The sequence below is a fragment of the Mesoplodon densirostris genome, chromosome 4 (assembly GCF_025265405.1).
Source record: "Mesoplodon densirostris isolate mMesDen1 chromosome 4, mMesDen1 primary haplotype, whole genome shotgun sequence".
NCBI lineage: Eukaryota > Metazoa > Chordata > Mammalia > Artiodactyla > Ziphiidae > Mesoplodon > Mesoplodon densirostris.
In genome coordinates, this window is record NC_082664.1 from 29,301,103 (window position 1) to 29,424,164 (window position 123,062).

Here is a 123,062-nt window from a genome sequence, read left to right on the forward strand (position 1 = left end):
CAAAACAAAACAAAAACCTACCTAACTCTGAGACTATTAAGTGTGTCAGTGTGTCAGTTGTGCACCACTTAAAGGTTTGACCTTGCTTCCATCTTAATAACCCAGATCTTCACCTCTCATAGGAGGTGGATGTGAGCGGAAAGTGGGGCAGCTAAGTTTCCTTTGGAAGAAAGAGCTTTTCATTCTCAAATAGGAATTTAGCTGTGTTTCTTTTAGCTTTTATTGAAATATAAAGTATATACATAAAATTACAAATCATAGTGTACAGCTTAGTGAATTTTCACAAAACAATCACACTTGTGTACAGATCAAGAAACAGAACATTATCCAACTCAGAAATCCCACTTGTAATTTTAATATTTTCAATTGAAATTCTCTTTGAAAACTATAAAAATAAATGTAATTTACTATAGAACAGACAAGGAGAAAATCAGATGATCATCTCATTAGATGCAGAAAAAGAATGGTTTCTTTCATTTCATAAATTTCAATATCCATTTATGATTTTTAAAAAGATTTGCAAGCCAGAAATAAAAGGAAACTTCCTTAATCTTATACAGAGTATTTACTAAGAAAACTACAGCAGGGCTTCCCTGGTGGCGCAGTGGTTGAGAGTCCGCCTGCCGATGCAGGGGACACGGGTTCGTGCCCCGGTCCGGGAGGATCCCACATGCCGCGGAGCGGCTGGGCCCGTGAGCCATGGCCGCTGGGCCTGCGCGTCCGGAGCCTGTGCTCCGCAGCGGGAGAGGCCACAACAATGAGAGGCCACCGTACCGCAAAAAAAAAAAAAAAAAAAACCTACAGCAAACATCACAGTTAATGCTGAAAACTTGAAAGTTTTCCCACTGAGATCAAGAACAGATGTCCACTGCTATCATGTCTGTTACAGGTTGAACTGTGTCCCCCCCACACCCCCCCAAAAAAGATGTTTAAATCCTAACCCCAGCACCTCAGAATGTGACCTTATTTGGAAATAGGGTTGTCCCAGGTGTAATTAATTAAGATGAAGTCATACTGGAGTAGGATGGGCCCAAGTAGTCTCCTTATAACATGGCCATTTGAAGACAGCACACAGAGAGAATGCCATGTGATGGTGAAGGCAGAAATGGAGTTATGCAGCTGCAAGCCAAAGAATGGAATAAATGGAATTCTCATATGCCGCTGGTGGGAGTGTAAATTGGGATGACTACTCTGAAATACTATTTGGCACTATCTACTAAAGCTGAACAGCCCCAGAGCCTATGACCCAGGAATCCCCCTCCTAAACATATAACCAACAGAAATGCATATATATGTTCACCAGAAGGTATGTACAAGAATGTTCACAGCAACATTATTTGTAATGGCTGAAAACTGGAAAACAACACAAATGTCTACCTACACTAGAATACATAATCAAATTGTAGTATATTTGTACAATGGAATACAAAACACCAAAGAGAATGAATAATCTATAACTACATGAAACCACTCAGATGAATCTCACAATGTTGAGCAGAAGAAGCTAGACAGAAAAGAATATATACTATATGTTTTCACATATATAAGTTCAAAAATAGACAAAATTTATATATAGTGTTAGAATTCAGGACAGTGGAGGGATAGTGACTGAAAGGGAGCTGCTAAGGCTGTTTCGCGATCTGGGTGCTTGTTACATAGGTATGCTCAGTTTATGAAAAGTTCAAGCTGAACCACTTTTGATTTGTGCACTTTTCTGTTTGTATAATTCAATAATAATGTACCTCCAAGAAAACTGTGAAATATGGAAGTTCAAAAGAATATTTACTGTAAAATTGACTTTACATATAGTTCAAAATAGACAAAATTAAATCATAATGTTAAAAGTGAAGGTAATGACTTCCCTGGCAGTCCAGTGGTTAGGGCTCTGCACTCCCATTGCAGGGGGCACGGGTTCAATCCCTGGTTGGGGAACTAAGATCCCGCATGCCACACGGTGAGGCCTAAAAAAAAAAAAGAAAATAAGGAAGGTAGTGGTTGCCTTTGGGGAGAAGGAAAAGGGTAGTGACCAAGAGGGGTGACAAGTAGGGTTTTAAGTGCTAACAATGTTCTATTTCTTGAACCAAGTGGTAATTACATAAATATTTGCTTTGTTAAAACTTATGAGCTGTAAATTTATCCTTTGCGCTTTCCTGTTTGTGGGTTTTTTTTTTTTTTTTTTTTTTTTTTTTTTGCTGTACGCAGGCCTCTCACTGTTGTGGCCTCTCCCGTTGTGGAGCACAGGCTCCGGACGCGCAGGCTCAGCAGCCATGGCTCACGGGCCCAGCCGCTCTGCGGCATGTGGGATCTTCCCGGACCGGGGCACGAACCCGTGTCCCCTGCATCGGCAGGCGGACTCTCAGCCACTGCGCCACCAGGGAAGCCCCCTGTTTGTGTTTTGTACCTCACAATTTTTAAAAAAATTTTTTAAGAGTGGGAAGGAGAAGAAAAGTGATGGTAGTGGAAGACAAAGAAGAGATTAGGTTGAGGAAGGCAGGAAGCTTTCTCTTTGCCTTTTCCTTTCCTACCTGGCATGATAGGTTCTAGCTGTCAGGCCCCAGGCCCTCTATCCAGAAACCCTCCCTCAGCAAGGCACCTAATAGGGAAGCAGCAACGCTGTTTAAAACAGGCCCTTCCATGTTCCCCTCATTGTTTCAAGACAGATTTCAGCATTTTTCTAGATCATATAGGAAATTCTATCTGCTACATCCCTTTTTTTAAAAAATAAATTTATTTATTTTATTTTTGGCTGTGTTGGGTCTTTGTTGCCGCACGCGGGCTTTCCTTAGTTGTGGCGAGCAGGGCCTTCTCATTGCAGTGGCTTCTCTTGTTGTGGAGCACCGGCTCTAGGCGCGCAGGCTTCAGTAGTTGTGGCATGCGGGCTCAGTAGCTGTGGCTCATGGGCTCTAGAGCACAGGCTCAGTAGTTGTGGCACACGGGCTTAGTTGCTCCGCAATATGTGGGCTCTTCCCAGACCAGGGCTCAAACCCGTGTCCCCTGCATGGGCAGGAGGATTCTTAACCACTGCATCACCAGGGAAGCCTCTATCTGCTACATTCTTACACTTAAGGAACTAACATATAGTTGGCCGTTCAAATTTTGTAACCTGCACAATTAATTTTCAAAAGTCACAGCCATCTTCATTATACAGAACCCGTCTCCAGAAAATTATTTAAAAGAAGATTTATTAGGGCTTCCCTGGTGGCGGCGCAGTGGTTGAGAGTCCGCCTGCCGATTCAGGGGACACGGGTTCGTGCCCCGGTCTGGGAAGATCCCACATGCCGCGGAGCGGCTGGGCCCGTGAGCCATGGCCGCTGAGCCTGCGCATCCGGAGCCTGTGCTCCGCAACGGGAGAGGCCGCAACGGGAGAGGCCACAACAGTAAGAGGCCTGCGTACCGCATAAAAAAAAAAAAAAAAAAAAGAAGACTCATTGTTTGTGTAATACTCTCCTTATGACATTTTAGTAACATTGATTTCACGTTACGTGACCAACCCCAAGCCCATTTTTTAGAGACTAATTTTACTAATCTAGAATGCAAAAAGTAAAGAACAATAAAAACATAAAGTGCTCTTATTCAAAATGAAATAAGGGATGAATTAAAGCACAAATCACACAGAAGGTTTTGTGTGGGAAACTCTAGCGGGGGGTGGGGGGTGGGGTGGTCAGCTGTTAATTGTCAATGCTGTCAAAATCAACTCAGCATGAGCCTTCTCTGGGTTAGGTTTATAATCCAGCTGCCCGGGACTTTCCTGGTGGTCCAGTGGATAAGACTCTGTGCTCCCAATGCAGGGGGGCCAGGGTTCGACCCATGGTCAGGGAACTAGATCCCACATGCCACAACTTAAAGGGCTCGCATACTGCAACTAAGACTCGGTGCAGCCAAATAAATATATAAATATTAAAAAAAAAATCCAGCTGCCCTTCTTTCCTTATGTTTCATTCTTGCTGTTACTGGGGGGACTTGGGTGAGGGCGGGGACAAGGGGGTGACATTTGATTGGTCAGTGGTTTGAAGCCATATTCTGATTGGCTGGTGGCTTGCGTATTATTTTGTGGAATAAAATCCCTGCTACCTCTCGCAGCTTGTACCATTCTAAACAACAGGATCTAGAGGCAGATTATCTGCTATTGGAACCCTTAAGATTTGGGATGGATAGTGTCTAGGCTCAGGGTAACCTGATCATATATAACCTTGGCAGTGTGAGTACTTCTTTCCCTTCTTAACACTATGGAGTCACGCTTTCATTTTATCCTAAAAATAAACTCCATAGGTGTTAATAAGTAATCTCAATTGCATGTGGTCAGTCTTTCATTCCCATTGGATCTGCACAGTTTAGGAGAGCCTGTAACTTGAAAGTAGTTGATCCCTTACAGTTCTTTGGATGTTATCCATAGCAGCAGCTAAAACTTTAAAAGAAATATATTTGGAAAGATATTATGGAAGTCACAAAGCAGACAAGAAGGCCATATAACTAGGTCTAGGAGCAGGAAAAAGCCAATCCAGGAGCTATTATACTATCAAAGCTCTGGATGCTGTATGAAACAAAGTTAAACTCTTTTTTTTTTTCCTTTAGCCACTCAATGCCTTCTCAGATATAGGGGGTGGTGAGAATGTTGCAGGAAGGGGAACCTGTTCCAGGGCTAAGAGTGGGCTCTTGTCTAACACTCGGAAATGAATTGTCTGAGGAGACACACGTGCTGACAAAACAAGACTTTATTGGGAAGGGGAACTCAGGTGGAGAGCAGGAGGGTAAGGGAACCTGGGAGGACTCTCTGCCACGGGGCTTGCAGTCTCGGGTTTTATGGGAATGGGGTTAGTTTTCGGGTTGTCTCTGGTCAATCATTCTGACTCAGGCTCCCTCCTGGTGGCTCGCGCATCGCCAGGCCAAAATGGATTCCAGCGAGGATTCTGGGAGGTTGGAAGGACATACGGATTGGCATCTCCTCTCTCCTTTTGACCTTTCCCGAATTCTTCCGGTTGGTGGTTGCTTGTTAGTTCTGCGTTCCTTACCAGGACTTCCTGTTTAAGATAACTCATGCAAGTGGTTACTATGTTGCCTGGCCAGGGCTGGCGGTTTCAGTCAGTGTTTCCCCTAACAAGAGGAAGGATTCTTCAGTTCTCCCCTTCAACACCTATAGTGAAAAGGCTGGGCACTCTAATCTAAATCCTAATACAACTGCATATAATTTGAGTGTAACGTGCCAAGAAAAAAGTCTGGATACTCTTAGAAAGGAGTGGATGTGAGCAAACAAAAGCAACAAATATCCACTCCCCTGGGGGAAGGGCCTCCATTTTCAGGTAAATGTATTCAAAGACCTGGGCATAAAAAGGAGATTAGCATTATCAATAAAATGCAAAAAGAATACCACCACAAAGATTTTGAGAGAGAATAAACAGAGGCTTTCTGAGCAAGGAAAAATTGGGAATGATTTTAAAATCAAAGAATAAATGTATTAATTAGGAAGTAGTCCAAGCTGCTATAGCAATGAGACACTGAAGTACAGTGGATTAAGCAAAACAAAAGTTCATTTTCACTCATAGAACAATTCAGAGGTAAGCAGTCCAAAGTTGTCATCTTCAACCTAAAGTTTCCATCTCTGGGTTCAAGGTGGCTGCTCTGGCTCCTGCCATCAAATCTGCATCTAGTCAGTAGGGAGGTAGAATGGGTTAGGGGAGTATACCTTTAAAAAATTTTTCTTTAATTAATTAATTTATTTATTTTTGGCCATGTCAGGTCTTAGTTGCCATGCGCAGGCTCTTTGTTATGGTGTGCAGTCTCTCTAGTTGTGGTGTGCGTGCTCAGCAGTTGCGGCATGCAGACTTAGTTGCCCCCCAGCATGTGCGATCTTAGTTCCCTGACCAGGGGTTGAACGCCCCCTGCAGTGCAAGCACAGAGGGCCAGGGAAGTCCCAAGGAGCATGCCTTTTAAGGTCATAACCCAGAAGAGATACTTATCATTTTCAGTTACACCCTGTTGTCTACAACTTAAATGGTAGGCCATGCCTAACTGCAAGGAAGGCTGGGAAATAAAATTTCTACTTGGGCAACCCAAATAAAACTCATAAGACCTATTATTAAAGGAAGAAGGGAAGAGTGAATGCTGGGACAACTGGCAATATCTGTTACACTGACAATGACAAGTTCTAATATGGCTGTGGAGCAAGAGAAACTCCCACACTGTTTATGGGAGTATGAATGTGTACAGTACTTAAAGAATAATTTGAGAATATATTATCTTCAATAATTTGAAGACATACAATGCCTTATGACACAATTTCACTTCTAAGTATATTATCTTGGACTACAGATACTTTTTTACATATGTACAAGGAGGCATGTAAAAGAATAAAGCTCTGTTTCTAATATTAAAAATGGCAAAAACTTAAATGATCATCTATACGAGCATGAATAAACAAATCGTTTAATATTCACACTGAAATATCATACAGCAATTAAGGTGAGTGAACTAAAGCTAAAACTAACATGGATGAACCTCACAAACATAACTCAGAAAAAAAGAGAAAGTTGCAAAAAACTATATACTGGATATATACTCCAAAGAATTGAAAGCAGAAACTTGAACAGGTATTTGTACACCCATATTCATAGCAGTATTATTCACAATGGCCAAAAGATGGAAGCAACCCAAGTGCCCCATCCACAGATGAATGGATAAACAAAATGTGGCTTATACCTACAATGGAATATTATTCAACCTTAAAAGGAAGGAAATTCTGATACATGTTACAACATGAATGAATCTTGAACATTATGCTAAGTGAAATAAGCCAGTCACAAAAGGACAAATACTATATGATTCCACTTATATGAGGTAACTAGAGTAGTCAAATTCATGAAGACAAAAAATAGAATCAGGATTGACAGGGGTTGGGGGAAGGGAAGAATTGGAAGCTTTTGTTTAATGGGTACAGAGTTTCAGTTTTAGAAAACAAAAAAATTTGGAGTTGGACGGTGGTGATGGTTGCACGACACTGTGAATGTACTTAATGCCACTGAACTGTACACTTGAAAATGGTTAACGTGGTGAATTTTATGTCATGTATATTCTACCACAAAAATTACTATATACAGTATGTTTTCATTTACAGGCAACTCAAAAGCATACACATTACAAACATATTGTTAAGGTATACAAGTAATGGGTAAAACTATAAAGTAAACCAAAAGGATGACAAATGCAAAATCCAGGAGAGTGGTTACCTAAGAGGTGGGGTGGAGCTGAGAGAAGGAGGGAACGTAATCAGAGAGGATTATATAGAAAGTGTCAAAGTTATGGGTAATATTCTTTTTCTTAAATTAGGTTAAATGTACAAGGGTGTTCATTTTAGTAATATTCTTTATCCCTTAAATATACTCTATGTATGTAATATTTTATAGTATCTATATGTTATACAGTATTTCATACAAAGGTATACATTTAAATACACATATCATATATACTTAATATAAATGTATGCTTTTGAATGTATGAAGTATTACATATTTTTACGTGGGAAAATTAAAGGAGAATTAAGAAACATGAAACTGGGTTACTTGAGGAAAACTTCGAAAAACTAATGTTCAGAAACTCTCTCTAGGCTGAAACAGTTACAACTTGTATAGTTCCACCTCAAACAACAGGTTTGAGAATGAGGTGTAGTGAATACTATTGTCTGCCTTCAGGACATCCATTTCCTTCCTTCTTCCTTCTTGATAAAATCCCAGTTTTGTTCAGGAGTCCACATCTCCCCTTACATATCCCATGTCACTAAGAAAAAGCTGACTATCTTCAGCTCCAAGAGTAGGTCGCTGCAGTTAAAGTCAGTCATGCCAATATCATCCCCTTGCCTTTTATTGGTTCAGAGATTCTGGCTTAACCTAATCAGCCTGTGGCATTTCTTTTTTATTTTGTTTTGTTTTGGCTTGTTTTTTTGGCCCTGCTGTGCAGCTTGTGGGATTTTAGTTCCCCGACCAGGGATTGAACCCCGGGCCCTCAGCAATGAGAGTGCAGAGTCCTAACCACTGGACCGCCAGGGAATTCCCTGAGTGTGGCATTTCTTAGGCCATTCAAAGATTGGCATCTGTCCAAAGTTGGCACAATCATGCTGACGAGCAGGATTTTTATTACATGGTTTGGGGAAGAGACCCTATTTCTAACAGGTATGAACAAGGAACATGTTGTTCCAACTTGTTTACAGCCAACTGGGGGCTTTGATGACAAAGCCAACAGAGGAGGAAGGTCAGAACTGAGAGATACGGAGCTTCAGCCCTGATAGTGCTGTTTATAGAGCTCACTACCTTTGAAACTCCTGTTATTTGAGATGTATTTCCTCACTGTTTAAGGTAGACTGAGTTAGGACTCCCACTGCTTGAACTGGAACCACCCTAACTGAAACCTGGAGGTACATTTTAAGGATACATAGAGAAACAGGAACCTCAGACACAGAGTTGGGCCCCATGGAAGTTCAGGAACCCTACTTGTCACTACAAGAAGGGCTGAATATGTAGGTCTCACAGAGAGTGGAACGTAGCTCAGGAACTGGGTGGCCCTTAGGACCCAGTGTAGACCTGGCTGTCACTCCCTCAGCATTAGTAAGTTTTTGATCAATTCTTATCCCAGGACTCTGCCATCTTGGTACTCTTGTTTCAGGTGCATCCCTGCTTTTCTTTATGTACGATTTCTAATCTTGCTATAGCTGTTCAACTCTTCATGTCTTGAGATCTAAATTCCCCAGAGAGGATCTATTTCCTTAAGACAGTCCATCTCGTGAACCCCCTGCCAATCTATAGATTAGATGTTTGTGGGTAAGATGCCCTACCCTTGACTCGATTAACAGTAGTTAAGGGACTTCCCTGGTGGCACAGTGGTTGAGAATCCGCCTGCCAATGCAGAGTGCAGGTTCTAATCCCTGGTCAGGGAAACTGCAAGTTGCAGGATGCAGCCAAAAAAAATAAGTAAATAAATACCCTATACACTTCATTTAGGCATATCATTTGTTGATGTTTTGCTACATTCTCTCTCTCCCTCCCTCTTCCATCTATGTATCTATGTATCTATGTATCTATCTATCTGTTTTTCCCCAATCCATTAAACAGTTATTTGAAGCTATTGTGACCCTTCACACCTAAACATTCAGCAGGTATTTCCTAGGAACAAAGCTATCCTTACATGCAACTACTATATACTATTCACTCTAAGGAAACTTAACATAAATACAATTACAGTCGGCCCATTATTTAAATTTCCACAATTGTCCCAATAATATCCTTTACAGTTTCTTTTTTTTTGGTGTGTGTGTACACATTTAGTTTTATTATAACAAAGCAACTTGTACACTTTTAATGTTTAAAACTGAACATCATCTTTCCAGTGAAACAAAAAGAAAAATTTAAAAATAAACAGGAATGAAATTACAATAGAGAATGTCAATTGCAAATAAGATCCTACAGGTTCTTCTGATTCTCCCATCGAGTGGTAGGGCTCGAGTCATGATTAGGAGAGAATTTTATTTTAAAAGTGTCATCTTAAATTGCAAGGATGTCCGTTAAACATCACAATTAAACATGCCAAAGGAGAAGCCATGTTGTCAAAATGCCCACTTAACCCACCCAAACATCTCAAACCCACCCTTTGCTGACCTTCTATAACCTTTTTTTTTTTTGCGGTACACAGGCCTCTCACTGTTGTGGCCTCTCCCGTTGCGGGGCACAGGCTCCGGACGCGCAGGCTCAGCTGCCATGGCTCACGGGCCCAGCCGCTCTGCGGCATGTGGGATCTTCCCGGACCAGGGCACGAACCCGTGTCCCCTGCATCGGCAGGCGGACTCTCAACCACTGCGCCACCAGGGAAGCCCTATAACCCCATTTTTTAAAGGTTTTTTTTCCTTTTTTTAAACAAGAGAAAGTAGACAGATACATGTTGGTAAACACTAACTGTCCATACTCACATAGAGACACAGTGTAATCTCTGAGCCCAATATACAGAGAAAGGAGGAAAAAAGCTAGAATTCTATGTACTACTACACAGGGGCCTAGCACCCTCCAGCTTCCAGCAGAGCTAAGGGAGCAGAAGGTTTTTCTTTTTTCCCACAGAGAATGGTGGTGTTGATTCCATAAAGTTTTTGTTGAGACAGGAAAGGATAAAAATGAATTTGGAACAGAAAGGGGTAGAGATTCTTTTCCCACTGAATTCTGCTCAAGGTATTTTCCCCCAAAATAAGTTGTGAGCCATGGTATAAAGGAGAAAAGAGCCCTCAAAAACAGGGTGCCTGAACACAAGAGGAGGAGAAAAGAAAAAGACTGCAACTTGCTCCCAGAGACTGGAGAAAATTAAAAAAGGAAGGCTGGAATCCATCAGGGTTCCATTAGTCATCTTCTCCTTCATCTTCCTCTCCTCCCCCCCATCATCATCTTCATCTTCTTCACCTTCATCCACATCCCCTTCTTCATCAGTATCTTCCAATCCTTCTTCCTCTTCATCATCTTCTTCTTCACCTGCCCCTTCCTCATCATCCACGTCCAGAACCAAGTAGCACTGTAATGGATTTGGCCAAATATCATCTTTGAGGACCTCTCCTAACTCATCTGCACCAGCATCAGGATGATCAGTAAACCAGGTGAAGAAGCTTTCTGGTTCCTCATGCTGTCTCTTCCTGCTGGCTTTATTCTGCATTTGATTTGAACGTTTTGTCAAATCCTTTCTGGATTTCCATTTGATTTGAGTGGACTTTGAAGATGGATCACCACTCTCATTCAGATGAAATTCTTTGGAGAGAACTTTATTTTCGAAGTAAGGGTTTTCATCAAAATAAAAATATATTCTGTAACCTGAGTTAATATCTTCACATTCTGTCACTTCAGTCTTGTCAAATAATGCAGCGCCTCTTCATCCTCCTCCCCAAGCAGTGCAGACACTTGTGGATGGTTAACAAATGTTACCCCAAAATTTGGGATTTGGGCCATCAATTCCGACCTCTTCTGAAAAAATGGTTGGCGGAGTTTGTTATATTTCTGTTCTACTTTCAAAATCTCCTCACAGGCTTGTTCGTTAAGTCTGTCTGTTTCATTTTGTACTTCATCAATATGTTCAATTGCTTCTTGCTGTTCTTTTTTTTCGTTGGTCAAGTTCGGAGAAGCAGATGTTTCCTCTGGCCCGAAGGCAGGAGTCAGTTTTGGTTTCTTCGGTTTCTTTGCTTGGGGTGGAAGTGAAGACTGGTGTTTGGGGGCCATGCTGGGAGAAGAGCCAAGAATCCACCCAAGGGAAGACGCTCTGAGAACTCTACAGTTTCTTATTTTTTTAATTCAGGGTACAATCAAGGATCACACATTGCACTTAGTTTTCATGCCTAGTCTCCTTTAATATAAAAACAGTTCTGTAGCCTTTTTTTTCTTTCATGACATTGACATTTTTTAAGACTCCAAACCGACTGTTTTGCAGAATGTCCCTAAACTTTGGATTTCAGTTTCCTCATAATTAGATTTTTTTTTAATTTGGGGGGACAAAAATACTACATAATTAATGTATCCTTATATACCCCACACCATGATGTACATTATGTCAGTTTGTCCCATCAGTAGTGACATCAAGTTTGATCATTTGGGTAAGGCAGTGTTTGCCAAATTTCTCTATTGTAAAGGTATGTATAGTAATCTATGGGATAATACTTTGAGGTTCTGAAAGTATCTTTTTCCCTACAGCTTTTTACCAATGGTTCTGACATCCACTGATGATTCTTGCCCAAATCAGTTATTACAATGATGATTGTAAATGATTTTATATTTCTATCCTTCCTTCTACATTTATCAGTTGTAATATTCCTATACAAAAAAGCTCCCCCATCTCTCTCATTTTCTTTGTTTACTCTTAATATCTTATGGACACATGGATTCTTTATTAAAAATGAACATCTACACCTTACATTTATACAATGTTATACATCAAATATATATCAATAAAAATTAAAAATAATCGTGATAATCCACTACTGTCATTACTAATTTTGATCCTTCAATTGTCTCAAATTTGACCAACATGAGACTTTTCAAGCTGGTTCCTGTTTCTTTTGGCAAGTCCCCATCAATTTTTGAGCACTTCCTTGCATTTTTCTATAATTAAAAAATTTCCTTATTATGAAGAGGGACCAAGATGGTGACATCGAAGGCTCATGAACTTCCTTCCTCCCATGGACACACAGAATGTACAGCCACGTACAGAGCAATTCCTCTGGGAGAAATCCAGAAACTAGCTTAGCGACTTCTACACATCGAGTAGATGAGAAAATACCCACCTCAAAATGGGTAGGAAAAGCTGAGACACGCTCTCACCATGAACCTCACCCTCAGTACAGGGCCATACAATTGGGGGGGGAAACCCCCAATTCCCACCTTCTCCCTGAGGAGTGAAAGGTTTGGACCCACATCTTGTGCCCCAACTTTTACGGTTCTCACATCAGGGATGGGTCCCTAAAACACCTAGCTCTGAAAGCCAACAGGGCTTGTGTCCATGAGTCCCACAGGACTGCAGCAGAGAAGCAATTCTTAATGGGTTTGTGACTTCCTTTGATCATTAAACTTTCATTTCTCTCTGTGCCATCGCTTGGATCTTGTAATATGTTTTTTTAATTGTAGTAAAACACAGATCACATTACACTTGCCATCTTTATCATTTTTAAGTGGATATTTGGGTTTCTTCCACCTCTTGGTTATTGTGAATAATGCTGCAATGAACATGGGTGTGCACATATCTCTTTCAGACTGTGCTTTGAATTCTATTGTATATATAACCAGAAGTAAGATTGCCAGATCATATGGTAATTCTATAATTTTTTTGAGGAACCACCTCAAAAAGTACTATTTTCCATATCAGCTGTACCATTTTACATTCCTACCTATAGTGCACAAGTGTTCCAATTAATAGGATGTTGGTCACATCCTCACCAACCCTTGTTCATTTTGTTTTTTTGAGAGTGGCTACCCTAATGGGAGAGATGTAATATCTCATTGTGGTTTTGATTTGCCTTTCTCATGATTAGTGATGTCGAGCATCTTTTTCACGTGCTTGTTGGCTATTTGTGTATCTTCTTCAGAGAACTGTCTGTTCAAGTCTCTTGCCCGTTTTTAAAATCAGACTGTTTTTTGTTGTTGAGTTGAAGTTCCTTATAAATTTTGGATATTAATCCCTAATCAGATATATGATTTCCAAATATTTTCTCCAGTTCCATAGATTGCCTTCCTCTTTTTTTTTTTTTAAGGGCTTCAAATGCTTGGCTTTTATTTATTTATTTATTTATGGCTGTGTTGGGTCTTCATTTCTGTGTGAGGGCTTTCTCTAGTTCTGGCAAGTGGGGGCCACTCTTCATCGCGGTGCGTGGGCCTCTCACTATCGCGGCCTCTCTTGTTGGGAGCACAGGCTCCAGACGCGCAAGCTCAGTAGTTGTGGCTCACAGGCCTAGTTGCTCCGCGGCATGTGGGATCTTCCCAGACCAGGGCTTGAACCCGTGTCCCCTGCATTAGCAGGCAGATTCTCAACCACTGCGCCAGCAGGGAAGCCCTGCCTTCCACTCTCTTGTTTCTTTTGATACACAAAAGGTTTTAAGTTTGACGTAGTCCCATTTGTCTAGTTTTGCTTTTGTTGTCAATACTTTTGGTGTCACACCCAGTAAATCATTGTGAAATCTAATGTCCTAAAGTTTTCTCCTTTGTTTTTTCTAGTTTTATAGTTTAGGTCATGTGTGTAGGTCTTTGATCCACTTTGAGTTAATTTTTGTATATGGCCTAAGAGTCTAACTTCATTCTTTTGCATGTGGATATCCAGTTTTCTGAGAACCATTTGTTCAAGAGACTGTCCTTTTCCCATGTGTGGTCTTGTACCCTTGTAGAGAATCATTTGGCAATACGGTCAGCCCAACATATCCAAAGGTATTGCACCAGTGGATTCAAGCAGCTGGGGACAGAAAATATTTGGGGGAAAAAGTTCCAGAAAATTCCAAAAAGCAAAATTTGAATTTGCTGTGCACTGGTAACTATATTGCATTATTGTAAGTAATCTAGAGATGGTTTAAAGTATATGGGATGGGCTTCCCTGGTGGCGCAATGATTGAGAGTCCGCCTGCCGGTGCGGGGGACGCGGGTTTGTGCCCCGGTGCGGGAGGATCCCACGTGCCGTGGAGCGGCTGGGCCCGTGAGCCATAGCCGCTGAGCCTGCGCATCCGGAGCCTGTGCTCCACAACGGGAGAGGCCACGGTAGTGAGAAGCCCACGTACTGCACACAAAATAAATAAATAAATAAATAAAGTATATGGGAGGATGTGCATAGGTTATACGCAAATACTTCACCATTTTATATAAGGGACTTGAGCATCCACAGATTTTGACGTCTGTGACGGTCCTAGAACCAATCCCCTGCTAATATAAAGGAACGGCTGTATGTGTATGGGTTTATTTCTGGGCTCTCTATCATTGCATTTGGTCTATATATCTGTCTTTATGTCAGTACAACACTGTCTTGATTAGTACTTTGCTTTGTAGTATGTTTTGAAATCAGGAAGCATGAGGCCTCCAACTTTGTTCTTCCTTTCCAAGATTGTTTTGGCTATTCGGGATCCCTTGAGATTCCATACCAGTATTGGCATTTTTTCCTTTTCCATTTCTACAAATGTTATTGGTATTTTGGTAAGAGATAGTATTGAATCCATAGATCGCTTTGGGTAGTATGGACCTTTTATTGAGTCTTCCAATCCTCCAGCCCAGAATGTCTTCCCACTCTCTTGTATATTCTCTGATTACTTTTAGCAACATTTTGTAATTTTTAGTGTACAAGTCTTTCACCTCCTTAGTTAGGTTTACTCCTAGGTATTTTATTCTTTTTGATGCTATAGCAAATTGGATTGTTTCCTTAGTTTCTTTTTTGATTGGTCATTGTTAGCCGTACTGAACTGCAACTGATTTTTCCATGTTGATTTTGTATCCTGAAACTTCGTTGAAATCATTAATTAGTTGTAACAGATTTTACAAACGGATTCTTTAGGATTTTTTACATAAGATCATGTCATGTATGAACAGAGATAATTTTACTTCTTTTCCAATTTGGATACCTTTTATTTTTCTTGTCCAACTGTTCTAACCCAGACTTTTCAACATGTGCTTTATCAGTTGGTATAGGCTAAGTTATGCTCTTGTAAATAACAAACAAACAAAAAAACCAACCCAAATCTCAGTGGCTAAAACAACAAATGTCTATTTTTCATTTACCCTAGTGTTGGGATGTTCTGTGGGATCCAGGCAAAGCATATGTTTTCATGATTTGAAAGGCAGGCCAAAGGGAGCATAGTTCATCACAGAATGACTTTTAAAACTTCTGCCTAGAAATGATACATGTCATCTTCACTCACATTGCCACACCTAACTTCAAAGGTTGTGGAGAAGAGCCATCCTATACTGGGTCCATAAACAAGAGAGCCAGAAATATTTGGTAAACAGCACAAACAACTGCTACACTCTACCCTTCTAGTTACCAAATGTTGATTTCACTTTCTCTACCACAGGCCAAGTATACACTACACAACCCCCTCCTCCACATAGACATTCTCCAAGTCCTGTCCAATCATGACATCATGCTCAAAGTCCAAGAGATCTAGGTGGAGCACAGCTGTCTCTACAGTAAGGGGTATATGTAGTAGTATCAGTATCAGGAGGTGTGGCTTTTTTTGATCTAGAGACCTATGCACCAAGAGGGCAAATTATCTGCCCTTATAACACCAAATATACAATTGGTGGAAGAGGAACAGGACAACTACAGTGAACACTCCTATTCAGAAAAGGAAACAAAACAAAACACATAGAAGTGACTAGTCTCTAGCAATTCTGTCTACAAGATGAACTGTGCAAGGGCACCTTACTTTGGGGGTAAGGAATTCAGAAAAGCTAAAAATAAAAGGACAGGCAAAAGTAGATAAGGCAAATGCACTACAGAAAAGAAGAAGAAAAAGAAAGCAAAGATCCTGTTCTTAATATAAGAAAAAGTAGAATTCATTCTAAAGAGCATTAAATGAAACAAAAAGAATACACTATAATGCTAAAGGCTACAGTTCACACAAAAAATATCAGTTATGAATATCCATGCACAAAACACCACAGTAGCAACTTTCATCAAGTGGAAACTCTAAGAAATGCAAGGAGAAATAGACAAAGTATACTAAGATTAGAAAACTCAGTGTGAGACAGATCAAAGAGTCAAAAATAAATGTAAGGATACAGAAGACCTAAACAATCAGGTAGATCTTATGCATAAATATCAAACCTTTTACCCTGATAATACCAGATAATACAGAATGTACCTCCTTTTCAGGTGTACATGGAACTTTCATGAAATTGACCATGTTAGGCTACAAAGAAAACCTCAATATTTTCCATATTGCATATTCAAACAGCATATTATTTTTGCATGCCTTTTCCCATCTTTTAATTTACTGAGGTGTAATTTACAAATAATAAAATGTACCCATTTTGTGCACATTTCAATGCTTTTTGAGAAATCAATATATCCAAGTAGCCATCACAGCAATCAAAATACAGAAAATTTCCATCATCCCCCCAAACTCCCTTGTACCTCTACAAGAGCCAATCTTCTCCCTCCACATCAGGCAATCAATTTACTTTCCATCACTATAGATTGGGTTTGTGATTCCTAGAGTTTCATATGTACGGAATCATACAGTATACATTCTTTTGTGTCTGGCTTCTTTTGCTCAGCTTGTTTTAAGATTCATCTATGTTATTGTATCAGTAGTTCATTCTTTTTATTGCCAAATAGTATTCCATTGTATGAATGCACAGTTTGTTTATCCATTTACTTGTTGATGGATACTTTAGTTGTTTCCAGTTCTTATCTATTATGAATAAAGATAATATGAACATTGGTGTACAAGTCTCTGTGTAGATGTAAGTTTTCATTTCTCTTGGTTAGATTTCCTAGGAGTGGAGTTATTGGGTTGTGTGGAAAGTGTATTTTCCCGTTATTTCCAACAGTTTTGTGTCATCTTGATTTAGGCACATCTTGTAAATACCATATAGCCACAAGATTTTAAAAATAGCCAATCTGAGCATTCGTCTTTTTTTTTTTTTTTTTTTGCGGTATGCGGGCCTCTCACTGTTGTGGCCTCCCCTGTTGCGGAGCACAGGCTCCGGACGCGCAGGCTCCGGACGCGCAGGCTCAGCGGCCACGGCCCACGGGCCCAGCCGCTCCGCGGCATATGGGATCCTCCCAGACCGGGGCACGAACCCGTATCCCCTGCATCGGCAGGCGGACTCTCAACCACTTGCGCCACCAGGGAGGCCCAGAGCATTCGTCTTTTAATAAGGGAACTTAACCTAGTCACATTCATTCATCATGACTACTGTGTTTGGACTTTTCCCTACCCAACTTAGTTTTCTATTTTCCATTATCTCTTCTTCCCTCCCCTCTTCTGCATCTCTTTTTCCTCTTTCTTTTAAAATTTACATATAGTGAAGTATACAGATCTCCAGTGGTGTATTTTTTTTAATTTTTTAGTTGAGCTTCCCTTTTCCATTTTATTTCTGTTGGTTTAGGAGACGTACATCTTACATTAGTTAGGATTAGGTTTGGCTATACAATTAAAGTAAAACCCAGGTAGCCTTTTCTAATGCATTGGCACACCTGGTCACTCAATTCCAAAGCCAACATTATCTAACAGTTCTCCTGCAGAAGAAGAACAACTCTCCAGTAAGAGCTCTGATTAAGACTATTTGGCTTGACCCTGATCACCCATGTTTGAAATAATCACAATGACAAACGGAATAAGGATGTTCTAATTGGTCCAGTTTGACTCTAGGTACCTCACATAAGTGGAATTACAGTACTTGTCTTTTCGTGACTGGCTGATTTCTCCTAGCACAATGACGTCAAGGTTCATCCATATTGTAGTATGTGTCAGAATAGTATAAACGCATACTATTCCATTGCATGTATATACCACATTTTGGTTATTCATTCATCTGTTTGGACACTTGTGTTGCTTCCACCTCTTGGCTATTGTGAATAGTGATGCTAATGAACATGGGTGTACAAATATCTCTTCAAGATCCTGGTTTCAATTCTTTTGTATATATTCCCTGAAGTGGAATTGCTGGATCATATAGTTCTATTTAAAAATTTTTGAGGAACCGTCATACTATTTTCCATAGCAGCTGTACCATTTTATATTTCCACCAGGAGGACACAGCAGTCCCAACTTCTCCACATCCTCGTCAACACCTGTTGTTTATTTATCCTTAACAGCAGCCAACCTAATAGGTATAAGGTGGTATCTTATTGTGATTTCAATTTGCACAATGATTCAATTTCCCTAATGATTAGTGATGCTGAACATCTTTTCATGGGCTTTTTGGCCATCTGTATGTCTTCTTCAGAGAACTGTCTGTTCAAGTCCTTTGCCTATTTTTAAATCTACCTCATTGTTTTTAAATGCTCATGACATTCCATAGTATAGATATAACATAGTTAAAACTTTCTGATGGTCATTTACATTCTTTTCAATTTTTCTCTATTATAAATAGTGGTGCAGTAAACATCCTTCTATACACTTCCTTGTACACGTGTGAATTTTTTTACACATTTATCATGCATTTACATCACACTGATCATGTGATGCAAATACACTGACCATTTTAAAGGAAATCACCTATATACCTGTAAATAACCAAAAAATAGAATTGGGCTCACACGATATCTGCAATTTTTATTTTAATGGATCCTGCCCAACTACTGTCTGAAATGGTTATACTTATTTGCATTCTTGTGAGCACTACATGACTATCAATTTCCTCATACCCTTGTTATATATATTGGAAAATCTTCTGGTCAGTCATTTGTCTTAATTTTGGGGGAAGTTGTTTTGCAGAGAAATCTAATTTTAATGTATCCACACTTAGCAATCTTTTCTTTTATGGCTTTTATGTTCTTCATCTTCTTTTAAGAATTCTACTCAGAGCCTATACACATTTTTCTTGTTTTTATCCTAATACTTTCATAGCTTAAAAAATATTTAGACTTTGATCCAGTTGAAACATTTTCTCATGAAGGATATGAGGTAGAAATCTATTTTTTTTTCAAATGGATAGCCAACTTGTCATTATAATACAATAAGCACTAACATTTATTGAACAACACTTACTTGTAACAGGTACTGTTCAATTCAACCCCATCTTATTGGGGTTGTTTTGAGGATTAAACAAAACATTTTAAAAGGGAAGCAAAGAAGGCATCAAATGGCTATGTGGTTTGCCCAATTCATACAGATATTAACTGGTGAAATCAGGATTCTAACCCTAATGGAATGACTCCACAATATTTGGCTTTTAATGTAATTTCCTTTTCATATAGATTTGAAATACCAGCTTTATAACATACCAAATTGCCATAAGTATATAGGTCTATTTATGGACTTTCTAGTCTGTTTCAATGATCTATTTGTCCATTCTTAGCTATGTTGTGATCATGTAAAACATCTAATCTGATCATGTTATCCACCCTAATTAAAGTTTTAATAACTCCCCATTGACCTTAGGATTAAGTCCAAACCCTTTAGCATGTCATATAAAGCCCCCTCCCTCCCACCTCCTACCTCTGGAGTCTCAGATGTGGGTACAGACACCTTCCCTTTCTAGTTCTTTTTAAAGATTAACTCAAACATAACTGCTTCTGGTCTTTCTTCCCTCCCCATGCCAACCAAGTAGAAAGAAATCATTCTTTCCACCTGTATGTCTACTCCCTCATACTTTTATCTTAGCATCATTATTTTACCGTATTTATTCATCTACATGTTTCTCTTTCCCACCATATATGAGTATCTTGAGGATAAGGCCATATCTTATTAAATACCTAGTATCATCTTAATAAATATTTGTTGAGTAAATCAATATAAAATGACCATCAAACTATGTGAGCAATTATCGGATTTATAAAAAGATGCAGGGCTTCTCTGGTGGCGCAGTGGTTGAGAGTCCGCCTGTCGATGCAGGGGACATGGGTTCATGCCCTGGTCTGGGAAGATCCCACATGCCATGGAGTGGCTGGGCCTGTGAGCCATGGCCGCTGAGCCTGCGCGTCCGGAGCCTGTGCTCTGCAACGGGAGAGGCCACAACAGTGAGAGGCCTGTGTACCGCAAAAAAAAAAACAAAACAAAAAAAAACAGATGCAACAAATTTTAAAATGACACAAAATATAATTTTCAAAACAACATTAAAAAGTGAGTGTATTTAACCATACTCAGCTCATTACAGAGCAAATGGGTGAGTGGAATAATAATTCATGCTATAGCATGTTTAATGAACTGGCAAAAGGGAAAGTTGGTCGAAGGAAGGCAGAGGAAATTTGTCTTTTAAGAATTAGAACCGAGGGGCTCCATAATCATCTGGCATCCGCTCAATGTTGTACCTGATCAGAACAAAAAATTAACACTGGTCAGAAATGTGAGTCCAGAACCCACCTTAAAAACCCATCCTTTCCTGATTACATCACTCTCACCTCCTCTTGTGAATCCTTTTTGTCAGTGGGAACTAAATTTTAAAGGCCTATCATAATGAATGATTTACAGCAAAATGCCGACTATATTATCTCTATTCTTCAAAGTGAGGAAGTTAAGTTACAGCAAAATTCTGACTATATTATCTTTATTCTTCAAAGTGAGGAAGTTAAGTTGGGGAGCCAGGCACTGAGTCCAGATAAGTCCAAGGCCCTCACCCATATTCTTCCCATTCTGTTGTGTTTGTCCCAGGATAAAAGCTGGCCAATAATATCTGAGGACTGACATAGGAATATCCAAGAAGGATAAAAAGCAGCTTTTGTTTGTTTGTTTGTTTTGGCTTAAAATAGTGGTCATTTATTTATTATTTAGTACAATTGTGAGGGCTGATGAGGCGGTTTTGTTGCTGGCCTCCCTGGACTCACTCACAGACCTGCCAACCGCTGGGGGCCCAGCTGGCACTGGGTGTCCGCAGCTTTTGTTTTTTTAATAAACTTTTAGTTTCCCAGATGAGGTGCTAATCACATGCACTAGGTTTCAAAAAAATATTTCTAGCCAAAAAGATTAGCTTGATTTTAATTACTGCTTTGTATTTAAGGCCCCACATCTCCCTATTTCTTCTAGTGATCTTATTGTAACAACGTGAATGTCTGCCTCATTCCTAAAGCCTAGCTCTATCTTTTGCATTTGTTCTTGTTACTTTGCCTCATTTCTTCAAATAGAACTATGTAAACATTTGATACATCAATCTCTTTCAAATCCTTCTATAACTTGACCTCATTTTTAACTGATATCAGTTATATACTTTTAATCACTTCTCTAAGAGAAAGTTCTCACCTATGGTTAGAAATGTACATGATGGGAACTCCAGGGATCTTCCGGATTCTTCGTTTAAGGTCCCGGTCAACTGTGGCCACAATGTAACACTTGTGCTGGAAGAGACCCATTGGGTGTTCACATAGAGCTCATTCAGGGATACTAGATACAACCACTGGCTAGTCTGAAGAACTATTCATTTTCACAGTAAATAGGAAAGGAAAGGCTAAACCAATTTGTTGAGTAGCTACTATGATCTAGGAGCTCAAATTTATAAGCTGCCTGGGCTGAATGTAGCTCTAAGAATCTTGAGGGGGAGAGGACAGAAAAACTATTTAAAAGCTGCAAATTGGTTTTTGTCTTATAAGTGGAGAGGATTTTCTTATCTGGGACAGACAATCCCTTGGTTTTGGGAAAACGCCCTTAGAGACTCTACACAAAGGTAGAGTAAGTGCCTTAGATCCGAGGGCACAACTTTTGCGGTCTGTGGCATCTCCGGGGATGACCTACTCTGAAGCCTCCTAGCAGTGGGGGTAGGCTGCCTCCTTGGCCCTAAAGCCAGAATAGGAGGATCTCCAGGACAAGTCTGAGTGAAACAGCTCTGAAAGCACTAACATTTAGCTACCAGTTTGGAACTAATTTGTATTGTACTTTACTTCCATCCTACCCAAATCTCTCACTGAGTTTTATAAAGAGTTGCAGATTGGTGTCAGCCATGCTGTGGGAAATGAAGGGAAATGCTGGCCCCACCCATGGGATGAAGTGGCTAAGAGGACGGCAGTGTGGTCACCAGATGAAGATGATTATCCTCAGCAGAGGGAGGCTCTTTAAGGGCAATCAGTAGCAAAGGTTCTTGTAGTATTTGACAAGGAAGCCAGAACACAAGAATCAAAAACCTACTTATTCTAGGGTATGTGTGAAACAGCATCCTGGGAGACTTAGATGTAACAAAATTCCTACACAGGGAGTAAATGGAACCTCACTTTAGATTCACAGGGAGGTGGAATCTGATATATTATTATGTCTATACTCACTCACTTAAACCATCTTAGAAGATTTGTGGAATAAAGAATCAGTAAATGCTCCAAATTACACACCCAATAAACGCAAGTGCTAAGATCTGAAATCCTCCCTAAGCCAGTGATCTTTCCATTATGGTTATAGTAGACACTTACAATCCATTTTCTCAAGTAAATGAGGACACCTACACTTCCCATGAAGGGATTCTATATAATTTTTTTTATCATTTATATTCCTAGATACTTTACATGAACATTCAGGAAATAAGTTTATCTTTTTTTTTAATAGCACAAAGTACATATTAAAAAATGATGATACCTGAGTTACTCTTTGTACTAAGCAGTCATCTGCATAGGTTCCTTTGTGTGTGCATGGTAATCGTTCAAATCTTGGATCCTTGGCAATCCTATATGGTTATAAAAGTGGATTAATGAAAACATTCAAGCAATTGAATAACTTTATGACTCTCAATCAGTGAAATAAGAGTAAAGTGATCTATCTGGAGATTTTAAGACACTCCTCTCCTCCTGAAGCTTATCTTCAGTTTAGAGAGAAGGGAATTAAAGCTTACTGACTGACAGCTGCTGTGCCTTACATCATGTACTTGTCACAAAACTGAATTATTATACTTCCATTTTACAGATAAAGAAGCAGATTCAGAGAGACTGATTAATTTGTTCAAAGCTACACAGCTGGGAAAAGCCAGGATTCAAAACCAAATCAATTTTAACCTAACCATTTTACTTTTAGAAAGCTGTCTTACACACACGTACAAGAATACAGGCACGAGGATGTCACTACTACACAGTTTATAAGAGTGGAAAACTGTGATAATCTGATTATCCACCAGCAAGGTAAAAGTTAAATACATTTTGGTACCCCTATCCTATTTTAAAAAATGAGGTAGAGTTGTATGTACCAATGTGGAAGGACATATAATAAATTGTTAAATAAACAAAGCAGACCATATATACATATCTGTGTGTATACACACACACACACACACACACACACACACACATATGTAACATAAAAAAATCATATTCATTAATGTCTTCACTGGTCTCAACAGAAAGGTCTTTAGTATTGGGAATGTGATAAGCTTATGATTTTCCAAAACTCTAGTTTTTCACTTGAAAGCTCAATTTTTATCATTGGTAACTAACAGTGTAAGTTGTTTTCCTTGAAGTGACAGGTTCATTGCATTAATTTTTGAGAAAATACCTGTTAAATACCAAAGTCTGAAAAATCAGTGTTTGCCAGTTGTTCTTCACATAAAAATGATATTTCATGAAAAAGAAGATGGTTCAGCTCACAACTCAAGCACACAAATGCTTTTCATAGAGACAACGTTCATCCTTTGGTATGTTTTTCTTCTTCTTCCAGTTTTATTGAGATATAATTGACATACAGCACTGTGTAAGTTTAAAGGTATACAGCATAATGATTTAACTTACATACATCATGAAATGATTACCACAGAAAGGTTACTGAGCATCTATCAGGAGAAATGCTTTATGTGTACTTCACATTTCACCACACAGAATACTGATGTGTACTGCATGGTTGAGATTTAACAAAGTTAATGAATTTTACTGCTCTATTAAGCATATTCTTAAGTGACCGGCATTTTTTTTCAACTGCCAGTGGGTGGTAGTGAAGAATACAAAAACTACTAGCATTATTTGGGCCCACTGCCTTGATTTGTACTAAGGCACTGGCATTTTTTGCATTCAGTGAAAATGTCAGCACAGTGACAAAGGCAACATCTTGGAATTATTATGAAAACAGTTTTGCAAACTCCCTGCAACGGTCTCTAGGACTCCTGGGGTGGGGGAGGGTTCCATGAGCCACACTTTGGGAACCACTGCTGTAAACTCAAGGGCACTTTCTAGAATAAACTCAAAACTTCTTTAGGTAAACTCAAAATGCTTTACGTGTGAAATTCTGAAGAAGACAACTAGATAACAAACTAACAGAAAAACACTTTCTAATTGAAAATCTAGAGGAACTTAAATGGAGGCCCATGAGACCAATATGACTAAGTAACTTAGTTCAAAAAGCTTCAGCTTGAAAACCTCTAACCTTCCAATGTTTGCTTTCTTAATTATAAATAGTTAACTAGGTTTGTATGATTTTTATTTAAACTAACCAGACAAGAAATCTTCAGATAGCAAACAGTTGAAGGAGGTTCAAAACAGTCTTCATTACACCAATCTAGAACAAATCTGGACCAGGTCCTTCCTACCTTAGAGCCACTCGATACTTCTGCCCCAATTTCTCAATTTCAGCCATTACGCAGTCAGTTATACAAGGGATACCTGTTAGGAAAAAAAAATTAGTAACAGAACTTGTAAAGAAACTGATTTAACTCTCTCTGAATTATATCCTGTTGAGAGTATGTAAGTATGTACGTATGTATGTATGTATGTATGTACGTATGTATATGTATTTACTGTTTGCCGTGCCACAGGGCTTGAGGGATCTTAGTTCCCTGACCAGGGATCAAACCGAGGCCCCCAACAGTGGAAGCGCAGAGTCCTAACCATTGGACCACCAGGGAATTCCCCTGTCAAGAATCTGTGAAATGACAGCAAAATAAGCACAGTACAGTGAACAATAAGAACTAGAGAAGAATAAAATCCCTATCTATAAAGAAACTAGGGAACTGTTCCAACCCCACATCACAAATTCCATAAAGTATCTGTCATAAACATAACTGGGGAAAAAATTGAGCTGGATCCCTGTCATTGTTTATATATTAAAATAAATTCTAAATGGAAAAAAATTTAAATGTCAATCAAAATATTTAAATGTGAACCAAAAGAAACCATGAAATTAACCAGAGAATATAAATTTGATCACATAAAAATATAAAACTTCTGTTTGACAACTATCAAATGAAAAGTCATACTAAAGTAAAATAAAAATAAACTGGGAAAAACATTTCTACATATTTGTCAAAGGGTAAATTTTCTTAATATACAAAGAGCTTTATAATAATAGCTTGGAAGCACTGAAATTGAAGCTGTGATTAAAAAATCTTCCAACAAATAAAAGCCCAGGACCAGATGGCTTCACAGGCGAATTCTATCAAACATTTAGAGAAGAGCTAACACCTATCCTTCTCAAACTCTTCCAAAATGTAGCAGAGGGAGGAACACTCCCAAACTCATTCTACAAGGCAACCATCACCCTGACACCAAAACCAGACAAAGATGTCACAAAAAAAGAAAACTACAGGCCAGTATCACTGATGAACATAGATTCAAAAATCCTCAACAAGATACTAGCAAACAAGATCCTAGATACTAGAATCCAACAGCACATTAAAAGGATCATACACTATGATCAAGTGGGGTTTATCCCAGGAATGCAAGGACTCTTCAATATATGTAAATCAATCAATGTGATATACCATATTAACAAATTGAAGAATAAAAACCATACGATAAGCTCATTAGATGCAGAAAAAGCTTTCAACAAAATTCAACACCCATTTATGATAAAAACTCTCCAGAAAGTAGGCATAGGGGGAATCTACCTCAACATAATAAAGGCCATATTATGACAAACCCATAGCCAACATCGTTCTCAATGGTGAAAAACTGAAACCATTTCCTCTAAGAGCAGGAACAAGACAAGGTTGCCCACTCTCACCACTATTATTCAACATAGTTTTGGAAGTTTTAGCCACAGCAATCAGAGAAGAAAAGGAAATAAAAGGAATCCAAATTGGAAAAGAAGAAGTAAAACTCATTGTTTGCAGATGACATGACACTATACACAGAGAATCCTAAAGATGCTACCAGAAAACTACTAGAGCTAATCAATGAATTTGGTAAAGTAGCAGGATACAAAATTAACGCACAGAAATCTCTGGCATTCCTATACAGTAATGATGAAAAATCTGAAAGAGAAATTAAGGAAACACTTCCATTTACCACTGCAGCAAAAAGAATAAAGTACCTAGGAATAAACCTAAGGAGACAAAAGACCTGTATGCAGAAAACTATAAGACACTGATGAAAGGAATTAAAGATGATACAAATAGATGGAGAGATGCACCATGTTCTTGGATTGGAAGAATCAACATTGTGAAAATGACTATACTACCCAAAGCAATCTACAGATTCAATGCAATCCCTATCAAACTACCAATGGCATTTTTCACAGCACTAGAACAGAAAATTTCACAATTTGTATGGAAACACAAAAGACCCTGAATAGCCAAAGCAATCTTGAGAAAGAAAAATGGATCTGGAGGAATCAGGCTCCCTGACTTCAGGCTATACTACAAAGCTACAGTAATCAAGACAGTATGGTACTGGCACAAAAACAGAAATATAGATCAATGGAACAGGACAGAAAGCCCAGAGATAAACCCACGCAAATATGGTCATCTTACCTTTGATAAAGGAGGCAAGAATACACAATGGAGAAAAGACAGCCTCTTCAATAAATGGTGCTGGGAAAACTGGATAGCTACACGTAAAAGAATGAAATTAGAACACTCCCTAACACCATACACAAAAATAAACTCCAGATGGATTAAAGACCTAAATGTAAGATCAGACACTATAAAACTCTTAGAGGAAAACATAGGAAGCACACTCTTTGACATAAATCACAGCAAGGTCCTTTTTGACCCACGTCCTAGAGAAATGGAAATAAAAGCAAAAATAAACAAATGGGACCTAATGAAACTTAAAAGCTTTTGCACAACAAATGAAACCATAAACAAGATGAAAAGACAATCCTCAGAATGGGAGAAAATATTTGCAAATGAAGCAACTGACAAAGGATTAATCTCCAAAATATACAAGCAGCTCGTGCAGCTCAATATCAAAACAACAAACAACCCAATCTAAAAATAGGCAGAAGACCTAAATAGACATTTCTCCAAAGAAGATATAGATTGCCAACAAACACATGAAAGGATGCTCAACATCACTAATCACTAGAGAAATGCAAATCAACACTACAATGTGGTATCACCTCACACTAGTCAGAATGGCCATAATCAAAAAATCTAGAAACAATAAATGCTGGAGAGGGTTTGGAGAAAAGGGAACCCTCTTGCACTGTGGGTGGGAATGTAAATGGATACAACCACTATGGAGAACAGTATGGAGTTTCCTTAAAAAACTAAAAATAGAACTACCATATGACCCAGCAATCCCACTACTGGGCATATACCCTGAGAAAACCATAATTCAAAAAGAGTCATGTACCACAATGTTCATTGCAGCACTATTTACAATAGCCAGGACATGGAAGCAACCTAAGTGTCCATCAACAGATGAATGGATAAAGAAGATGTGGCACATATATACAATGGAATATTACTCAGCCACAAAAAGAAACAAAATTGAGTTATTCGTAGTGAGGTGGTTGGACCTAGAGTCTGTCATACAGAGTGAAGTAAGTCAGAAAGAGAAAAACAAATACCATATGCTAACACATATATATGGAATCTAAAAAAAAAAAAAAAGGTTCTGATGAACCTGGGGCAGGACAGGAATAAAGACGCAGACGTAGAGAACGGACTTGAGGATACGGGGAGGGGGAAGGGTAAGCTGGGATGAAGTGAGAGAGTAGCATGGGCATATATACACTACCAAACGTAAAACAGATAGCTAGTGGGAAGCAGCCGCATAGCACAGGGAGATCAACTTGGTGCTTTGTGACCACCTAGAGGGGTGGGATACAGAGGGTGGGAGGTACAATGGTGAAAAACTGAAACCATTTCCACTAAGGTCAGGAACAAGACAAGGTTGCCCACTCTCACCGCTCTTTTTTTTTTTTTTTTTTTGTGGTACGCGGCCTCTCACTGTTGTGGCCTCTCCCGTTGCAGAGCACAGGCTCCAGACGTGCAGGCTCAGCGGCCATGGCTCACAGGCCCAGCCGCTCCGCGGCATGTGGGATCCTCCCAGACCGGTGTATGAACCCATGTCCCCTGCATCGGCAGGCGGAGTCTCAACGACTGCGCCACCAGGGAAGCCCTCACCACTCTTATTCTACATAGTTTTGGAAGTTCTAGCCACAGCAAACAGAGAAGAAAAAGAAATAAAAGGAATCCAAATCGGAAAAGAAGTAAAGCTGTCACTGTATGCAGATGGCATGATACTATACATAGAGAATCCTAAAGATGCCACCAGAAAACTACTAGAGCTAATCAATGAATTTGGTAAAGTAGCAGGATACAAAATTAATGCACAGAAATCTGGCATTCTTATACACTAATGATGAAAAATCTGAAAGTGAAATTAAGAAAACACTCCCATCTACCATTGCAACAAAAAGAATAAAATATCTAGGAATAAACCTACCTAAGGAAACAAAAGACCTGTATGCAGAAAATTATAAGACACTGATGAAAGAAATTAAAGATGATACAAATAGATGGAAAGATATACCATGTTTTTGGATTGGAAGAATCAACATTGTGAAAATGACTCTACTACCCAAAGCAATCTACAGATTCAAAGCAATCCCTATCAAACTACCACTGGCATTTTTCACGGAACTAGAACAAAAAATTTCACAATTTGTATGGAAACACAAAAGACCCCGAATAGCCAAAGCAATCTTGAGAACGAAAAATGGATCTGGAGGAATCAGGCTCCCTGACCTCAGAGGGGTGGGAGGGAGGGAGACGGAAGAGGGAAGAGATATGGGAACATATGTATATGTATAACTGATTCACTTTGTTATAAAGCAGAAACTAACACACCACTGTAAAGCAATTATACTCCAATAAAGATGTTAAAAAAAAAAGAGTGGGAGGTAGTTGTAAGAGGGAGGAGATATGGGGATGTATGTATATGTATAGCTGATTCACCTTGTTATACGGCAGAAACTATCACAACATTAAAGCAATTACATTCCAATAAAGCTGTTAAAAAAAGTAATAGCTTGGAATTATGTGTTATTTGCCAGACACTGTGCTAAGCACAAGGATTATCTCATTTAATCTTAAGAACAATTCCTATCAGGTAGCATTGTTATTATTATTCCCATTTTATAGATGAGGAACCTGAAGTACCATGAAGTAATTAGACAGCAAAAGGTGAAGCCAAGGTTTGAACTGAGACTGTCAGGCTTCAGAGTGGGTTCTTAACCACCAGGCTACATTTCAGTTCATAGAAGAAGACATACAAATGGTCAATCAACAGAAAAATGCTCAATTTCACTCCTAGTTAAAGAGATATAAATTGAGATAAGATTATACTTTCTACCTATTAGGATGGCAAAAATTGGATGAAAACACCCAATATTTGAAGAAATAGGTATCCTCACATTGTAAGTAGGTGTATAAATTTGTATAACTATTTGAGGGCAATTGTGCAATACCTATTAAAATTAAAAAATATATACTCCCTTGATAGTGCAATATGGCTTCTAGAAAATGTATTCAAAAGAAATATTCCACCCTAACACAGAGACACATTCACAAAGATATTCACTACAGCTTTGTTTATAATAGGATAAAAACTGGAAATAATCCAAATGTCTAGTCTTTAAAAATGACATATTTAAACAATAGAATACTTGTAGTGGGGTGGGGGAGGAATGGACTGGGAGTTTGGGGTTAGTAGATGCAAACTATTACACAGAGAATGGATAAACAACAAGGTCTTTCCCTGTATAGCACAGGGAACTATATTCAATATCCTGGGATAAACCATAATGGAAAAGAATATAAAAAAGAGTGTATCTATGTGTATAACTGAGTCACTCTGCTGTACAGCAGAAATCAACACGATGTTGTAAATCAACTATACTTCAACAAAAAAAATAAAGAATACTGTAAGTGAAAAAAAGAATAAGGCCCGGGCTTCCCTGGTGGTGCAGTGGTTGAGAGTCTGCTTGCCACTGCAGGGGACACGGGTTCGTGCCCCGGTCCGGGAAGATCCCACATGCCGCAGAGCGGCTAGGCCCGTAAGCCATGGCCGCTGAGCCTGCACGTCCGGAGCCTGTGCTCCACAACGGGAGAGGCCACAACAGTGAGAGGCCTGCGTACAGCAAAAAAAAAAAAAAAAAAAAAAAAAAGAATAGAGCCATCTCTATATATTCGTTGTAAATCAACTATACTTCAACCAAAAAAAAATAAAGAATACTGTAAGTGAAAAAAAGAATAAAGCCCATCTACATATATTGGCACAGAAAAATGTTCAGGATGTATTTGTTCAATGTAAAAAGCAAGGAGAAATAGATAACTAAGACGTGATCTATCCATACAATGCCATACAATGGAATATTATTTGGTAGCAAAAAGAAACGATATACTGATACATGCTTTAACATGAATGACCCTTGAGAACATTACACTAAAATGAAAGAGGACCAAAAATATGTGACCCCATTTTAACAAAATGTCCAAAATAGGCAAATCTATATATATAGAAAGCAAATTAATGGTTGCCTATGTGGGGCAGGGTGGGGCGGGGGGTTGGGGGGAATAGGAAGGGTTGGGGGATGATGGCTAAGGAGCTCAGTTTCTTCTCACATAATGAAAATGTTCTAAAATTGACTATGAATACACTAAAAGCCACTGAATCATATATTTTATTTATTTATTTTTTTGTGGGATTTTAGTTCCCCGACCAGGGATTGAACCTGGGCCCTCGGCAATGAGAGCGCAGAGTCCTAACCACTGGACCACCAGGGAATTCCCTGACTCATATATCTTAAACGAGTGACTTATATGGTATGTGAACTAGATCTTAAAGCTGTTTTTTTTTTAAAAAGCATGAAGATGAAAAAGTAAATAATGCATGACCCATTCTCATTAATAAACAAAAGTAACCTCTACCCCACAGAAATTGTATATGCATTTTTAAAAGCTGCCCCTTTCTGAGGAAAGGCATTATAGGGAACTTTCATTTTCTTTATGCTAGATTTTCTTTTTACAAATACATTAATACTCTTGAAAACAAACAAAGTTAAGAAATCTTAAACTAAAATACAATGCCCAGAAGAAAAAGCAGTTGTAAAATGGAGGAAAGAAGAAGTCAGGAAGAGCAGACAGTCATGGAATCAGAGGGCAATACACGCCTTAAAAGGATCAATTTCAGAGCCATGTAGCACTGAAGCAAGGGCTTGCATCGGGAGCAGGGAAGCAGGCTCAGGAAGATCACTGCAAAGAGGACTCATGGGCAGAAAACAAAGTTCATGGGTAGCTAACCATCCTCCTTTGTTGGAATATCAAATGCAAGGGACCAGGAGCTATGAAAAGGTCAAAGGGGCCTCTCCAAGGCAAGAGGAAGATAAAGGCATTCTTTTATAAATAAAGGCAAGTGAAGAAAAATTAAATAAGCAGAGCTTAAAACAGTTAAGGAATCTCCTAGGTAACTGAATTTGTACTATAGTAGAATGTTTCTTCAGACTTCACTTTGAGGTATTATGTTACACAGAAAGTGGTATTTTCCTTAATAAGCTTGTTTTTGGAAAAGGCACCATGAGAACATTTAGCTGTATGCATTATAGCTCTACTCTATGGTATCCATATCTGCAGAAAAACCTAACTATAGGACTAAAGCTATCCTAAACAATCATCTTTTTTTCTTTTTTTTTTGGCCACACTACACGCTTGTGGGATCTTGGTTCCCTGACCAGGGACTGAACCTGCACCCTCAGCAGTAGAGTGAAAGTGCCGAGTCCTAACCATTGGACTGCCAGGGAATTCCCCTAAACAATAACCATTTAGATAATAGTGGCAGAGCTGTAGAGTCAGGGAAGCAATTCACCTCCAAGAGGCCATGCTTGAATCCTCCATCTATTTCATTTATAAATAGGTCACAGCATTCCTGGAGAAGCAGGAACACCATGGGAATACAAGAAGTCTACCAAGATTAGTGTCTTCCCTCATACAGGCCACCCTAGTCCACTTTTTTTTTTTTTTTTTTGCGGTATGCGGGCCTCTCACTGTTGTGGCCTCTCCCGTTGCGGAGCACAGGCTCCGGACGCGCAGGCCCAGCGGCCATGGCTCACGGGCCCAGCCGCTCCGCGGCATATGGGATCCTCCCAGACCGGGGCACGAACCCGTATCCCCTGCATCGGCAGGCGGACTCTCAACCACTGCGCCACCAGGGAGGCCCCCTAGTCCACTTTTATAGGCATGGTAGTGCGTCAACTTCAGACTACTCTTTATTTCTGAGACTTTTTAAAAAATTAAAGTATTAGATGTACATAGCTTTAAAAAATACGAAAAGGACTATATGAAAAAATAACCATCCCTTGATCTTTTCCCACCCCACTAATTCTGATCCTTAGAGATGACTATTTTAATTCATTGGCTGTTTTTCTCACTTGGTGGTTACCTTTATAACTTGATTAATAATAAACTTATGCAGTTACTTTATTTTTTAGGAAGATAATCAAAGATATTTATTGCAACATTGATTATGTTAATGCATATTTTCTAGATTTTTTTATCTTAGCACAACCAAGTTTTGAAATGCTTAAAGCTGTACAAAGTTCTTCGTAGCATGTATTAACATGCAAAGGTGTTCATGATACATTACTCAGTGAAAAAAAAACAGGTGGCCAAAAAGCATGCATAGTATAATTCCAATTATGTTTAAAAGTAAATCTATATTTTTATTAATTGTAAAACGTTGGACGGTAATATGCAAACTATTAACAGTGATTATTTCTGGGAAGTAAAATTACGGCCTGATGCGGGGGAGAACTTTTGCCTATTCTTTTTATGTTCTGTATTGCTTAGTTTTTCGTTTTTTTGTTTTTTAAATATGTATGTATTTATTTATTTATCTAGTTGCACTGTCTTAGTTGCAACAGGCGGGCTCCTTAGTTGCAGCTCACTGGCTCCTTAGTTGTGTCATGTGGGCTTCTTAGTTGCTGCAGGCAGGCTTCTTAGTTGCGGCAGGTGGGATCCTTAGTTGAGCATGCAAACTCTTAGTTGTGGCATGCATGTGGGATCTAGTTCCCTGACCAGGGATCAAACCCAGGCCCCCTGCATTGTGAGCACGGGGTCTTAACCACTGTGCCACCAGGGAAGTCCCTGTATTGTTTAGTTTTAATGTACATGTTACTATTATAATTTACATAATTTAAACACGTTAAATGATTTTTGACTCACCACTTCCTGTAAAACAAAGTCTAAACTCCTTAGCTTTTTACTTTAAGCACTCAACAATTTGTCTCCAAACCACTTCTGCCAATCTTTAAGAAATGTTTGTGGATAGAATTGAGTTTCACCTTCACTCTCCTACTTATACTCACTTGAGCCCAACTATTCTCACCAAATTTGCTCTCATGTTTTCAACCTTTGGGAGTGTCCTTTCCTTTGCTTGGAATGCTCTCTCTCCTTCTCTCTATTCACTAAAATCCAACCAAGCTATGAAGCTCAGATCAAGTAGCACTCACCCTCTCTTGAATTCCTATATTATATAATATAACATCTGATACTCAAGAAGTGATCATTATCGAAAGAAGAAATGAATCTTCAAGTGTCTGTTTAGTTTTCTCATTTCTAAAATGGGGACATACTACTCATCATATTAGGTTATTGTGAGGATTATAATTATGAAAAGCACTTAACACGACACCAGAACATAGTAATTCATAGTTCAAAACAGCTGGCATTATGATTATCTTTTTTTCATCTATTGACATCTCCTCTCTCCATCTAGATGGTCAAATCCTGGATGACAGAAACAGCACACCATATATTCTAGCATCCTTCTTTAAACTCTGTGTAGTAGAGCCACTTCATATTTATTGTTAATGGTGACAATGAAGATTATGAAAGAAATATACCACTAACTTTCAAAGAAATAACAAATCACTTAGTTTGGAAAATACTATGACTTCATGGTACCAAGAATAACATATTAACATGGAATTATTATAGTAAAACATTACTGAGATGAAATATACAAATAAAACAATATGTCCTTTCTTCAGTGAAATCACAGAAAATAGGTCATTCCTAGAATTCTATTTTCACAAACGTAGTCAATACTTACTGGATGCCAGACAATAGTAGGGAATTATTTACGGAAAACACCAGACAAATTTGGTTTAATATCTTGTTGGCAGATAACACATCATGCTTCTACAGAAGCATGTGTTCTAGAATTTTGATGTAATAGGATTTTACATACTGTCATAAAAATAGAATGCTCTACTGCAAAGACATAGCAGGAGTGACCAAGTCTTGTTATGTTTAGTTCTTCACATTGTTCCCATCCAAAATCACTGCTACATTACAGCCTTCAAATTTCAGTCAAGGGCTTCCCTGGTGGTGCAGTGGTTGAGAGTCCGCCTGCTGATGCAGGGGACACGGGTTCGTGCTCCAGTCCGGGAAGATCCCACATGCCGCAGAGCGGCTGGGCCTGTGAGCCATGGCCGCTGAGCCTGCGCGTCCAGAGCCCGTGCTCCGCAATGGGACAGGCCACAACAGTGAGAGGCCCACGCACCGCAAAAAAAAAAAAAAAAAAAAAAAAAAAAAAAAAAATTTCAGTCAATTTACTGGCAGCTTGACTGGATCAGTTTCTGTTCCCACTTAATCCCACCTGACAGATATGATCTGGGTGGCACGGCACAGTGCCACTGAAACAACTGGAGTCCTTGATACAGTACATTATCCTAGAACAATAAAGTCAGATTGTTATTTTATCTTTGGAGGCCTAAAAATTATTTTTCTGAGCGTGGCTTCTTGTTTGGTTTGTGTGTCTGCTCAGTACTTTATAGTTAAACCAACTTTGTCCCTCATCAGTGTGTAACTCTGTGTCCAGTAATTCAAGAAGTCAAAGTGTGAATCATTTAAATAAGATAGATGCCTTAAATATTTTTTTGTTTTGTTTTTGTTTTGTTTTAGCATTATTTACTTATTTATTTATTTTTGGCTGCATTGGGTCTTCGTTGCTGCGCATGGACTTTCCCTAGTTGCAGTGAGCGGGGGCTACTCTTCATTGTGGTGCACGGGCTTCTCAGTGCAGTGGCTTCTCTTATTACCACTTCTCTTGCTGTGGAGCACGGGCCCTAGGAGCGCAGGCTTCAGTAGTTGTGGCGCGCAGGCTCAGTAGTTGTAGCTCGCGGGCTCTAGAGTGTAGGCTCAGTAGTTGTGGTGCACGGGCTTAGCCGCTCTGCGGCATGTGGGATCTTCCTGGACCAGGGCTCGAACCTGTGTCCCCTGCATTGGCAGGCAGATTCTTAACCACTGCACCACCAGGGAAGTCCCTTAAATATTTTATTTAAACTTAAAACTTGGGGGGGAGGGATAAATTGGGAGATTGAGATTGACATATACACTCTACTGTATATAAAGTAGATAACTAATAAGGACCTACTGTGTAGCACAGGGAACTCAATACTCCATAATGGCCTATATGGGAAAAGAATCTAAATAAGAGTGGATATATGTACATGTGTAACTGATTCACTCTGCTGTACACCTGAAACCAACACAACACTATAAATCAACCACACCCCAACAAAAATTCTAAAAAAACCTTAAAACTTATATGTGTAACTAGCTCAGCTTCTTTTTTTTTTAACATCTTTATTGGAGTATAATTGCTCTACAAGGGTGTGCTAGTTTCTGCTTTATAACAAAGTGAATCAGCTATACATATACACATATCCCCATATCTCCTCCCTCTTGCGTCTCGCTCCCACCCTCCCTATCCCACCCCTCTAGGTGGACATAAAGCACAGAGCTGATCTCCCTGTGCTATGCGGCTGCTTCCCACTAGCTATCTATTTTACATTTGGCAGTGTACATATGTCCATGCCACTCTCACTTCATCCCAGTTTACCCTTCCCCCTCCCCGTGTCCTCAAGTTCATTCTCTACATCTGTGTCTTTATTCCTGTCCTGCCCCTAGGTTCTTCAGAACCATTTTATTTTTTTAGAGTCCATATGTATGTGTTAGCATATGGTGTTTGTTCTTCTCTTTCTGACTTATTTCACTCTGTATGAGACTCTAGGTCCATCCACATCACTACAAATAACTCAATTTCGTTTATTTTTATGGCTGAGTAATATTCCATTGTATATATGTGCCACATCTTCTTTATCCCTTCATCTATCGATGGACACTTATGTTGCTTCCATGTCCAGGCTATTGTAAATAGAGCTGCAGTGAACATTGTGGTACATGACTCGTTTTGAATTCTGGTTTTCTCAGGGTACATGCCCAGTAGTGGGATTGCTGGGTCATATGGCAGTTCTATTTTTAGTTTTATAAGGAACCTCCATACTGTTCTCCATAGTGGCTGTATCCATTTACATTCCCACCAACAGTGCAAGAGGGTCCCCTTTTCTCCAAGCCCTCTCCAGCATTTATTGTTTCTAGATTTTTTGATGGTGGCCATTCTGACTGGTGTGAGGTGATAGCTCATTGTAGTTTTGATTTGCATTTCTCTAGTGATTAGTGATGTTGAGCATCCTTTCATGTGTTTGTTGGCAATCTGTATATCTTTGGAGAAATGTCTATTTAGGTCTTCTGCCCATTTTTGGACTGCGTTGTTTGTTTTTTTGATATTGAGCTGCATGAGCTGCTTGTGTATTTTGGAGATTAATCCTTTGTCAGTTGCTTCATTTGCAAATATTTTCTCCCATTCTGAGGGTTGTCTTTTTGTCTTGTTTATGTTTTCCTTTGCTGTGCAAAAGCGTTTAAGTTTCATTAGGTCCCATTTGTTTATTTTTGTTTTTATTTCCATTTCTCTAGGAGGTGGGTCAAAAAGGATACTGCTGTGACTTATGTCGTAGTGTGTTCTGCCTATGTTTTCCTCTAAGAGTTTTATAGTGTGCAGTTACTTTTTATATTTATTAATTTTAGGCATTTAAAGAATTTACCTCTCTTACTCATCACACATCCCTTATCCCATCTTCCCAATTTTATTTTTAAAAATTTTTTAAATATTTAAATATTTATTTATTTATGGCTGCATTGGGTCTTTGTTGCTGCACCTGGGCTTTCTCTAGTTGTGGCGAGCGGGGGCTACTCTCCATTGTGGTGCGCGTGTTTCTCATTGTGGTGGCTTCTCTTGTTGTGGAGCGCTGGCTCTAGGCGCATAGGCTTCAGTATCTGTGGCACACGGGCTCAGTAGTTCTGGCTTGAGGGCTGTAGAGCACAGGCTCAGTACTTGTGGCACAAGGGCTTAGTTGCTCTGCGATATGTGGGATCCTTCCGGACCAGGGCTCAAACCCATGTCCCCTGCATTGGCAGGCGTATTCTCAGCCACTGCACCACCAAGGAAGTCCCCCCAATCTTGCTAATTTTAATAAATCAATAAACAACATTCACATTACTGTCATTCTGTAAATGTTCATTATATAGTATCTTTTAAATATTAAAGACAGAGGTGCACATTTTTTCCTTTGATTCCAATAATTTATTCTTTACAGCCAAGTTAAAGTCTAATTTTCATTTGTACCTTCAACTAGATGACTGAAAAATATATGAATATAAAGCCACCACAATACACAACAGATCTCACTATTAGGAAGTTATTCCCTTGTACTTGGCCTAAATTTTTTTTCCTCCTCATGGTAGGAAGAGAAGATCATTTGAAGGAGGAGACACCCAAACACACAAGGGAAATCTATTAATGGTAAATTGCATACCTACGTGTAAATAAACTACCTTAGATCCTTTGTGGTACAAATAAACATCACACTGAATAAACTTAAGAATAGTTGACCATAATCATTTCTGGTTCTCTGATTGTAAACGGCAAAATGTCTTATTTAGCTTTTCCACATTGGAGTGGAATGGAGGATGTTTCCTACTTAATGTAAATAAATAAATAAATAGTGAGAAGTGAAATAAATTTTCATTTATCCAGAATTTTAAAATCTGTTTTAAAATCCTAAAACAGAAAATTCCCCACCTATTTTTTTTTCTAAATTGATGTCTATAATGATGGTCAAAGCATGCTAAGTGTTTCATGAATTGTGAAAGTTTAATTATTCCCAGTCAAGTTTGCATCATATTTCTGTTTTTTTATAAATATCTTTTTTTTTTAACATTTTCTGGCATATTGCTTTTCAGTTCTTTTTTTTTTTTTTTTAAATTAATTTATTTAATTGGCTGCATTGGGTCCTAGTTACAGCATGTGGGGTCTTCGTTGTGGCCTGTGGGATCTTTAGTTGAGGCATGTGGTATCTTTTAGTTGCGGCATGTGGACTCTTTAGTTGCGGCACACAGGCTCTTAGTTGCAGCGTGCAGGAACTAGTTTCCTGACCAGGGATCGAACCTAGGCCCCCTGCATTGGGAGGGTGCAGAGTCTTAACCACTGGACCACCAGGGAAGTCCCTGCATTATATTTCAATTCACTGAAAATGGTCATTGCTATGGTGGACAAATTAAATAGCCAGCAATTCAGTTAAACTAGAACCCCATTCCCCTCTTTTCATGTATTTGGATAAGTATGATTATTCTGTACAAGTGTCACAGAAATGGAAAGGTCTGATACTCACATTTGGCATACAGACAGTCCATCATTGACTGCACTAAGTCCAGTTTGGCTTTAATGGAAAAGTTGATAAAGTTGGTATCAACCAGGATGTGGTAAGGTGGGCCCAGCTGTGTGTTATATTGGAAGAATAAGCAGGAAGGGTGTTGGGGGCTGAAGGAAAAAGAAACAAAACACAAAGTAATGTCAACACTGATATTTGGTAAAAACAAAAAAAAGAAGTCTCTGCTTGGAACAGTTTGTTCCTTTTTCCTTTCTTTGGAAATAAATCCTAATAAATCCTGTGATGATATATCCATCACCAATCTAGAGCAAATAAGAAAAATAAGAAAAATGTGATGAGGTTTCATAAAGTTAAGTGTATTTATTTAAAAGGAATGACCTTTATCCTGAAAATATGCCCTTACTACTTTTTGGTGACACATTCTCTCTTTTATGAAATGCTGGTATGTTAAAACAATGGCAATTATTTCTTTTGAAAGATTCTTGGCAAAGAAAAAAAAATGATCCTAGATTTAATCCCCAGAATTTTAGGGAAAATTTTACTGCTCTATGAAGTCCAAAAACCTTCAAACCATTAGAGTTGGTATATACTCATCAATAACACTTTCATTTGCATAGCTTCATCTATATAGTTGTGCCAGACTGACAAATGACTGAGCAAATCAGTTCAGGGAAAGCCTGAATTTCTATGAGGTCTACAGTTTTAGAATCTTTCTTCTAGTTTTAAAGGAAAACTTGAAATTTTTGATTACTCACACTTCTCTTTCTTTGAGCGCACTGGGATCTTTCTTTTCTTTCTTTTTCGGTTTTAATCTATCCTTTTCTTTACTAGGAAAAAAAAACAAGTAAATTCAATGTAGGGGAGAAGAAAAAACCATAGCAGTTATAACCTCATGAAAATTAAAAGTTTCTTCCTCGTTTTTTTTTTGTCTACAAAGGAAATTCTACTTTGTGACTTCATTATATTAATATCAGCATACACTTTTTGAGCATGAATAACTGTGTGGGAAATAGCCTGGAATTAACAATTAATCAGTAAAACATAATTAAATTTTAAAACTATTAGCTAATAATCCAAAAAATTGTTAATGGATAAATAAATGTTGATTAGATTATTATTTCTTTCTTAGTCAGAAGCTCTCATATCAAGGATCAAAATCCACTTCCAAGCAGTGGGTAAATAGGCTGACATTTATCTTCTAAAGACTGAGATGCTTCAACAGCAGGAGGAAAAGGGTTCCCCTACATGTCTCTTAAAAAGTGCTAAAATGTGACAATATATATACAAAATTTAACTAGAAACAGAATATTAGTGGGGCAAATTTCCTTAAAATTACATAATAAATACATACTAAAGGCCAAGAATACAATTTAATAACAAATGAAGGCTCTAACAACCACTCACTCATTTGTTCTAAGGCTTTGGAACAGTGAAGTCTAGTCCTTATTTAATAACTCAGTCCATTGTTCACTGAAGCAGGCAAGCTGTTTAGTTCCTCCTTATAATAGGGAATATCATTTTTCTCTTCTTCCAAATCTTCTTATAAGATTTATAAAGTGGAGACATCTATGTATTTTCCCATTTTTTTCTTTCAAAAATACTTGAGTTGTCAGGTGTTGGTACAGCCATGGTCTCTGACCTCACTGCCTTTCAAAAATTATAACAAACCTTTTTTTCCCGGGGAATGTAGCAGTGTAATGGCAAGAACATAGAGATAATCCTACCTACCTCACAGAACTGTTAGGAGGCTTAAATGTGATATGGCAGATACAGTATATAAAAACGGTGGTACAAATTGAACACTTAAGAGATGCTGAACTCCCATCCCATTCACCAGTGTACTTGCTCATCAGCTAAGTGACTGTTATACTTTATTACCCTATGCTATATAAATCCAAGACAATAATATCAAAACTAAACACAAAACAACAACAAAAACTTTTACTACTTATCCCCTCGTGACTTCTATATCTCCGGGCAGTCTATGAACCCAGTTGATTCCAGACACTCACAGCCTCTGATCTCTGAGACTAAGCATTCGCTTCATGGTCGCATACTTCCGTGTTTTCTTTTGTTTCCCCTTAAAACAAAAATTTTAGAGTTAAAAGAGTTGGAAATACATTGCATCTTCTTGAGTTCCTTTTCTTTTGTCCACACCCCTCTTCCCTCAAATACCCAACTCTTCTTATTTTAGCTGCCTCAACCCAGCGCTCTCCTCACTCGCTAGAGCATAACAGGCACCACTCCAAGCAGTTTAAAAGCTAAGATCAGAATGAAAATAAGCAAGGGGAATGTTGTGGAAATTTGGCCAATGGCTACTCCCTCAATCTCTGTCCCAAACGTGGTCTGACAATACCCCTTCTCGAACCCTCGTTCTCTCACCATGTTCACGCCGCACTGTTGTTTCTTCCGGAATCACCAGCAGCGCGACACTTTTGCGTCAGCCGTATAGCGCTTCCGGCAAAGGATAGCCCGGAAGCGGAAGCCGTTTTGGGAAACGGAAAAGCCCCAAGCCGGTTCCCGTCCCCGGCCGGGTTCTTTACTGGGTTCTTTTGGGGAGGGTCGAGGGACGGTTTTCTGCTGGTGCTGCAGCCGCCTCCCAGGGTAGCAGAGCTGGGACTTCGCCGTGCTGCATCCCCTGCTCGGGTAATGTTTCTCTCTTGCGTCTCTCCAGCACGGGGCAGAGCCCAGAGGACCTGCCTGCACTAGAGTTCCAGAGAGAGGTAGCACAAGGGTAGGGGGGACGAAATTCTGGGTTGCCCAGTAGCTTGGGGAAACACATTCTCCTCATCCTTCAGCGCTGGGGCATCAGGTCTTTATCGTGCTACTCGGAGGCTCTGGTTCCTACTTGGTTCTCCCAGCCGGTATTGTGCCTGGTGTATACAGGTGGTCGATCCTCATGATTCTCCCCCGAGTGATTACCGTGTTTTCATCTCGGTGAAGCGAGGGATGGAGCCGCGTTTGAGGGCCTTCTTTAGATTGTCTCTAGAAAATTGAGGCATAAGCTTGCATATGTTACTAGTTACCAAGCCAGGAAAATGTTGGGAAATAATTAACATGTATTGTGAAGGCTTAGTGTGTCATCTCTAATGGAAAAGGTAGAGTTTTTGAGAACAAAAAGGGAAAGATAGCTTCCATTTTTTGAGTACCTCCTAGGTACTCTGGTGGTTCTTAACCTTTCGGAGATCCATGGACTATTCATAAACAAATGGGTACACATACAACATTTGTCATACAATTATGAGATTCGTGGACTCTGAAGCCCATCCGTGAACCCTCTAGGTGTCTGCGCTTAAAGTTAAGAACCCCATCTTACATACTGTATTTGGCACTTTAATTATATTACTTTCTTTGACCTTCACAATAACTTCAGTACCCTCTTTTTACATGTGGGGAAGCTGAGGCTCAGACTTTGTTCAGGGGTTTGTTTGGGTCTGTTTGATTCCAAAGTCTGTACTTAACTTATTGCACAAAGCTGTCCTAGTGTTTGAAATCCAAGAAGGTTATGAGGTAAAAAAAAAAAAAAAAGCTGACCATTGCATCATAAGCCTGACTATGAAATATAGTATATTAACATGAAATTTGGAGCCTGACTGATGGAATTAAAAATCCCTGTTCTGCCTCTTACTAGTTGTATATAATTGTGTGATTTTATCTATGCTTCAGATTCTTTACCTGTAAAATGAATAGTATCTGTCTTACAGGGATGTAATCAAGACTAAATTAGTTGAAGTATGAAGTTCCTAGTACGACTAAACCCTATTAAAGTGTTTTCTGTTATTGTTGTGTGTCTTCTGTCAGAGTATGCCAATTGTGTATTGTAATATAGTTGCTCAATTTGGAACTTGAATGTGTTGATAACCTCAAAGACTTTATTACGTTTTCAGTTCTTGAAAGGCTCAATTGCAGGGTGATTTCTTGTGTTGATTTGAGTAAACAGTTTTCTTCCGACTTCTGCTTTCCCTTTTAGGCACGCGTGCATTTAGATAGCTTTGTAGGGCACATATCTGACTTTGTAGGCTCTGAATTTTTGATATGGAAATAATTTTATTATGGAAGCATCTACAGATACTGTATGTACCTCTTGCTTTACCCCATTTGTGGTTACTAGAAGTTCCTAATCTTTCGGGAACAGCCTTTCTGCCAAGCTGTCATGGTGATATGATAGCCACCACTTTTTCGATGCATTAGAACCTCTTGGTGATTAGGCAATAAGCTTCTTAAGTAAACGTGATTGGTGTGTTTATTTTAAACATTTGGAAACTGATTAGTGTTATATATAGGTTCAGAGGGAAAATTGCATATAATTAAATAGTCATTTGCATTTAAATTAGGCATTGACAGAAAAACACTCTCTTGGTAATGTGTACCCTGAATTTTGGAATCCATGAACAATAATACATTTTAAAAAAAGCAGTTTTTAATATCTATTCTGAGACTTTTCTGATTTCCTTGATTGTTAAAACTTGATAGGGAGCCAAATTAATGTAGGAACACCATGGGGGATGAGATCATACTTAGAAAAATATGTTTTGTTGCATTGTAATTTTGTTGCAATCTGAGATTCTTATGGTCTAAGATGAAAGTACTCAGATATTCTATAGCATATTTTGATGGTGATGGGAGGGGGAGATGGTGTTTTGTGTTGAGTGGGAGCAGAAAGTAATTGCTTTTGATTACATACTTGTGAGAAAAAGAAATAATTTTAGTCCTTCTCAGCAGTCAAGAGGTTGTTTTGTACTTTTCTGCAGTCTTGAAGAGAAAGAATTGTTCAAGGCAGTCGACCCACAGTTTGAACACATAATTGGGCTTGGACTTCATTCCATTCACTAATTGGTCTAACTTACTAATGTTAAGTTGTTAACAAATTTCTGTATAAAATTTTGGATGGTGAAAGATTCCAACATCTTGTATTTCAATGTTAGAAAGTTAGAGGTAGATTCACTTTTGTGGCCGTTAAGAGAAAAAAAAAATTCACAGGTATTTTCTTCCTTTTCAAGTTACAGTTTTTACACTGTCTCATGTGATACGAGTTTTTCTCCCAACAAACGTTAGTTGCTGTTAGTTATTTTTCAGTTAGCTTGACTGCCTCTAAATATGGCAGCATGATATGTGTATAGCATTCCCTACTCCTAAGGTATCGATATTGAATTGGTTCGTAAGGATACCTCAGAAATACATTACCGCTGCATGTTCATTCATTCAGAAGTCATTTATTGGGGGCCCATTCTGCTCCAGGCAATGTGCTGGTTACTCTTAAAAAGTTCAGGCCTGTATTGGAGAAAGACTTGTGAACAGATAAATTATGGTAGGTTGTTGAATAGGTATGCAAATTGAAATATTTTAGAGGAATTATTCTACTTGTTCATCCTTCTGGTAGTGGTTCAGGTCAGAGTAGTGTTGTGTAATATTTATTTAACACTGTAACATACCATATAACAGATCAAATTTTATGACCTTAATGGATTCTAGTAAATCAATTTACCTTTTAAGTGACTTTAGTCATTAAATAGCTTAGGTGTAGATTTTAGTTATCTTTCTTTGGTTTCTTTGCCTTTTGAAGGGTTTATGAATGCTTAGCCTTTACTAATATTCTTTTGTATAGCAGTTTCCAAAGTTTTGAGGTTATTTAACCTTATTGCAGTGTGTGGGTATGTGTGAGCATGCCTGAGACTTGATATGGTGTTATGTCACCATGACATCTTCCTGAAGGCACTCTTGAAGCCTGTACTACAAATTGTGGTTTAATAGAAAGAGGTGAGTATCATTTAGATATTAGAAACCAAACAGTTATGGTAGCTATATGTCTTGTCATTTAGCCTGAATTGGAAACAGTACCATATGATTTTAATATGAATTTTTGTTACCTGGAATAGTTGAGGAATTGGTTATGTTTTTCAGAGCTTTTAGCTGAAGCATTCATTTCAGTGCAGTTTGCCTGTTGGTGTTGAGATGCTAATTATCAACATCTGTTCATTGTATTTAATTAATTAATTAATTAATTTTTGGCTGCGTTGGGTCTTTGTTGCTGCACGTGGACTTTCTCTAGTTGCCGCGAGCGGGGGCTGCTCTTCGTTGCGGTGCGGGGTTTCTCATTGTGGTGGCTTCTCGTGTTGCGGAGCACGGGCTGTAGGCACGCAACTTCAGTAGTTGTGGCACGTGGACTCAGTAGTTGTGGCTCGCAGGCTCTAAAGCACAGGCTCAGTAGTTGTGGCACATGGGCTTAGTTGCTCCGCAGCATGTGGGATCTTCCCATACCAGGACTTGAACCTGTGTCCTCTGCATTGGCAGGCAAATTCTTAACCACTGTGCCACCAGGGAAGTCCTGTTCATTGTATTTTTAAAAATATTAACACAATAAAAATTTTAAAATTATTTATTTGTTTGTTTATTTATTTGGCTGTGCTGGGTCTTTAGTTGCGGCACACAGGATCTTTTGATTGTGGCATGCGAACTCAGTTGCGGCATGTGGGATCTAGTTCCCTGACCAGGGATCTAACCCGGGTCCCCACATTGGGAGCATGGAGTCTTAGCCACTGGACCACCAGGGAAGTCCCACAATAAACTTTATTAAAAGATTGAATGGTTTAGTAATGATTTTGAGATCCTTTTCTGCTTAGGTACTCTAAGATCTTATACCATATCCCTGTTATGTTTCTACTTTCTCTTCCCAAGGCATATCCATCTATTTTTATCCTTTAACAAATGCTAGTTCCTTTTGAACTAGCCTTAAAGACAAAGTGAAATAAAACACTTTAAAAAGCATTTAAAATACATTTCTGTTTTGAAAAATTGGGATTGGCTTAAGTAGATGACCTGTCTTTATGCTTCTGATGTCTGCAAGGGCATCTGATTCCACTAGAACCATACAAGGAACATGAATTTGGTACCCCACATAACTCACCCAACAGACACTCAGCCCACTACTCATAGAAACCTACTAGCCATACTTAATTCTCTGTCTTTTTTTGGCACTTGTATAAGCTCCCATGTCCACCCCAAGAACTTTGACAAAGCAAGAGAAAACACAAGTGCTAGTAAAAGTAATTACATAGTAAAAGTTGCTTTTACATTTTAAAGTTCCTTAAATGCTAGCATATTGTGGATATAAAAGTGCAGAGGATTCTTTTGGTTAATCTCCCCACCTCCCTACCCCTAGCATCCATTTCCTCCTTCCTCCTAACAGATTTTTTTGCATGTATTCACTTTCCTCCCTTGCAGCCACGTGCTTCAGGGAAAGCCAACCACATCTTCACGCCAAAGGATGGGGCTGGTTGGCTAAGAATAATTCCATCCGTCTTTACCAGCCTCTAATTTAGGAAAGAAAATGTAATTCAACCTTGGTCAATGACATGAGAGATTAAGTTTGCTGTAGGCTTCTGGAAAAGTCCTTCCTGTGCTTTCATTGTATTTTCTATTCATTATTCTTTTTGATCAGAGATCAGGTAAAGATAATCTAAGAATATACAAAATACATTTTCTGTTGTGTCCCTTTGTTTTTATCCATAGATCCAGCCCAGGTTATTTTAAACCCCTGTCTTATCCACTTAGGGAAGTTTAACTCCAAGGATACCCCTTGGTGTATGTAGTGAAACTGTTAGGAAAACATTTAAAACTTCCCAAGTGTGATCTAGTTTTTCGTATCTTGGTGAAGAAGGAAACCCAGCTGGGCTGCATAAATGGTTTATATCCATAGAAAAGGATCAAAAAGGTTTTGAAAAAACGTTTTAACCAAGCATTACCTAAACTGGGGCAGTGACTTGGGAGGCATGATCAGAATCCTAAGGGGGAGTGAGAATGTAAAGTGGGGAACCTTATGTACTTTTTTTAAAACCAGGTTTTACGTTGGAATAATTTTAAGTTCATAGAAAAGGTGCAAAATAGTACAGCAAGTTCCTGTATACCTTTCACTCAGATCTCTCCCTGATGTTAATGTCTTACATAATCGCGGTGCATTTTGTCACATCTAAGAAATTAACATTGGTATGACATTGGACTACAGACTTTATTTAGATTTCATAAAATTTTCCACTAATATCCTTTTTCTGTTCCAGGATACCACACTGCATTTAGATCATGTGTAATTTTGATAAATTAGGGTTTCCAGTGAGCTTTTTCTGTGCCATGTATGTGGTCCAATAATCCCCTCTGACCAGTGCTGAGGAGAGAAAGTCATTGACCATGAGAATAAACAATACCACATAGGTAGTGTTTTGTAGCCTTTGATTCCCAGAGCACTGTTAATTCAGTGGGAGAGTTGGCTTTGCTCCCAGGAGAGTGGTGTGAAGTTTCCTGAGAAGCTTAAGAGCTGATCCTGATTGAGGGTCCCTTCCCAGCCTCCACTAACACTTGTGTGTTCACCTCATAGATTTTACTATATGGAACTATCACCAAATATTTACTTGTCTGTCTTCTTTACTAGTTTGTTTCTAAGGGGTCAGGGACTATCTTATTTTGGAATCCTAAGCATCCAACATATTGCTTGGCATGTAATAGGTTCTTTTTTTAAAATTTATTTAGTTTTGGCTGTGTTGGGTCTTCGTTGCTGTGTGCAGGCTTTCTCTAGTCGCGGTGAGCGGGGGCTACTCTTCTTGCGGTGCATGGGCTTCTCATTGCTGTGGCTTCTCTTGTTGCAGAGCACGGGCTCTAGGCGCATGGGCTTCAGTGGTTGTGGCTCACGGGCTCTAGAGTGCAGGCTCAGTCAGTAGTTCTGGTGCACGGGCTTAGTTGCTCCGTGGCATGTGGTATCTTCCCACACCAGGGCTCGAACCCGTATCCCCTGCATTGGCAGGCAGACTCTCAACCACTGCGCCACCAGGGAAGCCCTGTAATAGGTTCTTAATACACATTTGAAGAAATTAATAAACCCTTGTTTGGTAACATTGATTATTAGGTCAACAGAAGTTTTGTTTTGAATACCATAAGTGTTGAGTTTCTCCTTCAAATTGAGCCATCTTAAGTTGTCATTTCTGTGGCTAGTTGAGTTTTTCTTCCCAGAATCTTAAACAAGGAACTATAAAGTATTCATTTAAGGTTGCTCTTTCTTCTGATTATATAAATAATTTATTTTCCTTAAAAAATAAGAGTAGAACTGAAAGTAATAGATGGTAGTAGCGTTAGAAATTGCGTTAGCTTTTGAGTATATGTGTGACAATTCCAGTGTCACCCCACTGGGCTGTAGATCTGGCTGTTTGCCTACTACTTCATGCACAGTTAATGAAATAAAAACTTCCTAGACTTATTGAGGGAGACGGCTTGTCAGATTCAGAGAATTAGTTTAAAATTTTTCCCGTTACAGCCAAGATTCAGTGGCCCAGGGTCACCTAAGCATAAAAGCTGCCATGGTATGGGAACACAGGGGCCTGTTCTAAATCTGTGGATCGGGCACAGTAGAGTCAGTTTGGTAAATAGAAAAAACATCAGGGTAGGAGGGAGTTGTAAATAAAGCTGCTATTTTCTTGATTTAGAGTAAAGACTGACAGGGACATAGAGCCAGTTTTCTATTTTTTTTTTCTCCAGACATCCCATGAAGTTACAAAATGAGCAATGATAATTTCTTGTTTCATTTCTCCCTGTTTTACTAACATTAGCTTTATATACCTTTTTCCTACTTTCTTTGAACTATTCTCTATTCCAGGGGGCATAGAATAGTTTTATATATACTATTCATTTAATTTTGAGTCTGAAGAACTCTGGATTATTTTACAAAGACTGATGTAATGGAATCCACGTTGAATTAAGAAATGTAGAATTACTTTTAAAAACAAGCATCAGGGGTCCAGAAATTTTATGTCATTTGAGGAGCACTGAGGGACTAAGATCTTGCCTACATTTAGAAATGCCGTTTATTGGATTGAAGAAGTGGAACATCTGTTAAAAGATAAAAATCTTACCAATTCTGAAATAGACTATAACTTAAATAGTGGTTGTTAATGTGGGAAGTTGATTTTGAAAGAAACAAAGGGTTAATAAAACTGTGTGACTAATTATGAGATAAATGGAATGCAGGTGTTTCTTTAAAAATCTTGCGAAAAACTTTGACAGTGGATTTCCCTGGTGGCACAGTGCTTAAGAATCCGCCCGCCAATCCAGGGGACACGGGCTCGAGCCCTGGTCCGGGAAGATCCCACGTGTCGCAGAGCAGCTAAGCCTGTGTGCCACAACTACTGAGCCTGCACTCTAGAGCCCCTGTGCCACAACTACAGAAGCCCGCGCGCCTAGAGCCTGTGCTCCGCAACAAAGAGTAGCCCCCGCTTGCCCCAGCTAGAGAAAACCTGCGTGCAGCAACAGACCCAACGCAGCCATAAATAAACAAACAAACAAACATAAATAAATAAAAATTTAAAGAAGACTTTGACGAGAGATTTTCTTATGCAAAACTTTTAGGTAAAACTTATAGAAAAATATCTTTGTGACATTGTTAGGCAAAGATTTTTTTAAAGAAATAAGACACGAAAAAGCACAAACTATAAAAGGAAGAAAAAGATTAATAAGTTGGATTTCATCAAGTTAGGAAGATTAGAAACTTTTACTCTTTAAACAACACTGTTAAGAAAATGAAAAGGCAAGCCACAGAAAATATTTGCCGAATGTATATCTAATAAAGGACTTGTATTCAGAATTTATAAAGAACTCTTACAACTCAGTAGTAAGAAGACAGCTCAGTTTTTTAAAATGGCAGAAGATTTGGATACCAAAGAAGCTTTATAAATAGCCAACAGGCCCATGAAAAGATATTCAATATTGTTAGTCCTTAGGGAAATTAAAACCACAGTGAGATACCACTTCACACCTATTAGAATGGGTAAAATTTAAAAGATTGATAATACCAAGCATAAGTGGGTATAGTAACTGGACCTCTCATACATTGCTGGTGGAAGTGCAAGGTGGTACAGCCACTTTGGAAAACAGTTTGGCAGTTTCTTGTAGATTAAATATATACTAACCACATGACCTAGCAATCCCACTCTTAGCTGTTTACCCAAGAGAAATGAAAACGTGTGTCCACATTACACTTGTACTTGAATGTGTACCCATAATAGCCCCAGCCTGGATAGAATGTCCTGTACTGGTGAATGGATAAACAAATTGTTGTACGTCCACATAATGGACGACTACTACCAGCAGTAAAGGGGAATGAACAACTGATACAAGTAATGGCATGTATGGAGCTCAAAAGTGTTACGTCACACACAAAAGACTACATTTTCTTTGTGATGTCATTTCTATGGCATTCTGTAAAAGGCAAAAATATAGCAAAAGAAAGTACATCAGTGGTTGTGCAGGAGGGTGGAGGAGGGGGCTGACGGCAAAGGATCATGAGGGAACTTTTGGGGATGATGAAATGTTCTGTATCATGATTGTATTTTATATCATAACCTTATACAGTTGTCAAAACTCTTAATTGTATGCTCTAAATTGGTGACTTACTAGATATAAATTATACTTCAGTGAAACTGATTTTGACAAGAGATTTGACGAGATTTTTTTTTAACCAGTGATTTATATAGGATTAGAGAATGGATTTAAATTAGTTTGGATCTGAATTTGGTATAGGCATTAAAATAATTTTGAAATAATAATATCACTGAACTAAGTTGCAAAGAGCTTACTTACTAGTTATCAGTGTTGGGTCAAGTTGAGGTTAATATTATTAATGAAAATAGATGGAAATAAAATACAAATTTTATTTGAAGAAGTTGCTAGATCAGAGAATGAGAGTTCCAAATAACTAAGGAAAAAAAACTTGAGGGCTGATTTTGAATTCCCCCTCTGGCCTAAATCTTTACTCGGTCTAATACAGTTGACCATCAATTTCTAGAAATAGTCACTTCGTTTTGCCTCCAATAAATTACTTTTATTGGGTGGACCAAAGAGTACCTTCGGTTTTTTAAGTAAAAATAAAAGACACAGTTTTCATTTTCACCACAAACTTTATTGAACAACATTTTCACCCTTTTGTTCCACTACCTTCTGCCATTTTTCAGGCCATTTCATAATTCCATCTTCCCAAAACTTTTTATCTTTTTTGAGCAAAGAACTGTTCCAGGTGCCTTTTACAGTCTTTCAGGGAATTGAAATTTTTTCCATTAAGAGAACTTTGTAAAGACTGAAATAAATGGAAATCTGAAGGTGCAATGTCTGGTGAATACAGCGGATGAATCAGAACTTCCCAGCCAAGCTCTAACAGCTTTTGCCTGGTCATCAAAGAGACATGCGGTCTTGCATTATCCTGATGAAAGATTATGCATTTCCTGTTGACTAATTCTGTATGCTTTTTGTCGAGTGCTGCTTTCAGTTGGTCTAGTTGGGAGCAGTACTTGTTGGAATTAATCATTTGGTTTTCCGGAAGGAGCTTATAATAGAGGACTTCCTTCTAGTCCCACCATGTACGCAACATCACTTTCTTTGGATGAATTGGCCTTTCGTGTGGTTGGTGGTGGTTCATTTCGCTTGCCCCACCATCTCTTCCATTCCACTTTGTTGTACAGTATCCACTTTTCATTGCCTATCACAATTCGTTTTAAAAACGGAACGTTTTCGTTACGTTTCAGTAGAGAACTGCATGCAGAAATATGATCAAGAAGCTTTTTTTCTCTTAACTTACGTGGAACCCAAACATCAAAGTGATTCGCATAACCAAACTGGTGCAAATGATTTTCAGCTCTTGATTTGGATATTTTGAGTATGTCGGTTATCTCCCGCGTGATATAACATTGATTGTTCTCAATTATTGTTTCAATTTGATTGCTATCAACTTCAATTGGTCTACCCGACCGTGGAGCATTATCCAGCAAAAAATCTCCAGCCCGAAACTTTGCAAACTACTTTTTTTTTTTTTTTTTTTTGCGGTACGCGGGCCTCTCACTGTTGTGGCCTCTCCCGTTGCGGAGCACAGGCTCCGGACGCACAGGCTCAGCGGCCATGGCTCACGGCCCAGCCGCTCCGCGGCATGTGGGATCTTCTCGGACCGGAGCATGAACCCGTGTCCCCTGCATCGGCAGGCGGACTGTCAACCACTGCGCCACCAGGGAAGCCCTGCAAACTACTTTTGACACATTTGATTAGTCACAGCACCTTCTCCATACACTGCACAAATCTTTTTGTGCATTTCAGTTGCATTTTTATCTTTCTTGAAATAATAAAGAGTAATATGCCGAAAATGTTGTTTTTTTTCTTCCGTCTTCGATGTTAAAATGGCTACACAAAAATTCACCAATTTTGATAAGTCTTTTTTTAAATGCACACTGATATGACAGCTGTCACATACAATCTAACAAAATTGTTTCGAATGAAGTTAAAGACAGCTAAGTGCTACTAGAGCCATCTTACAGAAAAAACCAAATGAACCTTTTGGACAACCCAATACAATTTTTCTCCTCTGAGTTTCTTCTCATTTTGACTTGCTAGCTCTTTTTTGGGGGCAAGGGCAGGGTATATTTAAAGTTGATCCCCTCAGGGTTCTATGATTAGTCTTTTTCTTGGTCTGCCTGCTTTCTCTGGCAGTCTTTTCCCATTCCCCATGTCTTTTAACTGCCCTCAGGATCCTGGTATCTGTAGCTTCAGAGGCTGATTTCCACTCGTCTTGTGGATACACTCACCTGGATATCCTATAGACACTTTAAACTTAACATGTTCAGTTCTGCACTCATTACTTTCCTTACCTATTTGCTCTGCCTCCTTAATTCTCTACCGTTATCCATCCAGGCTCCCGAGCATAGAAAATCCTGATTTGTCCTTGGCTTCTTGCTCTCCTTGATCTTTTCAGCCTTGCAGATCACCAATCTGTTGCTTCTAACAGAAATAAAGCATATGCTAGTCTCTCCCTCTCTACATCACAGCCAGTGCCTAGTAGCTCCCTTGGACCAGTAGCCTCTTGTCTCTCAGCCATTGATCTGTCTTTCTCTTCAGAGTCTCTTTCAACTTGCCCCCAGAGTTACTTCTTTTAAATGTGTGATCCTCTTACTCCCTTAGTTAAAAAACATCTCCTGTGGTTTTGTTGTCGTTGTTGCTTAGAGTCTAATAAAATGAAGTCATATTCCTTTAAAATTACAAATTAAATATTTCTGAGCTCTCATTCTTCTTATCCCAAGAATGTCTCCCCCCCCCCTTTTTGGAGGTTCTTCTTGATGCATCAGTATTCCTGGGTAAGAGGGTAGGCTCTGGAATCACACTGCCTGGTTCCTTCAGTTGTCAGCTTAGTGACTACAGACAAGTTATTTTAGCTCTCTGTACCTCTGTTTCCTCATTTCTAAAATATGCATAATAATATGGTTACCTTATATGGTTGCTGTGAGAGTTAAATGAGATAATATATGAAACACTTCAAACAGTGCTGGCATATAGTAAGTTCTCAATGCAGGTGGATTCTTCTTTTTATCATTATACTTGAAAAAGAAATCCAGAAAGCTTAGTATTTTGGATTGTTGCTGTGGTTGTTTCCAAATGAGATTTCTCTGGATCTCTCATCTTTCCTGATGAGGAACGAATATAAATGAAAACTGTATAACTTGGCTGAACCAAGTTCCCTCAGGTACACTCTGTGCCATCTTCCTCATTTATTCGGGTTGAGCTGCTTGGGCACAAACCACCATCATAACCTGGCAACCCCACAGCTTGGTTTGCACATAAAGCCGTATCCCCCAGGGCTCTCGTGTGGTCCCAAGTCACCTGGGTCTAGTTGCCAGTCTCAGCTGGTCCTCCCTTCCCTTATATTCCAAGTCTTTCTCCCCAAGCGCAGCTGAATTCCTTTCTTTTCTCAGTGCATCTCCATTTTATATCTGAGGCAACTGAAGATAAGCTAAGTAGCTTGTCCAGGATTGCTTAGTTGTGAGATTCATGCTCTTGACCACTGCACTGTACTGTACTTAGAATCAGTCACCCTGGTTTGGCCCAGGTGGTTTTCTAAACACTTTGCTTTTGTAATGCTTAACTTTTTATCACTCTCTCTCCACTCAGTACTTTTACTTATGCTGCTGCTTCTACCTGGGATTGTGGTACTTTTTTTTTTTCTTTCTGCCTGGCACATGCTTACTCATTCTTAAGTAATAGCCCCTTTGCCACTCATGTGAAGACTTCCCCACTCAGGCAAAGTTACTTCTCTCCTTCCTTTGTCCTCCACATATTGTTTTTTCCTCTTTTGTGGTACTTGCTACGTTGTATTGTCCAGCTCTCACGTTGGACAGGGTTTGTGGAGGTTAAGAAAAGACCCCGTCTTATTTATTCCTGTGACCTTAGCTTTTAGCACACAGTCTGGCATGCCACAGATGCTCAACAAATATGAAATGAATGAAGAATGAATGATACAGAGGAACCTAAAGATGTTGGTGGTGAATTATAGTGAATTTGCTAAAACACAAAGTTTTAGCAAATAATTTTTTTTTATAATTTTATGCAGTGTTTCACAGAACTAACCCCCGAGGTTTTTTTGTTTTTTTTAAAAATAATTCTACAACATTTCTATTGATTGATTGATTGACTGATTGATTGGCTGTGTTGGGTCTTCGTTTCTGTGCGAGGGCTTTCTTTAGTTGCGGCGAGCGGGGGCCACTCTTCATTGCGGTGCCCGGGCCTCTCACTATCGCGGCCTCTCTTGTTGTGGAGCACAGGCTCCAGACGCGCAGGCTCAGTAGTTGTGTCTCACGGGCCTGGTTGCTCCGCGGCATGTGGGATCTTCCCAGACCAGGGCTCGAACCCGTGCCCCCTGCACCGGCAGGCAGATTCTCAACCACTGCGCCACCAGGGAAGCCCAGCAAATAATTTTAAGCTAAGAGAAAATACAGATACCTAGAGATGGAGAAACATAGCAGAAAAAATAAAATGTGAGTATATGAAATGGGTGGTAATGGGGTAGTATATCAGCAGTTGGGGGGGGTTGCAATGCTTTTCCAAATTTTCGGCTCAGGTACCTCTAATGATAGAGGATCAGGGGCGTATAACCCTTTGGGGGCTGGGAACAGAGCCCCAAGGAGCCTTTCTGCCTCAACTACAAAATATATATGAACGTTTTGAACATACCCATGTTTTATCTTTAGAAATTCTTGCATATTTTGCATTCTATTTTATTATCTATGAGTTTGTTTTAACATGAAAATATTTTTTCTCCCCACTACCTCATCCTCTAATAACTAGACGCAGTGGGAACGTGTCCATTTATCCTCTGTCTTCTAGCACATTCTGGCATGCCCCAATGCCCACATCTGGGGAGCATGGAATGGGCTTATAGTCTAATACAGCAGCTTTCTACCTTTCTGTTTTGGGGGATAGTCTAGTCAGGAGTATTATGTCATGGAACCGAGGAGGGTGAGCTCATCTTGTTCTGACTAACGAGGCTGTTCCTGGAAGGCTGCAGTCAGTTGGAGGCACCTCATTACCAGATCGCTGGGGACCAGCTGGAGAGAGTTCACAGAAGACCCACAGGAATGATTAAGAGACTGGAGGGGCTGACAGATGAGGAATGGATAGAAATGAAAATTGCATAACTTGGCTGAACCAAGGTAGCAGGAATACACAACTGTATAAATACCTCAAGAGTATAAACTTGTTGGGGGAAGGTGATCTTTTATGGTGGGATTTTGGGGTGGGGAGAATAAACCAAGGGTGAAATTAAGCAAAGGAAAATATAAACTAATAATCTAAAGTGTCTGTTGGTACACTTTGTTTCTTGGAACCTCCTTAGTTGGACCACTCTAACTTGTGGGCCTTTTGCTAATTGAATGATTTGTTTTTTTAAGTTTGACTTCCGTGGACTTGCGGCTGGTGCTTCTCTGTGTAGAGAACGCTGGAGACTACATCTTAACAAAGCGAACGTCTTTCTTTTGTCCTGTCTTGTTTTGTGGGACTCAGTGGTTGATATTTGGAACTCCTATGTGTTGCCACTATCTCTTTATGCACCAGAATTCTGAAGTGGACTTTCACATAGTTTTCTTTTTTTAATTAATTTTTATTGGAGTATAGTTGATTTACAATGTTGTGTTAGTTTCTACTGTACAGCAAAGTGAATCAGTTATACATATACATATATCCACTCTTTTTTAGATTCTTTTCCCATATAGGTCATTACAGAGTACTGAGTAGAGTTCCCTGTGCTATACAGTAGGTCACAGCTTTTTAGAATAGCATTGTAAAAGTAGAAACTCAGTATGTATTGTAGTAACTTTAGAAACCCAGATACAGTATTTGGTCCCTGAGGTACTGGTTGGTTTTAGGAAATTATAGCCTTGATGAAATCCAAGCATGATTGTATGAAGCACATACTTGGGAAATGATTGTATGAAATTCCTATTTGGAGTATGGAAGGCATAAAACTTTTAAATAACAGTTGAAATTAGCCAGGAGAAACATTTGCATAATGTTGCCAGTTTTATAGCCCTTTTCCTAAGAAGGGGTAGTAGAACTGGAAGAAAGTGATTTTTATGCTTTTTTGTTACATAAAAATGAGTTCATTTATACAACACATTTATGTACCTTTAAGACTAAGTCATCTATACCAGAGATTGGTAAACTTTTTTTTGTAGACGGTCAGATAGGAAAGCTTTGTAGGCCATACATCTCTGCTGCAACTACTCAACTCTGTGTTGTAGTTCAAAGGCAGTCAAAGGCAAAATGTAAATGAATAAACTTGGCTGTGTTTATTCTTCTTTTACAAAACTTTTTTTTTTTTTAAGCAAAAACCGGTAGCTGTCTGGATTTGGCCTGCAGGCTGTAGTTTGCCAACTCCTCCTGCAGTAGACCCTTGCTCCTGAAAGTGTGGTCTGCAGACCAGCAGCATCAACATTACCTATGAACCTGTTAGAGATGCAGAATATTGGGTCCCTTCTCAGCTGACTGCTCTAGAGTCTAGACCATGTTTCCTGAACTTTAACATGCATAGGAATCACCTGGGGAGCTTGTAAAAATATGGACTCTGAGGACTTCCCTGGTGGCGTAGTGGTTAAGAATCCACCTGCCAATGCAGGGACATGGGTTCAATCCCTGGTCTGGAAGATCCCACATGCCACAGAGCAACTAAGCCCGTGTGCCACAACTACTGAGCCTGCACTCTAGAGCCGAGAGCCACAACTGCTGAGCCCATGTGACACAACTACTGAAGCCCTCACGCCTGGGCCTGTGCTCTGCAGCAAGAGAAGCCACCGCAATGAGAAGCCTGCGCACTGCAACGAAGAGTAGCCCCAGCTCACCTCAACTAGAGAAAGCCCGCGTGCAGCATGAAGACCAAGCGCAGCCTAAGTAAACAAACAAACAAACAAACAAAATATTGTTTCCTTATTTTATTTATTTATTTTTTCTTTATTTTTTTTTTTTTTTGCGGTATGCGGGCCTCTCACTGTTGTGGCCTCTCCCGTTGCGGAGCACAGGCTCCGGATGCGCAGGCCCAGCGGCCATGGCTCACGGGCCCAGCCGCTCCGCGGCATATGGGATCCTCCCAGACTGGGGCACGAACCCGTATCCCCTGCATCGGCAGGCGGACTCTCAACCACTGCGCCACCAGGGAGGCCCTGTTTCCTTATTTTAAAAGAAAGGGTAACTTGCCTTTTTAGGGAGAAAAAAAGAGTATTTAGAAACTTTTTATGTGTTCGTGCATCATTAAGAATTTGGGGGACTTCCCTGATGGTCCAGTGGTTAAGACTCTGTGCTTCCACTGCAGGGGGCACAGGTTTGATCCATCCTGTATGCCGTGTGGCACAGCCAAAAAAAAGAATTTGGAAAATCCTAAAAGGTACAGGTAGAAAATAAAAATGTCTATACTTCAAAACGCCTAGAGATGACCACATTTTTTTATGTTGCTCCTTCCAGTCTTCTGTATGTAATATAATATTTAAAAAATTGGGCTCATGATATGTAAATAATTTTGTGCTTGCTTTTTCATTTAACATTTTATTTGTGAGTGATTCACTGTGATATTCCCTTAAAGTGTAATTTTTTTAACGCTTATATAGCATTCTAATGGATCTCTTATAGTTTATGCAGTTCTTCTCTTGTTTGTGGCTCCTTTAAACTGGTTCCGATTGCTAGTTGACCCAGGTTTTGGCTGATGTACTTGGCAAGTCTATCACCATATTTTAAAATAATTACACATACTTATTTATTTTTAATTATAAAAGTTTGATAACTTGTTTGATCTGGTGGCTTTCACCCATTCCGTTCTTCTGGTCTTGTTAGCATTTTGTGTTTTCTTTTTTGGTCTCCCATGATAGAGAGGCAGTAGAGTGGTCATCAGAAGCATGGAGTCTGAGTCCAGGTTGTCTGGGTTTGACTCAACTCTACTGTGTACTGTGCGTAATCTTGAGAAAGTGTCTTGAGAAAATGCCTCAGTTTCCTCATCTGTAGAATAGGGATAATTGTATCTGTATCTTAGGGTTGTGAGTTAATACATATGAAGCACTGAGAACAGTTCTTGCCATGTGGAAAGGGACTGTCTCTTTTCATTTAGTGATCAGTAGTTTCTTCTCATGTGTTCTATGGTGGCTGTTCTCGCCAGAAACCCCTTTCTGCTACATTTAGTTCATGAATATCTTTTGAGTTACAGACTGGCTTTACTGAACTTTGTTACTCAGTGACTTTATCTTGAATGTTCACAAAAATTTTCCCCTTACTCACAGTAGCAAATTTTACTGTTTTAAAGATGAAGTCAGTATTGTTTAACCCTGTCTTGGAAATGCATACATGGGCACAAAGGGAGCAGACTGCATAGGCTGATTGATTGGGTTTTAAAGCTCTTTGGTGGTTTCCCCTTTCCAGCTGAGTATTATCTTGATTCCTTATCAGGGCATACAAGGCCCTCTGCAGCCAAGCCCTGCCTGTGCTCTCCTCTCATTTCTCTTCACCTTGTTCCCAGCCCCATTAAAGTGAAACTGGGTGTGTGGTTGTGACGAGGCTCACTCTCAATCTGTGCTCTACCCTGCATCTACTGAAGGGTTGGAATCCACTGAAGTGCTGGAGCTCTCTTCTGGGGAGTGACACAGCTAAGCCCGTGAGATCACCACTTGGCTTTTCTTGTGGACTTTTAATTGGGAAAACTTGGTCAGAGATTACCTGCCCTTGGTTATTTTTAGTGCCACAGGGTTTCCATTGTCTATTCTATACCTCCTCTTTGTTGTTTTCTGGCGGTTCTCTTTGAGAGATAAACACCTATTCTACCGACTCTTTTTTTCTTTGTAGCGTAGGATCCTGGGACAGCAGAACAGATGCACCCTTTGGCAGCCAATCGCGCCCTGCACTAGAGAGAAGTCCGGGGATGTTATATTTGGGGATTAGATTTCTCCACCGTGGAACTCATGCAGTTCGCTCCAGAAACATTGACCCTCTGCTTCTGTGACACACCCTCGCTGAAGGTCTGATGGACAGACACTTTCTCTTGACCTTGCAACTGTTTTCTTTCATGTGGAAGTTGGAAGACAAGGTGAAAGTGGCCAAAAGTTACCTGCTGTGGTGGATAGGTGTGCTTCCCTTGGTTCTCAGAACATGGGCCCTCGTTTAAAGGTAAGGTGACAAGACTAGTTAAGATTTACTTATTATTGGGATGTAGAACATGGACTCAAGTGACCAGTTTCTAAGCCCTCTCAGCAGGGGATAGCATTGACGTGCACAGCTGCAGTTGGAATTGACTTTGCTCCCAGCAGAGCAAATTTGAGTATGAAGAAATCAATTCTCCATTTCTGGGAATAGACTTTTTCACAACCAATCTTCAATGTTAGGGCTAAAATTTATTTGATATTGTAATTATAAATCTTTTACTAAAAAAAAAAAGGCAAAGAGTTTTAGAATATGTATGTCAATCAACTTTCTAACACTCCCTTGAGACATTTCCCCTTTCCCTTTTTTGTAGGTAATGTGAGCCAAAGTTCTGTAGTTATTAAGCAACTTGCCCGGGATCTTTTAGTAAGCAAGTGATATTTCTGCATTAGATAATTGGTACTACATTCCATTTTCCTTTGTAATGCTTTATTTTTATTTCAAAAGATTTTAAAAGGGGCCGTAAGCATTTGTCTTTCTAATTTTATCCTCGGTAAGATTGGGTAATGCTTTTCGCACTTTCTTTTACCAGTTTCTTAAATCTTTTCTCTTCCTAAATACTTCATTATCCCTATGACTCCATTCTTTTTCATGATTCACTGTTATATGAGGTTAAGAACACTGGGCTTCAGAGTTAGACAGGCTTGAGTCACTTAACCTGCTGGGAGATGTTCAGCAAGTCAACTTCTCTAAGCCTAGGGTTTTTTTTTTTTTTTTCAAGTCTCTAAAATAAGAATAATAATGCTTATTTACCAAGTTGTATTGGTGACAATTACTTGGGCTAACGTGTAAAACACCTAGTACATTGTTTGGCCTGTGGTAAGTGGCTCAATAAGGGGGTTGTAAGTTATGGGTTTACTACTGTGAGGTGGGGTGGGAGCAGAGGGCAGAGAAGGCACGGCAGGTACAGTGAGAGGACAGAAAATGCCTACAGAAGAGGTGGATCTGGAATAAAAGTGATTTGAGGGGTCACCCTAAAAGGAAACCCTGTAGTCCAAGACAAAGGCATGGAAGCTTTGTGACGGCATCCAGAAAGGAGGAAAATGCAGAAGGAAGGCAAGTTTAGAATGTGACCATGGGTAAAACTGAGAGATGGGTAAGTATTGCTGGGGAGTTTTTTGGAGAGGTATCATAGAGAAGTGGGACGGCTTATAAAGATCACATCAATGAGTGATGAATTGACAGAGCTAACTCCCTGATCACAAGGAGGCTTCACAGAGAAGAGAGGAGAGTTTGGAAAAAAGTATTAATTGGTATGCTGAGTTTTAAATAATAAAGGGAATTGGAGTAGAAATGTAGAATTGGCCTTTTGGAAAAGGTCTAGGTGATCTAGATCAGTGGTGATGATTTGGTTGAGTGTCAAGTGAATGGGGAAAGAATGGACAAGGACTTAACAAGGTCAAGTTCATTATTATCAGCCGCGAGGACCAAGACTATGGCTGTTCCACACCGTTCCCCCAGTACCTGGCATAGTAAGTAGGTACTCAGTATTTGTTGGATGAGTTATTTTAGTATTAATTTTTTAACCCTTCATTATAAAAATTTTCAGACGTAAAATTAGAAAAGTTTAAAGAACTCCCACATAGGCAGAGATTTTAAGTATGGTAAGAGAAGCCTTGCCTTTTCTAGTTCTGATGCATTTCTCATTGAATGAAGTGGGGACCAATAGAGAGGTTCCCTCAGTTTCTCACTGGCTCTGAAACAAAGGAGTAGTGATGCTGCTACTACTACTGATAATAATTATAATAATAATTAAAACTGAGAACTCACTGTGTGCCAGGCACCATCCTAGGCTGTTTACATGTGTTAACTCTTTTCATCCTCACAACACCCCAGTGAGGTACACACAGATATTAGCCCCATTTGATGGATAGGGAAACTGGCAGATTATAGAGAGATTAAATAAGTTGTCCGTGGTTACCCTGTGAGTGGCAGAGAACGGATTTGAACCCAGGTAGTCTAGCTCTAGTCTAGTCATGCCCTCATCTTCTATATTATTCTCTTTGCTCTACTGTTTGATTTGAGAGTCTTGATGGCTGTGGAGAGTTATATTGAAGTCTTATCACACTAAAGGAGATGGTGTCATAGAAATTATTAAACTTCATCTCTTTTTACGGCCATGAGAATTCTGAAGCTTAGACAGGTCACACAGTTGCAGCCCTGGAACTGGTCTCCAGGCTCTGACAGAAAAGGTTGCCTGCCTCTCACAGAAAAGGTTGTTGTGGTTGTCAGAGACAGTACATAGGAATTTTCCCAGCCCTCATGATGTGTGCCATAAATTGAGCATTACTCCATTCCTCTAAGGAGTATGAGACTTAAGACCACAAGTCTGTAACATCACCTACATATACTTCATTTTCTACTGAGTGCTGTAACTTTGCTGAGGGCTAAATGTTCACGTCCAGGATCAGATTGAATGACGTCCAACTGAGGGAGTATTTAAGACAATTAAACTGCTGGGTTTGGTTCCACCAAGTCACCTAGTATATCCTGTAAGGCACAGAGAGTTGCTTTTTGAGAGATGATAGCAGCTTTTCAGCATAGGGTCCCAGGAGATGAGATTCTTGTTTGGGAAGGAGGCTCACTAGTTGTGATCTCAAATATTGAGTTAGTATATTGTCCTCTGTAATAGACCCTTTGGAGAGCAGCTTAATTCATGTGTCTTGACAGTGCTAATGTTCCCTGTGTGGATTTCCTTTCTGGTAGGACTTTGGACACCAGTCTAAATAGGGATTTCTATGAAACTTGACATGGTCATTCCTCAAATTACCTACTCCCTATGGATTCCGTTGGATATATTGTTATCAAAGGATCTAATGGCCATTTTTGGTCACTCTTTCTCTTAAATTTTCCCAGCATAATTAGACATAAAAGCACACTTGGTTGGAAAAAAAAAAGTTGTTTTGGTCCCTCCCAAATCTGAGCATAGAAATTTTCAGCTGTCTTGTCTCTAAGTTATATATTAGTGCTGATAAAAGGTGCTGGGTTGAGATAACATTGATAACCTTAATATATATTGACTTGAAAAGAAAGAATGAATTTAGTGCATTGTGGATTGGAGAGCATGTACAGTCTATGCTAAGGTCAAAACTCAGTGATAAGATAGGAATGTCAGTGTGCATTGCATTTTTCCTTGGCAGTACCGTGGGTGGTTCAAATGAGTAATAAGATTGAAGTCTTATTCTGGAGATAAGTCTAACAGCAGTGAAAGTTTCCCCTCAGACTCTGGCCCCTATTTGAGTTGTTCTGACTTTGGCAGGCATCACTTAGGATGAGAAGTACAGTCTCCTCCTTTGCTTCCTTCCTCTCCTTGGCCTCTCTGCTGAGCATCTTCCACAGGGCCCATTAGTTTGTCTGATTGGTAACAGCAAAAGAAAATGGTTTCTCTTACATGCCCATTGCTTATTATTAGGATGACCCAGAGTTCATTTTAATTACATAATGCCAACATGATGATAATAATCCTTTTAAACATTTTATATAACTATTTCTACTTAGATGAATTACTTCCAGAAGGCAAACATAAGGGGAAAGTGACTCCATTATCTTCCTTGCCTGTGTAAATTAGTACCACTTTGCATGGGGAGGTAAACTGTCTTGGGGCCCTGGATCCAAGAAGATGAAAGCCATGCTATTACATTTTGTAATTAGAAGTGGCTGTTTGTGGTATTCCTAGGGTGGTTGGTAGACTGGAAGTCTTTAGGGGGAATGATGGTCTCTCTTTCTCTGAAATGTTGTAGGGCACCTGTCAAGCTAGAGAGAGAGCAGGGATAGTAAGGCTGGAGATGGTAGGCTCAAGCCACATGCTCTGCTTTGTCTCTCTCTGAGACAGCTGTAAGGAAGAGTTAGAGGAAAAACTAAACAAGTTTTCTTTTGCAGCTGCAGCTGTGATCCTCGGCTGTCTGTTGGCATTGAAGGGACCTGATGTTTTACGTTATTGGTACGTTATAGAAAGAGCTCTCTCTTATTTCTTTGTTAGGGTTACTTATATCATTTTTTGCCTCCTTACCTCCCCCTTTCTCCTTGAAAATAGACTTAGCAATATTTCCAGGCATGCCAGAATGTACCTTCACAGAGTTGGCAGTGGAATTCATTCATTTGAGAAATATTTATTGAGTAATTATGGCCAGTGCCAGATGCTGTTTCCTGTTGAGTCAAAGTCGAATCAGGCAAAAATCTGCCTCCATGGAGTTCATAACATGAAGGGGGAGAAAAGTTATAATAGATGAATGAATGCACGGGCGTTTGAGGGAGCCCAGAAGAAGGATCCTCTAACTGTGGCAGGGATTTGGGAGGGCTTTTGCCAAGTGACCAAGGAAGGGCAAGGCTTCCAAATGGAGAGAGTAGAGTGCGCGTTCTTTTTACTATGTTAGGACCCCAGTACGTGACGGGAGGTTGGGGGTAGGCATCGTATGTGGACCATGGTGTAGAACAAGGGTTGGTAATCTTTTTCTGTAAAGGGCCAAAGAGTAAATATTTTCAGCTTCCCAGGCCATACAGTCTCTGTCACAGCTACTGAACTCTGCGGCTTTAGGGCAAAAGCAGCCCTAGACAACAGTAAATAAGTGGGTGGGGCTGTGTTTCAGTAGAATTTTATTTACAAAAACAGGCAGTGGGTGGGATTTGGTCCAAGGACCCTGCTATGGAAGTTCCTCTCTTCACCGACAGAGGTAGTGATCCAGTAGAGGGTGTCTTTGGAATTCTTGCTTGACAGATGTCTGGCCTGTTCCACAGTGAGAAGCTGTAATGTGTAACTGGCGGGTGGTGTGTGTGTTCTCTCTTTTACATAGGTGGCATCACAGTATCTGTGGTTGCATTCTTCTTCACAATTAAGTTCCTCTTTGAGCTTGCCGCACGTGTAGTCAGCTTCCTCCAGAATGAGGACCGAGAACGCCGAGGGGACCGGACTATATATGACTACGTGCGGGGAAATTACCTGGATCCCCGGTCTTGCAAAGTCTCCTGGGATTGGAAGGACCCGTATGAGGTGGGCCACAGCATGGCCTTCCGAGTGCATGTAAGGGAATGTTTCTGTCTCCGTACCCACTGGGGTTTCTGAGTCAGTTGCCTTCCAGAATCCAGTTCAGTCTGTTGGTGGTGCTGGCCTGAAACGTTCATGTTCTCCAACACCTCCCCACCCCCACCCCCCAGGAACTTGGGAATTATGGACATCTGAAGAGTCACACATTTCTCTATCGTTTTGGTTTAATAGGTGCTTAGCTTGGAAGAAGTATAAAGCTTAATGTTACATTTTCAAAATGAGAAGAATATTGCTGAAAAGAGTAGGTGTTACAGATTAGGGGTTGGCAAACCATGGCCCAAGGGCCAAATCAGGCCCACTTCCTGCTTCTATAAATACAGACTTACTGGAACACAGCCGCACCTATTCATCTTCCTGTACTGCCTATGGATGCTTTCAAGTTTGAAGAGTTAACCACAGTTGAGTAACTAACTGTGTATGACCTGCATACCAACAGCATTACTCTCTGGCCCTCTGCAGAAAGTTTGCTGCCCCCTGCAATGGCTTCTCCACTGCAGCCTTGTGCTTAGCTCCATAGTCTGAACCCCACTAGCCCTGCCTAGTGCTTTTGTTCACTCAGTGCCAGTGGTACCCACTGACTTACCTTTACGTTTGGGTTAGCAGTGATAATATAATTAAAAAAAAAGGGGGCAAGTAAGACAGGGTAGGCAGCATCTGTGTTTCAGAAGTGTCAAGTTGAAATGGACTCAATGGCGTATTTTACCTGTTTCCTCAGAATACATTAAGAATTTGTTTGTGACTTAACGGTTTTCTTTGAAGCACTGAGAGAATTTGTTCCCTCTTGTGTGAGCAGGACTGTAGGAGTGGGTGGATACAGGGATTTACCAGTCACCTCCTCCCTCCCCACACTCTCTCAGGTAACACAGGAAATGATTTTCTCCCCCTGCTCGATAATGGGTGTCCCTCTTCTCTCCACCGCAGTTATTCTATAAGAACGGGCAGCCCTTTCCTGCACATCGGCCCGTAGGACTAAGAGTTCACATCTCTCATGTTGAGCTAGCAGTGGAAATCCCAGTGACCCAGGAAGTCCTGCAGGAGCCCAGTTCCAACGTGGTCAAGGTGGCCTTCACTGTGCGCAGGGCTGGGCGGTACGAAATCTCAGTGAAGCTTGGTGGATTAAACGTGGCCTATAGTCCCTACTACAAGATTTTTCAGCCTGGTAGGTTGTTTTTTCTTTCTTTCTCTCCCTCCATTCCTTTCTTCCTTTTTCTTTTCCTTTCTTCTTCTTTTCTTAAACAGTGCCTTTGTTGAGATTTAATTCACATGCTATATAATTCATACATTTAAAATACACAATTTAGTGGTTTTAAAAATTTGTAGACTTGTATAACCATCACCACAGTCAATTTTAGAGCATTTTCATCACCCCATCACCCTGTACCCAGGTCACTCCATATTTTCCCCAAATCCCTTCTCCCTAGGTAACCACTGATCTGCCTCTGTGGATTTGCATACTCTGGGTACTACTCTACCATTTACATTGCATAAAAGCGTGATCATAACATATGTGGCCGTTTATGACTGGCTTGTTGCACTTAGCATAATGCTTTTGAGGTTTGTCCATGCTATAGCATGAATCAGTACCTCATTTCTTTTATTGATAAATAATATTACATTATATGGATATGCCACATTTTATTTATCTATTCATCAGTTGATGGACATTTGGGTCGTTTTCGCTTTTGACTACCATGAATAATGCTGATGTGAACATTTGTGTACAGTTTTTGTGTGCACATGTTTTCATTTCTCTAGGAGTGGAATTGCTGTGTCCTCAGCCGGGTAAGTTCTTAAGGGGTAAGGGTGCCAGAATAGACCAAAGGTAAAGTCTTCTGATTTTTGAAACCTTTTCAAGTAAAAGCACCCTAATCCTACCCTTGCTGCCAGTATGTGTTTTACTTCTTACTGAAGAGTGTCTGCCCAGGCTTCTAGCATCTTAAGAACTGAGGCCTCTGTCTCAACTTTTTTTACCCCCTTGTGGTCCTTTGTGCCAGACAATAGATGTTCATGGGCTTTAAAGCCTAAAAGTATAATCTCTGACTCCTGGTTCTACAACATACCATTTAGTGTGCTGAGACCCTGGCTGCCCTGTTTGCCCTGCCTTGGCTTCCTTTTGACCGTGTCATTAGATACTAGCCAGGTTGGTGTCCACTTTGGGAGTCAAACCATAACAAGAGGGGTCTTGAGAAGATTTGCATATGTTTGCATGAAAGGTCCTCAGTTTTCTTTCTCTTACAACAGAGGAAGCCTCCGGACAAAGTGGCTCCCAAGCCTTCTCCCTCTCCAGGTATTTCCTCCTTTGCTTCAGTGACTCACTCACAGGCTCCTTTCCACACGAATTAGCATCACCTTGCCTCCTGCCGCCAGTGGAGAACAGTTCATATCCTTATAATGTGTACCAGCCCTTTTCTTTTTAAACTAAAACTGAACTATTTATTTTGACATGACTGTAGATTCTCCTACAGTTGTAAGAGATAATACAGAGAGATGCTCTGTACCTTGACCCACTTTTCCCAGTGGTGACATCTTACAGAACTAAAGTACAGTATCACAGCCAGGTTATTGACATGGATGCAGTCAAGACACAGAACATTTCCATCACCGCAAAGATCCTTCATGTTGCCTTTTGACAGCCACACCCATTTTCCCTCCCTCACCCACCTGTTTTTTAACCCCTGGCAGCCCACTAATCTGTTCTCCATTTCTGTAATTTTGCCATTTCAAGAATATTATATAAATGGGATCATAACAATATGTAACCTTTTGGTGAACATACCTTTTTTTCACTCAGCATATTTCTCTGGAGATTCATCCAGGTTGAGTATATCAGTAGTTGGTTCCTTTTTATAGCTGGGTAGTATTTCTTGGTGTGAATATACCATACTTTGTTTAACCATTCACCAGTTAAAGAACATCTGGGTTGTTTCCAGTTTGGGGCCATTATAAATGGTGGTTTTAATTTGCATATCCCTAGTGGTTAACAATGTTGAACATCTTTTTATATGCTTATTTGCCCTCTGTGTGCCCTTTTTGATGAAATATCTTTTCATGTCTTTCACCCATTTTCTAAATGTATTTTTTGTTTTTTACTATTGAGTTTTGAGAGTTCTTTAAGTCCTTTGTTAGAAATGTGGTTTGCAAATATTTTCTCTCAAGCTTTAGCTTTCCTTTTCATCCCCTTAACAGGGTCTTTCACAGAGCAAGACTTCAATTTTGATGAAGTCAATTTATTGTTTTCTTTTTATGGATCATGATTTTGGTATCTGAGAACTCTTTGACTAGTCCTAGATTCCAAGGATATTCTCCTATTTTTTTTTCTAAAAGTTTCCTAGTTTTATATTTAATATTTAAGGTTGTGATCCATTTTTAGTTAACTTTTGTATACTAGGTCAAGATTTTTTTTTTCTTATAAATGTCCAGTTGCTCCAGCATCTTTTGTTGAAAAGGCTAGCTTTCCCCTATTACATTGCTTTTGCACCTTTGTCAGGGATCAGTTGGGCATATTTGTGGGGATCTATTTGTGGGTTCTTTGTTCTATACCATTGATCTGTGTGTCTGTCCCTCCATCAATACCAGAATCTTAATTACACAGCTATGTAATAAGTCTTGAAATTGAATAAACTGACTCTTTCCACTTTACTCTTCTTTTTTATAATTGTTTTAGCTATTCTAGATCCTTTGCCTTTCCATATAAATTTTAGAATAATACTGTCTAAATCTACCAAAAAATCTTGCTGAGATTTTGATAAGAATTGTGTGAAAATTATATATCATTTGGGAAGAATTGACATCTTTGCTATGTTGAGTCTTCGAATTCATAAACATGGTATGCCTCTGAATTTCTTTTTTTTTTAATTAATTAATTTTATTTATTTATTTTTGGCTGCATAGGGTCTTCGTTGCCGCGCGTGGGTTTTCTCAAGCTGTGGCGAGCGAGGGCTACTCTTCGTTGCAGTGCGTGGGCTTCTCATTGAGGTGGCTTCTCTTGTTGCGGAGCACGGGCTCTAGGCATGCGAGCTTCAGTAGTTGTGGCACGTGGGCTCAGTAGTTGTGGTGAACAGGCTTAGTTGCTCCACGGCATGTGGAATCTTCCCGGACCAGGGTTTGAACCCATATTCCCTGCATTGGCAGGCGAGTTCTTAACCACTGCACCACCAGGGAGGTCCTGAATTTATTTCTTTAATCGGCGTTTTGTAGTTTTCAACATACAAGTCTTATACGTGTTTTGTTAGATTTGCACCTAAATATTTCAAGTTTGTTTGTTTATTTTGCAATTATTCACTTATTTTTAAGGCCTGCTTCACTTGTAGGCTCCCAGGGGGGTGCTTGGTACTATATCTATAACTCTCAGTTCTGTTTTCTCCAAGTTTTTCTGTCATTTTGTTTAGTGCTTGCAGTGGTTAGGAATTTGTAAAAATGAGTTCCCAAAAGTTCATTTGAATTAATCTCTTTGTTTTCTTTGTTTATCCCTAGGAACTGGGCAGGCATCCAGCTTTTTAGGACTCACTGACTGAGTAGATCTTTGTGCCCTAAAAATCACCTCTCTGACGTTATGTTCCATTGTCTTTGTTCCAGGAATGGTGGTTCCTTCCAAGACCAAAATCGTGTGCCATTTTTCTACTCTCGTGTTGACCTGTGGGCAGCCACACACTCTTCAAATAGTGCCCCGAGATGAGTATGACAACCCTACCAACAATTCCACGTCCTTGAGAGATGAGCACAATTACAGTCTGTCCATTCATGAGGTAAGCAGGCTCCCGTCCTGCCCTGCGTGCTCCCACCTGTCACTCTCACCCTCTCTAGTTCACTTCCATCCATCTCCTTCTCCCTGACTGTTGTGCCTGCCTTCCTTCATCTGACAATACCTACCTCATTAGTAACTGTGAGACTTCGATTAGCTCGTTGATAGGAAAGTTCTTTGTAGAGAGTAAATTCCTGTGCAAACAGGGAAAATTATGTATGGTTGGAGATGCTTTGTTTTCCTCCTGTAGCTCGGTCCTCCGGAAGAAGAGAGCACTGGTATCTCATTTGAGAAGTCAGTGACATCCAACCGGCAGACCTGCCAGGTGTTCTTGCGGCTCACCCTGCGTTCTCGAGGCTGCTTCCGTGCCTGCATTTCGTACCAAGACCAGCCAATCAATAATGGCGAATTTGACATTATTGTCCTAAGTGGTGAGTTGAGAGAAGAGCTGTGAGTTAGTCCTCTTCTTAGGCCCCTTGTTCTTTGCACGTCTGCACTCTTCTCACCAACCCCACAAATATTAGATATTTGAGCCAAACTTGGTTTAGAGCCCTGTGGACTAAAGGTCTAGTGATAGGTAACTCTCTCCCCTGTCTTGCACTTTAAACCTTATTCCTTGTTATACTTCAGAGAATGAGAAGAATATTGTCGAACGCAATGTGTCCACCTCAGGAGTGAGCATTTACTTTGAAGCTTATCTGTATAATGCTGCCAACTGCACCAGCACGCCGTGGCACCTCCCGCCCATGCACACAAGCTCTGCCCAGCGCCGGCCCTCCACGGCTCTGGAGGAGGAAGATGAAGACTCACCCTCTGAGTGTCACACCCCTGAGAAGGTGAAGAAACCGAAGAAGGTGTACTGCTACGTGTCACCAAAGGTTGGAACTCCCATTCTTTCCCCCTGCCCGAGCCTGCTTGTAATTGGTACTTGGTTACAAAATCCACAAAGCAACAGTCTGAGAATCAGAGCGAGATGATTGCCGTGTTGGGGTTCAGGGATACTGAGGAGGCTCCTTCAAGTTGAGCAGAAGGCCGTGCCTCCTCTTCTGTTGCCCACGTCTGGTTTGGCTGGATTACATCTCTGTCTAGAGAGTCTGTGCCTTGGGATTTCAGAGCACCTGTGGCGTTCTGCTGTTTGATTGCTTCTAGGAAGATTTTTCAAGGCATGGCTCTCAGAGTTTTAAAGAAAGGTACTTTTAACCATTAACGATTTCTCACTAGTGTAAAAATTACTGTTGGACCCTTGTACTATTTCAGAACAATTTGATCTTTCATTCTGTGATTTGTGAAAACACAACAGATGTCATGATCCATGTGCAGGATTGGAATAGAGAAATTTTGGCAGAGACAAGGAGGTGAACTTCCCAAGGCCCCTGAGCTAAGAGGCGCTTTGTCTTAGGGGTTTTCTTTTTTAGTATTTGTATTTTGCTTATTCATACAGACCTCAGAAAAATGAGACTCTTGAAACATCCCATTCCATTCCTTTAATTGCATAACCAAAACTGAGCTCTAATTCTGTTCTACTTTAGAACACTTCACTATGTACTATTCATCATTTAAAAATCTAGCCTTAATTTGGCCTGGGGGAATGGCAAAGAGGGAAATGGTGAGGTAGAGATAAAACAAGATTGGCTGTGATAATTGTTGAAGCTGGTGATGACTTCACTGCACTGTTTTCTCTTCTTTAGTATGTGTTTGAAATTTTCTTTAATGAACAGTTGTTTAAAAATCAAGAAAAAAATCTGACCTACTACATGTTCAGATGACAGGGTTTTTAATTTTTATTTATTTATTTATTTATTTTTCGATGTTTATTTTATTCATTTGTTTTTGGCTGTTTTGGGTCTTCGTTGCCGCACAGGGGCTTTCTCTAGTTGTGGCGAGTGAGGGCTACTCTCTTTGTTGCGGAGCACGGGCTCTAGGCGTACAGGCTTCAGTAGTGTGGCACGCGGGCTTAGTAGTTGTGGCTTTCAGGCTCTAGAGCACAGGCTCAGTAGTTGTGGCACGTGGGCTTAGTTGCTCCGCAGCATGTGGGATCTTCCCGGACCAGCGCTTGAACCCGCGTCCCGGCAGGCAGATTGTTAACCACTACCCCACCAGGGAAGCCCCACAGGGTTTTTTTTTTTTGCGGTACGCGGGCCTCTCACTGTTGTGGCCTCTCCTGCTGCGGAGCACAGGCTCCGGACGCGCAGGCCCAATGGCCATGGCTCACAGGCCCAGCTGCTCCGTGGCATGTGGGATCTTCCCAGACCGGGGCACGAACCTGTGTCCCCTGCATTGGCAGGCGGACTCTCAACCACTGCACCACCAGGGAAGCCCAGGGGTTTTTTTTAGATTAAAAAGTTATTGCATTGTCTTTTCTTTTATTGTAAATGGCAACAGACCTCTTTTTATTCTGACATAAAGGATTTTTATGAACTTTTTTGTATGAGACTCCTCCCATCCCCCACCCCCTCTTCCCCAGCAAATCCTTGGTGCCATTCAAATAGAGATAAAGCAGTGGGCGTGGTCCACTGGTGTTCCCTGTCCACTGACTTGGAAGAAGTCTCTCTGAGAGCATCTGGCTAAACAGAAGGAGATTTTGATTGTTTCTAGGTGAAATGTTATCTACTTATAAGGTGAAAACCTGATCTCAGATATTTGGAAATGGTAGTAAGACTTGAGTATTAAGATTATGAAATATCTGTGTGAAGTTGCATGGTGAGAATAATACTTTAAATTTGCCTATTTTAAGATAGAGTTGAGGGCCTCCCTGGTGGCGCAAGTGGTTGAGAGTCCGCCTGCCGATGCAGGGGATGCGGGTTCGTGCCCCGGTCTGGGAGGATCCCATATGCCGCGGAGCGGCTGGGCCCGTGAGCCATGGCCGCTGAGCCTGCGTGTCCGGAGCCTGCGCGTCCGGAGCCTGTGCTCCGCAACGGGGGAGGCCACAACAGTGAGAGGCCCGCATACCGCAAAAAAAAAAAAAAAAAAAAAAAAAAAAAGATAGAGTTGATGTTTTCTATTTGATTTCAGTCCTAAATTATCTTCTTTGTTCAGAGAGGAAAAGGGTTACCATGAGAAATGTAGATGGGGACTGATATTTGAATTATTATACCCAAATAGAACCTCTTTATTTATCATTCACTTCATTTTCTATATGTTGGTCCTCCAGCAATTCTCAGTGAAGGAGTTCTACCTGAAAATCATTCCCTGGCGCCTTTATACCTTCCGAGTGTGCCCAGGAACAAAAGTAAGTTGAACCTTACATCCGGTTCGTGTAGAGCAGGCTTCAGCCTCCAACATCTCAACCTTTTCTTTTTTCCTTGAAGGACTTTTGGTGTTTCTGGAAGTTCTCATTGTGCACACAGGATTTATTGCCAAATAAAGAAGGAGTTGTTACCTCCTCGTGAAGGATGTAGTTCTAGGAGGACACGTGCCTACAGAAACAGTAATTGGTAGCAAGTCAGAATACTTCAACAGTTACCTTTTGTCCCTAAGACTAAGTTAATGGAGAGGGTGCTGGTAACTCTGACCTGAGCTTGGCTTCCCAGCGTGCCAAAGACAGCTCTTTTAGCACCAGTAGTCTCATCTATTAAAAATTTTTTTTTAATTTTTTTAAAGTGGGTTTTTTTTAAAACTCTTCTGAGCTTTTGGAATCTAAAGGCAAATCATTTTCCCCCAGCCAGTTTGCCCAACCTATTCAGGTGCTCATTTGCTATTTTACGTATCCTTCCTGCTTTCACCCTTCTTATATTTTATGTTGGAAAGTCTGTAGTGTTGCCTGTGATCCTAACTAAAAGTGGTCTCTGTGACTCGAGTAATTTAAAATAAAATCTGAATCATAGAGCACTGAGGTGAAAAACAAGGAGATGTACTCCTGGTAGGTACTTACTTGGGGAAAACAGGCTTAACTTGTTTTTGTTGGTTGGTCAGAAGGGTAGGGATGTGAAGGGTTTTTGCTGGATTTGGGGGCTTTATAGATTAACTCCTTTTCTTTTTTTCCTTTTCCTTTTGTTAGTTTTCATACCTTGGCCCTGACCCTGTCCATAAGCTGCTCACACTGGTGGTGGATGATGGCATTCAGCCTCCTGTGGAGCTCAGCTGTAAGGAGAGGAACATCCTAGCGGCCACGTTCATCCGCTCACTCCATAAAAACCTAGGTGAGTTTGGACAGGGATTCTGATGGGGTAGGCACTGACCCCAGATATCTGGATGCCTGAGGGTGTAGAGGTGGCCTGCACAGGTGTCTTATAATGAGGCTGTAATCATGATGGATCTTGCTGCTCCTTAGGAGGCTCTGAGACCTTTCAGGACAAGGTGAACTTTTTCCAGAGAGAGCTTCGGCAGGTACATATGAAAAGACCACATTCCAAAGTCACCCTGAAGGTCAGCAGACATGCCTTGTTGGAATCGGTGCGTAAAGTTTCATCCCTGTCAAAAGTTTCCAACTAGAAACCTCTGTGATATTTGGTTATATTCTGCAGGTTATCTTTTTTATGAAACCCACATCTCTGTCTTCTTTAAATGTATTAAAGATGGTGTTCTATGCATTTGATTGTACAGAATTTGGGGCAGATTTGTTGGAGGTATGTTATCGAAAGGAGAGACTAGTTGACACATTGGCTTTAAAATCAGACTGAACTAGCTCCTGAACAATTTCATGGAACTCTTACTAGTTTGAACTAATCAGATTGCTTCCCTCCTCTTTGCCTTCATTATTTCATCTGTAAAATAAGAGAAGATGCAGACAGATGACTATTTAACTTAAAAGCATTAAGGGCAGGTGTTAAGTTGTTGTTATAGAAGAAAGTTCTTGTTATTGAATCCCAGGAATAGAAGAGCTCTTGTGGGATTAAAAGGAAATGATTTTTTTTTTTGCGGTATGTGGGCCTCTCGCTGTTGTGGCCTCTCCTGTTGCGGAGCACAGGCTCCAGACGCGCAGGCTCAGTGGCCATGGCTCATGGGCCCAGCCGCTCTGCAGCATGTGGGATCTTCCCGGACCGGGGCACGAACCCGTGTCCCCTGCATCGGCAGGCGGACTCTTGACCACTGCGCCACCAGGGAAGCCTGGAAATGATTTTTGTTGTCACTCTGGCCTGATGGAAAAGGAACACCTGATGTGTGTCTGACTCCATTACATAGACACTGGCATAGTTCTTACGTTCCTTGAGAATGAGAAGGGCTTGGTCCCTGTCCAGAAAGTGTTTGTGTTATTTAGCTCTGGTAGGTGCTGCTGGAAACCCCTTTTCTCAGCCACATTCTCCTTGTGGCATGGCTTCCTGTCTGAACCTAGCCTTGTGGCTAAAAATGTCTAGCGGATAGACTGTACTTTACTGAAAATCAAGACTCCTTGGTTCTCTTGCTGACAGCTTACTGATCTGAGCCATTGTTACTTCTTTATTTAAGAGTTTTCTCATTAATAAAATGAGGATTATTTAAAAAAAAAGAAGTTTCAACTTTCCAGTAAGGCAATGGTGTAAATATGAATTGGATTATTTTTTTAATTTTAGATTTCTTCTGGAGATATTTACATTTTAAATATAAGATGGTGGGCTTCCCTGGTGGCACAGTGGTTGAGAGTCCGCCTGCTGATGCAGGGGACATGGGTTCGTGCCCCGGTCCGGGAAGATCCCACATGCCGCGGAGCGGCTAGGCCCGTGAGCCATGGCCGCTGAGCCTGCGTGTCTGGAGCCTGTGCTCCGCAACGGGAGAGGCCACAACAGTGAGAGGCCCGCGTACCGCAAAAAAATAATAATAATAAATTAAAAATAAATAAATAAATATAAGATGGTGGTAATAAAACTTATTTATGAGTAATATACTGCCTCCAGGTACTTGTGGTTATTATATGGACAATGGCAATGTTCTTGTGTTTTTGTCTTTAATACCCAAGAGATACCGGCCAGTGTTCTGACAGTTTCCCTTCTTTTTCTCTCACTGCTTTTCAGTCTCTGAAAGCCACTCGGAATTTCTCCATCTCAGATTGGAGCAAGAACTTTGAAGTGGTTTTTCAGGACGAAGAAGGTCAGTTTTGAAATTTCATATTCATCTTTTTTAACTCTCCTTCCCACTCCTCCTTGTGTCCTTACCCCACATGCACAAAAACAAAAACAAACCCCCTACACATACTCGCCACCCCTGCCCCAGCTTCTTTTTCCCTGGGAAAAAGAAGTCATGAGTCAAGACAAAAAGGGTGGCGTTTAATGGCTAATAGCTTGGTAGACCTTGTAAAGCACATACATACAGGGACTTGGAGGGAGAGTTTGAAGCAGAAGGGTAAAGTAACCTTTGTAGAGAAATGTCAGTTTCCTAGGCTCTCTGATCTGTATCCCCACACTAGGAGGCATTAGCTTAGTGATCAGAATACCTTTAATCCTACAGAAAGAGGGGATTTCAATACAAGTCCATAGCTGAGGTGGGATGGAATGGGGGACACCAAGGTGGTGGAATGCAGGAAGTAAGGATCGGAGAGTATAAAATGATGAATAAATGAACAAAAGTGATAAGAGGTGGTGGGCCAGGGTCACTTTTTATTTTTATTATACTTTCCAGCTCTGGACTGGGGAGGGCCTCGCCGGGAATGGTTTGAGCTAATCTGCAAAGCACTATTTGACACCACCAATCAGCTCTTCACCCGATTCAGTGACACCAACCAAGCATTAGTGAGTCTGTGACTTCCACGTGGGTGGGAGGAAAATGTGGATTGTGTTATAATGAAGAGACTAATAGAGTTTGAACTAATCAGATTGCCTCCCTCCTCTTTGCCTTCATTATTTCATCTGTAAAATAAGAGAAAATACAGACAGATGAATATTTAACTTAAAAGCATTATAATACAGTGGCCGTTCTACTCCTTAGTGTTTTAATAATTAAGCCACTTTTCTCAGAACATACCTGAAGCAATTGAATGCTGTACAAGATGTCTCTCTTTTTTTAAAATTTATTTATTTTATTTATTTATTTTTGGCTGTGTTGGGTCTTCCTTGCTGTGCACGGGCTTTTCTGTAGTTGTGGAGAGCGGGGGCTACTGTTCGTTGCAGTGCACAGGCTTCTCATTGTGGTGGCTTCTCTTGTTGCGGAGCACGGGCTCTAGGCACGCGGGCTTCAGTAGTTGTGGCTCACAGGCTCTACAGTCGTTGTGGTGTGTGGGCTTAGTTGCTTCACGGCATGTGGGATCTTCCTGGACCAGGTCTTGAACCATGTCTCCTGCATTGGCAGGTGGATTCTTAACCACTGTGCCACCAGGGAAGCCCCTGTACGAGATCTTTGACTAGGTGGAGTAGACAAGTAGACTTTGGCTGAAAGAAGTTCTGGTTTAGGGAAAAGGCATTATATCATCCAGTGATTAACTTCCGTTTGCAGCCAGGGACCATGAAATAAATATAAGATTCTTCAATTTAATGTAAGTCCATCTTTGCCCTTTATCCTCCAATCACTTTTTTAAAAAAATAAATTTATTTATTTATTTATTTTTGGCTGTGCTGGGTCTTCGTTGCTGCGCACGGGCTTTCTCTAGTTGCGGTGAGTGGGGGCTACTCTTTGTTGCGGTGCACGAGCTTCTCATTGCAGTAGCTTCTCTTGTTGTGGAGCACGGGCTCTAGGCATGGGGGCTTCAGTAGTTGTGGCACACATGCTCAGTAGTTGTGGCTCACAGGCTCTAGAGCGCAGGCTCAGTAGTTGTGACGCACGGGCTTAGGTGTTCCGCGGCATGTGGGATCTTCCCGAACTAGGGCTCGAACCCATGTCCCCTGCATTGGCAGGCGGATTCCCAACCACTGCACCACCAGGGAAGCCCTGTCCAATCACTTTGAATTATTCAATGGTGGCTGCCAAACAACTAATGCCATTTGGATGGGCTCTTTGATCTTAACGCTGAAATTCTTGCTCCCTTGGGATAGAGTTGGGGAGGGAGGATCTTCACAGAACTAGGCTTGAAGAAAAATGGCCCAGGGCCTTTTAATCTTTCTCTTTGACAGGTGCATCCCAACCCTAATCGCCCCACTCATCTGCGCCTAAAGATGTATGAGTTTGCAGGGCGCCTGGTGGGCAAGTGTCTCTATGAGTCCTCTCTAGGAGGAGCCTACAAGCAGTTGGTCCGAGCTCGCTTCACCCGTTCTTTCTTGGCCCAAATCATAGGACTGCGCATGCATTACAAGGTAACTCTTAGGTGTGTATTTTCTACTAAGGCCCCTGGCCATTAACTCTGGAATCTCTCCACCCTCAGCTTATTATTCTTAAGGTTGAATGGGTAAGTGGTTCCAAGCAGTTACAAATTTCGTTTCTGGGTAAGAGTAGTCATGTTCTGTTCTGTGTCTTTCTGTCTCCTCAGTACTTTGAAACAGATGACCCAGAATTCTACAAATCTAAAGTTTGTTTCATCCTCAACAATGACATGAGTGAGATGGAGCTGGTCTTTGCAGAAGAGAAATATAACAAATCAGGTCAATTGGATAAGGTGAGAAAGAGAACTGAAGCCTGTGGGTCCCATTTCCCAGCCTTCTCTAGAGCAGGGCTCTCTAGTATAACTTTCTGCAATGATGGAAGTGTTCTCTGTTTGTGCTTTTGAGCGCCCAGAATGTGGCTGGTGTGAGCAAATAACTGAATTTCTAACTAACCACATGTGACTAGTGACAACCATACTGGAGAGCATCGCTTTGGGGCACTGCATCCCACACTGTATGGTCTTGGCCTATTTAAGTGGAGCCAAAGGCACGTATACCCATCCATCCCACCCATTCCTACTTTCCAGTAGAGAAGAAACGAAGTGATAGTGAAGTGTCACTGCACAGGCAGCTTTGGAAGGGATGACAGTGTCTTTCTTAACATTAGGGGCAGGGATGTAGATGACTCCTATTTTAACACTGTGCGTATATATTTTTAAACTTTTTACTAGAAAATTAATGGCCAAAAGTATTTCTGATGCAAATGTGGTTTTGTTTACATCCTGGGGTTAAATAATATCAAATGGTAACGATGAAGCTAAAGTTGCAGTTATAAATAATTGAAAGCAAAATAGCGATGACTGAAAATTTGTGATCACTGATAGCACTGAACTGATAATCAGATACCTTTGTGAACATTGTGGGGATCCCAGCTGACGGCCTTTGCACGTGTGTGGGCGGAGCCTGTCTTCCTGACCCAGCACTGCAAGGTGTCTAGAGTCAGTGGAGTACTGAATTAGGGTCCACAGGCCTAGGGGAGTACTGATTTTAAATGGATTTAATATGAATACTAAATCTTAGTAATTTACTACTTAGGCTACTAGTTAGAAATGCTTACACACATAAAATAAAAATATCCAGAATTGTGCACAGTAACAGAAAAAAGTCTTACACATTTAGATCCATTGAGAATCCTTGCTCTGGAGCAAAGTTCCGTCCCTACCATGCTGTCGTCAGGACCTTAAAATCTGATCTTGTAACTAAATGGAGGCCTTCACTACCCACCTATGAAGACAACCACGGTCGTTGTACACAGGTTTTCTGGGGTTGTGTCATTAAACTGTGCTTCAGGGCTTCCTCAAAGCTCCCTTAGGGGCCATTTATTGGAAGGGGTGTGCCAATTCTATTTGAGAATCATGCAGTTCAGCTTTTTCTTTGCAGATAGAAAAATGGGGAGCCCAAATATCTAAGTGACTGAAATCCTGTAGCAAGTTAGTCTCCAAGTATCAAGCCGTGGCTTTTTCCATTGACTCACGTTGGAAATAGAAGAATGTAGGGAACATCTATGCCCATCTTAGAATTTTTGAGACCTGAGAAGACTTCTTCACTACTTATATGGTTTTATTTATTCTCAATCGGCTCAGGGGTTTAAGAGAAGAGGTCAGTCATGGTTCAATTTTGGATCATAGAAATGTTAAAATATTGCTAACAAGGAACCATAATATCTTCCTGTTGCATCACCACTGTTTGACCAGGTCAGAGGAGACTTACTGAGAGACCCACTTCAGAAACAGTAGCGAGGAGAATATATAGCAATAGCAGTAGGAAACCTTAAGCGTAGTAACTAAATAAAACCAAGTGTGTTGGAAACCTGAGCGCACAGCAGGAGCTTGTGACCATGTTGGAGTTCAATAATGCTGTGTCTGTGGCACCTACTGGGCAGATGTCATCTCATGAACTCCAGTCCACGTCCTCTCCCTGTCTTTTGCCTCTTCTTTCAGGTCGTAGAACTTATGACAGGTGGAGCTCAAACCCCAGTCACCAACACGAATAAAATCTTCTATTTAAATTTGCTGGCCCAGTATCGGCTGGCCAGTCAAGTGAAAGAGGAAGTGGAACATTTCCTAAAAGGTGGGATCCTGTCTACTCTTGGATTTGAGGTGAAAACACTTGTACCCATGGTGTGGATATGGCTTTGACTTGGCTACTTTGTTTCAGGCCTGAATGAGTTGGTCCCTGAGAACCTTTTGGCTATTTTTGATGAGAATGAGCTCGAGGTAAGTGCATACAATTGACACCCCCTGTTCTTGGCTTGTTTTTTATTAGGCCCACAGGAACTGGATTACTGCACCTTCTGTTATGAGATGCAGTAGGAAAGCCCTTTAAGTGTTGGTTTTACCTTTGTCACTCTTCCATGCATGGACCCTTTCTCCAGCTTTTAAAAAATGTGAATGTGAAAATTAGGAATCAGCAAATTACTAATTATGAAGAGTAATCATTAATATTTATTCATCAAATATTATTGATACTGTCAAGTAGTAAAGAATGTTGGTATCCTGTACAGTCTTTGTAAATCCTATGACCTTTAAAGTTGATTTAAGGGAATAATAGAATTTATTTGTTCAGAGACTGTTTATTGAGTGTCTTCTATATGCCATGTGCTTTTGAAGAACTGGGGAGCTAGGAAAGAATAAGACCAAGTCCCTGTCCTCATAGAGCTACATTCTAGTGAAGGAAACAAACCAAAAGATGTGATGCATTTCACAGCTTTGTGTTACAACACTATATAGTTAATATATTCTTTTTTTTTTTTTTTTTTTTTTTTTTTTTTTGCGATATGCGGGCCTCTCACTGTTGTGGCCTCTCCCGTTGCGGAGCACAGGCTCCGGATGCGCAGGCCCAGCGGCCATGGCTCACGGGCCCAGCCGCTCCGCGGCATATGGGATCCTCCCAGATCGGGGCACGAACCCGTATCCCCTGCATCGGCAGGCGGACTCTCAACCACTGCGCCACCAGGGAGGCCCAATATATTCTTATTTTAGATCCTGTAACACCCAAAATGCGGCTATAAGATGGTAAATACCTTGCTATAATTAGCAAAATTGAAGTTCCATGAACTTCAGGTATAGATAAAAAATAAAACCAGTTTGCTTTTACCTGCTGCTCACAGATGATGTACACAATGCAAGTTACTAGCTTTAGCTTTAACTTCCCGTAGCCTTTATGAGGGGCATGTTTCTGTAAACTATTTCCTATAGGGAGGAAGTTCTTCTTTAAAAATGGGGAAACAAAAAGTAGTTTCAGGTCGTCTTGCACAGTTTTTATTCTTGTTAATTGAATTGGCTTCGAGAACAAGAATCAAAGTCTCATGCAATTTTCAACACGTTTTGTACCTTTAGATATGCAATCTGAATAATGAACTCTCCATCTCTCAGCCTGAAGTTTCTGACAGACCTGTCACCTCTTGCTGTCATTTTCTGGGCTGAGGAACAGCTTCTGGTGTAATTTGTTTTACCCTGAAGCAAAGCATTTGTAACAATTCATAAAGTGCATAGGAGGGAGGACGCAGTCTCTTAACGGTTGTTCCCCATTCTGCTCTTAGCTACTCATTAGCTTAGCAAGTTCTTTTTGAAGGAGCCAAGCTTCTCAGGCTTAAGTTGGGCTTTTCTTTTCTTTGATTAGGTTGTTTCATTCTTTATAGCTATTGGATGAGTACTTAGAGTCTGCTAAGTAACTTGCTGGATCTTGAACCAAATTAGAACATCAACAAGATGTTTAGGGTTCTGATGTCATTAATGTTCTCATTTTTTGGCATTCTTTTTCATTTATCTGACCAAGTAGAGGCAGGGCTGAAGGGATGGTAGTAGAAGTTCAATCCAGAAAAGAAGGATGGATCTGGGGAAAAAGGAAAGGCCATCTAGCAAATTCATAAATGGGGCTGGGGGTCTTCATGAAAGGGGAAGGGCCTGCTTTTGCCCCTGGTATTCCCAGGCCACATCCAGAGCAGACAGTCAGTAAATACTTGGTTCCCTTTCTGTCCTCTGTTTCAATTCAAAATAATATATAGCAGCAGTTCTTAATTAGGGGTGCGCATCAGAAGCCCTTGGGAAACTTTTTCAAAATACACAAGCTTGTAACCTGTCCCTAGAGATTCTGATTCAGTAGGTCTGGGGTAAGGCCATAGGCATCTGTCTATCTATCTTTATTTTTTTTTTTTTAAGCTGTGTGATTTTTCCTACACTGGTGAGGAACCATTGGCCTATTATAATTGATTTTCCTAAAGCAGTATTCTGGCATTATGACCTCACCTTATGTCTCTTTCTTGGTGTTTTCTGTATTCCACATTTTGCATGTTAACATATTTTGACCTTATGGTGGGACTTTGCCCCTCTGACTATCCTAGTAACACCTGACTATTCTCCAGCTGCTGATGTGTGGGACTGGAGACATCAGTGTGTCTGACTTCAAAGCCCATGCGGTGGTCGTTGGTGGCTCATGGCATTTCAGAGAAAAGGTAAGTGGGCCAAATTTCTTTTAGTCGAATTTGTGCTGTCTTGTAAGGAAAAAGTTTCAGAAGGAAAAAGTCGAGTCGTCGGAGAAGCAGACATATCAACTGGGATATATGTGGGAAAGTGATATATGTGGGAAGGGCAGGTGGTCATCCAGGCAGACGGGAACCCTGGTCCCTAAGGGCTGTCATGCTGCTGCCGCAGAGGCAATACATTGGAAAGGCAGAGAAATAGAACCAAGTAATCAGCGACTACACTCCTGACCGTGTAACAGTATCAATTCCTTTTAAAGAGGTTGTCGACTCTAGCCGTTCCTACCTGCGTGCAGTAACTGGGGCCCACCCCCACTTCAGGATATCCTGTTCCTTCCCCCAGGGGTCACATCCTAAGCTGCACATAGGTGTGACCCCAACCTTGTGCTCTCCCCGCCAGGTCATGAGGTGGTTTTGGACTGTGGTTTCCAGTTTGACGCAGGAGGAGTTGGCTCGGCTGCTTCAGTTCACAACAGGCTCGTCTCAGCTACCACCCGGAGGCTTTGCCGCCCTCTGTCCCTCATTCCAGATTATTGCCACTCCGACCCATAGCACGCTACCAACTGCGCACACGTGGTGGGTATCTGACTGCCTGGTGCCTGCTGTCACGGGGGATTATCTTTCCAGCCCTTGCCAGTGTTTCTGGTGGTGTGAGTTAATCGCTTCTCTCCCCTTGGCCTTCCAGTTTCAACCAGCTGTGCCTCCCTACGTATGACTCATATGAAGAGGTGCACAGGATGCTGCAGCTGGCCATCAGTGAGGGCTGCGAGGGCTTTGGCATGCTCTGACCACTCTCTTGCCGTCCACTTGGCTCCCGTGCTTTCTGGAGCATCCGGGTGCACATAACAGACATAACCACTGACCCTAACATACACAGAACCATCAGCCAGAAGCTGCTGCGTGCTGTCCAGTGTGTGGAGTATTCAGTCACCTACAAGCCTTGTCCTTCCCTCACCCCCTCCTTTCCCATCTCCCCCCCACCAGGCCACTTTGGCAGGTACATAATCTGAGCAACTCGCTCAGTCACGAGAGGAGGGCCATGCTGCTGTGCTTACACTTGGTTCTTAGAAGCTCTCAGTAGCCGGAGTGGCACTGGACTACCTCTCATGGTGACTGATAGCACAAAAAGGATCTTTTCTGTGGTGTCAGAACTGGAAAAGGAGCTTTCCTTGCAAGCGTTTCTGGAAATGATCATTAATCCACAAAGAAGAACTCCCTAATAAGCTTTTTCTTGAGTATAAGCCTGTGAGATAGACAGACCTAAGAATGTGAAAGATAGCTGGGCTGTTGCCTGCAGTGCTGAATGTGATTCTCCTTTAGGGTTATGGGGCATGTCTAGGCACGTGGCTGGCTTGAAGACTACTGATGCTTGTCCCTGAGTTTGTTCTTTACACTGAGGTGTGGCTGGGCTTGGCCACTCACCTCCAGCTTGTGGAGTCTGCTAAGAGCTGGGGGTTCTTTAGATTTCTGTTGAAGAAACTTTTGGAGCAAGAGATTGGAACGGTACGATAGCATGCCACCGATCCCTGGTTCTCTCTTTGCTTGGTGTTCCCTGGCAGCACTAAGGCAAGGGAAAAGGAATCAGTAATTTAACTGCTCCTCACAGGTCCTTAGGGTCAGGACACAGGGAACACACATAGAGGAGATACATCAGATGATAAATAAACACCTAGCTGTCCCAGTTACTTCCTGTCACTCCATCAGTTACCAGCAAGGGCAGCTAAGGAGGGAGGAAGATAAGTTAGGGTCACTGTTACGTGGTGATTGAAGAGAACCTGCAGCTGTTTCTTGGAAGATGACGGCAACCTTTTTCATTACGATTTGAATGAAGACGTTTTCAAGACTCAAAATCTCACTGAATCCCCAAATTTCTGTTTCTAAGAAGGCTTTGCTGCAAGCTACCATTCCCAGTGGGACTCTGAGGATATTTACAAGCCGTCTTTATTGCCCAAACCAGCAAGTACAAGGAGTCCAGAGATGAGGCGGGACTTGCAGCAGCGCCTCGGCCTCCTGGAAGCACGCCTGAGCCCTCCTGTTCCCAGAGGTCACGAGGAGCAAGCCTTCCTGAGCTGCTACAATTCCTGCCTGACCTCACTCCTTCGCAGTTGTCATTTGTCCTTCTTGGCATGGGTGCCGACCTCACTCATCCTTGGGGTCTAGGATCAAGCATCAGGGCCTCTGTACCCCAGGGTCCTCCATGCCACACGGTCACTGCTGTCCTCAGGGACCAGGACAAGGTGCTGCTGCCTGCCCCGGTGTTTTCCTATGGGATATGTACAGGCAAGTTTCATCATCCCCCGGGAAACATGAGGCTGCCCCTCGGGCCCAGAGAGGGTTTCCAGCCGGGGGGCACGTGGGTTGGTTCTGCTGTCTTTGGCTGTTGTTTCTCTTCTGGATTCTGCATTCTCCTCTCCAGAGACTCATGCTGGAGGTCAAGTTGATTTTATTGGTTAGATCTTGTCCTTTTAAGCTCTAGTCATAGCACTTTTCAGAGCTTCCTGGGTACCATTGCAGCCCAGCTGCATCCTGCAGTGGTCCTTAGCCCCAAGGTCTTTGTTTAACAAAACCCTTTGGTACTGTTGTGGTTTACCCTCTCTCTCCTAACTATTCACAAGTATCTTTGCTCTTTAGGCCTTTCCTTTGACCTTCTTTTCTAATCCTGCTTTGGAACTAGCCAGTGTGTGGAGAGGTACGCCATGTCGGAGAGAAGGAAGAGTGTCTGTTACTTCTTGAGCAGTTTTCTATTCACGTTTCTTATTTTGGCCAGTTGTTTTATTTATGCCCTTGTAACCCAGATGCTTGGGGAGCCAGCTAACCTCCTGGCCTTTACTCTCTTCAGAGGAGACCAGGCACGAAGTGAACACCAAGGAAGATGTCAGCATGTTTCTAGAGCTTCAGCAGAGACCAAGCCCTGCTGCTGCAAATTTGTCAGGCCAGACAGAAGGGCCGGACAGTTGCAGCAATAGTGTAAATATTTTGTACAGTAAATAAATGAATGTTTAAAAGGACTAAGGAGCAAGTGACTGCTTTACGTGACGATTCAGGGCTTAAATTGGAGGTGGGGAAGGAACAGAAAAATTTAGAAATGTTTTTGCGTTTCCCCAGTAATGCCTTCAGAAGCAGCCAGCTTGGGGTTGAATGTACTCCCGGAGCCCTGGCCTGGCCCAGACCTTCTTGCCCTTTCACCCTTCCCTGATTGCTGTCCGTGGTGCCAGGCAGGGCCACAGTGCTTGCTTGCACCGAGAGCCAATGGCTGGGACAAGCAAGTGCTTGTACTCAGTCAGCTCCAGAAGAAAAAACCAGTTTGGCAAAAATAGAGGATGTCTGTTCTCATCAGTCTTTTAAACATTAATTGTTGTTTTACTACATAAGAAACTCAGTGTAGAAAATTTGGAAATTAAAAAAAAGTACAAGAAAAAAAGTTACTTGCCATCCAGAGGCAATAACATTTTGGGGATGGCCTTCTTATTTGCATATAATCACACATGTATTTCTCAATGTGCCCTTGACCCTCCCACAGAAGTTTGCGTATGGCAAACAAAAACCCTGTTCCACAAAAGTTTTTGGGTGGCAGGTGGGACCAATTCTTTTCTAACCACAGATAAGCTTGGCAGAAAGAGAAGACCAGACCTCTGATTTGAGCCCTGTAGGAAAAGTGTTAGGGACCCTGACTTTCTTAGGGAAGTAATCATGGTGTCTTTGTGCATTGGTTCCCATTCTGGAAAATCAAAACAAAATCCCCTTTATAATTGTTTTTTGTTTTGTTTTGTTTTTTGTCGTTTTTTTGTTAGTTTTTTGTTTTGTTTTGTTTGGCCGTGGTGTGTGCCTTGTGGGATCTTAGTTCCCTGAGCAGGGATTGAACCCTGGCCTGGCAGTGAAAGCTCCGAGTCCTAATCACTGGACCGTCAGGGAATTTCTCTGTAATAGTTTTTAAAATACAGATTATTTTTTCTCCCCACCCCCACCTCCCAGACCCAGTGGATTGGAATCTTAACTTGAAAATTACTCCTTTAGAGTGCATTCAAGGTACTCCCACCTCATCAAGCTCCCTTGAGTGGTCTGAGATGTCTTAAACACACAAAACAAAATTCTATCCCTCCAACTTTACACTTATAGGTTATTTAACAGTGCTACATCATTTACACACGCTGCTCTTGTGGCTTTGAATGGGTCACTATGAACATTTGTCACTGAGTGATTTCATCCCATCATGCAGTTATTCGTAAGACTCAGGAGGCTAGTAGAATTGTTCTTGAATTAACACAGTAAAATACTGCCTTCAGCCTCTCATGCACTGTTACCTTCGAGCCACTGCAGCTCAAGCTCTGAGACCTCTGCCCAGCTACACTTCTCTTAGGACACAGTTGAGGTTCTCCAGCAGGTGGCTTGACCAGAGGGCTCCTTACCTCTGCTTTGGCTTCACTTAGGCCCTCCAGCATAATAGACCAGCTCCAGGTATCCTGTAATTCTTTCTTTTAAAAATGAATAATTCCTTTTTTCTTTTATTTTGAGATGAACATGTTTTTAAAAAAGGCATACAAGCATGTACAATTTAACAAATAATTGTAAGGGAAGAGCACATGTAACCACTATCCAGGAAAGAAAGAAAACATCACAGCACTGCAGAGCAGGTCTCCTCCCACCCGTCTAGAGGTAACTTTTCCTGACTTGTGGAATAATTGTTTCACCAGTTCCCTTTTCAAACAGCCTGCCCTGAAAAATCATACTGCGGAGGGGGGAAAAAAAGCCCATGTGATCTCGTTTATTTATTTATTTATTTATGGCCGTGTTGGGTCTTCGTTGCTGTGCACAGGCTTTCTCTAGTTGCGGTGAACAGGGGCTACTGTTGCAGTGTGCGGGCTTCTCATTGCAGTGACTTCTCTTGTTGCAGAGCACAGGCTCTAGGTGCGTGGGCTTCAGTAGTTGTGGTATGCAGGCTCAGTAGTTGTGGCGCACGGGCTTAGTTGCTCTGCGGCATGTGGGATCTTCCCGGACCAGGGCTCGAACCTGTGTCCCCTGCATTGGCAGGCGGATTCTTAACCCCTGCACCACCAGAGAAGTCCCCCCATGTGATCTCTTGATAAGATGCTAACCAAAGTCAGTTTCTCCATAGTAATTCCTGTACCTCACAATTAGTTTTAAAAGTCTTCTGAGACCATTGTTGCCCCGTGAGAAACTAGTTCCCGTTCCTGATGCTGAATCTGAGGAATCATATTCAAAGACCACCAAGTCTCTCTGCAGAGGTTTTTCCCCAGATATCCTAAATTGGATACTCCTTTGCTTTTATACCCTGAAGAGGTTTTATGGATTGATCTAATGTGGTCATGATTCTCTTTGGTGTCAGCAGCAGGTTCTTGAGTGAAGTAGTATTGAAAATGACTTGGTACTAAATTGTCCCCCAAATTGTGGGATGGGCTAGTATTTCTGATTCAGAGTACTGAATCTGTGTACCTTCTAACCGAAAGCCATCCCAAAGTTCTTGGAGAGCTTAGGCTTTTGCTTGGAGTACAAAGGGAGGGGATTTAGAAATCTGCAGAGGCTATGTCGATGATCTTGGTCTGTATGTGATAGAGAGGTGCTGCTAGTTGGGATATGCCTCGCTACAAATACCTTCCTCACCCCCCAGATCAATTCACTTTAACGTTGCTCGTATATGAATACTTTGTGGTGGCCACAGCAGGGACCTGGTTCGCTGTGGTGAACTCAGGTGTGGTCTCTACAAGATGCTCAGTGAACTCCTGGTGAGATGTAGAGGACACAGTCTCTTTCGAGAAGTCAGAGGAGTGATAGCTATAGTTCTTTTTTTTTTTTTTTTTTTTTTTTGCGGTACGCAGGCCTCTCACTGTTGTGGCCTCTCCCGTTGCGGAGCACAGGCTCCGGACGCGCAGGCTCAGCGGCCATGGCTCACGGGCCCAGCCGCTCCACGGCATGTAGGATCTTCCCAGACCGGGGCACGAACCCGTGTCCCCTGCATCGGCAGGTGGACTCTCAACCACTGTGCCACCAGGGAAGCCCGCTATAGTTCTTTTGATATGGCATCAGAGGTGGCTTTAGCGAAGTTGTCCAGGTTGTCAGTAGGGTCCTGGCTTGTTAATACCAGCCAGCAGCCACAGCTTCTTAAACACATGGTGGAAATAATGTTGATACGTCTAGGGGCAGGGATCAAACACACTAGCCCAGAACCAGAGCATCTAGTCACCTTGCAAGAACAGTAAGAGGCTCCCCTTGTAGTCTTCCTTCAGGGAGATGATCGATAATTTATCCAGGATGAAGCCTGTGGATATGGTTGCTACTTCCTTGCAGTCCCCAGTTAGCAGGCCAGCAGGGCCTTTGTAGTCTTTGATGGCCAGAAATGCCTTAAACCATGTTTGGCCGGCCAGCCAGGCAACTTTCCGAGTGAGCAAGGTCTTAGGACTTCATCTCTTAGGGGTGACTCTAGGAAGAAGTCACTCGAGCTAGGTGAGGATATATAATTTCTTTTACAAACTTCATTGTGTCCTAGACCAGGTGGCTCCTCCTGATGACAGGAACCTACCTGTATCCTGTGTTTCTGACTCCAGAGCCCCTGGGCCTCCAGCCTCCCCTGTGGGACAGTCATCTCCTGTCATTTGGCCTTTTCTAAAAGAAGATGCCCTTGAAAGCTTTTGCATCCAGTGTGCAGAATGGAACCCTCAAAGGGTAGAGAGCCGTGAATTGATGAGCTTGAACTTTCATATTTTATTTTTAACTCCCACGGTTCAACCTTGGGCAAGACAATCTTTTAGTATTAGTTTTCTGACCTGCAAAATGATGTTGTTAACTAAAGAAAGTTGACTAATAACTTGGAGCCCTTGGGAAAGTTTTCCTATATATAATATGTGTGACACCATATCGATTATGGCTTAGGGCCCTGGTAACTTCCACAGCAGGAGACTATATGGGTCTGGGGGCAGTAGGGGATGCTAGAGCGGATGACTGGTATGTGGTGAGGCTCTTGCTCCACCTTGCCATGTCCAGGCAGGCCAGAGAGAATGGGTATTCAGGACACCTGATCCAAACACCTGTGAAGAAGACCCCAGGTCAGAAGAGACCACCTCTCTCTTCATGTGACCCTCCAAAAGCCAGAGGAAGTATTTGAAGGGACTGCATCTCAAGCCATGTCATGTGGTAGGCAACCTAATACCCTTGACTTTCCTTAACTCACCTGATTACTGAATCATAATGATAGCTACTGATTTTTGAGCTCTTCCCTTATGCTAGGAGCTTTAATATATATTGTCTCACGTTGACAATGACCCTGCAAGGTAAGTCTTGTCTTCTCCATTCTACACGAGACACAATTGAGACTCAGAAAGGATAAGTAGCTGCCAAGGTTCCTTAGCTAGTAAGTGGCAGAGCCGTATGTGAACATGGGTCTGTTTTATGTCAAAGCCCAAACTCTTCCCACATTGCTGGTTTGTCTCCAGCAGGTTAGCTTAGACTAAGAAACAACCCAGGCACTGGGCCACCGGTGTTCACTGACTTTGTCTCACATTCACCTGGTGGCACTGTGTGACAGATGAATACTTTACCTTTGTTTACCTGTCAGTCATTTGAGGCTTTGGGGTTTATGAGGAGAAGGCCCTATTGATTCAGCATAGAGAGCTTCTAAGAGATAGAGCTATTGGCAGTAGCTTTAAAACGTTTTTGTGTAGAAAGTTCCAAAGAAAACCAGCTAATGTCTTGAGTGAAGTGACTTCCAAGTTTAAATGAATCCTGCATAAAGTGTACAAGACACCGTTGAGGATATAACTGAGGAAGAATATCCTGAAATTTTAATATCCCCACTTTGGTTGAAAATCCGTAGGTTGCATGCAAATGAAATACTAGAATGAGGTCCGACATGCTACCCAATACCCTGATGTTTATCTCTGGTAACTAAGTCTGCAGAAAAAGACTCATTTAAATAAATCTTTTGTCTCTAAACTCTCCTGACATGAAACGCAGCACCGTTTGGCATAGGCCAAACCTCTGGTGGTTATTTTGCTGAGGAAGTAAACATTTTCAAGAATGCCAGAGTTAAAGGGAGACACACACCTCAAACAAGACTGACCCTATTGGAACTATAAACATAGTATCTTCTGCAGGGTGAGGGGTCCTGTGCCTCTCTAGGGTGAGGTCACTCTTTCTGTGGATTTGCACATGGAGGAGTCTTTCTGAATCTTCCCATCTTTTGGTGGACCAACAGTGTTCCTCCTCTACTCAGAACTCCCACTCGAAGGAGTTGCCAAGACAGTCTTCTGTTTGCCCATTAGCAGAGTCAGGGATATCAGTATTTGCAAGCCAGCTGGAGAGCCTTTGATGGTGTTTATGTTATGTTGAAAACAAAATGTTGTGTTATATGTAAGAGGAAGATTATGTGTGTGTCATCATTTTGTGCTAGTTCTCATAAATCCTGGGTCTAATCCTACTCTCACGTTGTCATTTCATTTCCTATAAGTGTACCCCTTGCCCCCACTACCAAAAAAAATATCTGATGTTTCTGTTCCATCACTGGGTTTATGGCCTCCCTTTTCCCTTTACTTCTTTGCATCTCTGCATTTCAGCAAACATCTGTGGATCAGGCACTATGCAGGGGACACAAGATAGAATGTGATCCCTGCTTCTGAACAGCTCACAGTCTCATGGGGGGAGACAGACACATAAACAATGCATTTTCCTTAGAGTTTCCTTCCCCCAAGGCTTGAGCACCCAAAGCCATCACCACCTACCCCCATAGTTTCTCTCATTCCTGTTTAATCTGGTGGGGAGGGGGGCATTTCTGTTTATGCATTTAGAGATTTTCCAAAGGATAGAGTAACAGCTGCAAGTGAAATTTGTTGAGCTCCTTACACATACACAAAGGGAGAGAAGTTAGCCTCCCTGTTGATCTTCAGAGAAGCAAGAACCCTTGCAAAGATGGATTCCAAACGAAGACCCAAAGAGCAACCCCCCAACTGTGCCATAAGTAGGGCATCACGCCTGAGCCGTTCCCAGGAAAGGGAAGTCCGTCATCTTAGGACCCCACTCCCCCTTTAACCTTCTCTCCCAGACAAAGCAGACCTGAGCTGTTGACTTCGGCAGCAGGGGACTGGCTAGTAGCCTGCAGATCAGTGAATGAAAGTAGAATCTTGAGTGAACGGGGAGAGGGACGTATCTCCAACACTAACAGCAATCAAAGGGTTCCTACTATGGTCTGAATAACTAGGGGGTGGCAGAGGAAAGACAATGTTATTTCCCAGGAACCAAGAGGCATGAAGAGACAAATCAATTTCATGAGTAGCCATACAGTTGGTTGTGGCCACTATAGGTGGAAACACAGCTTCACTCCAGTTTCCCCTGAAGTTTCTCAAACCCAGGAAATTGGAGTCCTTGGTCACGTCTTTGTAGTGTGCTGCATTGCAGCTGATGGTTAGTCCTCTGTGGTTTGGGCAGATCTTAAAGGTGATCCCCCTAGCTTCTGGGCTGGATCGCAGCTGGATGGGCCATTGCCTTGAGGATAACTTTCAGGCTGCTTTTCCCAGAGTGATTTCTCTGATACCTTGTCATGGTCATGCCAGGCTGCATCTCCTCAACAAGTCACAGCAGCGGAATTACACTTGGGTGTTCTCCTATAAGCTGACATTTGCTATCCCGGTAGGGGTAGACAGACGTGTTGTCGGATCCTGGCAGGCTCACGTGTGCCGCTCTGGAGAGGTCTGGAGGTGGGTGTGGGTACCGCAGCGATGCATCTGCCTGCTCCTTAAGGGTCTGGTTTCAACAATTCTGATTGAGATCCCGCTACACCTTGAAAGTTCTATTGTTTTGGCATCCAAGCTGTGTATTCCAGACAGCCTCTCATACTCGGAAGCAGCACGAAACTCTTTTGTCAGATCATATCTTGAGTTTTGGCTCCAAAAATATAATTGGGGATTAACTATGGGAGGATGAAAAAAAAAAAAGCAAAACCCCAGTCCTGACTTTTGGGGGTCAGGCTGGGCTTAGGGGCTTGGCATGGTGGGAAAAGGGGGCCAAGACAGTGGTTGGCACAAGGATATGGAGAACTTCGGAAGCAGAGCCAGAGACTCTGAGGACTGAGGCCCAGGAAAGCCTGGCACGAGTAGACGCTGGGTATTTAACCAGGAACCGTCGCTCTGTTTTTCTCAGCCTTGGCAGTAGGTCAGGGCAACAAGCAGTTCTAGCAGGGTCCACTTCCTTCCTGTTGTCTCCACCCCAGCCTCACTCCTCATCCCAAACATCTGCTTCAGATTTGGGCCCTTTCCTTCTCCCCGATTCCTGTACCAAACCACGGGTGGCAAGGGTGAGGGGTCTGCAGGTGTGGGACAAGGAAGAAGAGGAGGAAAACCCTGGGAAAAGCTTCTGAAACAGAAAGGTTCTGTTTCAGGTGCTGCAGAAGGGTCTGATCTTTTTTTTTTTTTTTTTTTTTTTTTAACGTGCCTCTATATCACCAGAATCTTACCAGTAAGTTGTTTCTCTCTTGGGGTAGAGGGAGCAACCAAGGGAGGGAATTGGGACCAGCTGGGGAAATCTCCGGGCATCACATGGCCTGCTTTTCAAAGGCAGCTCAGAGTCACTGCAGAGGGAGCAATAGATTAGTTCCCCCAATGAGCAGTCGAGTGGTCAGGAGGTGCTAACGAGGTATTAAACACCTCTTCTCCGGCGAGCAGCTGCGATGACCGCCTGTGAGCCAGAGCAGCAGAGGTAGCCTAGGACTGGAGGCGGCAGGAGAGAAGAAACGAGCCAGTGCTAGCCGTCAGTCACAGAAGCCTCAGAAGTTTCACTAGAAGGGATCTAAGTTTCTCTGGTACTTGCCCTGAAATCCCAATCCATTTTAAGTGACAGGGATACCCCAAGAGAGAACGCTGGGACATCTAAGGGAGTAATCTCAAAAGTCTTGTAACAGGGGCTTCCCTGGTGGCGCAGTGGTTAAGAATCTGCCTGCCAATGCAGGGGATGTGGGTTCATGCCCCGGTCCGGGAAGATTCCACATGCCGCGGAGCGGCTGGGCCCGTGAGCCATGGCCACTGAGCCTGCGCGTCCGGAGCCTGTGCTCCACAACGGGAGAGGCCACAACAGTGAGAGGCCCACGTACCACAAAAAAAGAAAAAAAGCTCTTGTAAAAATAACAATAGCCAGCATCTAACACTGTGCCTTGCCCTGTTCTAAGCACCGCTTATGTTAACTCATTTAATCTTCACATTGATCTACAAGGTAAAGACAATTACTATTCCCATTTTACAGAAGAGGAAAATGAGGCACGCCAAGGTTACATGTCCAGTGATGTGTCTAGGTGTCAAGCGGGCCCTAACACCTTGTATCACACAAGGTCAAAGGAAGTGGAGCTTGGGGGCAGGACAGTCAAATCCAGAGTGTTCTGTTCATCCTCCAAACCAGAGACAGATTGTGTGGGCTCTGATTTCTGGGACCACAGGGAGCCCGTCTGGCAGGCACTTCTCCATCCAGTCCCACTGTTCTGTGCCTCTCAGGCTTCTGCTGCCCTTTGAGCTTTGCTTTCTACCTCCGCCTGCAGGGCAAGTGGCACCCCTCCATCTCCAGACCCAAATCAGCTGGAGGAGGTTCCTCAGGAAGTTGCCTGGGCTCCTGGCCCCTAGCGGGGAGTGGAAGAGGAGCTAAAGTGCAGGAGCTGGCCAAGGTCCACAGACCAGGAGTCCCATTAAACTTCAAAGCTGTGGGGTAGGAGCCAAGCCTATCATTTGACCTCACTGACATCCAGCTCACCCTGGCAGGCTTCTGTCTTGTATAGTGACAGGCTGCAGGCCTCTTCCAGCTGCTGCTGCCAGGACTATGCCAGAGCCCACTCTCCACTTTATGTGGTTTCAGTCCCTTTCCACCAAGAGGGAAGAGTGCGCTGGTCCTAGGAGGCCCAACTGACTGGCCGGGGGCCTGAGGACAGCGGCTCTGCAGCCATGGTGAATGTGATCTGACCAGGCCCGGCTCATCCTGCCTTCCAGCCTTTGCTTATATTGTGGCTCCATGAGGACTGCTGCCCTTCTCATTCCATCCAGCATCCCCGTCCTTCAAACCTAGCTCGTGTCAGAGAATGTGAGGATTCATGAAAATGTGTGAAAGCGCTAGCAGAGACTGACACATACTAAGCCTTAAAAAAAACAGAGAGGTATCATCATCATCTTTAACAATGGTAAACCGATATCCATAGCTATCTTTGGCTTTATTGTGGATTTGAAGTTGGAAGATCTGGGTTCAAATCCTGACCTTGCCACTTCTTGGTTGAATACTCTCTGGAGAAATTGCTCAATCTCTCTTAACTAGAAAAGATGGATTCTAACACCCACACAGTGTACCCCACAGAAGGAGTAGGAAGCTCAGATAAGATAAAAGATGTGAACAATATTTTGTAAATCACAGAACCTGCTACAAATGCTGGCGTTGCCTTTCTTACCTCCACTAGCTCACAGGGAGCTCTGGCCCTCGTGAACCTCCTGCCCGCACCATGCCTGTCCCTTAGGATGATCTCATCCCTGCTACTGGCCTAGCCTGGGAGTGGCTAAATCCATTTGTCCTTCTAGCCAACAAAAACAGGCGTGGAATTTTTTCAGAAGAAACTTTGGTTTCAAAATTAAGGAGGTAGGGACTTCCCTGGTGGTGCAGTGGTTAAGAATCCGCCTGCCAATGCAGGGGACATGGGTTCGAGCCCTGGTCCAGGAAGATCCCACATGACACGGAGCAACTAAGCCCGTGTGCCACAGCTACTGAGCCTGTGCTCTAGAGCCCGTGAGCCACAGTTACTGAGCCCACGCGCCTAGAGCCTGTGCTCCGCAACAAGAGAAACCACTGCAGTGAGAAGCCCGCGCATCGCAATGAAGAGTAGCCCCTGCTCGCCGCAACTAGAGAAAGCCCACCTGCAGCAACGAAGACCCAACACAACCAAAAATAAATAAATAATTTTTTTAAATTAAGAAGGTAAATGAAACCAAGAAAATGCAAAAGAAGAGGAGCAAGTGGACTTACAAATACTGATGTCTCCTGCTATGAAGTCCAACCTCAGGGGCCAAATGCATTGTGAGCCCTGACCACAGGCCTCAGCCTTGCCTGGTGGGTTTGGGATTGAAAAGCACCAAAGAAAAAGAGAGCCCAGAACAACAGCGAACCATGCTACACACACACACACACACACACACACACACACACACACACACACACACACACACACACACGGTGGGGATAAAACACACAGACCTTATAATGTTATGTGTCTGACGCTCATGTGAGTCCGGCCACCAAAGGCAGATGTCCTGAGAAGCTAATGAGGTATACTTAAGGCCCCTCACTTGCACAAGCCCTTTCCAAGTTTATGTATTTTTTCAAGGTCATAGATTTTATAATACTTGCTAAAGTTAAGATTTTTTAACTAGTAGGTTTAGAACACTGTCTCCACCCCAGTTTCTCCTCTGTCACGCCTCCCTTTGTGTCAGTGAGGGGAGGTGGCTATAGCATTTGGAGGTGTGACTAAGGGAATTTGAGTTGGCGATATATTCAGTTGGGTTTACTGTCATATAGTCATTGGTTTTATTTTGGGAAAACATCCATTTGGGTCATGTGTAATACATTTATGTCTTGTAATATATTTACTGCTAGCCAACCTGGTTACAAATGGCTTTCTGGAATATTCCCACTGCACATTCTGGGGGTATTCTCACCTGATGCTGTGACAGGTGCAGAGCCAGAGCCTTATCACATCTGGCACCAGAAGTCTGCAGGCGGGAGAAGAGAAACAAGGGTTGAGATGGATGGAGCAGAAGCCAGTCTGTGAGAAATCCTTCCACTCCTCAGATGGTCAAAGCATATTGAGGTTTTCTGTTGCCTGAAGCTCATAAAATTTGGGGAGCCTGCTTTAAGAAAAAGAATACAAAATTAGGTATGAATGAGAATATTTACTTAGAATAAGAAAAAGAATCACAAGTTACAAAATTTTAAAAAGCTAATAAATACCACAAACATCACGAAGTCCAGAAAAATAATCCAGACCAGCATCTGGATCTGCCCCTGCCAGTGCTGTGTGTGGATCTGCCATTTCTCCTCTGATGGGATGTGAGCAGAGGGACAATAAAGACAACTTCAGCCTACCCATTTAGGGTTCCCAGGAACGGAGAAAGGTGGCAATAATCAAATATGAATTTTATGCCATCTTTTGGCACCCTGTGCAGGCTCCTGGAGGGAGGACACAAACAATCCTGAAGCCAGTGGCTCAGACAGTTTCCTGAATTGAGAGCTGAAAGCTACAGGCCAGCGTCCCACGTCACTGGCCTCTACCATGTTCAAATGCAGGGAGCAGAGATTTCCTCCGAGTTAGAAGGCTACTGTGACTGATTCCTTAGGAACTTCGGAGAACCTGCCTAGGCCAGAGGGTGGCTCTGCAGGAAGACTGGGTCACACAGCTTAGGGGACAACTCCTAATGTTTACTTGGCACTTCCGTGTGTCTTAAATCGTGTTCCTCAAAAGCAGACCCTGTAACAAGGATTTGTGTGAAAGTGAAATTCTTAGGAGTCTTCCCAGGAGTGGGGGAGGGAGACTGAGAAGAGAGAGAGGCCAAGCGAGGATGCGATGTCAAGCAAGAGGTCACGGGGGTGGGGAGGGCGGGGAGTGGTTCAGTGTGCAGGGAGCTTGGGAGATGGAGGTGTTTATACCCCTCACTCAGAGCCCTTGTCGGTTAGGGGCTGCCTGGGGCCCGAGGGAAGCAACTTCCCAGGCACTTCCCTGACCTCCATGCAGGCAGCCAAAGCAGGTTCCAGCAGCTGGGGACAGGTGCTGGCAGCTGGGGATGGGGGTGGGGAGGGTCCTGAAGTGATACGGGGACCTGAGGACACGTGGGCAGAGCACCGACAGCATATGCTATGCCCATGCCCTGTCTGCTGCTACTAACCACTTTAGCTGCCTGGTCCTTATCTGTGGCTTGTTATCACTACTAGTTACCATGCATTGATCTCAGTGACTCCTCAAAACAGCCCCATTATCGACCCCACTTCATGGGTGAAGCAACTGAAGTCAGAGAGCAGCTGTGACCTGCTCCAGGCCCTTCTTGGCTGCCACCCCAGGTCTTACCACCCCGTTTCCTTCCTTCAGGAGCTAAGGCACCCTGTCTGGTTTGTGCACCACTCCTACACACTGCCTAGTGTAGCATCGGCACGAAATAGGTGCTCAATGCATAAAGGATTCCAGAACAAAGGGCTCAGCCGGGGACCATGTCTCATGATACAGCATTATGGTGATGCCCCCTTGGAGCCAGCCCTGTGCCAGGGTGCCCCTGGGGCCTGGAGCAAATGCCTCAGGGCAAAGGCAGCCCTGAGCAGAGGCTTGGAGAGTGCCAGGCTGATGGGCCCCAGCTGTATTCTGATAGCACCCTCATTCGCATCTGCAGCAGCATTTGTGAAATTGCCCTCCAAACGATTCCAGTCTCCTGGGAATGGCAGCAGCCTATTTTGGGATGGTTTTCAGTGTGTCCCTCGAGTTTCCCCCAAAAGTTGTGTCACATTCTCAGCCTGTACATGAGTTTAACGTTAGTGTGTGGGACCATTAGTGGTCTCTGGAACGTGCCACAAGTGGTCCCAAGATCCTGCCTGAGAGCTCAGAGGGCTGTGGACAACCTCATAAAGGAAAATAAGGCAACTGGAGGTGGAGCCCATATCAACTGGATAAAGTATTTAGACCGTACACAAGCCAACGAAAAAGCACATTTGCCTTTGGAGGCTGTCTGAGGCCCTGCAGGGGTTGAAAGGGAAGAGCAGTGAGGTATATAAAATACCCCATTCCGTCCTGCTTGCAGTGACCATGGTGCCCGGCTGTGCCGCCTCTCCCTGCTGCTGGAGTGGGTAGGGTCTGGGCCGGGAGGGAGAGAGAAATGTTACACTGAAGGGAACCTCAAGCTGGGGAGGGGCTGCAGCCGAGCTGCTCTTGCAGGCTCGGGAGCTCCAGGCTGGTTGCCACCTGCCCTCCCCAACTCAGACTAAATATCCAGCCCTGCGGGTAAGTGAGAAATTCTTGGCCTCAGCCTGCCCGGGCCTCCCTGGCTTAAAATCGCTTTCCTTCATGGAACAGGGGCTGCCGTCTGCCCTTGGCCTGTTCTTCCTATTCCTCACTCTGCGGGCTCAAGCTGATTGGCAGACTTATCCAAGCATGGAGGGTAGGGGCACTGCCCTTGGGAAGCAGCCAGGAAGAGTGAGGGAGTGAGATCCAGAGACCGAGCACAGACATGGAGTCAGAGGCTGAGAGCAAGAGACAGGGTAAGACAGGCAGTGACATGAAGACAAAGAGATGGAGTGAGAGACACAGAGAGAGACTGCAAGACAGAAAGAGAGACAGAGGCAGAGAGAGGCAGAGGAGAGGTGGGGAAATAGACATATCGCATAGGACTGCCAGAGAAAGAGAAATGCAAACAAAGAAGAGAGAGAACAGGGGGCAACAGCTGAGCAGACTAACTGGGCCCTGAGCTGGGGCTCCGACATCTGAGCGCAGCCTTGCCCATCAGCCTTCAGCGGGGACAGGAATGAGTTCTCCAAGGTGGGCCTTAGTGGATGGAGCGGGGACTTCCCACATCCCCACATCTGCTTCCCATCTGCATCCCACTCATGGGTGGATTTGCATCCCCGGGCTTTTTCTCCAGAGCCACAATCCATTCAAAACAAACCTCGGCTTTTCATTTGTAGCTGCAAATCCATGCTGAAGTCTGTGGCTCTCTTGAGTTGTAGGGGGCCCCGCAGGCTCTGGCAGTGCCAGTGCAGAACCAGGGAAGGGGTGGAGAGGCTGGAGGAGTGGAAGAGAGATACTGGCCCCCCGGCTCTGACCTGGAGAGGACTTGGAGTCCGCGCTGAAAGGCTTTTGGGAGGCGCCCAAGGCCACCAGACCTCGCAGGCCCCTCCCCAGAGGCTGTACCTGCTGTGCTGGTGACATGGCCAGCTGTCCTTTCCACATCTAGGGGAGAGATACACCAGAGCAGAGCCCTCAGCCATCAAGACTGGCCACGTCAAAGCAAGATGCACAAAGTTCTTGATGAATGACACTTATATTAAAAAAAAGTTTTAAAAGCTAGTAAATGGGCTCTGTAAAAGAGTCCGGGCCCAAGCCCCAGCATCTGTCTCCTTCATGTCATGCTGCCATGGTAGCTACCTATCCTCTCCCGTCTCCTTTCTCTGCTCCTCCCTTCTCTGGGCCCACCCCCTCTAGGGCGTTTTGATCCTTCTATCATGTCACTCCAGTCCTAGTACTTACTGCCTCTCCTCATTAGTCCATCCATTTAGTCATTCACTCACTCGTGTCAACCATTCATTCAATCATTCACATAGTCAACCACTGATTTCTTCACTCAGTGTCCCCTGAGCACTGCCCTAGGCTTACAGTCCAGTTGCTGTGGATTGAATGTTTGTGTCCCCCAAGAATTCATATGTTGGAGCCCTAATCCCCAGTGTGATGGTTCTTGGAGGTGGGTTTGAGAGGTAGTTAGGTTTAGAAAAGGTCACCAAAGTAGAGGTCCCATGATGGAATTAGTGTCCTTATAAGAAGAAGAAGAGACCAGAGCTCACTCACCCTCTCTCTCTGCCGTGGGAGGACACAGCAAGAAGACAGCCATCTGCACACCAGGAGGAGGGCTCTCACCAGACCCTGAACCTGCTGGCTCTTTGATCTTGGACTTCCCAACCCCCAGACTGTGAGAAATCAATTTCCATTGTTTGAGCCAGCCAGTCTGTGGTATTTTGTTATGGCAGCCCGAGCTGACCAAGACACCAGTCAGTCAAAGAGGCAAATCATATACTGAGTGAAAGTTAACAGGAGAGGGGTTAGAGGGCAGCACAAGAAATGTCATAAGTCAAGGTATGACGATGAAGTAGTTTAGACAGCAAGTTCTCGAGAATTTTGGAGAAGGGAGATGAAAATTTTGTCAAAGGAAGTGGAAGTTTGGGTTCCACTGGTCTCCCTTAGGATATGGCTTCTACCAGGACATGGAGGCGGAGAGCTCCAGCATCCTCAAGTCAGCCCTGAAGCTGCCCAGACCTAGAGTTACAGGAAGACCCCAGGGACAGGTTAGGTAACGAAGGGGGGCCTCCTAAGGTGTGAGTCTCAGTGTGACTCCTGAGGTTGCCCACAGCACTCTCCCGCTGGCCATCGGGGACTGCGCAGGGCTCCTTCAGTCTTGCCAGAGAGGAGGGGCGGGGCCACAAGAGGCAAGGCTGAAGGCTGGGAATTCAGCCAGACTTGCCTCCACGGACAGTCTTGGGCAGAAGAGTTTGGGGGTGGGAGGGTCTAGGTGAGCAGGGGGGAGAGACTCCAGCTCTGGAGGATGTGGGAGGGGAGGCTGATTACTGTCCTGGGGCAGGGCTTTCCTGGGGAGGAAGAAGGGGTGGGTGGGCCAGGGGTGGGAAGTGGGATGGGGTGGAGATGTGTGTGTGGGGGGTGCGGTAGGGGTTGGTGCTTTACACTTGGGGACAAGGCAGGAGATGAAGAAGTGCTCGGATGGGGAGCAGGGGCTCAGAACAGCGCCCAGCTTCCTGCTTAGGCATCAGCTTTCTCGGGGATTGAAGTAAGCTCAGGACTTGCTCAGTAATGAGTAGTAAAAGAGAATGTATTTGCTATGTACCTGAAAAGTGCAGATTAGGACAGACTTCAGGCCCATTCTCGACATCATCAGGACCTGGTTTCCCTCCACTCTTGGCTCCACCCTATGGCAGTGGCTTCTTCTCAGGCCAAGTCCCCTGCCCGCCAGCTCTTTGCTCACAGGTTCTAACCATTAGGAGCCCCAGTGCAAAAGTCTCTCTGGTGCTGACTGGGTGTGTCCTTGCCTCAACCAATCCCTGTGGCTAAGACAATACAATGCTTTGATTGGTTAAGACCTCCATCCCATGATACCTTGGGGAAAATTACTTTCACCAGAAAAGTGTGAATGGTTTTGAAAACACAGTTGTCCCCATCCCCTCACTACTGTCTTAAAAAAGTATTGCAATCTCTTGTAGGGTTGGATTATTTTTATTGCAGAAGAATGTAAGCTCCATAAGAACAGACTTTGTCACTTTTGTTCAGTGTTGGAAACCCAGCACAACAGTGCATGCTACAATGCTCAATAAATAACTGCTGAATGAATTCACCAGGCTGAGTTAATTGCTGTAAACGCCAGACCCCTGGCTAGTGATTATTCAATGTTTAGTGTACCATAGACTGTTCTAAGCAGTTTAAACATTTAAACTCATTTAGCTATTACACAACTCCATGACAAGTACTGTTATTATCACCTGCATGTTACTGATGGGGAAATAGAGGCACAGGGAAGTTACGCAGCAAGTGGCAGACCTAGACTTCAGACCCAGGCATATGGTTCCAGCACGTGTGTTCGTAAGCACTACCTCATCTGCTCAGTAGATGTGGAAAGTCCACGAGTTGGATTTTCAGGGCAGACAAATTTCCCAGACTATAATTTCTACAGATACTGTTTCTTTTCTCTTCAGGTTAAAAGTTCCTTCAGCTTTCCTTGACCCTCATAGGGCAGTGGAAGTGAGTGAGTCTGTGGGACTTGGGAACAGTTCCTGTTCCTCCTCCCAGCTGAAAATTGAGTTGGATACAGCTTCCTAGTTGGGGAATCACAGAGGGGCTGAGTTTCTATACATGCACCTTCTTTTTCATTCTATCATTCAGTCATTCAAAAAGATTTACTGAATCAGATGAGACTGGAACATCTTGTGGTGCTAGAAAATAAGGAAGTGTTTGGAAAAGGATGGGGCATAGCAGAAGGACAAGAAACCAACCTGTAGGAGTTTCCAGTGGGCGGAGCAATTTGAACAACACAACAAAATAATAGTAAGACTGGATTATAACCCATAGAATAAAATAAATAGCCATGAGTCCCTACTGAAGTTAAAAAAAATTGAAAAAAATATGAGGAAGAAGGAACAGCTCTTCTTTATAGAAGAATTCCAATTAATAAATATAGAAGTAATGAGGGAAATACAAAATCAGCATTAGGCAAACATAATAGTAATAATCGTAGGCAAGATTCACCAGTGATGGATGCTAAAATCAGTGGGAAAATGTTTGAGGAGAATCAGGATATTTGCATAGTTTCAAAAAATCTCCCCCTACCGAGATACTTAATGATTACAAAGGGAAGGAGAGTAATGATTTTTACAGTAGAGAAACAGTTGAGAAACCTGGCAGACACAAGCTTAACCAAGTGATCAAGTTTAACATCATCAGTAATAGACATGTCCTCATGTGATGAGGAGGGTCCAACATCACTTCCGTGGTATTCTTACCCAAAATGAATAACCTCAATATAATCACAAGAAAACATCAGATATACTCAAGCTGAGAGACAGACTTAAAAAATAACTGAGGAGCACTCATTAGAAGAGTTAAGGTTGAGACTTCCCTGGTGGCACAGTGGTTAAGAATCCACCTGACAATGCAGGGAACACGGGTTCAAGCCCTGGTCCAGGAAGATCCCACACACCACGGAGCAACTAAGCCCATGCGCCACAACTACTGAGCCTGCGCTCTAGAGCCTGCAAGCCACAACTACTGAGCCCGTGTGTCACAACTACTAAAGCCCATGCGCCTAGAGCCCATGATCCACAACAAGGGAAGCCACCACAATGAGAAGCCTGCACACTGCTACAAAGAGTGGCCCCCGCTTGCCACAACTAGAGAAAGCCCATGTGCAGCAACGAAGACCCAATGCAGCCAAAAATAAATTAATTAAATAAATAAAATAAAAGAATTAATTTCATGAAAAACAAGAGCAGACTAAAAAACTGTCACAGATTAGAGGAGACTGAAGAGATTCAACAACTAAATGCCACAAAGGGTTCTGGAACAGAAGAAGGACATTAGGGGACAAACCGATGAATTCAAAAAGGGTCTGTGGTTCTGTTAATAGATTCATAACTCTGTTAGTTTACCCATGTTAATTTGGTCGTTGTGCTATGGCTACATAAACTGTGACCATTAGGGGAAGCTGGTGAGGGTATGTGTGAACACTGTACTTTTTTTTTTTTTTTTTTTTTTTTTTGTGGTACACGTGCCTCTCACTGTTGTGGCCTCTCCTGTTGCGGAGCACAGGCTCTGGACGCGCAGGCTCCGGACGCGCAGGCTCAGCGGCCATGGCTCACGGGCCCAGCCGCTCCGCGGCATGTGGGATCTTCCCAGACTGGGGCACGAACCCATGTCCCCTGCATCGGCAGGTGGACTCTCAACCACTGCGCCACCAGGGAAGCCCAACACTGTACTATTTTTGCAACTTTTCTCTAAGTCTAAAATCGTTTCAAAGTAAAAAGTTAAAACATATATTTATCAAGCACCTACTTACTGCCAAGCACCTGGGATACAAAAGCTTACTCGTACAAAGATAACTCTGCGAGGGACAACTCCTGCTTCCAAGTAGCAGTGTTTCTCAAACTTCAGTGTGCATTCAAATCCCTGGGGATCTTGTTAATAAACAGATTCTAATCCGATGTGTCTGTGATGAGACTCTACATTTCTAACGAGCTCCCAGGTGATGCTGTTGCCGCTGGTCCATGGACCACACTTTGAGTGACAATGACTTGAAGTATAGTAGGAGAGCAAAACGTGCACACACACGGCCGTGATGAAAGCCAGAGAGTACGCTGTGTGATGATGGCTGGAGGGCACGTGGGACAAGAGCCACAGGCTTCTCACATGGGCTCCTGCACAGAGAAGGATCCTCCAGGTTATTCGCTCCTTCTGGCCTCAGCCTGTTTCTCAGAAGTATTGGCCACTTCTTTCCAGGCTGCCTCTGGCTGCAGCCTTTCTGGGCCAGGCCAGGCTGGAGCTAAGTGAGAAGGGACAGGTGCAGAGCTACTGACGCTCTCAGAAATTCCATCAACGCCATGAGAGCTGGGCCTGGGCCTGCGGTCGCACACACGTTCCCAGTTCGTCTGCTGGCCAGCACCAGTGTCCCTTTCCCAGGAGCCGTCTCTCTGGTTAGCCCCTAGGCAAGGAAGGGCTGTGTGACACATTGGATTAAACTCCACCCCCGGCCCAGCCCCACCATTTTTATAGCTTAAGTGAAGTTCGAGCTTCTCCCTAAAATTTCTGTGAACTCCTACAGACTTGCAGACGCACAGGTCCTTCTGCATTCATACTTGCTGGGGCAACCCTACCGCAGTCATAGCAAAACAAAAGAGCTTCCTCAAAGCAAACCGGTGGTCAGTGTGGAGATGACGGAGCAGGGGTTGGTCAATCTGACTCTGGCCAACCCTCTGCCAGGGCCTCCCAAGGGATCTGTTGCCATCATTTCTCTCCATTCTGATGCTGGACTCTCCAGGCAGACCTCACATGTTCCGGTTCATGCTCTGAATCCTTTCTTGGACAGCCAAGTTGGCCAAATGACACTACTTCAGAGGGGAAGCAATCCCTTGTGTTCTAAGGATGGGGGACCTCCTGAGGTTGCATTTTTGAGTCCTATGAGACTTCAGGGATCATCTTCCAGCTTAAAACATCTCTCTTTTTTTAAAAATTGAAGTATAGTTAATTAACAATGTTGTGTTAGTTTCTGGTGTACAGCAAAGTGATTCAGTTATATATATATGTATATATATATATATATATACATTCTTTTTCATATTATTTTCTATTAGAGTTTATCACAGGATATTGAATATAGTTCCCTGTGCTATACAGTAGAACCTCATTATTTATCTATTTTATATGTAGTAGTGTGTATCTGCTAATCCCAAACTCCTAATTTATCCCCCACCCCTTTCCCCTTTGGTAACCATAAGTTTGTTTTCTAAAACACGTCTCTCTTTTGCTTTACCCATTTGGTCCTTCCTTCAGGATCCTGTAGGGCCCACGGCCTCCAGAAAGCTTCTTTGGACTACCCCAGCACACAACATCTTCCTTCTATCCCCTGTAATGTAATTTTATTGTCAGACGCATCATCAGAGGTGTGGAGTGTAGAGCTTTCTAGGGCAGGTTCTGGATTGAACCGTCTGGGTTCAGATCTCCATCCTGCCATTTGGGAGTTGTGTGACCTTGTTACTTAATATTTCCAGGCCTCGGTTTCATCATCTGTAAAAGGGAAACAAAAACAATTCCTATCTCATTGAATTGTTATGAAGATTAAAAGAGGTAATGTATGTAAGCTACTCAGACTAAAACCTGGCATGCAGTAACTGCTCAGTGAATATTACTCATTAATAGCTATTGGTGTCAACTATTCAATCAGTACCTCATTTTATATTGTTTTGTATCAAGGGAATCAGGGGTAACTTGGTGATGTGATCACAAGAAGAGTTCTCTTAATAATAATAATCACTGGACTTCCCTGGAGGCAGAGTGGTTAAGAATCCACCTGCCAATGCAGGGGACACGGGTTCGAGCCCTGGTCCAGGAAGATCCCACATGCCACAGCGCAACTAAGCCTGTGCACCACAACTACTGAGCCTGCGCTCTAGAGCCCACAAGCCACAACTAGTGAGCCCACGTACCACAACTACTGAAGCCCGCACACCTAGAGCCCGTGCTCTGCAACAAGAGGAGCCACTGCAATGAGAAGCCTGCGCACCGCAGTGAAGAGTAGCCCCACTCCTGCAACTAGAGAAAGCCTTCGTGCAGCAACAAAGACCCAACACAGCCATAAATAAATAAATAAATAAATTTATTTTTTTTTGTTGTTGTTTGTTTTTTTGCGGTACCCGGGCCTCTCACTGTTGTGGCCTCTCCCGTTGCGGAGCACAGGCTCCGGACGCACAGGCTCCGGACGCACAGGCTCCGGACGCACAGGCTCAGCGGCCATGGCTCACGGGCCCAGCCGCTCCGCGGCATGTAGGATCTTCCCAGACCGGGGCACGAACCCGCGTCCCCTGCATCGGCAGGCGGACTCTCAATCACTGCACCACCAGGGAAGCCCTAATAAATTTATTTTAAAAAATAAAAAAGCTTCACTCACATTATCTCCCAACTTCAGGAACCATTGGTCCAATGATTAACCAATGAAATACTGTGGAAAACATAAGGTGTCATGAGGGTAATTTGAAATAAAGGACAAGTGCAAATACAAAGGTTTTAATGTATTGGCTTGTTTTTGGTTCTGCTTTGTTTTGCTTTGGTCAGCATATGTTGGAACAGAGAACTGAAAGGTACAGATCTGCCAAAGTTTTTCCATCCTTCTCCAGGAGGAAAAGTGTTATGATTCTTTCCTGAGGAAGAGCTGCAAATCTATCACATGGTGCAGAGGGGCCAACCTGAAACCCTTCGGTGTAGAATCTGGGCAGCTTCATCAAATCCCTCCATCAGACCTAAATGAGGCCCGGAAGCCAGAGGCCCGTCAGCTGGGAGAGTTGTGCCTACCATGCACATTCTCTACGATTAGGTGGTTAAAAGCAAAGGCTAGTTTGGCTCCCAGCTCCACTGCTTATAAGCTGTGTGACATGGACATGTTGCTTAACCTCTCTGAGCATCTGTTTCCTTATTTGTGAAATGAGGCTAATAATATTTGTCTCATCAGGTACCCTTGAGGATAAAACGAAATACCATATATCAAGAGCATAGTGTCTGACACTACTTTCCTTATCTTAGAACGTGAAAACTGCTTCATAAACTCCTCTCTTCCCAGATTCTTGGCTTTTTATATTTTAATTTTGTTCTGTTTTCTTCTAAGTTTTCTAGATAAGCTCCTTTTGAAAAATTCTGACCATGCCTTGGCTGACCTTTGGGAAAATGAACACGTCTACCCCTAGAAACGTGAGGGCTGCCCTTTGAGCGGTCACCATGGTGGCAGCCGGAAACCTGTGGAAACTGAGGCAGGTGGTGATGGGAAACTAAGAAGTGGGCTACTTGGGATGGCAGGGAACATTTCAGATTCTGTTCTCTTCTCTCATGGGGATATGAACCTGTAGTCTTGCCTCCCCAACAGATGATAAGCCCCTTGGTTAAAATTCTTAATTACCCTGTGCCTCGGTTTCTCCATCTGTAAAATAGGAATAATAATGATGTCAACTACATAGGGTTGTTATGGGGATTAAATGAGATAATACACATAAGTGCTTAGAGCCTGGCAAATAGAGTGTGCTCAAAAATATTCCCTTTTCCTCTTTTACGGCGTGGTGATGCTGAGCACTGCTGGGCATACAGTGAGGTCCCTGAGTCCTGGCTTCCACTCCCAGGGGTTGGTGCTGTCTGCCCTAAGTTCAGTCCCACCTTGTTGATCCAATTGGGAAACGATGTTGAAAGCAGGTGGTGTTCTCTGTTTGAGGACTCTGAATTGTTTCTGGACATTGTGTCAGCAGTGTTAAAGGGAGCCAGGTTACAGCCGCACTTAACGAGGAAAACAGAAGCTAAGTGCCTGCCAGAGGGCAATGGAGCATAGCACACCAGCCCTTCCTCCAGAGGAGACGCTGTCTGCCTGGGCTCTTGGCTGAGGTGTGTTGTGAGGTCTGACTTCCCTCCTTACGTTTTCTTTTTAAAAGAGAATAACTTTCCCTAACCTCAGTCCCTCACCACCCACTCTCCAGCCCAGCCTCTAGCTTGGAAATGGGGTTTAAAACCATGGCTAACTAAATGATAGCTAACTAAGATTGTTCTTTCGTTTCATCATTCAACACTTTCTACAGTTCTACGAGGTAGGACTTCTTCTTTTTTTTTTTTTTTTTAAACTCTGCCTACTGGACACCACCTCTTGGATGTCCCATTAGCATGTCATAGTCTAAAAGTATTCATCCCATTTTTACAGAAGGGGAAGTGGAGTCTCAGAGAAGTGAGTTGTGATCTTCACTGAAGAGCACACAGCTAAAATGGGGAGCAGCTAGGGCTTGAAATCAGGCCTCTGACCCCTGCACCCTCGCTCCCCTGTACCTGCCTTCCTCTGGAGGAGGATGGCAGGTGCCCGATGCTCACAGAGCAGGAGGGGAAAGTGGGAAGGAAGGAGGCTGATGTAGCACAGTTCTGCCTCAGGCCAGCCTTGGCTGATGTAACCGCCTTCAGGCCCCGAGGGACTTCTTGCCCTACGGCGCCTCCTGGTCTGGCCTGGGTGTGACTGCCTCTGCCTCCTCCTCCGTCTTCACAGCCTTCTCACAGGCCTGACTTGCTTGGGCTTTGGGCCCTTGCAGGGCTGCAGAGGGCTCGGCCGTGCCTGTGCTGCCTGGTCCTGCTGGGGGGCTCTTGGTCCAGCTGCTGTCTCCAGACTGGCAGCTGCCTTTGGCTTCTGCCCCAGGAGCTGCGGAGGCCAGCAAGGGTCACCAGAGAGGCCAGACTCCGGGGTTAATTAGATGAGAACTGGCTGGATTGGGGCAGGAAAATCCCCACCTCAGCTCAGATCCCTGCCATGCACCCCTTTTCCCATCACCAGCTTCTACTTATGCTTCCTTTCAGGCCCCTCCTCCCCGAAGCCCTCCTCGAACCCCTCTTGGTGCAGCTCTACAGCAAGAGCCAGCTGAATGCTTTCCTATCCAGCTGTCTTCCCTGGTAGATGCCCTTCTAGGCCGGGGCAGTAGCTGTACATGTCAGGAGGCACCTCTGTTCTCCAGGGCTTGTGAAAATACCCCATATCTGACCCTGAGCCCCGGGTGGAGAGGAATGTTGAGGCCGGAGCTTGAGTGGGATCTGCTGTCCTGGCAGGCGGCCTTTCCCTGCCTCGGGTTGAGTTATGGGGAAGGGCCCAGGGGGTCAGGGACTCTGGCAGCACGGGGGATAGTTTGAGAGCCCCAGCGGCAGGCAAGGGACAAAATCCCATCCTTGGGGCCCATCCCCCATGCCAGACGCTGGACTGGCTCTTGAGACTCCTTCTTGAAACATTAAGATGTGCAGTGTTCTTGGAGCCTGTCCCTAGATCACACCCAGCCAGCCTTCTCTCCAGGGAGGCTGGGATAGGTGACCAGAGTTAACAGAGAGGACCCTGGGGGTGGATGACCATCAAGTCTCACTCTTCGCATCTGAAAATGGCAAGTAGGGCTGGATTAGTGGTTTCCAAGCCATGTTCTGATAAGCTGTGTGGTTCCTCTGAGATGCCTCAGAGGCCACAAGTCAAGGGCATGAGTGTGTGTTGGGGGGTGAGGAGGCAGGGGTGGGCCCCTTTTCAGCCAGAGCAGCTCCCCAGTTTCATTTTCGTCCTTGAGCTGGCCCATGAGGCCCTGTGGTCCGGTCCCTGCATCCCTCTGTCTTCATCTGAGCTACCCTGCCTGCCTGGCTTCAACACAGCCATCTGCAGTTTCCTCCAATACAAGTGCTTTCTTGCCTCTGGAATAGCTCTTGTAATATGTCTTGTCTGGACCACCTTTTCTCTACCTCTTTGCTTATTTCCTATGCACCCTTCAGATCTCAACTCAAAAGTCACTTCTTTGGGGATGCCTTCCCCAACGTCTCTCAAGGCTATGTTAGGCCCCCTAGCTGCATACATCTTTTTCATAGGTCTACTCCAATTGTAGCTCATTATTGAGTTACAATTATTTGTTCAACGTCTGCCTCTCCCACCAGACTGTAAACTCACAAGGGCAGGAATCAGGTCTGTGCTGCTGCTGCTGTGCCCCCTAGCGCAGCACCTGGTACACAGTAGCCACTCAGTAAATATTTGTTGAATGCTGAAATACTGCACAAAGGTTCCTTCTAATCTTTGAAAAAGTTTGGGAAGCGCTGACCTACAGGCTCCTTAGCCTTGTCCAGTTTTGCATTTACATCTTGAAAACTTGGATGCACTTACTTTCACCACCAAAATATTTAATGGGCCCCCCCCCATTAAAACCTTACCTGGCCTTTTCTTAACTTCCAGGGTGCCCAGAAGGGAGTGATGTGGACTGTAACAGGAAGAAAAATAAAGGAATCCCAAGAAAGGCAGGGCAAGAGCCCCTCCCTGCACCAACACTGGAGAAGCAGGTTGGGGTGGGGGGGACAGCCATGCGCAGGACCCAGGATTGAGTCCCAGGGCACACCTGTCCCATATCCATCAAGCTGCCTTGTGGGGGAGGGGTGGGCAGCCCCGCAGGCCACAGTGACCACAGCTCTCAGGCCAGCTGTTTGCTTTGCCTTGGAATCAGTGGCTGACCCCATGCTGTCCCCAGCCTGTTCTAAGCAGTTGGGGAGACTTCCAAGCATGTCTTTTGCAGGCCAGATGTGTGTCCACTGGCTGTGAATTCTTGCATGGAGAACAGGTGGGTGGTAATTATTCTAGCAGGAGCCTAGCGTGACTGGAAGCTAAGTCGATAATTCTGTCGGGCTCTGAAGAACAGAAAAACAGCATTCTTTCTCTGAGCTTGCTTTTATAGGGAGAGAGGAAGATGGAATCTAGGGCTGGAGCAAGAGCCTTGGTCCCCATGGCAGATTCTGGAGTGTCCTGCAATTTCCTATACCCCACCCCATTCATCTCTCGCCTCTGTAAATAGACATGCCATGTGTAGTGAACATCTGTTGCATGCATATGCCCAGCACTCCTTCTCCTTCCTTAGATAACGGAAACTCAACTTTCCTTTGGGGTACTCTGCCTTGCCAATTCGAAGCATTCCTGGTGGGGCTGTCAGCCATGGGGATCCTCCCACCCATCCACCCCAAAGGGTGGGCACAGGACCCCAGGTACGTCCATCAAACTCTCTCCTAGGGAATTTGAATCTGGGATGGAGTCGCTACTGACTACAGAAGGCAGCTGGCTTAGAATCATCCAAAGCTCTCCAGCCCATGGGTTCCTGCCACACGGGCTCCCATAGCTGCCCTGGCCTCTGGCTTCCCAGGCCTGGCTGTTGATCACCTCCTTCAGGACCCTGTATCTTTCCAATAAATTCTTTTTCCCCAGTTCAGTTTACTAGAGTCGGCTTCTAGAACTTGCAGTCAAAGCTGATGTGTAGCCCATATTCTTGTACCTCCCTGCTTTTCTAGCCCCTCCCCTTCCTCTTAACCCACCTGCAGACCCGTTTTCACTTTCCACACCCTGAAAAACTTTATGCTCCCAACCATTTTCTCCTATCCAGGTCTGCTCTCAGGAAATAGTCTACACCCATCATTACACTTCAGACTGAAAGAAAACTTTGTCTTGCTCTTCTAAGAGAAGATGGATTTCCAGCCCTGTGTCTAAGTGTTCACTGAGTGCCTTTGTCTCTTGTTTCAGGAATGAGAGGTATTCATGAAGAGGTGGAAGAGGTGTTTTGGGGACAGAGTGGACCTTCCCCCAAACACCCTGAAATGGGTCCTGACCACTTCTCGCTGGCACTCATCACTTGCATGCAGTGGGAACTGCCTTCTCCAGTAACTGCTTCTATCTGCCCTCCACAAGTATCATGTCAAGTTTTGTCTCCACTGGAGTTACCTGCTTCAAGTGGTAAGATCTTGATTCAGTGCAAATGAGCACCTACAGTATGCAAGACCCTCAACCATCTGTATCCAGGATACAAATGTGCTTAGTTCATGTTGATGGTAGTCTTGTTGAACAAACAGACTCCACCCCACCATGTCTCCTACATGAGCCGAATGTTGTTGGAGAGCTGAGTTAATGGCCCTGGGACCACAAAGGAGGGAGGACGGTAGAGAGGAGGGGCCCACCATCTAAGCCACGCGGCTTCTCTCTCTTGGCTTGTGTATAAATTAGGATTCTTCGCTTGCAAGCAACAAAAAGGACTCTGACTAATTTGTACATTAAAAAAAAAGAAGAAGAAGAATGGGGTTACCAGAAAGATTTTAGGAGCAAACAGAATAGATATAAGAACGGAACAGATAAGTATCAAGAAGGTCAGGGGCTTCCCTGGTGGCGCAGTGGTTGAGAGTCTGCCTGCTGATGCAGGGGACACGGGTTTGTGCCCCGGTCCGGGAGGATCCCACATGCCGCGGAGCGGCTGGACCCGTGAGCCATGGCCGCTGAGCCTGCGCATCCGGAGCCTGTGCTCCGCAACGGGAGAGGCCACAACAGTGAGAGGCCCGCGTACCGCAAAAAAAGAAGGTCAGGAATCTAGGCAGGGATTGGGTTCTCAGGCCCAGAAACTCCTTGGAGTATGTCTGTTTTCGAGCTGCCATTGGGTATTCCAGTTACAAACCGTGTGTCTCTGGGTCAAATCATGAGAGAAAATCTGATTGGCCAGTTTGGGTCATGTGCCCCCTGGCAGGTATTGTAATTGGCTGCCCCATCAGAATGATCTAGAAAATGGAAGCACAGTTACCATTTAAAGGAAAAGGAATGTTGATAGCAGAATAAGAGAGCGGAGGGATGCTGGGCAGATTAAATGACAAAGCTCTCCTTAGTCACAGGCTGGAGGATGATACCCCTGTCTGCTGGATCCACCTTTGACTTGGGCTGTACCCACGGCAACCACCGGCTGAGCAAAAGCCTGTAACCAATGAAAATCATGTTGTATAGAGCAAAAGCCTGTAACCAATGAAAATCAGTCTGCTCATGTTGCAGGTGGATGAACTAGAGACAGGAGGTGAATTGTCCCTGGTCACAGCCTCGGTTCTAACGGGCAGCCAGTGCTGAACGAGGAGCACACAGAAAGTCAGGCTGGACCCACAGGCTTCTGCCTCTGGTAGAAATTTTCCACGCCAGCGATGGAGTAGGGGTGAGGGTCCCTATAGACACCACTGGGAGGGGTCCTAGAACCCTGCACAGGAAAGGTTAATGTGGATGCTCCATAAATATTTGTCCAGCTGCCCTGGTCCCACACTGGTGCTGGGGGGCAAAGTGGGCTCCCCCTGCCACCTCTAGTGCTATGCCCAGGATCCAGACAGACACGCCAGCATTGAGCCCCCAGATCCTGGGCCCCTGCAGGAGTGACTGTGTCTGGGGCTGTGTCCAGACCCTGACTCTGGTGGGGCTTTCTGAGCTGGCCTTGGGGCTCCCAAAGTGACCCTTCATCCAGGGCCTCGGGACGGTCCACTGCAGAGAATGCCAGGCTCAGGCCTCTGTCTTGGTCCTGCCCCTCCCTGCTCAGCCTCGCCAGGTCCCTGCAGACCCAGACAAGGCCCGTCCCTCTTGGTGTTTACAGTCTGTGAATGCTTGTGGCCATTTCTGCCACCCCGGCAGGGCTGGGAGGACTCATCCATCCTGCCTGCCCTTATTAAGTCAGTCGACCGTCAGATTTGCCCCTTTTTGGCTACAGCTGACGACCTCCCTGGGGCCTTTTCCCTCCCCAGCGTTGGCAGGGTGCCTCAGCAGCCCCTTGGCTCTCTCTCCCCCTATGCCACCGACGCTTGGCATCTTTCTAATCCCCTTTTCCCTAGGAGGTCTCATTTCAGCCTTAGCTGATCTGCCCTTACCTCCCAAGTCCCCTCTCTTGGAAGTTCCAGCCTCCAGCTTGAGAATTCAGGGTGTGGAGAAGGGATGGGCCCTGTTCCCACTCGCTTGGTCCTCTCCTGTCCAGCTGGCACGGGGAGGCCCTTCCCTTTGCTGGCCTTCACATGCTGGGCCGTTTCCGCCTGCTTCTAGCTCATTAGTGCAGGTACGCTGGGAGCCAGACCTGTCTCCTGCCCCAACACTGAGCTCACAGCCCTGCTCCTTCCTGGGCGGCCCCTCCCTGCTTCTCTGCCCCTGCACCCTTCGTTTCCCACCCAGTCTGGAGCACTTGGCACGTGGTGTGCCACCCTCCTCCCCTCCCCCACCCCCACAGGTCCTCTCTCTCTCTCTCTGGTTTTCCCTGGCCTGGCTTTCTTTCCAGAGTCTGGAAATGGGGAAGCCTTTCTGCTTGGGGATCCTATGGATCTAGCCCAACCTTCCTCAGCCATTATGGAACCAGTGCAAAAGTCCACGGGCAGGTTTTGTTGGGGTGAACTTAAGAGGTCATGACTCCTAGTGCTGGATGGGACCGCCTCAAGCCATCTAGCCCTTTCCCTGTCTTCTGGAAAAAACATTAAAACCAACCTGCTTCCTTGGCACTTTGGGGCAGTTCTCCTTGTACCTCAAAATGAAGAGACTGTGGGCTCTGTGAGGGGGCCTGGCACGTAGAAGATGCCCCACAAATATTTTCCGGACGAATGAATTGTAAGTGTCTGTTTTGGTGAACAGGCAGCACCATAGCTTGTCAGATCCACTCTAGGGGCTGTTAAGAAGGAGCCCTTCCCCTTCGCAATGGAATCAGAGTTCATGCTGGAGCAATGCCAGCAGCTACAGTCATGACCATAGGCAACCAGGGCCATGGAGAAGCTCCACACATCTTTCCAAGTCCTTGAAAATAAGGCTCTTCCAACTTCTAGATGCTGGTTTTTATTTCTACACCATGGTGGCCATTCCTGGTGGGTGACGAAGACAGGGCATCAAACAAACGAAGCCCCTATTAAGAAATCTGCATTCAATTCTTCTTGAACTCACTCACATGATGGGTCCCCAGCTCCCTTTTTCCCCTCAGGAGATGTGCAGATACATTTGTGTTTCATCTCCTCCTCTCCTTCCTCCCTCAGGAACCCTCCACGTGTTTACCATGAACTTCATCTTGCATCCTCTCCCTCGCATATCTTACCTCTGGGGGGTGTTGGATGAGTGTGTGTCAGAGACACAAAGGCAGCACTGGTCTCTCATAGCATCTCTCTGGCAGTTCAGCCTATTTCCTCCGGTCCCCCAGGATTACTCTGTTCTCTGCACTGACTTTGGTGAAACCTGCTGTTGTGTGACCACTGACCCCGAGCTAGCTCATGGCTCAAGGGAACTCTCAGTGGCTGAAGGACTCCTGGACCACAGCAGTGGGGTCCCTGGGGGTTCAGGAGGCAGAGCCACTCTACCTTCCCAAAGGTCAGCTCTCAATGTCTGAGATGAGGAGTCCAAGTCCAAGAGTGGAGAGGGGGCCTTGGGCAAAGAGAGGTAATGAAATCTTAGGAAGACCCTGGGCCTTTCATATACTGAGATGCTCCTTAGCGGTCTTCCTCCCGTGTAGAAATCCTTTCTAAATGCCCATCTAGCCTCTCTCTGAGCACTTCAGAGAGTGCATCACTCAGCAATGGAATCTGTCCTGTTGTTGGCCAACTCTAAAAGTTGCATTTACTGTAAGTGGAAATCTGTGTTCACATGTTTTTTCTTGTTCCTGACTCTGGATCTGGAACAACACTGTGAGCCCTACTGTGACAGAGACAAGAAAATTAACCTTCCATTTTATGTGACATCTCAGTAGCTTTGACTACAGTTGGCCGTGCTTTCCTTTTTTTTTTTTTTTTTTTGCGGTACGCGGGCCTCTCACTGTTGTGGCCTCTCCCATTGCGGAGCACAGGCTCTGGACGTGCAGGCTCTGCAGCTATGGCTCACGGGCCCAGCTGCTCCGCGGCATGTGGGCTCTTCCCGGACCGGGGCACGAACCCGTGTCCCCTGCATCGGCAGGCAGACTCTCAACCACTGCGCCACCAGGGAAGCCTGTCCTGGGTTATTTTTTATCTTCATTCAGGTCACCTTCTCCTAGACATACTTCAGGGTTGTGATAAGCCGTTTAAGACATGGCAGCAGAATTAAGCACAAAACTGTTATTGTGTTATAACAGCTTGGAGTACACTGTTACCCTTCCTGTACTGAGCCCTGGATTCTACCCAGGATGGTACTAGACCTTTTAGAAGTTTACATTGTTGGTTTATTTCAAACTAATGGTTAACTAGGGTCTTCCTTTTCAACAGTGTCTGCCCGCCCCCACCCCCACCCCCAAAGTAAGGTCATTTCACTGAACTGCTATCAAAGCAAGTGTCTCTCATTCTTTAATTATTGCCTTTTTTGGACTAAGATGCAAGACTTTTTCACTTATCTCTGTTAACTCTCAATTTATCTGTATCAGTATAAATCTTGCTTCTACCCTCCAGTTTATCATTTATTCCTCCAGTTCTATGTCATGTGACAATTTGATAAAAATGCTTTTTCTGACTTCATCCAAATTGTGAGAAGTCTTGCACAGGCCCCAGCCCTGTCTCATGTGCTACTATAGATCTCAGTGACCTCCATCCATCCTTCAATGTGGGGAATAATTGTTTCCCCACATAATTGCCTTACTGTAGGCTCTGTATTTTTCCCAGCTTATCCACATTAAATATCACTTGAATTTCATTCAACTATCATTCAAAAATCTGACAACATTTCTCTGATAAGGAACCCCATCCAAAAAAGGAAATGGGGTAGACCCTGGTTTGATTTAATTTTTGCAAACTTGGCTCTAGTAGTCATCACTGTGCCCCTTCCTCACCATCTTTTCCACCTTCTCTGGGCTGAGACTTGCCCTGCCTTCCAGACCCCACTCAGACAGAATCCTCTCTAGGATCTTCCCTGACCAACTGTCCCATGTTCCCCGCCCACAGAGCTCTGTCCTCGCATTCACATGCTCCCTGAGATTATCTCAGTCACAGCACTTACCATGAGAGGTGTTGCTGCCTTTCCTACTACACTGGACACTCCTTGAGGACAGGGACTAAGCCTTATTCTTCTTGGCAATGCTGATGCCTGACAAAAAGATGTTCAACAAACGATGGCTGAAATGCACAGGGCACTCCCCAGAATATCTGTTTGACATCAAGCCCATATGGCTTACCTCTCTATGGGGCAAAGCTATGAGGGAGGCTGCAGAGTGGGTGGGCTTGGATATGCATATTATGATACTCAGGCATGATGTAACTTCAGCAACATGAGCCTGTGGGATTATAGAGGGACCTGAGGCCCAGGAAGAGTGAGACTGGGGGACAGGAGCCTGACTGGGGGGCTGAGTCTCCAGGGGTCCAGAGAGACGGGGGAATTCAGACAATAGAGGTACCTGGGGAAAGGGTTGGCAAAGAAGGGACATAGTTGGGTGGGTGGGTCATGGCATCAGGAGGACAGGGGCCAGGCAAGACTTGCTCTATTGGCAGTTCCACAATTTCTATAAAAGAGGAGCCATGTTGGGGGACAGACTGAGTGGAGGGGATTGATTTCTTTGTTTTTTGTTTTTTGTTTTTTTGCGGTACGCGGGCCTCTCACTGTTGTGGCCTCTCCCATTGCGGAGCACAGGCTCCGGATGCGCAGGCTCAGTGGCCATGGCGCACCGGACCAGCCGCTCCGCGGCATGTGGGATCTTCCCAGACCAGGGCACGAACCCGTGTCCCCTGCATCGGCAGGTGGACTCTCAACCACTGCGCCACCAGGGAAGCCCGGGGATTGTTTTTAAGCATGGCAAATTCACTGGCTTCATGTCGATTGGTGTTTATTTGGGATGACTTTGGGTGGGTTGATGGAGGTTAAGAGCATGCCACTTCCTCCTCACACAAATGACTCCTTGCAGTTGACCAGAGGACATCAGTCTCAGAATTCCAGATAAATAGTCTGTCCCCTCCAGGGCCAGCTGGTGGCTTAGAGGCGGGGAACGGGTCCTTCTTTCTGAGAAAAGGAGCTGACTAGAGCTAAGCATGCCATTAATTGATCCCAGCCTACCCCTCCAGCCTCATCTCCTTCCATAACCCCATTCCTATCCAAACTCCAACCACATAAGTTACTTGTCATTCCCCCTAACAGCCCAGACTTCATCTTACATCCCTGCCTTTCCCTATGCAGTGCTTCTCCTTGGCATGGCCCCCCTCCTGCATAGTGAACTCTCCCTTAGCCTTCAGGATTCAAGTCAAAGTCATTCAAGTCATTTCTCTCTGAGAAATGCTCCCTAGCCAACCCCACTTGCATGGTTAGTGGTTTTTCTTCAGTGAGCGCACAAGATGGTTAATTCCCATCCCACAGGCAGTGAGGATGTCCTACCCACCCCCAGTGCCTAACACAGTGTTTGGCACATACCAGGTGCTCAAAAAATGTTTGTGGAATGGGAAGACCTCGTGATGCCAGCCAAGCAGGCTAAGCATTAGAAGGTAGGCAGGAGCTCAGAGGCAGCTCAGGCCGCGAAAGGAACTCCAAGTCTCACCAAATAGTACACCTGAGAACGTCAGTACACATCTTGAGACTGAAACTGCAGGTGGCAGAATGCAGCAGCTAAATAGGGTGGGTGTGTCTGTCTGTGGTGTGTGTGTGTGTGTGTGTGTGTGTGTGTGTGTGAGTGTGTGAAAGAGAGAAAGAGAGAGAGAAAGAGGAGAGGGGGCAGAGAGGGAGGCCAGTCCTCTGTGGAGCAATGGCTCAATCAGAAAAGGGGACTGTTTCCCCTCAATCATCATGGACCCTTCTACGTTTCTTCTTGCCATCTGGAAGAAGGGAGATGATGACAGCTTATCTCCAGTACACCCTCCCTGGCTCCCAGCCCCCTCCCTCCCCACCAGCGGCTTTGGCACTTGCACCTACCCTGTCAGAGATGTTCTCAGGCTCTGAGGCCCCACTGCTGACATGCACAGCCACTCTTGGCTTCCCTGGCCCAGACAGCCAAATAGCTCCCAGCTTCTTGAGGGAGTTGAAAGAGAAAGAGTTGAGAGGCCTGGGAGTCGGGAGACACTGGTTCAAGTGCTGGGGCTGCCAGTAGCCAGTCATGTGACCTTGGACAAGCATCTCTCCAGCTTTGGGCCTCAGTTTCCTCAACTGTAAATTGAAGGAATGGGCTGGTTGATCTCTCAGGGAGGTCCTCTCCAGGGTTCACATTCTGTGGATCCTGCAGTTCTTGGATCCACGCCCATCCCTTGTCTGTCTGCTCCTCAGATCAAAATCTTAGTGTTGACAGGGAATGTGACTTCATCCAGGAAAACCCTCTCTTTTATACATGAGGAAACTGAAGTCTGGGGAGGGCCATGGGCACGACAGGGAGACACTGGGGGCATAATGCAGGACCAGAACCAGGGTCTGTGCTCCCTGCTGCGATCTGACCTTGTCCTTGAAGGACTGCCTTGTTCCCAAGCTGCCCAGAACAGGTTGATGCAGGGCACGGTGGAGCCTTGGTCTTCTTCAGGCAGTCAGCTCAGGGCCACTGCCTTTTGAGCCTGTCAAAGAAGCCCACTACCCTGGACCAAACTCAGGTCCAGAGACCTGAGCTTCAGCCCTCTCTGTGTTACCGTCCAGCTGCGTGACCCCAGGCAAGTCACTATACCTCTTTGGCTTTATTGTTCTATGGTTATATAGACCCCCTTCGACTGTGAGCTCTCAGGAATGAGGGCTTAGCTGTTGTTTTAATCCCAGGGCTTGGCTTTCAAAGTCAAGTGGCTTAGTTCAAATTTTCAAGAGAGGATCTTATTTGTCCAGTAACCAATGACGTACGCATTCAAATCAGACCACAGAAGTCTTAGGTACAGAAGTCTTAGGTCACTGACCAGCCAATGTCAAGGCTGCCCCGGGTCATGTGTTCATCCCTGGTCCAGTCGGCTGTGGTCCAGAGTGTTGTGTTGGTAAATACAGTTGTATCTAGGCGCTGTGCTTTAAAGGACTACTATGATAATCTCTTGCTGGTGAGGAAACTGGCTCAAAGAGATTAAGTCACTTGAGCCAAAGACACACAGCTGGTGAATGATCGTGCTGAGTGGCACGCCAAAGCCCCGTGTATTTCCCACTTCTCTGGGACCTACAGCGGTGGACTAGTCATGCAGGGCAGAGTGCGGTCCAGGAGTTCAGGGAGGGAGCGAGCTTTCTGGACTTGGTGGTGGGGTTCTAGGAAGTCTTCTCGGAGGAAGTGGGAGTTTTCAGATGGGAATTAAAGGACAGGCAGGCAGGGGTGGGGAGAACATTCCAGGTGAAGAAAATGGTGTGAGCCGAGGAATTTGGGTAAGGGGACATGGGTGGGGAAACTGGGGGGAGTTCTGGGTGAGTGGGACTGTGCTGAGTGTCTGCAAACAGGAGGGGAAGGGTATGAAACCAGCTTGGGTGCGGGGCCAGTAAGAAGTTTGGGCTTGATCTGTGAGGTGGTGGGGAGCCACTGAAGATTGTTGAGCAGGTTTTGGCCTCATCAATCCTGTGCAACCAGAAAAATGTATGATTCGTTGTTTACAAGTCTGTTTCTCCCTCACTGCTGTCTTCGGGCAGAGGTGGGGAGGGGTGGAGTGCTGCTGAGGAGGTGCTGGTGGCACCAGCATCTTCACGCCAGGGCCTGAGGAGGAGTGAGAAGAAAGTGCGTGGTGGCCAGGGCTTCAGGACCGGAGGTGGAGGGTGAAGAGGAGGGGAGGAGCCGGAGATGCCTTTCCTTCCTCCCTTGGCCACCAGCCTCCTCCGGCCTGAGGTCTGGTCTGGTAAGGCAGAGCACAGAGCATGCCTCTGCTGTCTGTGTGAGTTCCTGAGGAGTGAGATCTTTAATTTTTGTCTGCTGAGTCCCGATGGGCGAGGGGCCAGCCTGTGTTACAACCTCCCCGAGGCCCCTGGGCCAAGGCACTCAGACCAGAGTGGACGGAAACAAGGAATGAGTCATGTAGACTGGCTGGGGCCCGCTGGGATCTGGCTGCACCTCCTCCTACCCACCCCCTACCCCACCGAAGCCTGGTGTCTGTACCCTGTCCTGGGGAGTCTGGGGGTTTGGGGCCTGTCCCTAAGGGCTTGGGGTCCTAGAGAGAGGGGATGCAGGGCACCAGGGAAAACCTCACTGAGTATCCCGATTCTCCGCGTATAATTAGGGGAAAATGGACATCAGAAGGTGGTGGCAGAAGGTGTCATCCCTCTTTCTTTGTCTTGATGAAGAGTGAGCTGCTTATGGGCTTATTCTGGGAAAGACCCTACGGCAGCCCCTGTGCCCTGTCCCCCCAAACCCCTATCCCTTGGGCTGTGAGGGATGCTGCTGTGTCCCAGCAGGAAGCCAGGTGGGGACAGGCTGGGAGACGTCAGCATCAGCCGAGGAAAATTGCTTCCTGCTCAACTTGTCCTCAAATTCCTGCCCAGCCATTCCAGAATCCAGGATAGGGCTGCATCGTCCTTCAGCCCACAGGGCTTTCTCCCTGGGCATTTGGAAAGGCTAATACAGTGTGTAATCTGTCCCTACCTGAATAACTCCCTCATCACCAGGAGAGCACCTGAAACCCCTGTGGTCCTACGGGGGGAATTAAAAGAAGGAGGGGGGCCTCCCTGGTGGCGCAGTGGTTGGGAGTCCGCCTGCCGATGCAGGGGATACGGGTTCGTGCCCCGGTCTGGGAGGATCCCACATGCCGCGGAGCGGCTGGGCCCGTGAGCCATGGCCGCTGGGCCTGCGCATCCGGAGCCTGTGCTCCGCAACGGGAGAGGCCACAACAGTGAGAGGCCCGCATACCGCAAAAAGAAAAAAATAAATAAATAAATAAAATAAAATAAAAGAAAAGAAAAGAAGGAGGCCTTCCGGGCTGCTCACATCGTTTTCCTGCTCAGGTCTTCAGAGACTCAGCTCGGGGAGAAGTTATGCTTCAGCCCCCAGGAGTTCTAGAGGATTCCACTCCAGCCAGAGGCTGAAGGGATTTATGCAGGTAAATAGGAAATGTGGTCTGAACTTTAGCTAAATGCACAGAGCTTTCGGGTCAGCCCACCCTTGTATCAAGGATTGGAAACGAAGGGAAACGGAGTGAAATCAGTTATTTTGAAGAGCTGCCCATTCCACATCATTGCAGGACATCCTGGAGTGAGTGCAGTGTGCTGTAGTGGAAACAGCACGGACTTTGGAGCCGGTCAGACCTTTTAGTTGAATCCTGGCTCGACTCCTGGCTGTATGACCTTGAGCAAGAGACTTCACCCCTCTGAGTCTGTGAAGTGGAAATAACGATGCCTACCTCACAGGGCCACGTAGATGCTCTATCTGTGCTCTAAAGAGAAAAGTTGAGGGTTGAGATGAGCCTTACTCAGAAATGGAGAACGACTTGATGTAAGTAAGCTTATTTGCTTCCTCCCCCTTGGTGAGAGGGAATCAGATTCAGTGAAACTCCCCATGATGACTTTTGCCTGCCCTTGACCTAAAATAGACCCCTAGCTGTAAATAGGCCTGAGAAGAGTGGGATGTGCTTGATGGGGGCCAGCTCGTGACAGCGATTTCATATGTCCATCAGCACCAAACACCCCACACCACACCACAAAAGGCTGTGAATGCTTCTGGTTCCCAGACATCAGCAGCCAGAGGTGCGATTCCAGAGAAATGCTCCTCTGGAAGCTGGCATTTGTATAGTGTCTGGAACCAGAAAAACCAGGAGTGAATCCTAGTGTAAGCAAGTACTAGCTTTGTGATTGTGGGTAAGTCATTTTACCTCTCTGAGCTTTCATTCCCTCTTCTGCTACATGATGAAATAATAGTACTTTCTTCAGAAGGTTATTATGAGGATTAAAGGAGAATGACTGTAAAACACTTAGCACAGTGCCTGGTACCTTTTAAAAGCTCCAGAAATATCAGCTGGCAAATGAAGTAGCAGTCACGGAACCCCTCCCATCACAGGGTAGATAGGGCTGGTTATCTATGTGCCCTGAAGGTGGGGTGGCAAGAAAAGCATCATTATCTCTATTTTCAGATGGGAAAATAGAAGCCAAGCATAGCTGAGAGCTGAGCTCACCGAAGACAGAAACATTCACTGCACCCGGAGGGGACAGTACTGGCAGACCAGAGCAGGGTGGCTGTGAGTACTGGGGGGTTGATGGCGTCTGAGGTGGCGTGGTCTTGGCAGCCCCTGTGGGCCTTGGAGGCCTCGAGCAGGAGGAAGCTGGCGCCTTTTCATATAGCCTCCACCTTCCAGGCTGGAGGCTGAGGCTGCACGGTGCAGGGTCCCAGCCTCCCAGTCTCTGGACAAGGACGTCTGAGCCCGTGAGCTGCTCCCATCTGGAAGGCTGGGGGCCCAATCAACCTTCCTTCAGCTGTTCCGCCCACTGATTAACCAGGAAATGTGTTATTTGTTCTGAGCAGGGGAACAAGCTCTCCTGGGGAGAGGAATTCAGGACTGGAGGTCCAGTCACTTCCAAGGAACAAAAATCCTTGGAATTCTGTCCAGAGTCTGGATCTCAGCAAAGGGAGCAGAAAAGCGGTCCTTGTTTTTGGTCCTTATTTACCAAGTTAGTTCAGGTTCTGGTAGGTCTCTGGCTGCCGGCGTTATTCCAAGACATGGGAAAGCAATGAGGTTGCCTCGAGTGTCTAGCAGACTGCCATCCCCTCTCATGGTGCACGTGTCCCGGCAAAACTTTCCCCACTGGAATCTTTTTAGCAGCCCCTTGGGACTCTCTCTGCAGGGTTTCCAGAGACGATTTCCCTCTCCAGACCCAAGGGGTGGGTTAGTTGGCTTAGCAACATTTTGTGCCTCTTTAGGGGGGAAGCGGGAATCAGGGGTAGGGAAGTGACAAGTGGTGAGTCAGGGGACTTGCTGGAAACGGTTAGCTCCCCTTCTTTTCCTGAGCAGGGAAGGGAGAGGGGGACAGAAAGTTCTGATACCTACCCCCTGGGAATTGAGTGGCGGGCTAGCCGTCAGGGAAGAGGCTGGGGAATGTGCGGTGGAGAGTCTTAGGTGGGGACAGCTGTAGAGATGGCTGGAAAAGGTACCACTC

At 43.4% G+C, this 123,062-nt stretch overlaps 2 protein-coding genes, 1 non-coding gene and 1 pseudogene across 6 annotated transcripts; 1 reads left to right on the forward strand and 3 right to left on the reverse strand.

Moving 5' to 3' along the window:
• Positions 1-10,293: 10,293 nt before the first annotated feature.
• On the reverse strand, positions 10,294-11,899 carry LOC132489064 (protein SET-like; annotated as a pseudogene).
• An 8,320-nt stretch (positions 11,900-20,219) lies between these two features.
• Positions 20,220-41,314, reverse strand: FCF1 (FCF1 rRNA-processing protein). Of its 2 annotated transcripts, XM_060095821.1 has the most exons (8): positions 41,216-41,313; positions 40,846-40,913; positions 39,589-39,660; positions 38,834-38,982; positions 24,624-24,696; positions 22,694-22,781; positions 21,377-21,471; positions 20,220-20,451 (listed from the first exon to the last, which is right to left on the reverse strand). In XM_060095821.1, the coding sequence occupies exons 1-8, from the start codon at positions 41,216-41,218 to the stop codon at positions 20,403-20,405; spliced, it is 597 nt and encodes a 198-aa protein (XP_059951804.1). In that variant the 5' UTR covers positions 41,219-41,313; the 3' UTR covers positions 20,220-20,402. The 2 variants fall into 2 exon arrangements, with proteins under 2 accessions (XP_059951804.1, XP_059951805.1); XM_060095822.1 differs by lacking the exon at positions 39,589-39,660 and having other exon boundaries at positions 41,216-41,314.
• TRNAE-CUC (transfer RNA glutamic acid (anticodon CUC)) lies at positions 30,977-31,049 on the reverse strand. The gene has a single exon. It is a non-coding gene; the product is annotated as a tRNA-Glu (tRNA).
• Positions 41,307-84,813, forward strand: AREL1 (apoptosis resistant E3 ubiquitin protein ligase 1). 3 transcript variants are annotated; one of them, XM_060095818.1, is made up of 20 exons: positions 41,307-41,479; positions 58,994-59,314; positions 63,227-63,287; positions 64,138-64,364; positions 65,310-65,547; positions 68,964-69,133; positions 69,380-69,560; positions 69,760-70,007; positions 72,281-72,358; positions 73,127-73,268; positions 73,400-73,521; positions 75,057-75,132; positions 75,661-75,770; positions 77,085-77,264; positions 77,438-77,563; positions 79,271-79,400; positions 79,488-79,546; positions 81,694-81,783; positions 82,211-82,386; positions 82,496-84,813. In XM_060095818.1, the coding sequence occupies exons 3-20, from the start codon at positions 63,272-63,274 to the stop codon at positions 82,596-82,598; spliced, it is 2,472 nt and encodes an 823-aa protein (XP_059951801.1). In that variant the 5' UTR covers positions 41,307-41,479; positions 58,994-59,314; positions 63,227-63,271; the 3' UTR covers positions 82,599-84,813. The 3 variants fall into 3 exon arrangements, with proteins under 3 accessions (XP_059951801.1, XP_059951803.1, XP_059951802.1); XM_060095820.1 differs by having other exon boundaries at positions 64,138-64,334; XM_060095819.1 differs by having other exon boundaries at positions 58,999-59,314.
• Positions 84,814-123,062: the final 38,249 nt, after the last annotated feature.

What these genes read in the sequence shown, in the direction of transcription:
- FCF1 (XM_060095821.1), bottom strand. An exon ending in GGACTGTCTGTATGCCAAAT is followed by an intron (nt 24,697 to 38,833) that starts GTGAGTATCAGA and finishes TTTTCCTAACAG; the next exon opens with GTATCCCTTGTATAACTGAC. An exon ending in TAGTACAAAGAGTAACTCAG is followed by an intron (nt 21,472 to 22,693) that starts GTATCATCATTT and finishes GGTCTCTTCCAG; the next exon opens with CACAAGTGTTACATTGTGGC.
- AREL1 (XM_060095818.1), top strand. An exon ending in CTACAAGATTTTTCAGCCTG is followed by an intron (nt 65,548 to 68,963) that starts GTAGGTTGTTTT and finishes TCTTTGTTCCAG; the next exon opens with GAATGGTGGTTCCTTCCAAG. An exon ending in GACTGCGCATGCATTACAAG is followed by an intron (nt 77,265 to 77,437) that starts GTAACTCTTAGG and finishes CTGTCTCCTCAG; the next exon opens with TACTTTGAAACAGATGACCC.